The following is a 141,453-nucleotide window of genomic DNA, read 5'->3' as shown; positions in this document are numbered from 1 at the left end:
TAACAATGAGCAAACAGCGCTGTATAATATTTACTAATAGCTACCTAAGTTTAAATAAAGAGCTATACAATTATTAAAAATACTCGAACAGATGGAGCTGTGTTGTGTATTATAATTATTATGTATATCTAATGGTTGAATAGGATTAATAATGTATTGTTTCTATAAACAAAATTAAAATATGTTTTAATAAGTTATCATTGTTGTACTTTGATACTTACCGTTCGATGTTAAGACTTAAAATTATTATATACATAATATATAATATATTGCAGAGCTGAATACGATTTGTTGTTGCTGTTTAAAAAAAGGAAAAGCTTAACTTTTTCTTTCACATCCACAAAAGCGTTATGTTTTTTATGATTTTTTTTTACATATACTAGCAATATATATATATATATATATTGTATACATTATAAACATAGCGTGAACAATGAAATACTTTTACTATGGTTTTTAAGTATACTTTTATGTTTGCATAAAAATGGCAATTACCATGTTGAAAAATGGAATAATAATACAGGTAAGTGTAAGTAGTCTACAAAAACTCATTGTATTATCTCTACTTTAAATTGGTAAACTTCTGAGGCGCACGGGAAAGAAGAAAGAGCCTGTTAAGGGGTACAGAAAACATAATTAACCCTCTTATTGTTCTTAAAAGTAAATTAATGTTTGCGGATCAACATGGTTACATTTCAAAACAATAAGGTCGTATTTATTTTTTGTTGCTAAAACTAATTTAGTATATTTTTCTTTCCCATTAGAAAGTAACGAAATTGAAAAATTATAGAAGACACCCCGGAGAAAACTTTCGAACTTGCCGGCGCGCGCTTACGACGTACGAAATAAATAATACACATATAATAATAATGTATTGTATTGCACGGCTAGTGCGAGAAATGAAACAGAAAAAGCGTGTTGAATAAAAATATGTTTAACGTTTTCGGACAGTCGTGCAAGAAAAGCGTAGCGCAATAATTGACGGGCGGCCAAGTAAAAGAAAAATATTATAAAACAAACATGAGTTAATTTTTAGTATAAATAATTCATTCTGCGTAATATGCGCGGCCTAAATTTACAACAATTATAATCTTTCACGTCGCTTTATTCCGGTACAATACGGTTGTCGAAACATTGAAATCATTTTCTACCACACAGTAGGTCAACAATATTTTATTATTATAGACACAATTATTAATACCTATTTAAAAATAACCAAGGCCCCCCGACTCTTAGGAGTGGAAACATTGATCTGGGCCATTGACTCCTTAAACACCTCGATATCGTTTAACCTACCGCAATCTAGAAGTTGATGCGAACTAAAAATATAGTATACGATAGAAAAATCAGCCAGAAAATCTGTGTACGGTGTTTGCAGCGTGCGTGTTTGTTTGACGTGTGTCGGCAGTGACTTTCGCGTGCGACCACCTTAATAACTATTTATTTCGTAATAATATATTAGGTATATATATATATATATTAATTTCATAACATAATATTTTTTTGGAGTTTTTTCTTTTTATATTTTTTGTTATTATACAGCAATAAGTCAACAGTAAACAAACGTGCAAAATTAACGTAAGTGGTGTGTATAACAAAACGACGTGTATATTTTGGCATAAATTGATGGAATTTTAAACTGTTATTATATACCTATATAGGTACGGGTTGTTATTAAGACGTTTATCATCAGCCGCGCTGCTAAATGGCTCCTTAGTCCTCACTTTATAATTCATGATATTATTATATACTCGATGCAGCATATCATTATATATAGGTACGCGTGATGCGTGTAAAAGTTGATATATTATACACCGCATTACGATATTTGTCAAACACATATCATATGCACTTAGGTCGCGTGGGTGGACTACCGTAGTACGCGCATGTGTGACGGGCCTAAGTTTCGTATTTATTTATTTATTTATTTATTTATATATGCATATTGCATGTATAATAATTATAATATACCTATAGTGCGTATAATCTCTATTATGATAAAATATATATGTATAACGTCATTACGATGTATTTAGGTAATGTATATCTCTATAACGTAGTTCCGTGTAAACGGTCGTACGCGTATAATATTTCTATTATTAAAGAATATTATAAGAACGTTGTATAATATTAATATATAACATGGGTTTAATATTTTATAGTACATTATGACGTGTGTGGGCGAGATGACGTCCTATTTCTGCCACCGCCGCGGGCATCGCATCCGTTTTACGGTTCTCTATATACTGCTGCAAACGCGAAAATATTATATTTAGCACTAAATTGAAGCTATAGATAGCCACAACTCAAAAACACAGTTTTGAGAAAATTGAACATGCTTAGATTTAAATTTATAGTTGTTCTATAATAATTTGCTATTGAATTATGAGTTATGAGTTATGACAGACGGAAGTTTTTCACCTGCCAATAAGGTGCGATTTTCTTTAGACTACGGTTGTAAGACTTTGTAAGTAGGTACTATAATAATTATTATCGATTGCGGTGCACTTGCTATTATTTTTTATCATATTTTAAAAATGTCGAGAGTTCAAGATAGTGGGTGGATTACTTTAAGGTTAAATGTATACGTATCGCACAATATATTATTATGGTTATAGGTTCGGTTGTTCAATTGGTTATACGTGCCAGCGTTTTCTCGGAAACTGCTAACCGCCTGTTGGGTGCTGGCCACAGTATATTAACATATATAGTAACTCTGAAGTCGCATTTTAAAGTTATAAAAAGTAGTTGGTGGATTGTATGTTTCTGGATTTTTTGTTTACTATATAGAATATAGATACACCAAAAAGCCGTACCGAGAAGTATGTGTTTGACGACTTTTTACGCCTTTGAAAAGATTTTATATAACGGGTAATATAATATAAGTGTACATTTTATAAGTGGCGTGAACAACACTAAACACAATCGAAAAAAACGGATTTAACTTTGGATTTTTACATAGTACACTATTATGGTGTATTCTAACAAGTGAGTACCTATAAGAAATGATAATTTGACTGATCTCTCGCTACCTTTTGTTTTCTATCTCATTTGGGTAATTGGGAAAAAAAGCCTAGTGTTATTCATTGTATGTAGGTACAAATGACAAATTACAATTATTAACAATGTTAATTGCAGATTGCAGCTATACTTATAAATATGTTAAAAAAGTGTTACATAGATAAATGCAATGATTATATTTATTATTTAATCATGTAAATCATAATAAAATAGCGAATAAATGTATTTAGTTTACACGGGGCTTTTTTCCCCTAGATTCCTCATTTGTGTTAATATTGCATTATTAAATTATGTATTATATTGCGCTGATGTCCTTCGCGAGTTACAACGCACTGCATCATTAGGACGAAAATATAACATAGCAAATAATAATAAAATACATCGTATAATAATTGGCAACACGCGGCCGCACATCCAGTGGTCGATATGAGCAAAGTACCTATATATCATATAGATACGTTTTCGGCTTTTTCACTGATCTCGGTAAATTCTCCGAGCGTACCATTCGAGCAGTAGCGTATTTACGGAAAAGAAGGGGCTATGGGCTATGGATAAACTGAAAAATAATAAATATCTAATATTGCGCTCTCTCTGAAAACGTATATCGCATCAGTAATACCCAACGAAGCCGTATGAAGCGAATGTCGTTGTGGTCATGAATTAAATTGGATTTTTTATTTTTGCGTATAATAATACGAACACATGACGCGCATATACTTCGGCGTGTAAATATTTTCATAACACGCCGTCATATTATTATTATAATACTGATTTCGACACTTATTCCACAGACGTATTGGTAAACACTACTTTACTATATATATATATATATATATATATATATATATATATACACTATATTATACGGTATATAGATTCATAAATAACAACAGCAATACAGCATTGCGATGGCGGTAAGATCGGTGGGGGGGGGGGGGTGATTGGGTGCGAACCTCGACGGCGCGGTTCGGGTAACAGAGGTTTGGGCGAGGGCGAGGGGGGACCGGGTTGTTACTCGAATCCCAGTGATCTACGCGGCGGCGAAACACGGGTGCGACAGAGACGCGGCGTGACAGGAGTTGTACAGGACTGTTGTACAGGAGGCGACTTTGACGGATAGTGATGGAGCGCGAGAGAGACGGTGCAGACTGACGGCGAGCGGGAGGTGTGCGCGAAGACAGAGTACATAATAATATAAACGCCGCGGAGAGGCGCGCGAGGGGGTTTATTGAACCGACGCGAAACTATATGGCGTGTGACGCCATTTGTCAACGCCCCGCGTAAACGGTATCGTCTTCCACGGCGAGTGTAGTCGTCTTGGTCGGCGGCCGCAAAGACTGCAGCTATCGCCGTTACGTATATAGCCGGATCACACGGTTATTGTATTTTCCCATGGCTTTGGGACGGCGGCCGCCGCGAGTCTATGCGACGTATTTTCAACACACGATATAATACAACATACCTACGATTATAATATATATTATTATTATTTATACTTACGATACGACGTAACGTCCGGACTATCGGCATAATATATCGTATTAAAATGTAGTCCGGGGACGGCTCCAGAGACTTGTTGGGGGGGGGGGGGGCTAAGTTATGATTTTCACAAAACTTTACAACACAAATTCAAGTCGTCTATTTTAAGAATTTTCAAACATAATAAAATAATATATCATAGTATATCATAATATATTATTATAGTTTGTACGTGTCCATAATAGTCGATAGTATGATATATTTTTTTGTTTGTAATTTTTTTTTTTCACAATATATAGAATAGTTTAGAAATACGGAATTGGGGAGAGGAGTGGCCTCTAGGCCCTCTCGGTGCCGCCCTTGATGTATTTCATCGTATATAGGTTACGCGCGTGTATAATATTATTATTATATAATTGATATTATAAATGTTGTAAGCGTGGTTATGTGCATTGGATATTATTTTTAAAGGGGATGGGACGGAAAAAACGAATAGCCATTGAAAACAAAGTGCTGTAAAATAAAATATTTTATTATTAAAATAATATCGTGGTTTACGTATACGACGTCATATTAAAATGGGTATATTGCACATAGTATAGTCAGTAGGTAAATGCATAATACAATTTAATTATAAATAGGGCGGAGCTTTGCTCGGTTTACTCGCCAACCCCCTAGATGTAAAAATAGAATATTTATAGAGAAAAAACAAATAATAATTTTACAAACAGATAACTGCATTTGCTACCTTGCATGTATTATATTTTTAGATACTGAGCGAGGCGATGAGTATTTTTTGTGTCGTACGTCAGGAGTAGTGAAAATATCACTTATATCAATAACTAAAGAAACGTTTTTATAGTAGAAAATACATCATTAACTTATATTCAGAAAATTTCTGGTAGAAAATCAAATCTATTTTTAGGAATCGAAAGTAAAAAATTCCAAGTATTTTTCAAAATATTCGGTGAAAACAAAAGAAAAATTAGGAAAAAATGAGAATTTTTAAGTAAAACTATTTACTCGATAAAATTAATTTTGATTATTTATATTTAAAAATTATTCAAATTTTCGCCAAATATTTAAATATTTTAATTTTCTTTCATGATAGGATTTTTAAAATATTTTGGCTCTTAAAGACATAAAGATATTTGATTATTTGCAAGAGTTTATTTTGCTTAAACTTTAAAAAAATATTATATTTCATCACATAGAGATTATCTTCTTTTAATAATATTATTTATTTGATTGTGCAAAATTTTAATATTTTATGCATTCTGTATACTGGTACTTACCGTACTTTTAAGCCTTACACGTAATTATAAATTTATTTACTTTTTATTTCATTTTATTTTAAGTCTATTTACCATAATTTTGCAAACGAATATTTTTCAATTTTTATTGCATAGAAGTTCATACGTATTTTACTGGTTTTTTAGAGCATCAAATTTACGGCCCTGGAAATAGCGAGCAGTTTAAGCACCCTTTCCTAATTATTTCAATGGTCACACATTTGCGGGGTTTTCTGAATTAAGCATGACAAGACCGTTGGGGATTGCACGAGATCTTGATATTGTGTAACGTTATCATCACATAATATATTTTAGGTACATACCTATACAATAATTATACATATAACGTAAAATTTCGATGACCTCGTGTATAATACAATATTATTATGTGTAGGTACAGAGTTGTCGTGTATGATGTATCCGTATAATATCTTACGAAAGTGTTTATGCGTAAATGATGAACAATGATAAATAATAATTATTATAATCATACGTGGAACGTATTCAATGCATCAGTCTATTTAGTACCACCAGTAGATGCTTCACTGCTTCAGGTCCATAAAGGTATAAAAAAGGAGTTATTCGAGTTAATATTTATTTAATCATCATAATAATATATCAGAAATCGGACAATGTTTACTTACTATCGTGGTTGTCGTCGGGGTTAAAATGTCATTTGCTGTTCACCTCAGCAAAGACGTAATATGTATAAAATTATGGTATAAATGTGTGTATAAAAGATAAAACCGCATAGCTTTTAAACATAATATTGCTGCGCCGCTGCGGTGTTAAACGAGTTATCTCTTTTCATAATTATTGTTTTCTTGGGATCTATATATTTCAAAATTGGCAAGTTCGGTAAACTCTTTTTTTTTTAATTGTTAAATTTATGAGTCTTGCTAATAAAATATAAAAATATAGGTAACATTTTTCATTGTGTACATTTTAAAATGTATTTATTTAACTGGGTTAGATGGTCAACTCTAAGGTAAAGGAAGGGATAGTTCGCATACAAAACTTTATAAATATAAACAAAAATAATTATGATTATAAATTTGTATGATTCTTAAAATATGGTTTATTTTTATTTTTTACATTTTACACTGGCTATCAAAATTATTTACGTGGCTCAAAACATTTATTGCAGAATGGCTGAAATATTAATCTGACCGAAGAAGGAAAGGTTCATCATAGTTGAAATTGGTTCCACCACGACGGGTGTTCAGGTCACATGATGTTTTAATATTATCTTTATAATGCATAACCTTCGCAGTGACTGCACCCGACGGATATTATTGTCCTTAACTTGCATAAATATACGTACAAATCTTGAACTACGAATCAACGTTTATAATATTAACAAGTAACTTTCAGTGATGTACGAGTATGTACCTAAATCATGCCAATAAGTTAGTATAAAGTATTAGTGATTTCTATTTATCTGTGTTATTTATACGTCGTATTATCTAAACTATTGGTGATCTGGTAACAAATTATACAAAAAGCGTTGTAGACTGTGGAATCGTTTTTCACATTTTTTAAATATATTTCAACAATGGAAAACTTCAATTACTTTTCGAGTACGAGTATAAGACTTAAAAAGAGCATTATATATTTAGAAACGACTATTGTTGAATCGATAATAACTTATTCCTCTATTCAATCGTGTAACAATCTATGTAAGTAATACTTGTAAGTTATAAATTGGTTTGATTGAAAAAAAGAAGCTCAGTGTGCATCACGATTCCAAAATCAATTGGACGAATTCCACAAAGCCATCCCTAACTACTCTAAACCTATTCACCCTTAAAAATGTGGTAGCACGCAAACGGGAAGAATGCGTTATGTGGTTTTTAAGTCTAAATTGAAATTTATAGTCACGGTGGACTATCAATCTAAACGGTTGTTAATTAAAGTTTTATATTTTTAAATTAAAAAAAAAACAACATCATTTTACATAGATATTTAATATAATATAACAGTGAAAACAATAGACTCACAAAAGTCAAGTTCGATTTTTTTTTCTGTATTATAAATATTTCGTATGAATTTCAACTCGCAGATTTACGACGATTTATTTAAGAAAATATTTTATCGCTTTAGGTTTTAAAACTTTTAACATATTTTATGGTGAAATTACTGTAGTATTGCGGTGTCCTATTATTTCTTCTCTCGCTTGCTGCCTGTAAATATTAACGTTTGTCATATATCATTTACTTGGTAATGAAACAAATAAATCCTTTAAAATATTTCACTCCAAACCGTTTCCTCTGGCTTCGTTAATTGTCTTAGTAAGTCAGCTATAATAGGTACGCTACAAAATAATTGTTATTATTATCTGAAATCGTATTATTCTCAATTATATAGGTAGTTACGGTGCAGTAAGGTCGGATATTTTGTACAATTTTCAATTTGATTACTCTTTTCCCATTACGGATTACAAATGATCAACGTCAAGTAGGTGGGTCCGGAAATCAGTAAATGGGTTCATTGGTCGTATTAAATTATATGCCATTTGCGGGATTTCTTTTAAATTTGTCTGGGTGGGTAACCTTATAGAACTCTTTAAATTGCACCCATGGGCGGCCTTTTCACATTGACAATATATCTTAACCCAATGTTCAATCCCATAGATATATGTATATGTTTCCATCGAGTATTACCCTAAGGCGATTTGTTTTATTGCAAAATATTTTATTATACGAAAACCTGATTTAAATGCTAAGTTACCTATGCACTTATAGATAACATATAACATGCTTTTAAAAATTTTATAAAATATAAAAATATTAAGTATTATTGGTACAGTAGTCGCATAGATACCACTTATTATACATTATTTTAATTTATATTGGTATAAATAAAGTGTAAACTAATGAAAATCAAAAATGTTGTGATAAAAATAAAATGTTTAGGCACATAGGTACATCTTAAAATATAATTAATTTTATTATAAAATTAAAAATATCTGATATTTAAATAATTCATAATATGTATAAAAAGAATAAATATATTATTGATTAATTACAAGATATTTATATAGAAATGTAGAATCTATGTTAGATAATATATTTAATCAAACGATAGGTAATATTATTTTGTCACACACAGAAAAAGTAAATCTATTTCGTAATTATACAAATTAAAATTTTTTGTTGACGATTTAAAAACCTAATTCGCTTACTCGAACGCAAAAATAGAAAAACAATAAGTTTTTTTTATGTTCCTAATGGAAAGCTGAAAATTAGAAGGAAAAAACGGTAGTTACATTATTGCAATGAAAATCAAATCTATTCTCTTAGGTTCGCTGGAAATTTGTCAATGAAGCAAAACGAAATCGGTTATTCCTTAAGAAATAGTTACAGTTCAGCAAGTTTGGTGCTTCGACCTCATAGCAAGATTAAAACGTCGTTTAGCTTGTATATATAAAAAAAATAAAACTATATATATAAATTTAATATTATTTTATAGATATTTGCGTCATTTGTAATGTTTTAGTGATCTATAAGTTTTATAAAAGATAACTTCAAAATGATTAAATATTTTTTTTTTTTAATTAACGCCATTCGTAGGTTTTTTAGTAAATTTGTTTTAAACTTTAATATTGAGGATGTAATAATTACTAGTATTTTATATTATATAGTTACATAGAGACCAAATAATGTATTGTGTTTCCCTTAGGTACAAGTAAGTTATAATAACGAGTACCATGTTAACGGATATTGTACATTTTTTTATGAAGTATGTTATTGAAAACAAACTATGATAGGTGTTCGGAAAAAATAACGCATTCCAATCGTTGAAATAGTGGCGTGAGTGACAGTGTGACACCTCCGTTAATATGAGTCGAAACATAAATAATATTAATTACTGCAGTTATAACAGCACGAAGTATCCTCTGTTTATTTGAACATATCGTGGTAGTAGGCAGTAATAAGCATAATATGAATATATAAAAAATCAGTAAGATAATACTGATAATTAATCAGCTAAATTTGAGTGACGATTATAAAAATCAGAAACTTGCATTTGTTGTTTGTAAACTTTCCCGATTTTAATGACTTATTGTGTATGTTCTCCCGGTGATTAACTCCCGAATCTCTAAAAGGTAAATTTTACAGTCTCACTTACCTACAATTAAAATATAATATAAAATACAATTAATATTTATTCTTCCATTTAGCTATGTAATTTATTATGTAAATAACATAATAATATAACTTACTATACAATAAATAATAACATTATAATATAATATTTTTAACTATCAACACATTCTCAATATAGTAATACTACAATTTAAAAGAACTTAGTAGGATTTATACATTTCTTTTAAATAAATATACTTGTAATGCTGACTTAGGAGAGTTTAGTAATTTTAAAAATCTGGAAAGTTTAACACCGCCCCTTACGTACTACGACAATGACAAAATGTCAATACCAACATATTATATTTCGTTATTATTCTTTTATGATTCAATAAACGCATTATACTTACACGTATTTGGACTTTTTGGTGTATAGAATGAGTTTTCAAAAGTCTGATATAGATGGCTCCTCTAATAATAGTATAATACTGAAAATTGTGAACGGATACAGACGGAACTTTTTAATAAAGAGTCAACTTTTGAAATTTGTCAGCATAGTTTTTCAAAAAAAAAAGTCGACGAGCTACTATTATATAATTACGATTTTATAGATTTTAAAAGAAACTCCGGGTTCCAAGAAATTGAGTTTATTGTATGACGATAGATTTATTTTTTTATTCGTTCTAACTCTTATCATATACCATAGGTCTATATTATATTATTTGAACTGCAGTAACGTAAGACATACAAGTATTATACCTGTTTTTTTATTATATTCCTATTATAACAGTGAGTGTATACCTACCCACTACCGATTTAAGCAAAATATCATTAATGCGACCTATTTCGCATTCGTGTGACGACTGAGTGTGCACCAATTATTACTTCATTGTATACCTACTCTACATAGTCCGACAATAATATACAGGTTGACCGAAAAAACGCATTTGTCAATCGACAACCGCCGACTTTCTCCACATTATTTCATTTGTGACGGGCCATAAAAAATGTGTTGTACTTATACGTCTTATACACGCAGATAACTAAAACTATATGCTTTATATTGTGTAACGATAAAACGTAGTTTATTATGTATTGTATATATATATATTATTGTATTAATTAAAGTATGGCGAAATAACGAATAATTTGTTTAATCGTTTTTGGGCAGTATTAAATTATAATAATAGTAATAATGTTATGAAAACAAAAGGTAATATCTCTCTCTCTCTATATATATATATACCGGCTGGTTCTTTTAACAAGATTATAAAGAAACACTGATTATTTCTAAATTAATTAAATTTTTTTAAAAATGAATACCTGTGCAATATTTTTAACATACAGGTTTTAATTGGCATAAACCATATTACATAGTGTATAAAATAAAATGCATAAACCTAATGTATATAATAATATACCATATTAATTAAGAAAATAGTAATAATACATAGAGCGTGTGGATAATTAAGTCCTCCCCCCTATGGATTTAAGTTAAATACACCGCTGACGTGACAATCATAACAATGCGTATAATGATATATTATAACCGGAGTTAATATGTATATGTAAAAACCTTTGTGTGTGAATGTACCGGGAAAATTAATTTAGTTTTCCAACAGATGTATTTGAAAACAGGGTTTCGAAAGTTTTTACAAGTTCGCAATACTTGGTGCTCGGAGCAAAGTTCAACCGGACACTCGGATTGTTATGTCCGCGTGGCCGTCGCACCATCTACCACCGCCACACGCGTTCCGGGCAACGTTCTCGTTCCGAAACTTCGATACGGACAATTTTCTCGGAGCGCTGATGTATATAGGACTCGTTCGAAATTGCTCGGCCGAAACGGTCGAGCAACAGTCCGCGGAAATCCATCCGTTTTAATTCCCCTGCTAGTTTTAACCCTTTTCACTATTCGGCCTCATGACGCGTGTTTGCGTTCCCTAATGTTTATCAGCCGACTGACCCATCCGAATGCGACATTACAGCGCGTTTATGATTAATTATTATTATTATTACTATTGGGATACGTCACGTTCGTCAGTACATAATGGTATTACCAGTAACGCGGTTTTTGTTTTATCCAAAACGGTAAAAATACACAGTACTTCAAACATAGGTACCTACTGATTTGATTATGCGCTACTCGTTTACTTCTCCACTAATGTATTATAATGATATAACGCATTATGTCAGTTTGGTTACGTCGAATTGACAGTCAATAAAATAGATTGTATTCAAAACATCAGATCCGTCCGCGAAATATATTGTAATGAGCAGTTCGTTTTCGCCGTGATCGAGGCCACGCGTATAATGATTAATGACCAACCAAATGTTTCGACCTCACTTTATTCTGTTTTTAATATATAATAGATTAAAGCTCTTGATTGTCGAGGTGTGTACGATTTGTAAATCGAGATGATATTATATTTGTATAATTTTGTACTCGATTTTCCATTTTAATATTCACGTAACTTATACTTTGATAGTTTGATGAATATTTGAACTGAAATAATACACATAATATACTAAGAATTAAGATATAAGATATTTATAAACAACACACAAGTATTATGTACTCTGTAGAATGTAACAGTCTATACATGAAAATATAGAACATTAATTAATTTGTGGCAATATATAACGCGGTAATTTGAAGAGAAGATAGGAAGCGATTAATACAATGTTGAATAATATTCAGTATTAACCTTATTGTGTATAATGATTTGCAGTCAAATCACTCTAAAGAAAAATTAACGTTGAATAGTTATAAATTGTCAATGGAATTATTGTTTACGCGATCATTAATTCAAAGTAAGTACACAAATTGTATAGTTGCATTTAATGAGCGGAAAAAAAGAGATTGACTTAATATAGCCGTTCGATTAGTATTTATAATCATTTTATAACGTGCAAAATCAAGTGAACGTTTTATAAAATAAGCTACATCGACATCAAGGAATGTAAAAATTTGATATTGCGGAAAAAACGTGGGCTATAAAAAAACGATTAAATTTAAACACGCGTCTTACTAGTTAAAATGCAGACGAATTCGTAAAGGTGGGTGTACTTTAACTTATTCCCAAGTATGTAGATATATTATAGTAATTTTTTATTCCCGTGTACCTATGCATATTAACTAGTTGCATTTTATATTTACATACATTGCAATTTAATTTATCCAAAATTGTATGTAAGTTTGTCTAAAGTTTTTGCCGTTTTTGGTACTAGATTGAAAGTATAGATCTGCAGAATTTAATAAAAAAAGTCAGGTGAATTAACATTTTTTTTTATAATACGATTAATGAACTTTTCAGTTGTATTAAATTTTCAAAAATATTTCTCGGGGCATAATATATATACATACATTATATAACATTATATATTGTATTTATCTCCTATAGATGTATTTCTTTTGTGTTCAATGAGACGTCATTCTTTTACATAGTACTTGCCGTAGATTTTCGACGCCGAGAAAGCGTACAAAATAGGATATCATTATATTATATTGTGTTTACGAGTTTTACGTAACACAATATTATGCCAATCTATTATCGATTAACTATTAGATAGGTGCTCTTGTAGTAATAATTATATGAGTACATACATATAATAGATACCTACGCCGAGCACAGCTGATGAACGCTTATGGCGTACCTATATTTATTGTATTGACCAATTATTTTCGTTTGGCTATTTAGTATTTCGGTACACAAAAGTATAATACACTGCGGTGGAAAATTGTTTTTTTGCCATAAATCGAGAAGGTATTTCTCCGTGATGTTGAATGCTATGTGTGCCAAAAAATTCGATTTTGAAAAAAAGAGCGAAATCTAATCACGAACGATAACCGCACACATACGTTTATAAACTCGTCTGGTTTCCGCTCATTGAATAAATGATATCGTATAAAAATAGCGATGAAAATAATTATCTCTCCGAGCGAAAGTTCTGTTGTATTCGTGCGTCTAGTCTGAATTATTAATTTAGCATTTTAGCCTAAAAATCGTACCCACACGAGAATGGAATGAGTACCCCGCGAATATCGTTTCGTACGCGTACACCGTACAACTATAAATATTAATAAAATATTATGTAGGACGCAGTGTCTACGATAATTTTAAAATAATAAAAAAAAAATCATATTTTTTATTGTAATCAATTTTTATGTTTTTTTTAATATTGTCATGATTTTAAGATTTCAAAATTTCAACTTCTGAAACTGAAAAATGTTCTGAATATCATAATGTATTCGCATAGGTGTATTAGGTCAGGTTATACCGTATCAAATTATAATGAAAATCTGAAAGTTGTATTGTATCATCGATGACTTCGGAAAAATATTTTGTATCACAATTTAAAACCAAAAACATAGGTTGTCTGAAAAACCCACTAATAATAGTATATATATATTTGTAGTAATATAGTATAAATATCAGTCAATTGCTGTGCTTTTATATAATCTCAAGCAAGCGTTTAGAGCATAACATTATATAACTTATTGGAAATTATATAAAAATATGTATATGAAATTGACCGAGATAATATTATTATATTTAATAGGGGTCGTGTGTCAAAAAAACACCCTGTATGTATTATGTATCGTGTTAAACCGTTAAACGTTGTATATATATATACATTCACATAATAATGTAATATACTATAACATAATATTGTGTGCCTACTATGCCTTACACGATACACAAATGATGATAACGACGACACGCTGTTATAAACATATTATTATAATCACAATATTATATCATTATATTATGTGTATTATGTATCGTTATTCGTTACTATTCGTACTTATTTTAAATTAATGGCCATAATATATAATATATAATATACATAAATACATAAGTCGTTGTCTGTTGATACTTGAGTTATATCTGCATAACTGTATGTTGTACGTAATACATTTGAGCCTAATGCGTAACGAAACAAATATGGATTTACATTAACGAAAATAGAAAATTCCTGCTCAACTCTCCTCCCGCATTCGGTTTCGGACCATTGCTGTGCACACGTAGTATTATTATGATATTATATTTATGCGCCGTCCTATTATTGCACGCACAATACCCTCGGTGCAATACACGCGCCTGTTTCGAGGTGACCGTTTTGCAACAAAACTGACTGACTGCGCGCTTACAAAATATATAATAATGACAATATAATAACACGCTGAACGCTCGTCTCGAACAATAGGCGGCCAAACGACGAACCATAGCGTGCATTAAAATGCAATATGTGTTTACACACATATCACAATATGTATTATATTATTATTAAACATAAGACACGAGTGTATTGGCCAACAACGATTTGTATTGTGTAGGTGTATGATAATATAATATAGTGACGGTGATGACTTAATAACATAAGAATACGGTTTTGGTGGAAAAGTGTCCAGAACCACGATGTGTGTTCACGGGTTTGTTATAAAGGCACGCGTTTACACTACATACGGCATTATATTATTTATGAGTATTATTGCAATAGGTATTACTTAACTGTGGAGTGCAGATTTGAGTCAAACACGTGAATTGGAAGACGTTTCATCACAATTTTTAGGCGTGTCTATACAACTATCCGTAGACAGAGATTTATGGAGCTTGAGCTTAGCTACTTCATGTTCATCAAGCCTCTCCCCTCAAAATAGTATATCTAAGTTAGTTTTCTCGATAATTATGTATATATATACGTACATAAAAATACATATATTTTTTATTATTAGACAACACATATATTAATACGAAATCAATTTTGATTATTGTCTATTAAATATTTGAATAATATTCTATTTCCAAATTTAATCACAGAACTACAGATATACTAGATATTATACTACATGTAAAAACTATATGTATATATATTAATATAGTATACACTAATATAACTAGACATATATTATACACTAATAAAACTAGACATAAATCACTATCAGAATGTCAGAGAAATTGTAGAGGTTAGTCTACTGTTATTATTTATCATGTAAGTGTATTGATATTGAATATCTAAGCCCCGTTTGGTATTTGAGCGGATCTCCACTTATGCTTTACTGTCACCTCCACTAATCATCGATTACATTTATTTATTTAAAATCGCGCGTAATATAAAGTGACACATTGGCTAGGCGAACACTGTGGTCTGTAGAGCGTGTTTGTAATACGGATGTGTACTCAGCACTGTGCGGTAGTACTAATATGATTTGGCACGACCGCGTTAGAATTGTAAGCTGCACGACTAGTATGTATGCCACTGTGCCACTGATCAATGACAACGCAGACCAACGATCTCGCTTATACCACACGCGCATTATAATAATATGCGGAACTGCGGATGGATTCGATCTCGATGGTCCGACGAATGAAAACTGTCGGCTGAAAAATAAAGTTCAACCGAAGTCCGCCACTCCTATGAATTCGGCGTCGCAACTGCAGAGGTTGATCTCTCACTTTCGGTCCAGCCGACATGTCATAATATTATACGCATCATTAGCACGCGCGTAAACCGACGACGTGTTATAACCTAAATCATATTGTACGTACATGATATACTCGTCCGCCGCCTTATAAGATTAAAACCACAAACAGCGTTTTACTATACATATCGAGACCGTACGTACACTACCTGATGTGTGAGCCGCGTAGTCGTGTCCCGTCGAACACGTTTAGCAACATATTATATTACTCTATAAAACAAATAACGCACACGCGGCATTATTATTATTACGGTTACGAGGCAAACGGCTAGTGCTGTGTGTAACGATGATATATCCGCGGGGTTAAACACAATAACTGTGTACAATATCTACAGCAGCTATTATATTATGAACGCTCAATCATCCGTGTTCTAACGAATGTACGTGTATTATATATACGTCTATAATACGTACGTTATATAGAGGAAGGTGGCCGCAGACGTAGTAATCGCGCGCTATATAGTGAAAGTACCTATCGTTATAATATACGTATAATATATTATAGCTGCGAAGTGTAATTATTATTGTATTCGGATGTGTAATCGTTACGCACGCATCGGAAGTTCGTTGAAAAATTCTCGAGATTAGCTCGTTTACAGCGATACGACGGAGAAAAATGGTGCGGACATACTATATATAATAATAGTGATATTATTGTATAGGTAATAGTGAAAGTCCCGCGCGGTGAGAGATTATGTTCAAATGAAACATTTTTCGGATACCGTGTGATCTTCGCCGTTTTTATTTTGCAATACGCGTAACAAATATGTTAATTCCTAAACACTATGACGCACTCTGATTATCGCGGTGCGAAGATACACGGTAAGACTGTATAATTTGCTCGTTTTGGTTCGAATACCATTACAAAACACAAATATAACGTATTTTGATATATATATTATATCCCCTACCGAGTACACCCGAAAGTCCCACGTTGTTTTAAATCCACTCTTTGTTTTTATTTTTCTGATGCCTATTTTCTCGTGAACTAAAACCGATATAACCGATACACCTATAATGCATTGGTTCATTTTTTCCCGGCTGAAGTTCGGTTATGTAGCTATTATAATATTATGACTATTTTTTGAAATTTCTTCGAATAAACAAATTTGTTTTTAATTTTATGTAGCACTAATTGGTTGGTATACTTTTGAATGTGCTTCAAACTACTCTTTAAGCTTTTTTAATATCTCTAAGAAAAATATCTGTAATTTTCGTTAAAGTTGGTCGAATTTTTTTAGAGTCTATATAATCTACAAACATATGGACAATTTATTATAAACCCCATATAAATGTACATTAATTTTAAATTTATAAAATAAAAAATAAATTGGCTTATTCAATTAAATTGTAAATTATAGTAATAATTATAATACATTTACCTATTACAATACAAATCTATGGGTTAGGTTAGGTCAGGATACGGTAAACAAGTAATGCACAGCTGTCTTTCAAAAAAAAATCGAAATAATGACAATAATGATATATTGATGTGCAAAACGATGTACGATTCTGTAATCTGTATATATCTTCTCCATTTGTCGTGTGTCTGTATGTGACTTGTATCAATCCTATTCTCTTCACTATTAGACTAAATTTAAGGTATCTTTTTTCTTCACTCGGTCTCAATTTTTTCATACAATAAATAATAATGTTTACTCCTTCAAAAGTATTATCATAATAACAGCTGTCCTCTATTAAATTGTCCATATTGCAGGTTTTAAAACTAAAAATATTTGAGCTTTATGTTTCATTTGTTCATTCTATTTTCTTTGTTCCGTTATTTATCATATTACAATGGTTGGGATATAATAATTGTTGATAATATTTCATGAATAAATATAAGGATAGTAATAATTATATCCCGCAGCATGAAAACACAGAATTCTGTGATAAAAACTCCCATCAAAATATTAAATATAATATTCAAGTTGATTGATAACTTTTATTTTTTATCAATGGCGATGTACAATTATTTGTTTTTATATTAATTAATGATACACAATGGTAATAATTTTAATAATAACCTAGTTTATAAAATAATCCCAGCTTGGGTTGATTTTTCATTTTAATACTCCAGTCATTATGAGCGCTCTGGTCGTATTCGTATTCAAAAATCATAATAAAAAACAACCCGTCAGGATACGAAATAAGAAATGCATATTTTGTAATTTATTACTGCAGTAATCCGTCTTGTTATAAAACCGAACAGAATAGTACAATATTGTAAAGACGTATTTATATTAACATGGAGGTCGTGCTTATGAATATAGAAGGTCGAATGGAAGGTTTATTATTATTATTATTATTAGGACAAAACGCGTGGTCTGGTTTGGCGTTTGAAGGTAAAGGATCTCTGTCGACTTAAATAAAAGTTGTAAAACTGGTGTTCGAGGAAATCATATGGCACGAAATTAAACAGCATATATTTTTTTATTACCGTGATTTTGCATGAATTAAATGTCATGTTATAAAAAAAACATTAAACTTTTAATACTGTTCATTGTTTTCATATATTGTAACACGTTTATTATGATCACATTATAATACACTTGTTTATAAATAATATCCGTTGCGGTTTATACATGGTTTAGTTTTTAGCAAAATAAATCATTTTAACACTAACACGTGTATGACACCAGTATAATATGTGTAACATAACAATAGATAAACCTATAGAATTTAATTATTACATAACATTATGAACTATAATTTATATTATACAAATTTCATAAAAACAAAAATGAGTATACGGTAGTATAACTGTACAAGTGTCTTGTACAATATCATACGTTTGTTAGCTTCCTTTCTTCCCATTTAAATTACTACATATAAACGGTTTAAACTATTAATTAACTAATAATTTAAATTATGTAGGTTGTAGGTATGTTAAACGTAATTAGAAAAAAAATGATTGAATATACCCAGCACTTGGTATAATCTAATACGTTAGTATTCGATCATTCAGTATGGGTGGAACATATTTCTTAGATATATATTATAACCGCTTTTGGTATTGGATGCCTAGGTGATATGTTATAAATTATTCAAGTAGAAAAACGTAAACTTCGTATTAAAATTCCTTGTTCTAGTGTTTAACGTTCCTTCATTAAATGGTTCCACATAATATATACGAGTAAATAACGCAGTAACATTATGTAGTTTACCTTAAATCTTAACTGTATTATATACTAACGAACCTTGACGAATTGTTAATAATATTAATATGGTATACTATTTTATGTTAAACTTAAAATGACTTTAAACACATAATTACTGTGCAAGTAAGTATATTATATTTTGCAATGCAATTTACCGTCGATTGACAAGAATCATAATATTATACGGACGTACGTTTAGGGACGTTTTCAATTTGAATGATACAAAGGCTCATTTATTATTTGTTTTATGTATTCATAATATAAATTTATAACCAAGATTATACCTTATTTTACCTTAGTATACATAATATATATTCATATAGTCATATTGCTATAGAATGGTTATAGGGACTGAACACTGAAGACCTCTGCCTCTTGGATACTATTTCAAAGATATTATTTTATATCATTATATGTTGAATCCTATTAGTATTGAAATCCTTAAAAAAGTATTCTGTACCAAAATACGAAACAAAAATATAATATGCTAACGATCAAAAAAGTTAAAATTTAATTTTTTTAATCATGTTGTTTTGTAATAAATTAAAATAAAGTTAAAAATGTTTTCCATAGACTTTAATACTATTCGGTAAAATGAGCTTTCTTTTGAAAAAATCAATCTCTCCGTATTATATTATTCAATTTGTATGATAATAAAATAGGTGTAATAATACTACTTTAGTCGCTAACAACTAACAAGTAACAGTTTATAGTACCATAATAAATACATATATACCTATATACCTATATTTATCTACATTACATACTTTAAATGTTTGGTTTATTAATTTTGTAAACTAACTATTACAGCACTAAACATAGAGAATTTTTAGATCTTTCTCTGATCATAGATGCAGTGTATACTGTAAATTTATGATATATATATATATCTAATAAGAATCTTAGAAAAAATGTCCATAGAAAAATAATGTCTGTTTTAGATATTTAGTGATACGCCTAGGAAATAAACAAAGTTAGGTACATATTATGGTTAATCATTAATGGTGTGTATAATATATATATACGATTTCCGGTCACATTTGTGATATATTGTGCATAGTACGAATCGATCAGATGGTCGTACTTTACTACGCGTGCCAATATGGGTATAATAGTATTTCGTGCGTCACACGCGTCCTGCGTTACGACTTGCGTGCCCTTTAATAGTCTATATACGTACATGGTACATATATATAAACAAAATAGTCAATACATTTATCTATTAATATTATTAGACGGTCGAATGACGCATGACTCAGCAGTCAACACACTCATATACACACACGGTATCGTATGGTATTTTTATTATTTTTTTTTGTTAATATCATCAGTTAGCCAATTCAACACTGAACTAGGTGATTGCATTTATATTATTTTTTTTTATGAAAAATGTTAAAACTTGCGTGGTTATTATATTACGTAGGTACTAATTTTTTAATTTTAGATTCTAAACTTGAATTTACTCTGAAGTGTGGTTTTTATCTTTTTTTATATTGATCTCTACTTTTATAGCGGAAAATATATTTCAATCATTAACTTTAAGAGGGTTTCTGGTCATAAATTAGAACTAGCTTGTAAATTTCTAGGTCAAAAGAAAAAAATTCTCAGTACTTTTTAAAATAACCAGAGAAAAAAACGAACATTTGTTAAAATGTTAATATCATTATTAAAATAATTGTTTGGTAACCTTGGTTTCCCAAAAGTTAGACCGTCTCTGCTCAGAAACGTTTTTCGTCTTATACAATGATTAATCATTGAATTAAAATTTAACACATCCATTAAAGTGACCTTCTTTACAATGACTTGGTACACTCGACACCTACTGTACAGTAGAACAGTTACTTACTTGATGGCTTTTTCTTATTGATATATATGTATATTACGCATTATATTACATATTATATATTTATACTGTTCATCAGCTTGCAATTTAATGTCAAAGTTCAACTAATGGTATGATTATATTTTAACCTATCTATTTCTAAACAATTATAGCAATACTTCAAAATATTCAATTAGTAAATGTTAAAAAAATATTTAAAACGAAATTGGTAATAAAAAAAAAAATTCAATCGATACACTGTTGAATAACGTTAATTCGTGTATTGTGTAAATATTTGTTAACAAACAGATCGTACTTATTTTTAAAATTTGGCAATATTCTATTGAAGCTCAGAGGTTTAATACACTTTATCATAGCTGATGCCTATTAAAAAAGAACAGCCATCAGAATACATTTTATTCACGTAATTTTACTCGAATATGAAAGTACGAAAAGTAAAAACTGATTTTATTCTTATGTAATATAATATTATTTTTAATTAAATGTAAATAACGTTTTTACTAAAACATACATATTTGAGATAATAATATTAATGTTTCATTACAGGTTTTTTTACTACTTGAGCACTAATTAGTAAATTAAATTTTTATTACGAGTATAATATTTCCGTATTAAGTAGATGAAATTGTAGATACACTGAACGAATATACGGTATTTGGGCACACTTGGAAACTATCTAATAAAATTAATAATATAATTAATTTAAAAAAATAAAAATAAATATAACATTATAATATAATTAATTAAAAAAACTAACAATAAATATAACATTATAGTATAATTTTTATCCACTATACGTTATGTCACAGAGATTCCCAACCAGGGTGCCGCGAAATTATTTGAAATATATTTTTAATCTATAGGCCATAGGGCATAGGGTGCCTCCGGATTTTTAGAAAATGACTAAGGGTGCCGTGAATCAAAAAATGTTGGGTACCTCTGCGTTATGATATTGATCATTATAAAGATATGCCATTATGTTATACCTAATGCATATTATATAAAATATTAGTTTTGATATTTCTTTCATTTTTTTTAAGGTCTAACATGATAGAATATTGAAATAATTAAAATTTAATCAACTAATTTCTTAATATTGAAGATTGTACCTAGGTATAAAAATATAGTTAAATTTTGAATTTCAACAACTAGTATAATATTTTAATTAAACTACAAAAAATAATAAATATATTTTCTGATATGTATTTATATATTTATATAAACAATAGAAACTGGAATTAAATAAATTTTATTTTTAATAATATAGTAGTTTCTAGTTACTGCTGTTACCAGTTAGACTTGATATGTCCGGAATATACATATAGGGTCTCGGTTGGAGAAACGATTAATTAATTATATGCGTGTGATTTATAAAGATAAATAAATAAATAAAATACATGATAAATTGATTACGATATTAATTTATCTCATTTAAACTATATATTTATATATTATGTTTATTATTGTGTATATTTTTTATCTAATGTTTTATACTTTTTATTTATTTTGATATGTATTATTATTACACAGGAATATTTAAGAAAGAAAAAGTTCAATTGCCATAACACGATAGCTTAGGAGTCATTATATAATCTAAATAGTATTAATAAAGTCAAAACTCACATACACAACTAATTAATAAAATCAGTTTTATCGGAAATTTTCTGATATATGTGTTAGGAAGTTCCACGTAAAACGTAATACACAACTAGATTTTTCAAAAGTTCTTGGCTGTAAATTGTGCTGCAATTTCGATCGCTTTAAAAAAAACGCATAGGACAAATAAATATCGACAACTGACAAGTAATACAATTCAAAAATATCTTAAATTATAACTTACATTAATGTGCACTATGACTGTGTATATTATATTATACAACTATCGTATTTCTTCATTATGTTTTAGACCGTCGGATGACTGTTAATTGCAAAAAGTTCGTTTAATTATACTCGTTCGGAATTTGGCGTGGGTTAGTGATTTCAGTTATTGTAAGCGAATTCTGTAGGTAGTTAGAAAATAGCAATAATAATTATATTTCGTGTGCTCAATGTGAGCGTAATTAGCTCGGAATAGGTACTGCACTTGCGCCATAAATAATAATAATAATATGATAATAATTATCATACAATTTAATTAGTGTATACCTAGTTATGATATATATTATATAGTGTTTTTGCCACAAACTTGACCAAGAACAACTCATTAGCTCGTCGAATGAATGTTCGTCATTTACGCGTAGTATGGCCTTAAACCAAAGTTCAACAATAAATGGATGCAAAAAAAAACTACGTACTTTTTCGTATTCGTATAAGTGTGTGACGGTTCAACCGTGTTTGTTTGTCTAAAAAGAGAAAATTGATATATTTATTGTTTAAATTTTTCAGTTTTCACATCAATTAATGTGAAACCTTATTGACGAGAAAACACCCTCGTAACAGTACGTTACCGTACATTGTTATATAGGGGAATTTTCCAATTTTCATGTCCTGCGTGTTGCCGTTGGGTTGTCACTTATTGTAAGGCCATAATAAATAATAATAGAGGCACTGCTCGAGTTGGGAATAATGGTTACATATATAATCTATTTTAAATTAAAATGCAAAATTGATTTTAAATTGTAATTTAAAACAGTGTATTTACATTAAATTAAAAAATTTCTTGGAATTATTAAATAAAAAATATTTATATATAAGTATTAGGTAAGTATATAGATATATTATAATTAGTTGATTTTTTTATTTAAAAAATTAGAATGTTATACTTCTTAAAAACCATATACTTGAAATTTAAAACAAAATTTGGATTTAATAAATATTTCATAGTCAGCAAATTAACTTTTTCTTTGTTACTTGTACAGAAAACTATTATATTATTGATATTTGGTATACATAAATATATTTTGTTTATTATTTTAAATACTTTTAGTAAATATTATAGTATAAGTTAGTTATCTAAAATCTTAATTCAAGATTTTATTTTTATAAAATATTTTTATAATTACCTGACAAGGTCTCTGAAAATTGTTCTTTTCAGTCAAAGAGTTGTAACAGTAGGTATACAGAGGATAAATTTGATATGAGAGAAGAATTTGAATGAATAATGATTATTTAGTTTATTATGAAATCATTTATAGAATTTAGATGATTCTTCGGTAATGGTCATTATAGAGTGTTCGATTACTTACATATAACGGGACATCGGTTATTGTTCTGAGTGATTGAGTGTTATTGATTGATAGAAGAATTGTATAATTTTTATATTTTAGTTTTTGGATGTTCCTCAAAATAGGTATAATTATTGATATAAAAAATTATTTTATTAATAATATAATGATATTTATAATAGTTAACACTTGCAGTATAACAGCTTTTTATAGTAAAGAAATTGTTTTTTGTGGATACGTGATTAATATCTCATTTGATGGCAATGAAAAGTATAATTTTATAAAATACTGTTGTATGAATACAATTAGATGTCTAGAAACTAATATACGTATATTAGTAAAAATTAATATTTTTCACTTATTGCATTTTATATTTCGTATATTTTATAAAAACTACAACGTATTTAAAATCAAAATTTAGAATGCAAAATAAAAATTCAAAATGTATTTTTTTTAATGTAAAATATATATTTACAATCCACTCCTCATTTTGTAATATTAGTAGATTCTCGTACAATATTAAAAAATAATATTGACGGTAGTAAATAGTAATAATAACGATCGGACCATGTCGTATTTCATGTTAATTGATCATTTACTTTATAAAAGTATAAAAATATAAAAATGTGTGTCTGGTGCAAATATGTATTTAACTATAATGACCATATAAATCGAATGGCTAATTGCAAGCTAACAATAAGTTATATTCAAATCGTGATTTTATCTACTGCAGGCAACAGTAATTATTATAAGTAATTACATATTTTGGAATTCCATAACAGAACAGCAGTAAAACGATTTACATATTAACGGTTGATTAATAAAACAATTAAAATAACATTCGTAACATGAAGTTAACTATGGGTGGAAAAGGGAAGAAGTGGGATTTTCACTCAAATTGGTTGTCTATCTAACAACCTAGCTGCTATAAACACATAAAAGTCAAATGCCAATTGTCAATACAGATGAACCTTAGAACAGTATGAATAGGTGTATGGGCTTTTATTTATAATTTAAAATTAGTCTAAATATTTTGAAAATTCAATGTGTGTATAGGAAATAATAATATATATACATATGGAGGGAAAAAAATGTAAGTCCTTACGAATAATATTAATTGAATTACAAAAAAATAGGTAACTAAAATTTATTTTACAATTAAATATACAATTTTCAATTTTTTTTAAATTTGGATTTGAAATTTACAATATGCATATTCAAAGTTCTGTGTGAAAAATGAAAAACATATTATGAGAACATACAGGTCTTTAATATTCAAGCTTAACCATTATAACTGAACATTTTATACACTTTTAATTTAACTAAAAATAACTTGCTAACATTTGTGGTTTTAACGAATTTCGTTAGCGCTTTAAAAGAAAATTACCTTTTACAAAAATAATTTATGTGAAATCTAATATTATATATTTTTAAGCTTTTAGACCACACTTGAAAATTTTAATCGATACATTAAAAAAAATTGAACATTTCAAATGTTTATAAATAACTTAAGACTTAAAACTAGTTTTATTATTTTTTAACAAACAAAAAAAAATTGTTCTCGTTGTTTTATGTTTAAATATCCAATTTCATCGAGTTTAAACTTTAGCTGCTTATAAAAAATAATTGGAAAATTATGATAATTTTTTTTTTAGTTTCAGCAATAATAACTTTTGAGAAATATTATGTTGAATTTTCAAGCTTTTTGACGTAGCCAGGTAACAGAAAAGTTTGTGTCAACATTAATAAAGGTGACGATGATAGACTAAAAAATTGAAAAACCCAATGAATTGTTAAATCAAAACAATCAACGCTCCACTAAGAATCTAAAAATAATAATAAATATTTTTAGTAAAATGTCGGTAAATATTATTTTGTTTTCTTATTATAACTTGTTTTAAAAGTGTTGGTACATACTGCTACTGCCGTGCATATTTTATTGTTATTGTAAACGCATGCGATATTCCATCGATTATTAAATATACATTATAAATATATATGTATATAGAAGGCCACCGCATTAACCGACAAGAACTTATTATATAAAAGAATATTTCAAAATTAACGAGTTTAAAATGCATTGTTTATTTTCGTTTAATCGTAAAATATATTTTCTTCTATAAGTAATGAGATGTGCAGTATAATAAAATACATACTATTATACATAATATATTTGAATTAGATTCACTAAATTTGGTTTAAAGTTTTAAGTTTTTACACTTTAAATTGTGTTATAATGAATTACTGTTGAACATTAGCGTTGAATGTTTGACTGCGCTAACATCTAGAAACCCTAAGATCACTTAATTGATAATATAAACCTTAGACCAGTTAGACCTACCTAATTCTTATATTTTTATGATCGCGTGATGTTTTTTTTTTCGGGGAAGGGGTAGTGAGGGCTTTTTATTATTTTTTGTTTTCACCATATTATTATGGTACCCATATTTATATTGTATTTTAACCTTATTGTACAATGTAAGTATATAAATATATGTTTAAGTGAACACGTTCGGGTATTTTCAAAAAGCAATTAAATCTGTAATCGAATCCAATTTAAGGACGAGTTTGAAACAGAGTATCTACATCATAAATAATAAATTTACTATAGGTATTTGCATTTTGCTATTGTATTTTTACACACACGTATACATTCATTGGATTATTATTTTTGGTGTATACTCGAACTCGTGATTAAGTGTATGTTGTTTTAGCGTTTCTTAAAAATATATAATACATGTGTTGGCTGCAGCCTGCAATTTATGGGCTTAATTTATAAATTAATATTTTAATAACAGTTGATCATCTCCTTTAAATATTTAAATATCTAGTACAATAGTTTATCACGTGATTAAGACGGGAAGTGAGTAGTATTAGTATATAAAGTATAAGTTGGTGGATATATTGTATACATATACTGTATGTGTATACGTATAAAGAAAAAACAAGACTGTAACACGTTCTGTATATAGTTATAATATATGTATAAATGTATAATAATTACGTCTATGCGAATTTGAGATGTAAATACAACGTGTGTATATATAATTATTATACGCGGCTGAGTAACGAGTATAACCAGCGCAGAAAACGACATTTACAATTTTACTAATACTTATTATTAACTATTTAATAATTGTTATCATGGAATTTGATGAATATGCGTTTGTAGAATCTACACGGGAGTAAAAAATGAGCGGAACGTGCTTTGAAGAGAAAAATGTATATACCTATACAATATAATATTATACACATATATGTTTATAAGTTATACATAAATTCATGTACATTATTGTTTTGAAAATGTTCAATGCGTACGTTAATATAATAATAATATCCCGAATAACAACGAATAGTCTGAAAACAAATATACGGTTTTCGCGTTTTGTATGCGCACAAGCGAGTTAAAAACAAATTTCAAACTTTTATTAAAAACTGACGGAATGGTGTAATATAAGCTGCCGATATAATATCATTATGACGTGTATCGCGAAATGAAAATTTCAAACTTAAATGGATATACGTTTTTGATAATTTATTACAGTATGCAAGATTAACGCTGTAGTAAAACTCCATGGGTTCTTGTGAACTGGGATTTTACTAATACTTATAAATAAAAAAAATATATAAAACTTTGAGAATACCGACTGGCTAATAGTTGGACAAATTATTTTTAATTACATAAAAATTTATACATTGATTAAAATTATTAAATATACAACGATTTATATTTTAATCAACGATATAAAAGTGTACCTATAAACTATAATACATTTTGAAATGTTAATCTTACAACTGTAACAGTTATTTACACATGAATAAAGTTGATATTGATTTCAGAATTATTATCCTTTTTATGTTACATATTTATATAATATAAGTGAATAATATCATAATTCCGCTATTACTGATTATTGATTAATAATAAATTAAAATTCTAATTATGTGTACAGTACCAGTATAATAACTGTTAACTAAATATTGTATTGTTAAGTGTTTGTAGGATGTTTGTTTTTCTTAAATATTTATTTTAATAAGAAACTGTTGATAAGTAGATAGATATAGTTGGTAGGTGCTTAAAATATTCAATTACTGTTTAGAAATCCCCCCATTTTCTATCGTATAATCGCGTAGCATTTTAGAATTCGATAAGAGAATAATATATTGTCATTATAGAGGAATTGTACTGCCCAAATTTAAGTAATTTACGCGCTATAACGCGCGTAGACGTACGATATTTTAAAATATCAAACATTATATCATGCGATCTACCATATACCTACATTTTTCATTTCATTTTTCGTCGTCGTTATCTTCGTCGAACCATATATATAGTTACGTGTTCAGAGAAAATTAGTCGACTGAATGACCCATATGATGTATACGTATAATATTATGTGCCTATAATACATGTATACAAACATAGAGACGATATTCAATCGACCAGACTGATAATAATTCCGACAGCGAACCGCAAAGTTTACATCACGTATACGACAACCGTTCGGGTGGATGACGTTCGGTTTTGTGTGTGATTGACGATTGTGTATAATATTACGTGTATTGTGTATGTCTTATGTGCGTACTGCTGATTACTGAAAAGCCTCGAAGGTTGTATGCAGCACGAGTACACTAATGCAATAGTATGCCATATTATTTTAAAGTGAACTGCAGAGGAGCGGAAATCTCTCGGTCTTTATTTTTATATTTTATATCAAATATACTTACCAATTTTAAAATAGAAAATAGGAAATAGTCTCAGGTAGACTAAACCTTATGCCGTCACTTATAAAATGTGCGCGTAAAAAAAATTCTGAAAATGATGACTGCCTCTGCAGGGGGAAGATCTTTTATGGCTTTTCGTGTGCTATTCAATTTCGTCTGACGATCTATACTTTTATATATATACTTATATAGATAGAAAAAATTACACGTATGCAGAACACATAGTACAGAGTGTATCAAAAGTCTTCATCCGATTACAAATGTATATAGCTCGGCAAACGTTAGCCATCAGTAAACGACCCATATACTAATGAAAAGTTAGATAACCAAGTTTATTTTAAGTTATCTTTCGATTAGTATATAGGTAATTTACCTGCGGCTAACGATTGCCGAACTATATAAATTTGTAATCGGATGAAGACTTTTGAAACACCCTGTATATCTATGTAACATACCTAAACCTATTTTATACATATATTATTGCGCATTGGTACCTACTTATATTAATTTATTATTATCTATGTGGTACGAGTATATATTTTAATACTTTTTTGTATATCTATTAGAAGCGTTCATATAAGCTTCACATGTGTATCCAACACGGTCGTTGATTGTTTACTTGGAATGTGTCACATGAAATTGGCATACAATTTTTTTGTTTTTAAGAGGATACTGTAACTTTTCTAATTACTTTCCTCTGCAGATACTCCGTTTCTCTGACAGCGTTTTCGCAAACGGTTTTATAAAACATTTTTTTTCCTTACTTTTGTATACATTATCATCCCGTTTGCATAGTGCACAATGGAAAATTGACATCGTCATTATTAAGTTGTTATATAGGTACTATACGGCATTATAACGCTTATACTTTTCTATTATTATGCTACAAGTTATAATGTCAATGCAATTATTCGAAAGTCGAAACCGTCAAAACAATTTTTGCAGTGTCGTATCTGTGGTAGCTAGGTATATGTTTTTATTTACAAAAAATTGTTTTCATTGACTCAGTTAAAAAAGAAACAGCGTAAACAGTGTCGTTTATAATTTAGATTGAAATAATAAGTTTTTCAATAAAACTTTTAGTTTAAGAGTTTCAAATAATAAATAATATAAAAAAACAAAAATAATAAGAACCTTTTTACTTATATTTTAATGTATAACAATATTCATTCATATTTATTACACGAAAAAAATGATATGTCATCACGTAAAAAAATAATCATTGCTAATTATTATGAAATGTAAAAATGTCTTGAGTTGATAATATTATAATATGCGTTTAAAAATATATCAATAAATGTTAAAATAAATAATATACGCCATAAAAAATGTCTATTATCATAATTTATAAATAATAAAAACATACTAGAACTATTTTAAGGGATTAAATATGTCTTTATATGACTATATAGTTTCTCAAATCCTTTTATTTATATATTATAAAAAGTATTCATTTTTAAGTGGAAATTTCTAACTTAACCTTTCCATTCTTTGAAGTTTAAACTGTTATAATGATTTTTTAAAATTGGTTTCTTTAAGTTAATTTTATTAATATGGAGACAAATTTAAAGTATATTTAAACCGTTTCATCTAACTTATAATGGCTAATAATAATATAATTATGTTGATAGAATTAATTCCTGCTCGTGGCTTGATTAGTCGACGACATGACCTGTTTCCCCGTTTCGTATTATCTATTCACTATTATTTAAATGTCACTTCTCAGCACTTTAGACTGTATATTTTAGTTTTTTTTTTATTATTTAATGAGATTTTAGCAATAAATTATTATATCTCAACAATTATTCATAGTATGATCAACATGAAAAAAAGAAAGGAATATAAATTAATAAAGAAAAAAAATTAATACAATTTAATTCAATTAACAATAATGATAAAAATCGATAACAGCTGGTGTTTAAAGAAATAATAATTAAAATAAAACAGAGATTAACGGCACACGTATAAAGTTCATACGGTTACATTTTTAACCCAATTTTGAGAATACTATTGAGGATGGCTTTTATTATGATGGTATACCTATTATTAGAGGAAAGAGCATTGACGTAGGAAAATTTGAGATTAAATAAAGAGAAGAAAAGATAAGTGAATACATGTTGAAATTCACAAAGCCCCCTTTACATTTATGGAATATTCTATGTATGGCTGTTATTAAGTCTCAATTTATAGGTGTGATATGGTAGCAGGTTATGGCCAGACCGTATTATATTTTGTAGTTGTCTTACATTATTTCATAATGTTTTGTTCACAATAGTCATCAGTGTTATCACTCATCGTTATCAATGAAATAATTAAAAATGCATTATTTTTTAAATAATTTAAAAAAAAAAAACTATTTCACGTGACATCCAGTGACAATGTTGACTCGTTACGTTACTTCCCAACACTGAATACGTTGATATATATATATGGCTATATTCATTGTATAGTCGTAACGCATTTATACGGAATTTCAAAATTATCTTTCAATAAGGACCATAACCGTTTTCATTGATTATAATCCTTGTAACAATACATATATTTTTACATTTTGATTGATTGCCTTCAGAAATCTTTGACATTGAAGAAACCTGAGTGCGTAGTATTCCTCGGGCCATCATTATACTGGATTCATGAATACAAAGGTGTACTACTTTATCGAATCTGTGATATTTGACGAAATGTGAATAATTCATTGTGAAGATTGCTACAAGCAAATAAAATAAATAAAATAATATATTTATATATAAGTATATAATTATGTATTAAAACATATACGAATTTTAAACTGTATAACGTAAAAAGCAATAATAAGTTTCAATGTAATCATATAATATTACATTTATAGTATACCTATGCATTGATCGTATACACGTACGTGTGAGTCACGGGATTGCTAATATAATATATATACGACTACTTAACGTTATTGAAAAAATAAAAAAAAAACCTTTTTATATATAAAAAGTTCGTATACAAATTCAACGTAACATTTTTAATCATTTCAGTTTCATGGGAAACTACGTTATACTTAATGAACCATCCGACAGGAAACATTAAATTATACGGTCGAAATATCCCAAAAACACGGTTTTCCTTTACACCTTTTATGTGCGTGGGGTAAAACGAAGTGGGCCCGCGCACACCAACCCCCATAACTAACACTCATTTTGTGATGCACCTGTACCTATATACCTACCCGGGTGACGCACCTATAGATAGAAATCCATTGATAAGATTTTAGATTTATGCGTCTCATTATGTGCCTTTTTTAAAACTCTTACCATGTCAATGCGATAATAATATATTACTACATTTTATTTGTACTCGATAAATATCAATATGTATATATATATATAGATTATATTCATATAGGCTGAACGGAAAGTATTCAAATCGTGGCGACAACGATGGCACCGTCGAACGAAAAGAGGGCGTTTCGATGTGATTGACCCCGTCAGACCCATTAAAGATTTTTTTTCGATTCAATATATGTAAAACATGATTTTAGAGAATTCAGTTTACTTTTTGATTTACCTGAACTCAAAAAAAAAGAAGTAAAATTAAACTTTTGTTTCCGCGTTTTGTAAGACTAGTCAAATAAGATAACCTGCAATCTATAAAGTTAAATTATGTGAATATTTTTGTAATGAATCAAAAATAAGCTCGTACGTTGCTATTAATGAAACTTTACTTTATAATAAATTATTATTATTAATAATATATTAAACTATAGATGTCTTAGTTAGGTATTTTTAAGAATAAATGACAAGGCTATATAGGAGTGTCAACTTTCCTTTGCCTAGTCGTTTATTGTTTAATAATGCCTATACATTTTTACGATAAAGTTTACAAAAAGTGGTTGCGGAAGTACCAATCCAGTAGCAAGCGTTGCATGTGAACGAGCTCAAATACTGCTGTAAGTCACGCCCTGTATTAAACACTTGATACGGACCAAAAATCGTATTTTAAAATTACTAAAACAATTTTAAAAGTTTCAGCTGTCCCGGATGCACTTATTTACCTATATTATATGTAGTGGAACGAAGTAAAAATATTTTGTGTTTATTCACATAAACAATGGTGATGGTGTCGACGCTGTAGGTCTTTCGAGTTTTTGGGAGCATATATTATTATAATACACGAAGATAAATTTGGTCGATTTACTCGCGAACAAGACGTACTCTCTCTTTCCGTATTTTTATTATAATTTATCAACCCCGGTACAAAATATTTGTGTAAAATGTGTTAAAACTTTTTGAATAAATATATTTTACCGTTAATTTATATGAGTATGTACATTTATATGTATATATATATTTATATATGAGCAAATGCGCCGCTCGTGTTTTAAAATAATGTCTCGCCCCATAGCTCGTGATTATCTTGGGCCGAAACGCATTATGAACGTGAGCATATAACTTAATAATTGGTGCATCATAAGAAAATACGCAGTAAATGGTGCGAAAACGTCAGGGTTTTGTAAAATATACATAATTTTAGTTCTAAATGTTCAGTTTATCGTAAAATACAATAATGCATTAATATATTACTATTTACTATATGTTATGCTTATATATATATATATATATAAACAACATATACAGCGAAACTTCTGAATAGCAAACACTCTTGGTCACCAAAATGTTGTCCGTTATTCGGAAAGGGTACATTTTTGAAATTCATAAAGGATAAATGCATTAAAAGAAAATATGCACTATATTAAATTTAATTATAGTGTTTTAACAATTGACATATTAGTCAAATAAAATATAAACGAATATTACTATTAATATTTAAATATAATAAAATATCAATACAATATCCAGTTTCCTTTTAAAGAAATTAAAAGACAAAAAAGATAGGCAAGTATCGAGTGAACCATTGTAATGGATTTGTTCAGTTTAAATTCATTGTTATATTATAATTGTATATAAAATTTTGGTTAATGAAAAACTTTTAAGGAATCTTACAATTCAATATTCAAGCATCTTGAATCAAAAAAATGTTATCAATATTTAAAGGAAAAATATTGAATTTCTATGAATAGCTCAAAAAGAAAATATTTAGAAAATAATTTTATGTATGTTGGAAATGCTAACATAAATATTTCGTGAAAATTTCAAGTAGGTATCTACGATTATTCGTTTTTGATTTATATTAAAAAAAGAAAAATCTATTTCATCAAATAATGGTTTTGAGTGAAAATTCTTGTTATTCCTCATTTATTTTTAAATAGGTGTCCGCTATTGGGAGGTATCCTTTAGGGGAGGTTTCACTGCTGTATACAGTATAATAGTGTATACATTAAACATTAATTATTTTATAGTATAGTACCTATTTTTAACGATGATTTTGATTGTCACAATACAATAAGAAACCAAAATTAAATCTTAAAATGTCAAACTTAAAAAAATGTTGAAGTTTAACACTATAATAAAATTATTATAGGCGGTGCACTCTTACATAATGATATGCATTTTCGGCAACGGTCTTTGGAATCCGGTTTCGACTACCGTCTACCGCATACCTTTTATATTATTATATTTTCATCGTGTTAATAGAATGGTATTTATTAATAACGGACATTTCGATTTAATTATTATGACGTGTATTATCACAATAGTGTGCTATACGGAAATTAGTCATAAATTGCAATTTAAAACACATTAACGACGACGTACGTAATTTCGGAAGGAAACTACATTGACCACGCGACGATAATATTGTCGTTAAATATGTATTAGTCATACATATCTAAAGCTAAGTGGTTACGAAATACAAACTATATGTTATAATATATCGGCAATCGAACTGTCGTAATATTATGCAGAGATGACACATTGACACGTCATAATACTACTATATGTATATTAAATTATTACTAATATGATAATTAATTATTATTATCTACTACGTACTAATTAACACAGATAACTACTATCTAATTAGATATTTTTTAAAATTTGTATAATATCGTCTAAAAAAAAGGATTTTTCTTATTTCTTAGTTATTGACCACTCAATAATGTATTCGAGAATAACATTATACAATAATGACACATTCAAACGTTGCTAAATAAAATATATATTTATCCGTAGACATATTATTTAACGTAATAACGTCCGTATATACCTATACACCCACGCGTCCTGGCGTCCATGATATAGAATACAGAATGGTTAATTTATTGTGTACGATATTTTATTGGATATTTGTTTTAAAAACAAATACCGATTTTCACCGAAAGATATATAACAATTGGCATGTAAAGAACCAACGAAAGTACATTGTAGTACGTACGTAATAAATGGTTAAAAAAATGATACATATTATTATACTTTCTGTCTATAGTTTTTAAGAAAAAAAACAATAGATACTATCTGTTTTGATGTTCGGAACAATTAAAACGTCAGCCGGTCTTGCACCGGAAGCACACCGCCACGCGAGAAAGACTTTAGAAAGGCTTAGCCTTTAGACGTTCGAAATTTCTCATATTATAGTGTAAATTTTGTCCATTGTCTGCACATCGACCGGTAGAAGGGTGGAAGTCGTCAGTATATCGGCGGCGGTGGTGGCGCAGTGGCGACGGTTAAAAAGAACAAAAAAAAAAAAAACCGTTAAAAACGTACGTCGTATTCTCTGGCGTGTGCGTATTATCATACACGACCATCTATCGGCGATCGTACACACGCACACGCACAGACACACACACGTATACGAGCGAATGTCGTCGGTGGAATAAAACATAATTTATAATATATTTACGCAGAACGTATGCGAAAATGATGATTTGCGGGCGTTTAGCGTCGGTGTGCGTTATAATATATTGTTGTCGCACGACGGTGGCGAATGTCCAAAAAACCGCGTACAAAACGTCCCCAAAATGAGGTGCTCTCCCCCATCGCCCGGATAATACACCTGGAAAAATATTATGTTAAAAACGAATACGATATTTTAAACGGTTTGCGATAATATTATAATAAATAGCGATAAAAACGGTAGGCAGAATACACTGCAGCCCCGCCGAACGCTGCATTATTGTATCGCACGGTGAACGGCAGATGAACAATAATATTATACCGATTTGATAGGTACGTTTTCTTTTTCGTGTACGTACGCGCTACACACGCACACACACCGGCCGAGTAGGCGGCAGCGTACCATCGCCATCATCATCATCATCATCATCGTCATCATCATCATCGTCATCGTCATTATTATCGTCGTCGTCGTCGTCGTCATCGTCCATTGTTGTCAGTCGCGCGTACCTATACATATATATATATATAAACGTTTACCTGTTCCCCGCCACCGACACGACGATGTGTGCGTGTGTGTGTGCGTGCGACTCGGTAGACTACACACACACACACACACACACACACACACACGCACACGCACACACACATAAACACGCAAGAACGGCGCAGAGGAGATGGCGTGTCGTGTTGTTGTGCGTGTGTGTGCGTGTATAATATACGACGACGTCACGGACCGACGGGAATGCGGTCGTCAGGTAGGGCACACAACCGGTGAGTTCCTGTTGCGGTCGGCCGTTCGAGAGTGGGGGAAACGTTCGACGGCGACTCGAGCGCCGGCCAGTGTCGCGCCGCCCGTTCAGTCAGTTTTTGGTACCGGTTCGTTTTGTCGTCGTCACCGTGTGTTGCGCGCTCATAAACGGTTACGAGTGTGTCGATACGTATACGTACAGTGTTCCGTGTACGCGAAAGTGCCGATCGCCGTGATGTCTTGTTCGCGTCGTAAAAGTGCTTGATCCATACGGTTTTTTTTTAACAAATTTCGACCTGCCGGCAACGGTGCGCGAGTGCGATTTTAATAAAATTTCACTCGGGATTTGACATCCAGGATTTTCCGAGCAGCACAAAATCGACATGTCGTCGTCGTCTTCGCAGTGATAATACACAGGTACTCGGAGTCCGTGTAGTTCAGTGTTGACGTGTGCGTGTGCGTCGTCGGCGAAATAAATATATTTTGTAAATCGTGTTTAAATTACATTTTTCTATTGGTCGCGATCGCGAAAATGTGGTGGTTTAACAGCAATCGCGGTTCGCGGTTCTTGGCCGCGGCGGCGTTGCTGGCGCTCGTGGTGCCGTCCTCGGTCCTATCGTTCGAGGGCTGTCCGGCCGTGTGCTCTTGCAAGTGGAAAGGCGGCCGACGGACGGTCGAGTGCGCGGATCGGGCGCTGATAACCGTGCCGATGGGTGTGGACCCGGAAACCCAAGTGCTGGACCTGTCCGGCAACAACCTGCAGATATTGCCCAACGAGACGTTCTACAAGGCGGGTTTGGCCAACCTGCAAAAGGCGTATCTGCGCAACTGCCGCATCGGGCAGATCGACGAGTCGGCGTTCCGCGGTCTGACCAACTTGATCGAGCTGGACCTGTCCAACAACATGCTCACGTCCGTGCCGTCGCACGTGTTCAGGGACGTGCCGTACCTCCGCGACCTGTCCGTGGCCGGCAACCCCATACAGAAGATCGAAGCGCGCGCCTTCTCCGACTGTCCGGCCGTCGTCAAGGTGGACGCGTCCCACTGCGGGCTACAGTCCGTGGCGGGCCACGCGTTCGACGGCGTAGTCAGGCTGGAGACGCTCCGCATCAACGACAACCGGTTGACTGAACTTTCGGCGACCGTGCTCGAGTCGCTCACGAAACTCCGGTCCGTCGAGCTGCATGACAACCCGTGGGTGTGCGACTGTCACCTGCGACCCATGAAACTGTGGCTGTCCAGTAACAACGTGCCGTACAGCCAACCGCCGCTGTGCTCGGGCGGCCCCGACCGGCTGTCCGGCAAACCGCTCACCGAACTGGACGTGGAGGACTTCGACTGCCGACCGGACGTGCGCGCCGAGTCCCGATACGTGGAGGTGACCGAGGGCAACAACGCGACGGTCCGGTGCCGGGTCGAACCGGGTTCGATGGCGCACATCGCGTGGTACCTGAACGGCCGCCGGTTGCAGGGCGCCGGTACGCCGGCCATCGGATATCCGGGCGCCGCGTCCGCCAACCCGCGAATGTTCTTCATTGACGGTGTGGACGAGGAGGACGGCAGCCGCCGGAGCGAGATGACGCTGACGGACGTGCGGCGCGAAGACGCGGGTCAGTATTCGTGTCTGGCCGAGAACCGGGCCGGCAACTCGGAAGCCAACTTCACGGTCTACGTGACCGACCGGCCGTCCGTCATCATGTCCACGTTCGGTTCGGCGCACGTCAACGGCGTGGCCGCCGCCATGGCCGCGCTAATCGTGTTCATACTGGTGTTGATCGCGCTGACCGTGATGCGCATCCGGCGGTCCGGATATCCGGCCGACACCAAGCCCACAGAAGCAGCAGGAAATCGCGGTAGCGGCAAACCCAACACCGGTTCGATGGCCATGAACGGAGGTGGAGCAACGATGGGACGCGGCGGCGGAGGATACGGCAATAACGGCATGTTGGCCGGAGGCGGCAAGACCAATCCGGCGCTGGACATATCGTCCGTGATCGAGCGCAACTACGATCCGGACCTGGAACCCGGGCTGGGATCTGTGTGCACGCCAACGGGATCGTATCACGTGGCCGGATTGGACCTGATACACGACCACGACGCTTCCCGGCTGGAGATGTGCGATTCGCCGATGTCTTCGACCGCCAAACCTCCTCCGTCGTATTACAGCGGAGCCAGGACTGTGTCCGGTAGCGGGAACGTGCGCCCGTACGACGATCGGACGCCGATCATCGGCACCGGAAGTGCGGGCGACGCGTACAGCGTGGGCACCGGATCCGACGAAGTTTTCTCGTACAACAGCCAACAGCAGTTGCACTACGGCGGCGGCGGCGGCGGCGGTCATTACGCCCAACAACAACAAGCCGTCGGCGGAGGCAGCGTCAACAGCGATTATCCGGCCGACTACGGTCTGCCGATCATACCGACCGGACATCATCACCTCAATCAGTCTTCGACCAACGTGTCTCAGTACAGCCAACATCCACAGCAACACCCTCAACAGCAGCAACATCAACAGTATTACAACAACAACCACCATCATCAGCAACAGCAACAGCTTCACCATCAACAGGAATACGTTCAGCAACAGCAAGACGTGTCCCAACAGCCGTCGGTCAAGACGCTGCGAGTGTGGCAGAGGGGCGTACCGGTGTTGCCCACCACGCCGTCCCTGCAGAGGTTCGCCAACAGGACTTCGCCCACCACGCCGGGCACGGACGTCTGAGCGTAGAAATCGGTTCGAGTGGTAGTCAAAGGTCGTCGTCATTTTATCCTCTCGACACCTGTACCTAACCCGTAATCTTATTGTACCGTTTTGCTTCGTTTCGTTTTATTTATTATCGTGTATACCTACGGCGCGTTTCGTTCCTTTTCGCGTTACTTTTCTACGATTTTTTGTTGTTGTTGTTGATGTTGTTGTAGTCATAGTTCAGTAGTTGTATACTGTTATTTTTAATTGCGTGCTCGGCGTGTGACGCAACCGCGATGACCCGAAACGGACGATTTTTTCCATCTCGAAAACACTCCAGCGGAGTTGCAACCAAAATCTACAGCTTAATCATCGGCGTAGTACATCTGCGCAGTAATAATGATTTTCGGTAAAACCTCTGACCGGTTAGGCTCGGTTTTTTTTTTTTTGAGAAAAATATTACATTTTTCCTACTTTTCGAAAACAGAAACGAAACGGAAAAAACCGGCCGTGAGATCTCATTCGTTACGGAGACTCGCGTCATGCCCAATGTTGTTCCTCTTGTACATTATTGTAATAGCTTATGTATATATATTATATTATTGATACATACGGCGTGATGTATATTATGACTATATTGCGCCGTAAAAAATGTATATGTAAGTGTAAGATAGGCATAGTATTATATTTCCCCCCAAAATATGGCTGTGATGATGCGGTTTGTTTTTTGCTCGATGGTGACAAAGAAAAACCTATTTTTTTTTTTATTATTTTTTTTTTTTTAATTACCTCTGTAAGATAAATATGTTGAAAACAATAATAAAAAAAGAATTTAAGATTATTCTATGTTTAACGCAAACGACTATTACAATACAATACGATTACGACAATGACGATACCTATACCTAATATTATGTATTGGCGTACTCACGGCGCATCGCTGAAATACCAAATCAAACATTATTATTATAGTAAGTTGCAGTTATATAAATATTTTATTGTAATGTATAAAATGATAAATTAATATATCTCTCGTGTTCGTGGTGCGCCAAACCTCGGGTAGTCCGTCATCGTCGTACACTATTACGCATTGTCACTATACATATATATTTTAATATATTGTTGTGAAAACTACCTATATGTTTAAAATTTATAATTTGTATTTTATAATATTATCATTGTTATACATGTATATAATATAAGGACTTTTATTTATTTGTCATATGTAGATAAAAATATTTAATATATTAAGCATATCGCATATGTACCTATGTTTTTTTTCTAATTTCGATGAACTATATTTTCATATTATTTTTTTGTGTTTTGTCGTCAACCCTATATATAATTTATTATATATTATCATACATAAAATACGAATTACGTTAAGACATAATAATTTATTATACCCACACGTACGGCGTTATTTTTTTTTTTTAATATACGAATATTATTTTTTAACATACATCATTTGCTGCTTATATCAATCATACACACGACTGCTCACGCATGTGTTGTACTGTTTTCCTTAGATGCGTGTATTCGCCTATATATTATTACTATGATCCATCAATCTGTGGTATCCTATCGACCGCTATCGCATATTTAGTTTTGCCGCGGCGGTTCTCCTTGACACGTGGCGATGGCAGTGACGTTATGGACCGCGTCGCCACCGCGTGAAAGTTCGAAGGATGAGCAGCTAAGGAGACGCTCGTCGTATAATATTATTATTATATTATCATTTGGCCGTTACGCCGATATGTAGTACAGCGGGAGAACGGTTTTTCCTCCGTTCTCTTCTCTCGTCTCGCCAGATTCAATATTATATACTATTACATCATAATACGTAGTAAACGCATACCTGCCGCAGCGGGTTAGGTGAGGGTACGTTTGGGAGTCGCGTATTCGCGTTAGGTTTTCTATATGCCTCCATAGTTATACAATATAATAATATATATATACCTACGTTTTATACGTTACGTACGAGGGAAAACTCGCAGACAAACGACTGCGGCGACTAAGAGGTACGGCGACGGAGGTACTATTATAGAAGGAGATGGAGCGAGAGTAATATTAATGGTAAGAAAAAAAAAGAATCTTATGCGCCGCCGACGAAATCTTCCGAATGGTTACGGACAGGTACACAGACAATCGTACAGAAAACGGCATTAGGTTGTATAGCTCTGCCTGGTATATATGATGTCGAAGCCACCACAATGACAAAAAAAAAAATTTATATATTATTACACGCAGATGGGAGGGCTCACGGTTTTTTTTTTTCTTTCTTCGGCCGTTCACGATTCTTTATTCCTCGACCCCTCTCCCCCACGATACCTTCGTCGTCGTCTTCGTATACCTGTAGCTGCACACCTGGTACCGATTATCCGAAATCTCGACGCGGTGGTTTATATATATATATATACGCTTCTCTTTTTTCAGTTCGTCTCTCTCATTCACTCTATCTCTCTCCCGATTGCGATCCATCTCTCTCGAACCCGATCCGTCTATCTCTCTTTTACCGTCTTCTATATGGTGGTTATTTTTAGTATACCTATATATATATTTAATACGCAGTTTCTCCTTCGCCGGTCGGATTTCTTTTGTACGCGCTCAAATACACGCATGTATATTAGGAATATATATATACACACGCATGACGTAGACACATATATATAATATATATTTTGTATGTTATTCATATAATGCGTTAGTGCGTGTGTGCGTATAAGTACCTGCAGCTCCGTCGAAGACACCTGGCGGTTCCTCACTCGTTTTACAGCCAATTTCGACAGGGCTGCTTCGTATATTGAATAGCAAGAGAAACCCTTTGAGACGACGGCGGTCGTTTTTCCTAGTCAAACGAAAGCATTCTTCGACCTCGACAATATAATATAATATCGTATTGTTTGTCTTTTGTGTAACGTTTTCGGATCGAAGACAAAATGTAAATACTCCGAACAGGGTAAACATAATCGCGAGAGCACTGCGTATAATAGTCGTTCGCTCTCGGCGGTATGTCATATTATAATGATCTTACGTCGTATATTGTGCATTGAGCACACACCGATTTTTTTTTTAAACTATAAAACAATATAATATATTAGGTACACGCGTGTGTGACTGTGCACTTTTTAATACTTTTATATGGTTAAATATAATATTTTTAGTAAGACCGTACGGCAGCCCGGAAAACCGTCGAACTCGCTCGAAATGTGTACGGATTGATGAAAAATAATATCGCGTCTTAGCAATCCGAAGTTTTTACATGACTACGACGACGACGTAGAAATGCAAATGCACATGACGCAAGTAGGTATTATTATATTATAATAATATATTGCATATAATATACACGTGCAATAGGGAATTTGAAATATCGTTTTCCTCTTGTAGTGCACGCCATGTGTTTGAATAGGTGTTTTCGGCACGAAATCCGAGCAACGTATATAATATATAATATGGTCATACGTCACACACACACACACACACACACACACACACACACACACACACACACATTTAATATTATTAACGCGTATTTTTTTAGTTTGCTACGTATATTATGTTAGATATTGTGACTTGTATTGCGTTTTAGGAGAATTGCTTTTTTTATTTCCCGTCTACGTGATATTGGTCCCGGCCGGAACGCCGTCGCAAGTGGCCAATTAATAAAACACTACGTGTGCGCGCGTTTTAAGAATATATTGAAAAAATAAATCTCCAGCCGGTCGCTATATGTAGATACAGAGTATTATATAATATAATATTATACGTTTACTCGTATTCAGACGCGTTATAATAATAATAATAATGTTTTATACGTCCTGTAATAATAATTATTTAAAACCGCCAAATCGAAAAAAATAAATATATTATTATACGCCGGGCAGATTTATGCCGCGGACGGCAATTTACACACGATTTATAATATAATAATATCATCGTATCATTATACATTTTTACTTGCGATTTGCATAGTGCACTATCGCTATTCGCTACACACGCGTTTTATATTATTATTATATTATTATATAGCGACGGCGTTTGCGTTTTGTTCCCACATCTACGATATGAGAAACCACATAGCACTGTCCCGTAATATGATAATATTATATTAACGCGGCAAAACGTAAAAAACTCATGATATAACGAATATTATAACGAACCGCCGTGGATGTGTCCGACCAGCGCCCGCTTGTGTGTGTGTTAAATTATATTTTGTTAGTGCACACACCGCATTACAGTGTATATACTTTTTGAGTATTATTGTTGCAGTCGGTACCTATAGCTGTACATATAATAATATGTGAATCCAACAGATGTACGCCGAGCGCGACCGACTCGAAATCTCCGGGTTGATCTTTGTAACGAGCGACGTCTTTCGTCGAAATTAAATTGCTCCCCGGTAAAAAAAGGATCAAAAAAAAATGAAATATTGTAACTATATATAACGGTAACATTGCTCGACATTGGGTTCTTTTTTTTCGTCGTCAGTTTTCTAAAAGATGACGCATATAATGTATTATACATATGCGTGATTATAAAAAAATTCTGTCACACGACGAAAATCGTCGCAATTTTTCAACTGGCGTTGATACATTTTTGAAGCGCTTAATATCGATCACGGACCATGATGTATTGTGCTATACGTATAGCTCTCGGTGTATACATACCATATTAGGACATTCAGGCGCGCTTGGACTGATTTTTCAGAAAATAATATGTATTATGATGAGAAGACATTTTATTTCGGCAATATTGAATATTATTTATAAGTTTTTTGATGAGTTTGATTAAGTAGACAAGTAAGAATATTTACAAATAATTAGGGGCGATTGTGTCATATTATATCAGGTGAAATAATATACTCTTAAAATAAACAAAGTACGCATTATATTTAATTGAAAATTTTAAAACAATTATAATAAGATTTTTGGTACATGATTTTAATAACAAATAATAACAGTTTATTTTTAATCATTCCGGCGGAATTCACAGACAGACCCGAGTCTGTTACAACAACAAAATGCATTATTTATAAAAGATATTTTAAACACAACAGTATTTCAAAATCATTCGTTCAAATGCATTGTAACGATTGCCGTTACAGCATTATGCTAAATTGCCCAAATTAAATATTTACAAACTCGAACAATCAAAAAACCGTCAATTTGTAGGATCCCAAGATTTTTTGCATACAAAGTGTTACCTTAACATATCTACCGGTATAGTAAATTTATTCTATAAATAAATAATATTTTATAGAAAATAATAGTAATTATCACTGATTAAATTTATGTATTTGTTAACAGTATCACCGTATATCATCATATATTTTATGAAATACACGGTTAAAATATTTTCATCTCGAGCATAAATATAAATAAATATCATATACTGGGCCATATTTTTATTGAACAAAACTTTTTATTTAAAAATCTATTAATATTTTTGGAAATATTTGTTTTACATAATTTCCTGCCGAAATAAATCTACATTTTTTTAAAAAAAATAAAAATGTTTAATAATTTTTATCGTTATAATTGTTTAAGTTTTTAACTTACATTTTGAATTACATATCATAAATTGAATTATTATTTGGAGTATTTCGATGTATAATAAATTTAAATTCATTTATGAGTAGTGATAACTTATAAGTATTTAAAGCTTAGGTGAACGAATTGGAGCGGTACGGTGATGCTCTACAAAATGTTGGTCTACTACCTCCGCTTACTTAAATTTTAAATACTTATTACTTATTAACTAATCGTTAAATTTTCGATTTATAATATATCAAAATACTGCAAAAGGTAATCTGATTAATGATATTAAATTAGCAATATATTATGTTGTCATTTAAACTAGTTGAAAACGTAAAATTAAAAATAATAATCATTAGAATTAATTTTCAAAAATGTCAGTAGAGTGAAATAATGAGTTTTGTTCGATAAATGAATCACTCAGTATACCTCATTTCTACCAAAGCCGTAAGAAATACCTAATAATAATTATGTTTTTAAAAAATTTGTTGCAGTCGTGTTATGGTGGGTTCAAACGAAATAATATATTTCACTGTGTAATAATAAATAATAATGAGATGTCTTTGTGGATTAAGTCGTTGAGCACGTTTTGTCGCAACTAGCTTAATACCGGCGGGAACGCGTGAATTTTCAAATTTAATTTTTGTAATCAAAATCCAAACGTCCGCTGCATACAATATAATAATGACCTGCATACTCGTACACATATACTCGTATTATATTATTATTGTCGCGTGTTTACATACGTACATAATATTATTATTATGTACATTATGATTAGCATTATAAAGATCAGAACTCTGTAGAAGAGATTTGTTGTTCCCTGTATTATAGAGATAAAGATTAATAAAAAATATATTTATATTACGTGTCCGTAATATTACATAGTCATATTAAAGTTGGAATATCATATATTTTTGTACCTATTATTATTATTATTATTATTATCGTCGTCGTCGTCGTCGCCGCAGTCAGATTTGGATTAAAGCTTATATGAATTATATCGTATGTTTGTTGCGAGGGGTAGGGGGGTGAGGTGGTAATGCGGGACGTGAGGATTTAAATTTTAAACGAAACGAATTACGCACGTCGAGTCTGTTATCGACTGAGACGATCTAACCACGCGAGACAGCGAGTTTTATACATTTAAGTGTTTAATATAATATACCTATATATGCATATATTTATTATTGTTATTAATATTTTTATCATATATTTGACGAACGGATAAGCTACACAATAGTCGGCATAAGACTATTGTATACTTTTACCAAATATTTTTTTTTATTATTACGCGCGTACAGCGTATACGTCTTGCCAGCTGCTATAGCCGCGGGAGCTTGTTCACGATTCCGACTTATTTGGTCGAGACGTATACGCGCGCATGATTAGGTATTATTATTACTATGTATATTCGGGACTTTCCTCGTCAGATCGAATTCCGATCGCTGTTAGCACAACATTGTTTCGCTCACGCACAAACAACTCGTGAAATTTGAACGAACCGTATTAGGTTTTATGTATACATATTGATAATAGTAGTGTGATAAAAGAAAAATAATATTTCGATAACAAATTTGTGTATATGATGTATAATGTATAAATTAACAACAAGGCAATAAGCTTACGTCAACGTTTATTTAATATTATATAATACATAAATAACATTTATATGTCAACGGATATTGATAAATTAATTGTTATTTGATCATAGTTATACATAATATTTAGTGTTTCTTACATTATTAATTACGCATATCATTATAAAATAACTGTTATCAACAATAAAACATAATTTACAAATTACAATAACACGTTGAGGAGTGTTTTAAAATGTAAAAGATGGAAATAAAATATAACAAGATAATGTCTTACATTCTTAAAATAATTGGATTCATATACCATATAGGTACGTTAAGTAAACGAAAGAGTTATATTTTGTAAAAAATATTAGGAAATTATTCTGAAATTTTATTTTTAGTATGACGTATACATTGGGATGAGCTTTTAAAGATGTTGTGAGAATTAAAGTTTTTACATATTTGACGTGAAGCGTAGTTAGCTCTCAGAATGATTTAATAATATGTGTAATATATAAGTGGAAAAATGCGGAAAATATCACATGAAAGTGGGTTATGGTTTTGTTCGCTGACGTAAATTCGAACATATCAATATAATACAATATAATATATTGGATTATACGTGAAGATTGTGGATCAAAAGATTTTTTAAACTATCTGGTCAATTCTAAACATGTTAGAAATGTACATTATAACCTAACGTTTTCACATAGAGAGAATTCGCAGATATACGAGACATCGAGTCGAATAGTTTGTTGTCCATTTCTTCTTATCCTCAAAAATCCAGGAACCAATAAGAAGGTAACATATTATTCGTGACGATTTAAATTGTATAATAAATAATAATATAATAATATGTGATGCTTATAATTGAATTTATATACAGAATAATGTTTTGAAAAGTATTTGTTAAAATATTTCTCGTATGGATATCGCAGAAAGCTAGAAAAAAACTCTAAATTATCAAATTCATAATCATTTTTGATCTATAATTATTATGATCATCAAAAAAAAAAAAAAATGTATAGTTTCGTTCAGTATAGACATCTGTCGATTTTTATGTTGCAGAACACTTATCGCGAACACTTTATCACGACTTCGACATCATATATACTCGGGCGAAGGTCAAGACGATTTACAATTATTTGCACAACTTAAACCATCATGTTGTATAAATAAATTACGTGTACGGTGATTTGGTCTCCACGACGAATGTTGTACTTAAAATAATATTTTTCTCAAACATTTTTCGACTACAAGTTGGTGCTCTCGGGCGATTCAGTTAATGATGTACATTATGTAAATAGTATAGTACTCTATGTCTGTATGGTGAACTATAAACTATTATCATATAGTTTATACTTTATACCACAGTTATAATAATGACGATAGCATATTTTTCTACACGATGTGGTTTTTCCCAACGTGGTTACATCATGACCTCATCCTCATGTACCCCATTAAACTACTAAAATTACTTTATTAAGTAAAAATTGATTTCCGCAAAAAAAAAAAGCTGAAATCTGCAAGAAACCGAATAAGATTAATCTTTTGAATTATTCTTCTCAACATATAAATTATAAAAAATACTTTTACTACATTAATGCAGCGGTTTCCAAACTTTTACGACTACGACACCCTTGAGAAATAATTTGTGTTTCGCGGAACCCCCTTTTTTTAAATAATTTTTAATAATATAAATAATCCAAATATAATATAAAATAATTTTCTCAACAATCACATACATCTGGCGGAACCCTTGAGATTTTCCTATGAAACCCTAAGGTACACACTTTGGGAAACGCTGGATTACTGGATTAGTGCACTTAAATAAAACGCCCACGACCTATACGCTATATATATATAATATATACACACACCATATGTATTTATAGCACTTCGTATTACCTGGCATGAAAATGCAGTCCTGTGCGCTTTATAGAATATACACATAATGCATTTTATTCGCGATAGTCGACCGGTATATTATATATTATTATTATTATGCGTATACGTACCTATATTAGTCGTGTACAGATGGTGAGTAGTATACCGCGAACCTGGTTTATAACAGTGCGTATACCTACACTGCGTGGAATGCGAAACGTACGGAACTGGTTACACGTGTGCAAATAATAATATTATAATATATTTACCTGCAGCCTGTATATTATTATATTAGTATAATGCTAACATCATTTATATATCACGAAATCGTACACGCGAGTTGACGAGTCTCCGCGCAAAAAGGGTGAACGCCAACAACAGGTAGAAGGTGCACATATAATATACACGTACTTTATTATTATAATATAATTCAGTCGTATTATTATTATTTATTTTATTGTGTCGGAGCAGGTGCAACGTGCGTGTCCTACAGTCGTTTTGCGCGCCATGCACATTATTATTTCGACACGTTTTTATACGCATGGCAAAGAAAACAGTCCATCGTTATGATCCCCCGCACGGACTTAACATAATATATTATAATATTGCAACTAGTATGCAGTGATTTTATCGTACACTTTATGTTGATTAAATTATTCTACAGGTGTAAATACGATTGTGTAATAGCTATGCGTATTGTAGTCTCCGCTCTCCCTCCTCATTTCACGCATTGGATTTTTGGATCCATATACAGAGGTCAACAGTGCTCGTCGGTGCAAAACAAATTTTTGTTACCACTTTTTTCCTCCACATATTCACTTCAGAATGTACATACCGATCATACCATCAGTAATACTAATCTTGGCCCTATATCGAGTTTATAAGTCGGGGTGTATGGTACGAGAGCAAATGATTAATGACTCAGATCGAACTAAAAATATGAGATAAAGGTGATGACACTAACTCAGTATACCCTTATGTTATATTTCTGGATAAATCTGTAAGGATTGAAAAATCATCATCGAAATGTATTTGTCTTGCAATAACTAGCACAGACGATGACGCAGCGGTAACGATTGGTCTTGCGTTTTCAAAATGGGAAAATGGAGGGTTCCGGTGATGGACTTACACGAAGTGAGACGGCCTAATAATGTTACGTTGTTTATTGTGACTGAATATTTTTGTCATATGTACTCGTATCAGTAAAATATGTATTTCGTTAAAATGAATCACCGACCCGTAGTTATCGTTTTCCTCCGAGACACTGCAGACCGCGTCCTATAATCTCAACGTCGCTCGCTTTTAACACGCATATAATAAGAAAGTACTCAAGTACGAAGCGGGCACTTGCGTAAACTCTTGAGAGATTCATTTGTTTTCTTTAAAAGATCATTATTCCGAAAGTATTTTTCTAAAAAGAAACGACTAATGTAATACGTTCTTGAGTGGTGTGTTGGATGCCGCGGTATTTATATTACTTACATTAATAAAATACATAATAATTTAAACGAAGTATGCGGTAATTGTGATGTCTACAACCCGACATTAACCCTCGGTCTATTGTCGAGTATTTATAAAAAATAAAAACTATATTTTAAAACACACACACATATTATATGTGTTACTATACTATTATTTATATTCACAGGCATTATATTACATCGAAATTATCTAAGTCGATCGATTGAATTTTTTTCTGACAAAAAAATAAAAATGTATAATATATTCTATGTTATTCACGCTTCTCGTTTTCAAGTGTTTCGTATATATAAAACTATAAACAGCAGTATAAGCTATATAGTAATGCACAGCATAAACTCCGGTCATATCATATTTAATTTACTAGTCTCGCCAGTCTCGGATATAACTGCGTTTTACTTTTGAACGTGCATCATTCATTCTAATGATTTAAATATAATACTAAACGCATTATACACTGCACGTGCATTAACCACGATCACGGGTAAATTATATTTGTATAGCGTACTATTTGGTATATATATGGACCACTGAATGTTGATTCGTTTTAAATTATATCACATACGCGCAACGGACGTACACGATGGAGCCGACCGAGGACGCGTTCATTGCGTCCGTCTTGCATTCACTAAATAAAATAATATAAGATAATATGAGTGACTTGACATTGTATAATACGAACGGAACCAACAACAATAAATTGTATGATTTGTGGTAGGTACGAGACGACCGAATCGTTAGGGAAGAATTTGAAAATGAATAAAGAAAAAACACTTACGGAACTATAGGTACCTATTTATATATTATATAGCTATATATAATGCTTATTTTATACGATTAGCAAATTTAATATTATAATACAATGCAAGTGTAGTTGCCGATGTTAAAAGTTGTATTTCATTAGTCGGATATAAATAATATATTTTGAAGTCGTTTGTGTATACACGATATCATGATATATCGACTTTACGAAATAAAAATAATCAATAGGTAGTCGTTTTCCGCCATTACCGCTTTCCAACAGTATTTGTGAAGTCTGCTCACTATGTTGTATAATTGCATTAAACTTGCAGCACAATTCTACCAATATCTTTCACCATTTTAACTTTGTAGCCCCCCGCTAATTTTGTCGAAAATATTAGATTGCAAATGATTTTATTATAAAAAGTTACAAAATATTAATGCAAGTTTAATGCAGTTATTACAATATTATGGTACGTATATGGCCAACCTCACGCACGTATTAAGTACTGTCACTTTTACCAAAATGCACGGGTCCAAACACTTGTTACTATATTATAGATAGTTTAAACTCTATACAAAGTGCACATTCGAAAAATACAATGACGCTGTAATTATATAATTATGGAGATTTCAATTAATGTTGTATGATTAACTATAATAGGGGCTGATTACAATATCAAGTTTTGACTAGATTTCAACTGATTTTGTTATTGCACCTAGTTAAATGATGTTTATTATTCTACGAATAGATTTTCTGTAGTAGGTAAAATAATATGCACGGCGAAAATTGTATATAATTTCTTGTAATATAGGTACAAGAAAAATTTGAAAAAAAATATTTATGGAATCGATTTGGAAATTGTTGAGGCTGGCGCTTGTTTGCAGAATTTTCAACTGATTGGATGATTACTATTAATATAATATTTCTGTAGACGTAATAATGGAAATATGCCGAAGATGACTTTATTGAGGTTTTCTTCGTACTTTCCCACCACTCCCACAATAAACTACCGTATAACTCCGTACATGCGAGTCGTTGTTGTATAAGTATAATAATCGCGCGAAGTACGGGCGATGTGCGTATTATCATATTATATACGCGTGGTAAATATATATTTATACAGGAATAATACATACACGGTATGTAAGGGCTGTGAATTTTCTGGAAAACTTAATTGCAAATCATAAGATATGTACCTATTCCTGGTGGTAAAAACAGCACTTAAAATGCTCTTGAAATATGCATCGAAATGCATTAGTCAACGCATAAAATCTTCCGTGGGAGGCTGCAACTATATAACAAGAGTGTAATACATGTATAATATTGTATATAATAGGTATTATATTTTGATATTGTTACATTATGTTATATACAGTATAGTATATAATCCTGTGTATTGTAGGACGAAGGATTATAAAGGCCGAGGACGTAATAACCGAACGAAAGCGTAGGACGTGGAGACTCAATGACTGCTTCACGTAGCACGTCATATTATTTAATATAAATTGCGATTTGTCTACTTAGCGCGGTGCAGTGCTTATAGCTTGTGTGCCGGAGAACACACAATTGTGTGTACCTATATTAGTTTTGTCATTCGGTATGGTATTCGCATCCATTCACAATAAATTATATTATAACGTAATTTTATTTGATTTTACTGACGCGAGTTTTAATCTGAAACAATGTAATATATACGGCACAGTTCGTTTGTATGATACATAATATACATTGCTAGTAAATTATTATAATGGTTGTTTAGCACACCGAGACGCATTCAATATAAACAAGACTGCATTAATGAGATGAATATAACGAGAATACGAGATTACTGCATGCACAACTCGCCCGGATAGTGGATGTAATTACATTTAACGAATAATAAGAGTATAAGGAACCGTCCCCTCGTCATTAATGCGATGAACGTTATTAGGCGAAATAAGGGGGCGTGGGCGTTTTAGATAAAAATATATTACACGTCGTAATAAGATGAGAACAGAATACGAAAACGAGCTGTAGTTCTTTTATATAGTAGGTAGGTACTCTCAGGGTACAATATATCAAGGCCATAACTGAAAAAAAACGTGGGGGGGATCCAGACCCCCAGACCCTCCTCCTAGTTACGGTTTTACAATATATACATATACGTATACATATATATAATATTATAATATGTAGTGACTATAGTGAGTGCATTAGGAAATTAATATGTCACCAACGACGATGAATCTATCGTTCGAGGAGATGAACATATATAATTCTGGTGACGTGGGCTGTAGCGCGTTTTAAAATTCCAGATACCAGTGCAATGATCGGACAACAAATTCCCAGATGAAAATGGCGGCAAAATGTGAGAATGTTTGGTTCTACGTACATCTGGATACATCTCAACGGTTACGTGTTCGTATAAACACTTGTCAGTAACTATTGGTATACTTCTCTCAAAACTCAAAAACGTATATATTATCACTATAATGTACCTAATAAAAATTTGAAATCAATCAACTTTAATTTTTACAGTATCAACGTAAATAAATAAATCTATAAATCGACAAACGAGTAAAAAAACGAGAGAACTACAGTTTTGATTTCGGACAAACGGAATAATTTTTTGGTAAATCAAAATTAACAAAAAAATATTATAATTTTTAACGCATGGTTATTATGGTTTCTTATTATGAAAATAGAGTAAAAATGTCGAAAATCGTGTTTTAAAAAATATGTAATAAGTAAAAAAAAAATTGATTAACAGTAGCAAACACGGTGAAACGCCCCGTATCGGCTGCCTAGCATATACTGCAGTATTATGATATTGAATCAGTATTATATTACAATAAATAGTATAACACACAGTATAGTTTTTGGAATTCTCGGAACATTCGGACAAACGGCATATTTGGGGTAAACGAATTCTCGACAAATCACATGACATTCGCCGGTCGTTACAGAGTCGCCGCCATCGCCGCCGTTTTTAAATTATAATCACTTGGAAACGCCACGTCCGAGCAGGTTAACGGTCGGCGTGTACGGCGCGTGTAAATATACATAATATAATAATCGTATATACGACGTTCGAACAGAGTGTCGTGTGTGCTTATATAGTCACGAAATATCGGCGGCGCAAATAAGACGCGACGGAACCGGGTAAAATACGTCTCGGATTTCACGAGAGAGTCTACAAACCGCGTATTGGTCGTCCCCCGGCAAACCAGTGTGCCGCGCAGTCATGTCATTATCATTATAATAGCCGGCCCGCCCGCACGCCGTGTGTGGCGAGTTCGTAGTTAATCATATTACACACAAATAGGTATAGGTAGTGTGCGGACCACGAATGCCGCCGTATCGCGTATCCAAGCCGCCGAGTGGTTAGCTTATTATTTCTCGCAGTCCGAAAGCAGAAAAACACATTAAAAATCAAAACGTATAGTCGTCACTCGTCAGCCGCATTGCAAATCATAGTATCATATGTCACTGAGCAGCAGAGACCGGGCGGGAATCATTCCGCGTTTGCACGCGATATTCGAACCGATATATTATTGTAGAAGTATATTATTATTATGTTAATTCAAAACCAAGGCTAACCGTCTGTGAAAAAAAATGGTTTGCTACTTTAGTGCTTTTATTATTACTGATTTTTATGGATTTCATCCCAAAAAATAACAGAGGGAGTCCGTAAAGTGGATGATACACGCAACTAATCTTTCCTATAGGTTTCAGACAAAAAAAAAAAAAAACTCAAAATGTGTTTCTTACACATCAACGTTCAAACATATAGTGTTATACTGTTATGAGAATATAATATGAGAGTATGAGAAATTATATGCACCACCATTCTCCCTTCACAAACAAAATTTTTTTTATTTACAATAACCATCTACACAATGTTTTTTACCCTTATAATATGGTCTACATATAGTGTACTTAGTGTAGAGTCTATACGAATTGCACGAAATAGGAATAATACATTTTAATCTGAACACAATAACGTTTGACCTTTATTTATTGGACCAGAAATGTGAAATGAGGGTGGGATGGATTCATGTATACTCATATTATGACTTCAGCACGTCATCAGACACAGTTAAGTTATAGGTAGGGAGCGGATTTAAATGCGATATGCATTTTTTTCTAAATGTCCGAAAAGATGGCTTTCCAAGCAAAAGTTCATTTCATACATCAAGGAATTTTTATTTTGCATTCTTTTGCATTTATTGACATTTTTAGTGCATTTTTTATGTTTTATTAAGGAATTGATAAAGTTCGATAAAAATTAAGCAGCACCTGATTATACAGTGCTATTATGAAACACCAGATAAAAGTATTACGAATGTATCTAACTAAATTGTGTATTATTCATTTTTTGGAAATAATTTTCAGAGTAAAAAGAAGATAGGAGAACTAGAAGATAATGAAAATGATACAAATAATTAATGCCTAAGAATAAAAATGTATATAATTAAACAAATTTTTTCAACGTCAAAAATAATTTTAGGATAATTTTTTTAAGAGTATTTAAAAAAAAAAATTCTGTTATGATTGCATTAAATCGTATTTTTTAAGGAGTTTTTCGTGTTTTTTAGAACATTTAAATCCGTTGCCTGGTTATTGAAAACACGACCATCGAATAAGTATACAATATAAAAACAATAAATAGGTACCCTTCACGTTCACGGCGTGTAAACGTCCGTAGCGATGAATGACGTTTAACTATATAATATAATAAATTATATAAGTAATTATGTGTTGGACGCGAAGTGTCTCGTTGTCGATTAAAATATTTATAATATACATGGTGACCTACATTTGAACTGCGCTGTCGTCGTGCGACATAATGAATTGGCCGGCCGTCCATTGGTCATCTGGGGCGAATTATTAGAATACGAATGTTGCTCGTGTCCGGGTGTAAGACGGTAGCGGCGTGTAATCAATTAATTTGGACGTGGACGATACGGTGGCTGGCGGCGGTTATATACTCGTATATTACTATTATTATTATTATTATTATTACTACTACTTTGGTGTCGTAATTGACCTACGCCGGCCGCAGCTGAGCAATCGTCCCGCTTTTCTACTTGTCTTGGTGCTGCCGAGTTTCGATTATAATATTATTAGCACACGGTTTCACGAAATCGAACGCATACTCCCGAACCGATTAATTTCGGGATTCCGGCTTCTGCAGCATCCGCAGTACAACAAACGCCATGTTATTATCTTATATTATAAATTATGATCATTAAACATAATATGGGTACCTAATTACTTACAGGTATTGCCTCGTCGTTATGATATTATATTGTATAAAATCATAAAATGTCTTGAATACCAACATTAAATATCCCATTATAACTGTTATTATAATATTGCAGATAAATTAAATAGCGTAAAAAATGAAGATGACATTAATTTTTTTTTATTGAATATTTATATGATTTTATTTCCCGACGTATCTCTATACCGTGTTACGAATAACATGAATCGATAACTTCGTTTCCTTTTATCTCCCTAGCTGTGTAGGTTTATATTGAACGTTTTGTGTAAGTATTTTTCTTCTATGTAAATTTCTACGCCTAAAAACTTTTCTTTGTGACATTAAATTTGATTGAAATTCCAAGGTTGCTTCGTCCTCTACGGCTCTAAAGATCTTGTATTGTTATGAAAACCAAAAGTTTTAATGGGTAAACGTAAAAAAATTCCCTGTCTATTAAAACGAATTTATTTATTAAGACGGATTCAGTGTCGGAAAACATATTTATTTTTTTATTCAATTATTGTTGCATTTGTTTAATTTTATTTATAATTGCAAATATATAGAATCGTTTTCCATTTTCCACAGTCAACATTGCAACGATATTTTGAAATTATTATTCACTGATTGTTCGTATATTTAATTTTTTTTCATGGATATTTTATTTTTATTTTGCTTTTACCAAAGTTTGAACAATTCTAGATACAATACATTTAAAAACTGAGACCCCTTTGAATCTCATTTGGTTTGTTAAACATAGAAAACAATTTTATGCATCAAGAATGTAACTTTTTTTTTAACGAATTTCCATTTATCAAGTAACACCAACATAATTGGAACTTAAATTTGTTGTTATCATAATAATTGGTCAATGAGATGATTTATTTTTATCTGCTGATCATAATTAAAAATCCATTTGCTTTGTCTTTATGAGAGAGCGATTTTCATTGATAAAAGAATGAACAACGAATATTCTTATCTTAATATCTTGTAATTCAATATTACTAATTTGACAACAATTTAAGGTTTTCATTAATTTGTTATTGGAACAGAATATAAATTTACACTAGTTTCAACATTTATATTGTACATAGATGGAATATAGTTTAAACTATAAAGAATATTTTAAATTATTAAAATATGAATATTATCTGATCGTATGTTAGAAATAAATTTTATTTATTTTGTAATACTATACTTTTTCATATAGTATAATAGTTATGTGATTGGACACAATTATATACAATATTAATATATTAATGTATACTTATTATTACTGTTATTTTGATGATAACTACAAAATATCAAACATTGATTTATCTTATTCGATACTATAGCTGTTTCAGGGATTTTTCATTAAATTTGAAATACCTCAATACATAAGTAATCGGTATTCAAATTTTAGAATTTTACCACTGCAAGAAACGAACATGTTTTGAATGAGTAATTAGAATAAATTAATTTATGGAAATGTATAATTCATTTACATATTGAAGAATTAATTAGAAATATTAATTACGATATATAATCAACTAATAAATATACACATTGACATTGGCCATTAACCGAATATTATTATTAAATACATATTATATTAATTATTATATAGCCAAAATATTTCAATCGATATTATAAAAATGAGGATGTAAATAAAATATTTTAAAACCGTATAAAATGAATTTAAAATTTCAACCAATGCACTAAAAAAATTTATTTTATGTTCCATTATTTTTATTGCTTTCAAATTTCATAAAAGATCTAATTAAAGTAACTAAAATAATTTAAAAAAAATTTGTACATACATCTTACAGTTTTATTAAAAAAACTGCACTTTAGTTACGAAAGAAGGATATATATTATACATTTATACATATTATTAAACATTTAAATTATTATTATTTATCAAAAACAAATATCAATAAATTCAAAATTAAGTACATTATTACTTGTTTTAACGTTATTATCATTTTTAATTTTAACCTAATCGTAAAAATTTCTTCGGTACAATTTGTATTTAGTGAATGTAGATAATATAACAAAAATTCAATAAAAAAATTAAAGAAATTAATTTGCTGTATAATTATAGGTGTCGAGTCTGTTTCGTCATTGAGTAGGTAAAGTAGGTTATTGTTATAGATATACATTAATTTTTAATTCAATGCAAATAATTATACGTTTTTGTGTGTGTAAAGCATTTATATGAGGTCTGTTGTTCATTTTTTAATTAAAATAAAACAAGCAGATGGACTCTGTTAAAACTTTTCCCGTTTTTCCAGACTTGTTTTTTTGTTTTTCCAATTTTTTTTTTTTTTTTGGTATTGAACACTTTGTATTTTTGATTAGTACCAATAATTTTGATACCAAGTTAATCCACTTTGCTACCAAAAACCAGTAAACACCCTTAAATTCAAATACACCTACATAATATAGATGCGTATATACTACGTAATAATAAGAGTTCAGTTGTGTACTTATGTTTATTCAAACAACAACAAAAGCCCTCATATACTCATATACTATTATGTAAATCCAAATGAAACGGAGCAGTAATAGTGAGCCCGAATTATCGAAAAACTCAGTCGGTAAAGCACCCGTGATTGCTCAGAATCGTATAACGTTTTGAATAATATGCATAGAAAATATAGGACAGCGTTCACTCGTTGTTTTCGGTGCATATTATATAGGTCGATATGTGCAGTGCTTCGGTGTTGTAGATGCACATAACGTGTGCACTAGTAATATTTGAAAGGGACAACGTCGTTAAATCGTTAAAATTATATAATATTATATTTTATAGACACGCGCAGATATACTTTGGAGGAAATTCGAAAAGTTGTTTAGACTTCACCACTTTGTATATTATGTTCTGTAATTATTACTTATTACACAATACCTAATAAAAAAATAATGTATTCTAATCACCTATGATAGACAGAAGAAGATTTTTTATCCAATTTATTATTATTTATTATTATGATTAGGGTTTGATATATCGAAATGCCGTTCTATGTCTTTCTTTGTATATCATACAACAATTTGTTTTTCATACACCATATTATATGAAGTTAAAATTGAGTCAGTAAGTGATATTCTATTCGCGACCTAGGCCTTAAGTTGCATGAAGATTTAAACCCTTGTAGGATGCACATAAATACTATCTGCTTTAATTCTCTAAAAGTCTTGTAATTTATGAAACGTGTTACGCTTGAATTCAAATTTTGTTTTCTAGCAAAACTTTTATCCGGTGTAGTTGACTCACTTATACTTCTTGCCCGCTTAAATTGTTGTGCCCTTCACGCACTACTCGAACAAATTTCCTTTTTGTCATTCCTCACTCACCTCTTTGTATCACCAATTGTGAGCTTAATACTTCTCGCTCAATAAATTTAAACAATTCGCTAATGAATACACGTCTTTTTCTTCTTTTTACTAGGTATATTGTAGTTATTTTTATTCATATTTTATATTTAAAATATCATGTTTTTAAAATGTAATTTGTATGTTTTTAAATTGAGTTACGCTCATATTGTATATGAATAAATAGAAAACTTTTTCAAAGTATCGTCTTGGTTTCAAATCCATATTTTTGGTCAAACGAAACCAAAGAAATTCTGTGTAAGTGCAAAAAAGTTCAAAATAATTGGATTCAAAGTGTTTGAAATATGCCAATATTGAAGAGAAAGAAACGTACGTGATAGATATGGCCAAGCGTAACTACCTAAAAATGTGTTCAAAGAACGAGGAAAATAATACTATACTAAAAGATTATTATTTGAGCATCGAGTTCCACTTAGTCAAACAAAACACTTCAATCGCATAATATTGTATAAATATTGTATAAGGAAGTACGAGGATTTAAAAGGGTTTTCGCTACTGCAGTCGTGCCAAACAACAAATACAGCTTTTCGAATGTTTAAGTCACCCGTGGATTAATTAAACTGATGTATTTAGTGAAATGTCCGACTTAATTACATTAAACGGATTATTATATTATGTATTACATTGTGACAAAATCAATACGATTATAAATTTATAAACGAAAATACTACACCCACACAGGCACGAAGTCTCACGTTGATTTAAAAGTTTTCCATTGCAGGCTTAAAGCTTAGTCTAAACCCCTTGTTTTTGTCACCTACACATTTTGGAAAAAAACAAACGATACACAATCGCGAAATTCAATTCGATTTAACGACGAGATTAAAGGAATGCTTTTCTGTTTTACAATATATAATAATATATATATATATATATTTATTTATAGTAAAACATCGTGCCTTCGGAAAAACGTTGGCATTTTTTTTCATCTTAGACGCAGTAGGTAACATTCATCGTAGTTTTTTTGTCCCTCTATAATGTCAGAGTTTGATTTTACCATTTCCATTATGAGAATTCCGACGAAACTAAAGCTTTCTAGCAACAGTAAAATGATTTTATTAAATTTATCTTTGTATAATGTAATAATATACCTCCTAATATTATACATTTATAACGTATAATAAATAATATATAATGGACTGTTCTTCGTTTAACGTTACTGCAGGTGTATTTCTGCAGTGGTGTTAATTACGTGACAATATTTCTATGTATTTAAGTACTTTATACGTTCACACACACACACACACACACACACACACACATATATAATACATAATATTGTACCATTTTCAAATATAATACAAAACTTGGCCCTTTATTTAATCGTCCGACTGTTAATTATAAAAACATGGCACGCTCATTTCTGTATACATATATATTATATAATATTTAATGTATTTATTATTATTTATCACGATTTTACTTTATATATTATGTGATTTAAAAAGTACAACATGGTTATTAACTGGAAAATTAATTATGCTTATTAGTTATTACAATACACGTATGCACAAAAAACATTAAAATCGCTATTTATAGGTATATAGTATATACACACGTACATTTATTAATGCGCAATACAAAGTGTAATAAAACGAGTATAATGTATTATATATATAGGTTTTATGCATAATATCGTGTAGGTACACAAAAAGGATATACATAATATTCCTATTATATATGCCTACACTCTCGATTTTAAAATCATCAATATTGGGTTTAAACTCTGGTGGTTGGTTGTTTGGTAACAAAGATATTTCATTTATCTAGAGCCAAAACTGTGTTTAGCAAATAATTTATACGATCATTAATGTGGATATAACGTATAAATAACATGTGGCTGATACCCATTTGATATAATAACCGTGGAAATTGGTAAACTCGTCTAAACGGGCGTAAATATTGAATACTTCTATGAAAAATAGTGCTAAACCGTTAACTTCTACGTTAGAAAATATTAAACTAACGATTCATGATACATATTTGCAATAATTATTATGGTTGAAATTTAATTTTTCCACGAATAATTCTATGTATAGAAATTACGAGTATATATTTTGTCGTCAGTGTTGTTTCAACGTGTACCTACATAGTATTCGAACCGAAAATATCAATATATCTATATAATATAATATCTTTGGAGTGCAAATGCTGAAATTGTATGATGGGACAATTGGAGTGCGTAAATTACTTTGGTTTATTTTTGAATTGAATAAATTGCGTCTCGGCATAATATAATGCAATTATAATTACTAAAGAATGATGTAAATCACAATTGTAGGTACGTCGAAAACAAAGGCGTTATCAAAACACTTAAAAATACCATCGGACCGTATAACATATTATATTATCGACGGATGAGAAACACCAGATTTCTAGAGAATAATATCACACAAATCTAATACGCTACTGCCAGGTTGACCGCTACCATAACAGACACAATTGCGCATTTGGAGTGTTCGTGTGGGGTAGTGGGATTTTATTTGACAGAAATGAAGACAAAAATAGTATTTGTTTAGGACCGTCTACCTTAGCTTGGCGTAAAGTGGCACATACACCTAAGTATTATTATAATTTATTGAAAACATACTTATATTGAATTGAATCATTGAATTATTTAAAAGCCGATTGGGTTCGTCATCTTGTGCGTAATACCGCACTCCACCGTGGTATGGAGTTTTTTAGATTACCGTGCAGTATATCATTTTGCTCGCCGTTAGAAATCAGCAGTTTGATTAATTTTTCTAACATGAAGCGCTAGACACGCGGTAACTACTGTTCTAACGTATTCGTAATTTTAAATAATTATAATTAATATTGAAATAATCGTGGACTATCGTGGTAAAAAGGGTAAAAAGAATTAAGGTCCTTCTGAAGGAATTTTGTTTAATTTCGAGCATGGTGATCGTTTTTATAGATACTCTGTTACTCATGAAATACTTGCAGTTAAAAATGTTTAGTTTTCTGTTGCTAAAATTGATTTCCAAAAACCACCAAATAGACTTGATTTATAATCTGTAAATAGAACTTTGAAATTGTAGGTATTATCAGTGGCGGCGTGGCGCCCACGTAGAATACAAAGTAGTGCAATAATTGTACTGGCTTCACACGAGTCGCGGTCTCGCGGAGGCTGTGGCTCATATAGAATTGCAATATTTTTTTAATTTATTTAAAGGAAACATGAGAAATTTAAAATCGTTATGCATTAGAGCTTTATAACTTATAGATTATAGAATTTGGAAAATAATTATTTGAATCAAGTGAATATGAATATATAGACCAAAATAAATTTGGAGTCCTTATAATATATAATATCATAACTGCACTGGTTCGTGGAAAACTGGGTGCCACTGGGCATTATTGCACGTGATCGAGAGTGTTCGTAGAAAAAAGGAAACAAAAACGTCAATGTAAAACCAAAACACAATTCCTCCGACAGTTTGCCTTAAACCTAAAATTAAAATGTTACGATTAATGTTTCGTATTATAATAGTCATTGTAAAATAATAATATCGTTACATGACTTGTAGGTATACTGCGTATTGTTGTATTAACCGAATGTGAACTCGGATCGAGGGGGGTCTGAGGCTGCAACATTTGTAACACATTGACATATTATGTTATTATAATGTAAGTATTGTATAATCCAGCATTCTGTAAACACTATATAATTTTTATTTTTTACCGTTTAATTGTCGTTGGATATCGATGCGAAAAATCGGAAATAAATTATAAACTACTTCCCGTGGATACCTTCATATTTTATAATAATGCGTACTATTATTTTTTTCAATCGTATTTAATCATATACATTTTGTATAGAAATGTTTTTTGAAAATATTGCCAAAGGCATAAAGCATAACACGATAGGTATAATATTATTTGTAGTTGTCGGCCATCGAAGAACAATTTACTTGAGTACAGCATATATTATTTGGGCGAGAAATTAACTTCGATAATTTGAACGACTTTAAATTTATATTTTTTCTAATATGAAGCAGTACCGTATCCAGAAATGTTTTATTAAAATATTATGAGAAGTATACTAAACCAAAAAATTAATAATAATCGATTATACAAATTAAGAAAAAACTTAAGTTAAGAAAAAATAAACTGAAAACGATATTTTAAATAATTATAATATAATATGTATTATGTATATAATTGTATATAAAGTATATTTATTGTTAAACTATAGTTTAAATAGGGATGGAGACTGGACCAGATACATTTTAATAATAATACAATAATATACATATTATCGTTTGATCACATGTATAAATAATATTGTGTGCCTAACACCCGCGGTATATAGTTATTGGACATAAAAAAGTTAACATTTTTATAAATTATTAAATGTACCTATTACATTTTTAAGTATTTTGTACTTTTATAGTTTTATATTATTCAAAAAAAAAAATTTTCTATAATATTGTATATACCAAATTCATTGATGGTTTTGGAATCAAAATGAGAGCTGTATTAAAATTAATCGCGGGTTAGGTTTAAAGAATCGAGAGAACTTTATAGTTTATTACTTATTAGATGACGATAAAATAAATGTTTAACCATACCAGCTAGAATAAGAATCCCAAATCTCTAAAAAAGGGAAAGAATAAAATGTATTAGACATGATAATATTGTATAATATTGTCCATGTAAATTTCTCTTGAGTTATGTATGTATAATTTCGGTTAAACGATGTATTAGACACAGGTATTAGGCGACAAATTAGGTATCCATGTAAATTTCATTCAAACAATATGTGATTTTGGGTCATTGTCCAAACGACAGCAGTCCCAACAGTTTACTATTTACATTACAATAGTGTACACGTCTATATTACCTATTACCTAAGTATGTCTGTAGGTTGGAATCGAAATGAAAATACAATAGACTTATCGTTTGTATAATATTGTAAAATAATACATAGGTTCAATATTATTATTGCAGAGAGTAATTGTGGGCGTTTGGCGGACTATATCTACCTATATTATCTGCCTATTTACCGTATAAGAGGTACCTCTAACCTAAAATATACATTTTACACATGTATACAGTGACGGATATGCGGATTTGTATGCACAAACGGTTCAGATGTCGGATGATAATAACGACATTATTGTTTTCGAGGTGAAACGTAAACACAAACGGCAATAATATCATACCGAGTATAATGGCTATAATAATAGCTATAGGTTACCTGAATAATATGCGTATTATATGTTCGCAGACACATAACATTATCATCAGACCTCCGGTACATTATTATATTATTGTTATAGTTGTTAGTTATATTTAGTTATTAGTTATAAATATAACTAATATCGTCGCCGTACACGCAGTGTATAGAGTGTACCGGTATATTGCGACGGATGAGAGTTGTACATACATTTAGGTGCACATACATTACACAAGTATGTATAATATTAATAATAATGATGATTAATGATATTTTTTAATACGATCTCTAATGATATACGTATAGAGGCGATGAAGTCTATTGCAGAGGAGAAATAATCGCCGCAATCCCCGAACAGTTGTTTTTTTTATTGAAATACCCATTATTATTATTATTATTATTATTATTAATTTAATATTGTTATTGTTGTTATTAGAAAATATCAGCGCAGTGTTACAGGTACCTACGCTCGGTGAGCACCATTTGGGCGTCCGCAGTGATTTCACACCTCACATGTCAGCCATTATTACCAATACGTTATTATATTTTTAGACGCCTTCACTAGTCACTCGGATATCGAAGACGTATAGGTACGCCGACGACGCGTAATTATAAACGCGGTAAAATCGTTTGTATAATATAATAATAATGTAATAATACAATCACAGTAGCACGTTGTACGGCAGTGGAGCGTGCGGCGAAATGGTATTGTTTCGATAAAACAACACAACAAAACAGCTATTTGTATGTATCTGTGTGCTACGGCCGAACACCGCATCAATCATATTATACATACCTATACAATAATTCGTATTATGATTATTTCAAAACAAACAGCACCTAGTCGTACATTTCCACTCGTCTTAATTGCTATTACTCTAAAGTCTAAACACCGCAGTTGCAGCGTCGTAAATCATTTTAACCCTCTCGTCGATTACCCGAATATTTAATTATAAATAACATACCACAAGGTCGTTGTTGTATACATGTATATTATATGTATGTATAATATTGTAAAGAAATGATAAAAGATGCACTACGCGACTTCCTCACCGAAAACCGTGTGTTTTATGTTATATTAAACCACTGACTGATATTAATATAACATACCTACCTACTATAATATATTATAAGATACCTAGTCAATGGTTAAACCAATACGAATACCGAAGAACACGCGCGTCGGATTCAACAACAATTTTCCTCCTCGTATTAAATGCGATTAAGGTGATCGGTGGCGGACATTTATTTTAGCCAAAACATCCAATTTTTATTCCATCATACTGATCGATGTTGTAATGCTATAATACTTTTTAAAACTTGATTTTTAGTGAATCATAACAATATTAGTCGACTAAAGCTGCACTAGTAGCACGCCCAAGTATAAAATATATTACGATATTATTATAACGACGATACAAACGAATTCGAAGTTACGAGCCATGTGAACTTTTTACGATTGTTTTTATTTTTTTTTTTTTAGAAACTGCCGTTCGTGGAAATAAACATAAAACTCCAGTGGTTATATTTTCTACCAATTAAAATTTAAACGCACATCAACTACGTTTTACGATAGTCCAATATTTACTGTCTAAAAAACAAATATAGAATGCCCGCAAGAGGTCTAAAACTTATTTGCACATGTACCAATAAATAACTTATATTAATGATTGTAAAGTAGTTTAATTTTGAGTAATTTTAGTTTCAAATTTCTGGTCAAACACAATAGAGTTTGTGAAAAGCGTCTGCGAAATCGATATAAGTTTTCCTTTGAAATGTTTAATAATAGTTCCCAGCGCTGTATGAAATTACAGCTAAATATACGGTAACATTAGCTAGATAGGTACACATGATATTGTATAATGTACATAGCGAAGAAGTATTTTGTACCAATAATCACTAACAAACGTACACCCGCATATATACATTATATACATATATTATATTTATATAGAAATAAAGTTTTGAATTTTCTCAATACCGGATGATTCATATTGTATTATTTTTTTTCTTTTTAGAAATCGCATTGTTGTACGCCGACCTAATATAAGAGTATTGTTTGATTTTCTATCTATCTCTCTAACTCTCTTCCTCTCTTTAGGTTTCAACGTATAAATTATTATTTATTTGGTATAGTGTGTGGTGAATTTATTTATGTTTACGCCTAACTCGTTCGCGTATTCCATACTAAAAGTTCATTGAATGTCTGTACCAATAAAATAGGGTATAAGACGACGGCGTTTTTTATTTTAGTTTTTGATTCATCTTTGCGATTCGTTTGTGTACATTCAATAGACATTTCACCAAGACCCACGCACACAATCCACCAGAACAAAATTCGATTATAACGAATCGAATGTGTACGATTATAAATCATACGATATATTTATAGAATTACATATATGTTTCATAGAATTATGCTATAATATGAGGAATACACCTATATTTGTTAATTTTTATATTTTTTTTTCACTTATCAATTACCCTTAAATTTTACTTTAGATTATGAAATCTGACGTTTTCCAGAGAATAGACTAGAAATCCGAGAGAAGTCTGTTTACATTTTACGAATTGAGAGAATCTCTAAATGATAATTATATTAAATACGAACGGTACTGTAGGTTACGTATACCCATAGGCACTGTTGGCTCTGTAGTGTACATAACCATATAAACCATTTCTGGTTATTAATATACGTGCGTACTGATTTCACTTCATAAAGATATACCGAAAGTATGTGTGTACACAATAATAATAATTTACAAAATATGACAATGCGTATTTTTAAGGTCAGTAAAAATGTTGACCTCTATTGTCCAATCAGAAAAGCACGGTGATTTATTTCATTTGCGTTTAAATCCAAATATTTTAACTTGTACTGCGGACTTGTGGTTCTTCATTCGAGCACGTCACACATACCGACAATATACAATAATTAGTTATGATAACGTAGACACGTATTAAACGCAAAATCACTACTACGGTGGTCGCTCACCCACCCTGTATATTATATTATCATGTAGCTTCTAGCTAGCATAACCATACACACACACATATAATATTCAACATAACATTATATATAGCTAAGTCGATCCTCGTGGAATTGTTTTATAATAATTAATAATAGTATAATAATAATATTGCGCGAAGAGTGAGGATGTCCACGTCAAATATGATAAATATTATAGACATTTAACAAGTAATGGTGGGTACAGGTAATTTACAATCAACAAAGTCTAAGTAATGTATACGAATGTATGTAAATCAATAAATGTATCAGTACGAAACCATTTTGAACAAAATTTGCTTTATCGCCGAAAAAAATTTAAAAAAAATTGTAATGTTGCTCTGTTCCTGTACAGTATGTCAGTAGTTATAAATCTTTTTCTCCTAATTTGTTAACTTAACCTGTTCGATTTTTATACTTAACGGAAAAATATCAACGATTTGTTGAAATATGTATTTTTACTCTTTTAATATATTGTAACGTGGTCGGGGAAGTTGCCAGGAGTAGATATCGGAATCTTAAATGTAATGTAAGTAACTAGGATTCAGTTATTAATCTTTTTTATTATATATTAAATACTTATAAATAACGATACTCACAATAATTATGTTCTATACTATATGACCTTATCGTAGTCGTACGGAGTCATATAGTCGTAGTATATTTTATAGCTAAGGTGAATTAACTACCTATACATACAGAGTTTTGGCCATAGGTGTTACAATTATGTGACCATGTGAGTGTATGTGTGTTAATAATGTATTGGTCAGCACTAAAGTTCGTATGTATACATATAAGTGTCATGTAACATACTTAAATTTATAATTGTTACAATATCATAGAATTTTCACGCAACCGCTGATTAATTAATTATTATTATAATTTTAGAATCAGTATTTTTGCAATAGATAATACATAATAAATATTACATATATTTTTTATTGCTGACATTTTTATCGATTCTAAAATATTAGAATTTGTAAAAAATCTCGTGACTTGAGTTTACGATTTTTCCACATATTTTTCGTTCACCGTCACGCATATTATACGATATGCGTATATCCATTGCAAAGTGTTTTATTTGACGTGTACTACTGCGGAAGCCGGTAGTCGTCTCTGGAATATTTTACTCGGCCACAATTTTTCACATCAGAAAATCGTTAAACAATTTTCCTCGCGTCACTGCAGAGAATTTCGGTTAAAGGCTCGATTTGTTATTTTCTTTAACGCTTTTTTTTTCTTTTTTTTTTATCGCACACGGACTACATCGTTTTACACGTCCTATTCACGCGTCACCGTCTTACCATCGCTTTGCCGTACATCCGTTTTACGAGGTCTTTTTACAACCCCCACGAAACAAAAAAAAATATATCCTCACGAGCTGTTATTGTTTGTAACGAGGAAAATACCTTTTTTCCCGTCTGTTGGATAAAATTCTATTAAGAACCTTTTTTTCTTTCGTTTACCATTCCGCATACGGCTATCCCTCCGCTGAAAGATATATAAAACTAAAAAAAAAAAAAAACCCGTTGCGGAGATCGTGAAAATTCGATTCGATTCTATTTCACCGGCAAAACGAAACGTTCTTTCGGAAATAGTAATTGAAACACATACACGTACGTCACTATTACATTATAGCTGCATCGTACCCGTGACCTTCGTAATGCGAGTGACGGTGTAGGTTGAAGCGAGCAGGTAGGAGACATATTATTGTATAATGTACATAAGATAAATTGCGTAGTCCTAATAAAATAGCTTATGAAGGGGTAACACCGTTCTTATTAGAATTATTAAAAAAAACCATTTCGACCGCATACCTATATGTATTTTATCGAACGCGACAGAAATAATTTCCGGTTAGATTTTCGGTATTTTTTTTTTTTTTGCAACGCTAGCTGTCGATATATGATGCGATGTTGATATTTTATTATATGAATGTGCTTTAGGTAAACAAAAATAAAATAATAATAATAATAAATCAGTGGCGACTCGACGACCTACTGTATTGAAGCAGACATTTCAAATCCAGCAGAAAAAAAATGTTCTCAAAACCATTGATCACAAACATAATTATAAAGAACTTATATTTCTTTATGATCATGACTACAAAACACATCATAATGATCGATGTGATAAGTATTGTTCGAATTGACCTCTTTTGGTGAATTGTTGTCATATATTCTATTACTAGTGTATTACTAATTGATTAATACATTAATTCAGATGGTAATATTTTTTTTTATTATTTTATCATAATAATATAATATTTTAACCCTCTCCACACCACTATATATTTTTATTATTAAACTGGAAAATCGGAGAAAATATTTTTCACTCGTAGTGGAATTTTCAGCTTATAATTAGAGACCGAGTGTGGCAAAATTGCAACGTCTATAACAGCAATACAATTGTGTCAATTTATATTTATACCATCAAAAATATTAATTATAGATAAATTAAAATATATTATATATACTAAGAACGAAACTTAGAGAGTACTAAAAGAACACTAATTGATTATCCCTTTTATGTAAAAATGAACCCCTATCATAAAATTGTACTTTATGAAATTGCAGCAAATATTATGTCATATTTTTCAAAGAAATGTACCTACGCCAAAAAATGTTACGTTATTAATATTTTACGTAAACATATGCTCGCAATTTATTTAAAATATTTAGTGTAGAGGAGCCGTCACTTCAGCTCTTGGTCGAGTACACGGTAAAAAAAATTTGGTTGTCACTGACATGAAATGTGTTAACCACACACTAAGTTGACATTATAATATATTGCGTAAAATGTCATCATAGTATTTCGTGAAAACGATCAAACACGTTATTGGCTGTCTTTGAAAGGTTGACCTCTTAAGTTTTCTTGTATTTATAAAGCTCTTGAATATATTATTTAAATTATTTTTACACGGTAATCTGCTCATGTATAATATTCTTTACAATTGTATACAGCATTACAGAAATGATACAGAATTACAGAAATATAATATACATAAATTCGTTCAAAGACAATATTCATCTATGCAAATATGTAATATTTATGATAAAAGTTATTAAATTACATAACTGCTGTACGTATTAATTTACACAATATTAGTGGTAAGAATTCAAAAAAGTGTTTGTAGTACAAGGCATAGCTGTTAATTGTAGATACATAGCGAACAGGTCACTGTCACTGCAGGTTGTCGATTATTTAGGAGGCCTCACAATTATCGAGATTAAAAAAATTATTTAAAATATTTTAATACATAACAATTTCAACCTAGTCGTAAAAATAAAACCATTTTTATTTTTATTTTTAAGAAAGTAATATGTGAAAATGTAATTTTTTTTTTTAGGTTTTATTTAACATAAAGACAGTATAGTGAGTATACCTATATGATGCAAAATAGATTAGATCAAGGAGCCTGCAATCTATTTGCTCTGGGCTCTCAAAATACTAAATATAACTCTGAATAGGTATACTCATAGCGTATAATATTTTACTATATAAAATAATTTAAGTTCTATTACCATTTACCTTTGTTAAGTTGTAATCTTAAAGCACGATACACGACGATAATTGATGTATATGTCTCCGCAGAAACAAATTATCTACACTCAATTTCTGTTCATTAGATGACTATAGGGTTTATCGTTAATATGACGTGTCTAACGCTACCCACAACTTATGCAACTGACGCATACAGACTCCGAGACGGTATACATGTATATCACGACCGGATGTAAATACTAATTGAATTACACCGTATAGGTTTAAGAGGAAACAAATTCGGTTATTGTGAACTATTCGCCAACAATTTTCTAAACATTTTTATAAGTTATGTATTTAACCTTACCTATAACTTTATGGTATACTAGTTAACGTGTAAAATTTTATAAGTATGTATATGCCAAAATTTGGGCCTCAATACTACACTCATCACACTAAAATATTAATATTTACCGATTTGACTGTACAAAATATGTAATATAGCCATAAAGGTATAAAATAAATACCAGATATAGTTGTTTGTTATTTAAAACATGACCCTAAGTTTAACATTAGTTTTGTTAGGTAATTAATGATTAGTAATACCCAACATTTTACGTTTTAGAACAGTCTTATCATAAATGGTACCTAATGATATAGTGTCAATAGGACATAAGCCTGCATAAGCATTCTAAATAATATTATACATTTTACACGAGCTCCCGATGCCTACGTATTATTTGTGAGTTATACACATATAACTAATAAATTGAAAAAAATAAATATAAATAAATATTATATAATAATCATAATAAAAATAATTAATACCGCTTTAGTACGTAAATTACTAAAACTAGGAATAACGTCCGGAAGACTTCAGTGACACTAATAATGAATTTCAGGACGATCGAAGAATGGAGTTGAGAATTTTATCTGTCTCATAAGTCCTTGCCCTTCTCAAAAAAGTAAACAAAACCCATCGATCTTCGAAATCCGTATTAAAAATAGAATCAAATTGTATTCCTCAGTATTCAGTACACGCAACTAAATATTATGCACATTTTTTCGAGCAAAATATACGTGATTAGATACTCGAAAATAACACTTGGACGCCCATGTATGTGTGTGTAAATTAGTTTTAACCAGTTGTAAACCAGAGCGGATTCGTGTATAAAAATCGTTTAGTTAGCATGCTATGGATAATGAGAACAAATTTAAATGGTATAATAAGAGGTACACGTACGCGTAATAGGTATAATATTAAGTTGGTTTAAAATTTTTAACGGATTGCAAAACGCGTATGAAACACAATAAATACACGTAACACATACGCATATATAACATACATATATATATTTATATATATATATATTATATTATGTCAACGTTAATCTTAGCTCGAAGCTGTGTGTTACTACACAATGTGTTTTTTGTTTAAAGTTCATCTGTTTATGTGTATATATATATATATATTTGTCACTAAACAGTATTATTTTATGAATAATATTCGTGCGAGCGAAACGAAAGTACTTCTACACACCATGCTACTGCAGTTATTGTTATAGACGTATAGACGCAAGACGTGTACCTTGAATAAAATATAAACTCTATGACGACTCAGCATATTTTAATAACATTGTATAAAATATATGTTCTATACGAGTACAGTATTGTAAAGGTTTGTTTGCGAAAACGGTGTAGAGAGCGACGGCCTCCGTCGTCCTTTGTGTTCGATAAGGTATATTCGTGCGATCAAAATTTGGTACACGAATGGCTCGAGGTATGACCGGGTATGGATTGGGTGCGCCGATGAGGGAGTTTGAATTTTGAAAGACCAAACGCCGCGACAAACGAACGTAGCGATCATCGCGTAAATGCCGCGTGCGCATATGTACAACAAATTTAAAGTAAAGTAGGTACACTGCAAAAGCCAAACCGTGGCACTTTAGTTCACACGGAAAAACTTTATATCGCCGACGTACTATAATAGGTATACCACGGTCCACGAGTAACCTATAAATAAATAGCTAGTGGCTGTTCACATAAGCGCGGAAGGCCTATATACACAGTGTATATATGATATAATATGTATAAATACAGTATACGACGAGTTGTAATAATAATTTTCGACGAATAACACAGGTATACCGTATACGTGGTATGTATATGTTGTGTACGTGTGTGTAAGTGCGTGGTAACGTGTGAGAGCGGATCGACGGCCCGGAAAAATGGGTAGAAAACAGAAACAACTTTTGTGCAGCGTACCGACAAACTCGAAAAGCTGCAAAACGATTATATTTATATATATACATATCCACGTACATTATACATGCATACAAACACCGCGCGTATATATATATTATATAATATGTCGAGTTCAGTGACGCTTTGACGGGTTTTATTTAAATTATTTATGACGAAAGTTTGATAGGTCGTGTACACGCGCGCAGTTTAATATACACACATCGTATACGTATAATATAACGAGGTACGATTTGTATACAACTATATATACGCGTCATATAATATATGCATATATATATATAGGTTTAGGTATTATTTCGGTAGAATAACACTCACTCGTAGTGATATATTATAATATATGGTCGGAACTCGGAGGACGGGCGCGACGAAACTGTTTAATTCTTATGCCCAACCACTGGTTTTCGTTTTTAGGACTTTACCCGCGACCGCCAAATCCATCGATTCACCACTACATCCCCGGCCGCCATCTCGGGGCGGTGCGTTAAAAGTCCGTCGCGACTCGTCCAAAACATGTGCCACTCTACAAAAACACGTTTCGCCTCGTTATCGGGGCCGTTTTATCTATCCGTGTCTCGGAATAACTACTATATATTGTCGTATGTGCACAAAAGGCGTGATCATTTTACTCCGCGGAAAGGTGACGTAATAATATCGTAAACGTAAAGTTTTTGAATACGTACCTATACGACTACCGTACAACGTACGAGCCTGCAAATGCAATCGTACGATTTTTGCGTTTTATTTTTCGTTTTTACAGCCGTCCTTCAGACGTCACAATTACTATATATACGTGTATTTTATTTTCGTGAGATGATTTATACGCGCATATTCCGTATAAATATTTATTATAATAATATGTATTCGTTCAGCGTGCATTTCAAACTTATTTTATAAATCAATGCACGTTAAACGTTTTAAATATAATTCCACGTACCCAGAAATCGTTTAATAAAATAACACTTGGCGGTTTAAAAACCTGTAAAGCAAAACGTTGTAAGTTATAGGTGCTTGTTATTTTTATACAACCCGATGATTTGAAACGATTTTCATACTTATAGAGCGATAGCTTAAAGTTTATATTTATTTGAATTTTTGATGTGGTTGTTCGGAGAAAAGTGTTTATACTAATTATTTTCCTGTGCAAACAGGACATTTTCCGAGTTTAGTTTTTAATTAGATTTAATGGTCGTCTCTTATACGTCTTTTTACGAGTATAATGGTAATATTAATTAAAACTATGATAGTACTCGTATAGTAACAGCCTGAACTATTTAATGTTAAACTATTTACATAAAATATTTAATGTTATATTTTATTATTACTATTACTGTTTTAAATTATTTATTTATATTCGATATTAATAACTATAACCATTTGACACAAATATAAAAATATTAAAAATATTCAATAGTATAATATTATTTTCAAACTTGTAATGTGATGTCTGAGCATGGCATCGTTATAAACCGCTATTTGTATTCAAAATGTTTAAGAATGTTGGACATAGTTGCGTTAATTTTTGTCAAATAGTCACGTCACAGGATGTCTCGACACAATTCCTAGTTGTATTATGTATACATAACACATGTAATATAGGTGTTATAAGTTATAACTACCGAATGTAATTCCATTTAAACACGTCACACACGTTCGAGAAAATATTTATTTTGTTTTGAAGAAATAAAAAGGCACATTTATATTATAATATAATATACAGTAGGTGTGTTCTACACTACAAAAATATTACACTTAGTTACGCTTACGCCTTATAATGTACAGTGTATGTTGTTTTAAATTTCAACCCTATCATTTTGTAATGTTTTTTTATAGTATCAGCGTGTATAGTTATTAAAAACTATCGTAACGATCTAGTTAAAAAAAAAATGTTATTATTTTAAACCGATTCAACCACACGAATCATTTTTTTTCTCTAAGCTATCCCCATTCAACCAATACAAATTATTATCATATCATCATTTGATTTTTATTTCCCACGGTAATAGTACTCGTTCGTACAATTATATTATGTCATTATAGTTATTACGCTGCAAAAATTAAAACGTGATAATTCTTTTCACGCGTTGAGTCTTCCATTTGAATACGGGGAGGAATATTATTAATGCATTGCCACACTAATTTTTGAAAAACTCGACCACTGCAAAAACTGCATTTTTCCGTGATTTATAAATGCGCGTCGACTCTCAATTTTTATTATATTCACCAATCAATGTCTTTTTAAGCGTTTTCTCCGCTTTCGCGAGTACCTATTGATAATCAACAGTCCTACTCGAGTAGAGTTTTTACAGTGACGTTTCCTTTGGTTTTTAATCGAGAAAAATTGGCGATACGCGATGTTATAACGTAAGTTGGTTAAGTATAATTATATGTACCTACGAATTACGATAGCTTCGGGGGTAGTGGAAACAGCCGCGGTAGAACATAATATCGCATGTATGCAGTGGTAGCGACGACGGTGATTCATTAATACAAATGGAGTTTAAAAACAAAATCTCATCAATATACATGTACGAGCATAATATGTATTTACGTTGCGGTCACGTACCACACATGCGAAAACTGTAAGCGCAGAAACAGAACACATCATATAGTCGAGTGCTATTGTATGCGTATTACTATATTCAATATATGTACATTACATATTTACATTACAGATGTGTATGGTGCATAACTTACATGTACGCACATAGAAAATAACATATACAACGTGAGTGCATATATATATATATATGTGTATCATGTGAATTCATAATGTACGCCTTGCAGAATTCGATTACAGTCTTATTAATGCGACCGTCTGCAGTTGCCGTTGACGTAAACTCGAAATTTACACAAAAAGTTCATTTAGCAACAATAACTCGCCGGCCGTATATCCTATATATACGAGTAAATGGCGCGATAATTTATCATCTTGGCCTTTGGAGAGTTCGGACGACGATAAGCCTCAAAAATGTATAATGGCGCACTGCAGCAGGTATATACTAAATTAATATACGATGATAATATAGCTTTGTTGTATAATATATTATTATTGCTTAGACGAAATAATATAATTTCGACCGACGTCTGTGCGAAACCATCGCCGACTGTCATGAATTCGTTTGAACGTGAATTAAACGGCCTCAAGTATATATATACGTATTTGGCGTTCTCGGGGGTCCCGGTCACCGCGATCGTGAAATCACCGTCCGATGCAATAATCGCCGGCGGCCACTAGAGAACGAAGAGGAGGAGGAGCGACCGTTTACATACGTATTATATTATTAATATGATTATTACTCGTATATATAATATAGTCGGATACGATCTACGAAGGACGAAATCTTCCGCGAGATTATAACGTCATCATACAACAAAAATAATAATAATAATGATATTCCATCCGGACTCTCGTATTAGCGATTTTGCACGCAACCTTCGGCAAAAGTACGCTTTTACTATTATTATTATTATTAAACGCATATTTATACTCGCTCCGACCTCGACCTCCGATGTAGGCACTGCTTGAGAATGGAGATCAGTACTTACCTATATTATAACATGTAATAGGTTCAACGACGAAGGTGGGCTAGATCGTACCTAATGTCCTAATACCATTGATTATACATTTTTTTTTTACTATATTTATCCGACTGCTGTGATTGCATTTCCGGACTATACTATTAATATAATAAAGTAATATCTAAGGTAGTATGGGTGGTATGCATTAAACAGTGACATTAAAATTATGCCGTATCATAAATTGGGCTGTTCCAGTGGCTTAACCGTGGCCGTAAACAGTGTTTCCAACACCCTATCTATTTAAAGTAATGTTAAAAATATAATTTAATAACTGTTGTCAAATAAAGATAAAGAGAGAGAGATTTATGAGTATCGCGTAAACAGGAGTAAAATCGGACGTTACACCGGAACTGGCGGACGTAGTCACATCACGCGTAGACTGTACTATGGCTAGGTTATTAGGTACCGTAATAATATTATGTAATATTATGATATCTATTTTAATACTGAACGCGTATTATCAAACCCTCTTTAGTCCCAGTGATGTACGTAATAATATGTAAATTTCATATAGGCATATTTGAATTTCAGCCATCACATCAATTATTATTATTAATCTTGTGTACCTAACATGATAAGCATATTTTACTATAATTTTTCACTTCAATATTTATCTGTTTTTTGTACTATCGTTAGCTCATTATGTATAAATGTTGTTACTGATGCTAACATATGTTTTCATTCATATGTAGGTAACCAGTCAATTTAGCTAAACTTATTTCAGGTTTATATGGTGTTATGGTTCAAAATACATACAAATGAAAACAATTAAGACTATATCCTATAGAAGTTACATTATTATATATTAATTTAAAAGTCAATGTTATATGTTAAACTTTTTAAGTTCTTAAGTTTCTAGTATTTTCTACCTTCTGTTTTTTACTCGTATATTTGTTTATTATTTTATACTTTATAGATTATATTTATCAAAATAGAAAATAGTATAATATATTCTAACTTACCTTTTCGTTGTTTGGTTTATTTATTACGTATTTATACAGCAATATTCTTCATTCACCAATTTTGGTTTTAACCTAATCGTTATTCATTTGTTTATAATTTATTTATTGTTAAAAACCTTGTAAAAACAAAATATTTGTTGAAACAAAAAGAAATAATTTATTTAAACAACAGTTATAATATATTATATAAAAAAAATAACACAGCAATTAAGTATTAAAATAAGTTTTATTTTAACTAGATCACTAAAATATTTAAATTTTGAAAACACATTTGTATCGGTAATGAATATCGGTTATTGTAATGAACGAAAATCAGATAATATTACGTTTTATACAGTGCCCAAAAATACTGTTAAAGTGATTATAACTATAATTTTTTTTTTTTTTATTATCATTCAAACAAATTGACAAACCATAATAATAATCTAATTTAGTTATTTTTAAAACTATAAACAATATTCAAAACAGTATTATTATTTATTTATACTTTGACTAAGGCAAAACCCTCAAAAATCAATAAATTGTTTCACCAATATATCTGTTCGCCGAGATGCCCTAAAACCTTGTATGCTTGCTACGCTCTCATCGTGATGGATGCATGGTATATAACATATTATATTAAATGTACATAGATAATATAATTTGTTCAAAAGTAAATTTGAATATCAATAAATGCTCTGTCTGAGCATGATTCCGTGTATAATTTGTGTGTATATATTATAATACTGTTATTATTAGTAAATAGTATACAGGGTGGGCCGATATGGTTTTTTTTATATAATAATTAGGATTTGGATAGCACTAGTTCACTTCACCTAATTTAATATACGTGCATCATATGTATTTATTATTAGGTACCATAGTCTACCATATGTATAGATACGTGATGTAAATCAACCGCAGACGACGGCGACCACCCAAATATAATATATTACTTATTTGTTTCCATATTACCATGGTAGTGGGGCGGTTCTCGTTGAAATGTAAATAATGACCGATACCTATAAATTAAAATAGTAAGTGTTTATGGTTTATTTGATTAATTTGCAAAGGAAATCTGTATAGCATAATAACGTACGGTAGTATTGATATGAATTGGTAATATATTTTTTATATATAAATTTGTTTTTGTATGTGAGATGTGTTGTGTTAGTTTTATGGTGACGAGTAGGTCGATTTTTATTTTTTTTTTTATTTATATTTGTTTTGCGGCCACTATCATCGGTTCACGATTCTCGGTTTTCGCACCACTGCACAGGTGTATGATAATAATATACGCGCCACTGACCAACATAAAAAATACGACCGTGCATATATATACATAAAATAAACACAACATCGTTTGCAGTTTTTGTACTTTTCCGTGTCGTCCGGGTGTAAAAAAAACAGTCGTTAGGAACATATTAAAACCTGCAGGTCGTAAACGCATTGATGTAATATATAATATAATATATTGTCATTAATTTATAAATACACGATATATACATCAGTATAATATTCATATACTTTCTGTGATACTCGTATAATATATAGTCAACGGTATATCGACTAAAAACGACAGAGTTTATAGTAAGCATAGTAGTGCTATGTGCTTGTGGCGTAGGACTTGTGTAGTATCGCGAATTACCCGAATCAATTCAGCAAAGTTAAGGCTGATGAAATATAGCCTGCGCAGCGGGAGGACAAGTTTGAACTGTCGTGGTCCAAAAATATACATATTTGTATATTAGTGATTACAGCCATTTCGAATACTTCGAGGAGTGCTCAGCCAGCTGCAGTAGTAAATCCACTGCATGTGCCACCTATATCATTGTGCAAATAAAAATGATATTTCGATCTTTTTAAAATATGTGTAAGTACATGCGCCGAGCTGGAAAATAATATATATAATCTATGCGAGGGGAGAGTAGAACTAAACATATTTGCTCAGCGTACCATTGACTGGCTTATAATGTATAATGTTGCCTTGTAACCGTTGTACATACATTTTTATATCCTGATTTGTGCAATGACTTGGGACCAAATGAATATCGTATTCGCTCCGCGTGTGCTTGAATCGATTTTTAGGCAAGACCATTATATTATTATACCGCAGGCGCCATTTCGCATTTTGTGCAACTCTCCGTCGCCACAGTTAATGTACACAACACCATATAATGTATTATAAAGTGTGTGTACAACTTTCAAACAAGAATATTTTAATCGAAACGTTCTTATTTATAAAATGAAAAAAAAAGTTCTTATAATATGTGTGTTGTTAGAATTTATTTATTTTAAATTTCCGTATAATATATTCAGGTGTGATCGAATGTTTGAACGTGATATTTAAAAAATGTTCGTACTGTTGTATATAAATATAAATAAGTCAAAACGATTTCTGCAATTTTTTTTTTTATGATTTAAAAAGTCTTTAAATTAATTATTATAATAAAGGACTTCTTTTGTACTGCGCACATTTTTAGTTTGATCGATGATTACACTCAAAAATATTAATAAACATTAGTAATATTCGCACCATTAAAATCAACGTTAAAGACACAATTGAAAATATTTTAATTATGTTTAGAAGTAATTTTTATCAAATTCACGTGAACTACTAAATAATAAAGTAATATCTAATATTTAATTACAGAATATCTATTTTTTATTAAAAGAAATTTCAAAAACCATTGTTCTTCCTTAGAAAAATCGGTGAAATGCATCACGTATAGAAATAAGTAGATCGGAAAAATAATATTAACTAATTATAAAATAGATGAAAAATAAAAATATCCATATATTATACACTTCGCGGAATAAGAAGATGATCACCATAACCTAGATCCTGCATAATTTCCGCAACGTGTTTGTCATAACTCATAATATTAAAATCTTTAAATGTTGATTATTATAATATTTATCGGGATTGGTAAATTGGGTCCCGAATTACCATAACTCGATAAATTGGGCCTGGAAAAAAAATGTTGATACGTATAAATATCATGTTTTAAGTAAAATTTTAAATGATAAACATTTAACAAATTTTAATTGGTGGTGTCCGGGCGGCGGCGTACCACTAATATTGTAAAAAATTATTCAAAAGTAAATTGAACAAATATTAAATATTAAAATTTTAATTTTTTAATATTTTATACCTAGTTGCGACAATGTTTTATAGCCGGGACCCAACTTACCTACTGCCATTGAATTGGCTCCAATTTTGGGTAAATATTATAAAGTCGACCCTTGAATTGGCTCCGAAAAATGAATATTTGAATTGGCTCCCTTAACTGTAAAATATTATTATTTAACAAAGGGTTCTCATATTATACGCATAAAAATACGTGCAAAATAAAGAAATAGGCCAATATTTAACGTATATATTATATTTGGATTGCCATTTCTAGATCCACAACCAGTTGGGGATTGCATTTCCAATGAATTAGCTTTATACATACACAGAAATTTAAATCGTTTTTATTTTACACATTTTTTTGATAATTATAGTGCTTTGCTAATCAAGGGTTTATATTCCGATACGATATCATGTAAAGCGTTGTGGTATTGTCTTATTATTATTATTATTATTTTTTAGATCACAATATTATGTAACATGGCGGAGTCTTATAATTTGAAATAAATTCAGTGAAATGAATTATTTCAATATCCTCAACATCTGTCGGTTAAATTCGACTTTGATGAAACATTGTATTCCATTATACATTCTTCATGGTAACATATTTCGTTAAGAGCGCCGCGCAACATTAATGAGTTCAATGTTTATGACTTATATACATTGTGCAAGTTAATAACGGTATAATGTAATATTAAGAAAATTAAACATTTAAAAAGTGTTTTAAGTAATCAATACATTTTATACGAATGGTAATTCAGTGTATACGTCAGTAACAATTTTACTGTTGTATAGTTGTATGTAACTATATATATATAATATTATATTTTTACGATCGCGAAATTTGTTTGAAAACATGTTTTTGTATTTTCATCAATTGTGATTCGGGAAGAAGTGAATAATGGTCGGAGATTAAATTATGGTTTTATTTTAAAGAAGAGAAATGATCCGTGTTCTACATCTCGTATAATTTATGTATTTTTAAAAAAAACACAAATGTTCAAATTTACAGCTGTGAAAAAAAATGTGAATGGAGTGAGATAAAAAAAAATCTTTGACTAAACGAAGATGACAAAGTTTGACCGTCTCTAATAAAAATGAACAAACAAATGTTGATCAACAACCGTCGTGTACTCTACAATACGAGTTACAACCCGACAATGCAATACGGCAATAATGAACTGTGTGATGATATTATTATTACTTTATAGTTTTTAGAACAGCGGTGACTGCAGTATCTTAATGCAAATGTAATTTAATTTTAGAAAAAAATATATATTTGTTATTATATTGAATCCTGTCAAGTGCGGATTAAACACAATATAAGTTATAACCAACAACTGTTATTATGTATACCTACTCGAATAAATCTCGTCGATATCGATTTAACGCTGTCGGTGTTTATACTTGTAAGCTCGCGAGATGGCTGATATATTTAATAATAATGCACGAAAACGAACCTAGAGGATAATAATATGATGTTTAGTATATTATGTGCAAGCATAATAGTACGTCAATCGTTCCACATCACTCTATTATGTTTGATGTTTTACATTATTCTCGTGAACTTTGACGTGTATATATATACGTATGACAAATGCATGAGTAATAATATGTGCATAGTACTATATTATTATATTATGTCGAATTTCATATACACTTAAACTACACATGCTCACAAGATATTTTAACGTAATTATTATTTGCATAAAGTAATGCAATTTAGTAGACGTTCCTCGATCGTTATATTGCACTGCAATCGCAATTTATATTAATATATTACATGTATGAGCATTTAAAGTTTAAACAAGCGGAGTGATGTACCCCGCAAAATGATGACACGCTACGGCAATACTCCACTCATGAATCATCCTAGCATTAAATATACGTATAGTTATAACTATGATCGTACTATGCCTACGAAATTCGATTTTTATACATTGACATTCTTGGAAAAATTCTGTTTCGAAATATATGAAATTAAAAAAATTAAAAATGTACGTATGCTGTCAATAAAAAAATAAAAAAAACACGATAAAGATAAAAATAAAGTGAAAAAAATATATATTTTAATGTAGTTTAGTGTAACGAATTTAAATAAAAAAATTTCAAAAACTTTAATGTTTTTCAATAAAATTATTAGTATTTACTTTTAAAATATTCATTTTGTATAGTTCAATATGACAATTATTCATGAAACCCAATCATATTGAGTGTACCTCGTCAATCGTCAATAAGTAGGTAACTGTAATGTATGTTTTTAATTAAAATTGCATATTACAAAAATTCTGAGCGAAGATAAACCATTTGCTATTCAACTCTTATACAGGATTTCGTAATAATTTTTTACCATATCTAAAAGTTTTTATTAAAATCAATAAAAAAAATAAAAAATTTACAAATTTCAAATATCTATAAATAGTTTAAAAAGAGCCAAAATATTTTAAAAATATAACACGTGTAGAAAATGTTAGTATCAAGTATTTACGGTTATTGTTTTTTAAAGTTAATACAATCAAATAAGTAAATCTATTTTAAAAGTTGGAAATTGTAGTAGGTATATATAAAAAATACACACACACTTCATTGTAAAATCAATACTTCGATCAAAAAATTAAATGTCAACTATTCAACCACTATACTGGTTTATTAGTTAATGTTATATTTATGTTAACGTTGGTAGGTATGTTTAAAATGTGTAATATAAACCAAATGTAATGTATTCGTTTTATAAATAATCAAAAATAATTACTATGAAATTGCAGCATATAATAAAGTGCTTTTTATGGGTTATATATATACACGAGCATAGAATATTACAGATAGATGTTTAACGATTTAACGCAGCTACTTTAATTTAAACTGTACTAACACAAAACACTTTAAAAGTATTCGACAATTTTGTTCGGAACTTTGTGAATAACAAAATGGGTTTAAATAACTTATCGCAGAGTCGATGTTAATAAAATGCTTATTATATTCTACTTCTAATTAGTTTTCTTTTATTTAATACTTTGAGAAACAAACAATTATTTATCGAGTTTCTAAAGTTACGATTATAAAATTTGCATTGTTCTTCAAACAAAAAAAGCGATTTCCCACCTATATGTACATGTACTGTTTTTGATACTATAATTTATTATAATGATTTTGATTTTTCTGTATTTATCGTTTATTCTCGTGATTATAATATGTTGTACCACTGTTTAGTGTATGATAAATTTTAAATACTGACCTTTGTTATATTTTCAGTAACAAATTATAAATACAAATCGTATTGAAACATTTTATCGTCTGTAGATGACAAATAAATAATAATAACGAGAATTTTACAATTTAAAATTATATGATAGGTTCTAGTTGAAGTAAAATTGATTGCGATTCAGTATTATAATAATATTTATAAAACATGTAAACTTTATAGCTATAATTCTAGGTATTTTGTGTCATTATATAAAATATAATATATATTCAAATGTTTTAAGTACTTTTAACTAAAGTAGAATAATTTGACTCATCAGTAGCTACAGCTGCCTCGTATCTACAAGTCCAATGTGTAGTTGATTGAAAATTTTTAAGTGACTAGCTTTGTATTTATGTCTTTTGCGACTTTTTAAGTATCTAAGCAGTATGCACATTGTGTGCAGCTTACTTCTACAAATACATAATCTAATTGAATAGTACCAAAAAACAATAAAAATCATTCTGTTTTTGTGTTCGGTTAATTACATTTAAATTAAATTAAGTATCAAAATATTAACAATACAAAGTTTTCAATATACGAGTTCAATCAATAAAAATGTAGACTGATAATTTGTAGACATAATTATCAAAAATATTACAAAATACTTAACTGGTTTGTTATTTTAATTTTAAATATATTATCTTATGACATTTTTTTCGTGGTAATTTCACTCTGCATTAGTTGTTAGTTTCATCTGCCATGATTGTTCCAAATTTATTATTGAAAGTGGAAAATAATTTTCTTTTTAATACATTCTAAATTGAAATAGATTAATAAATAATGCCATTTTGTATGTGATTGATGGTATACAATAAATATTTGGGACCACCTTCTAAATCCATTATTTAAGCTATCTTATTTTTTTTTACAGATTAGTAAGTTCAAGAAATTGGTATTTGTTATTACGTGTATCATTTTCATTCTGACTTTTAGGTGGTTTACACGTTTTTTCTGAGAAAATTATGATGTTATGAATCTTTTCTTGTAACTACGATTAACCAATCAGTTTCATGTTTACATCACAGTAGTGTGAAACCTTTTTATTGATTCGACAGTTGCTAGTTAGTGTGTAACAAATAATAATTTACACGTATGCCGATTTTTCAATTTGATATAGTGCGATAAAAATTGTCAATAACTGATAGTACTGTCTACTTTACTACAAAAATTCACAGTAAATAGTAATATACTATATGCAGTCCATAAATAAGTAATAAATTATAACATAATATGACTTATTGGGTAATGGGCAACTGTAGCATTGTTTTGATTGTAGTATTGTAAAATTGTCATTTTATTTATGCTACCTGTAACTAAAAACTTTGTTTTAACAAAAAAATCAATTATTCAGCGTACTGAACTAGTAGCCTTTCAAGTTAAAAATAGTTATCAGAAAAAAATATGCAGGTGATGCTAAATCATAACCAACAACATCCGTAAAACATGTCTATATGTATCATGATGTTGGGATTTGTTTAGGTAGGCGCGTACAAAATTCTCAACACGTAAATAGCAAACTTTTACCGAATTATCCAAACCTTTTATTATTCCATTAAATAATATTACTATACCATAAACACAGATGTGGTAACATATTGATATTATTTATCTTAAGATGAGAATATATTTTATTCTCACGTGTAGGCTTACACTAATTACATTTTTTTTAAAGTAATAACTAATAAGTAATATACGATATTGGTATATATAATATATCCTATGCTTATGTTAATTGTACAATAGTACAGTTAATTTTGTTTGCATAATTTTTTTCATTAATCTCCCTCTCCTAGAAACACAAGTATTCCACTCTTGTAGATAAGATGACTCGTATTTACAAGATATTGGCAACTGATGAATTTTGACATCGAAACGTGGGTGTAAATGCGTGATCAATTATGAGTTATCATACGATTATTCTCTTATTATCGGCACAGTTGAATATTAGTAATACGAATGAAAATTTAAGAATTAATGAGCTGATTATATGGACGAAGAGTAACATGAAATAAATAATAAATCGTGGGTGATTAGTTTAAATAGTTAGCAGAACAGTAATCGTCAAAGCGGTGGTATTTCTGGTGCATTTTCCCGCAATAAAAAGCGCGTAATATAGCTGGAGTACATCGCGTTATCCTTATAGCATGCTCTGCCAGTCAATGATAAGATAAATTCATACTTAATGAATACGACATATAAATAGATATAACTGAAACTGGCGTAATTTCTGTCAAATTACCTATACGACATACTTATTACGGCTTCAAAATGCACTCATTCGTAATTTCTTAAGAGGAGGACGACAACGCTCTATTTGTTTTCATTTTCCGACCCCCATATTATGCTATACCTATATCAAATTCGGTTTAGTCCGTAGGGTCTGTTGTTGTTATAAACTTTATTATTATTTTTTTCGTATTTTTTATTAGTCAAATATCGATTTACGTCAATAATATTACAGTTAAAATCAGTATCTGTGTCTATGCTCTGAAGTTTTTATGATGTTAAAATGTGTGTGCAAGTTATGACCTCTTATATATTATGTTTTGTTATTAATTAAAAATTGTCTCGTATATCACAGAAAAATTGAAATATCGTGAAAAATCCATTGTACAAGCACAGATTATGTTCTAAATTTTAAGTTTGATTATAATAATTAGTGTTTGAAAACTGTGTATGTTTCGAATGGGATAAGAGAGAAAAAACAAATATTTCGTTGAATCTTCATAAATTTTCCACTGGTGATCATGATTAAAACACAGTGATATATGTTTATGCGTGCGGTCACTTATGTAAAAACACCACTTTAGCCGGATAGTCTTCTTTCCGGTCCGCCCAGACTTCCAGGGCTCGTATGCCAACGGCGGCTGCGGGTAACATGCGATGTCTAACCGTAAACCACAGTCTTCTCAGTTCGGGACTTTTCATTTTCTTCCACACCGTGAACTCTACTAAACATTTTCCATCCGGTCCACAGACGCCATCGACAACGATGGACATCTTGAACGTACCGGCACATCCAGGCGTTGCTACCAGACCATACCGTTCACAGCCTTTCTGATCATTCGCACCACAGGCTGCTACGCGTCCCGTATCCGCGATCGACTTTTGGTTTTTATCGTGTGGCTTATTACCAACTCTTCCACATATCGCTTCTGTTAACAATACAAAAACATTGACGGTATTATTAACGCTGATATATTTAGATTATGTAGTATGTGTCGTATACCGCGGTAAAACAGCTTTTACGGACCTGTGATATAGTATAATAATAGTTTACTTTTTCGAGACCATACAATATAATTAATTAATTTCAAATGATGTATGTGCAGTGTGTCCGGAAAGTACAAATTGGAAACATCAACAGAGCTTACAAACTCTCGACGCGCGATGCCGTTGTTTATTTCATGTTTTACTTGTTTTAGAATGATTCGGAACGAAATAAATGTTATACTATTATAGTGTTCCCGTGGGAAATGTGATATAGTATCTGTAAGCGTGATGTCCCGTGTATAATACAATGATTTATAAAACACATAATTTACAATATTATTTCATGGAATCGTTTTAAACTTCGCAATCGTTTTATAATTGAACAGTCGACAGCCGGCTGCGCAATACTTATTAGTTATTACTAACGCACTATAATATTTCAACGAGACTTATGTTTACACTATTGAATATATAATATTATTATTTACGACGTCCAGCGAAAACTTTTGTCCCGAAAATATCATTTTAATTGCTCGTGGATTTTCATCCGGATGATATTATAATAATCAGTTTACGAGACGAACTTTTTACTAAGTTTTATTTCCGCGGACGTTGAAATAGTTTCGTGTTATTAGAAACTTTAAATCGCTCGCTTGATAATTATACATGGAATTTGAAAGTCCTACGAGGAGGAAGTGGTTGAGTACTGTTTTCAATAGATATACAGCAGTGATGAAATACAATTAATATTTGAAATATGGTATTTTGTACACTGAACGAATATAAAATTATACGCGCCGACTGCCGAAACGTATTTGTCAAGTCAGCGGTCGGACGTTCGGCTGTAAAAATAGAACGGAAAAGTGTCGAAAAAGGTTCATCATATATTTTAATATGCAATCGGGTTTTCAAAAACTGCGGACCGGAATGACCTTTTTTGCCATTGGTAATAATAAATAGTGTCAGAAGGACTGAAAGATTATATTGCACCGCACAGCAAAGGAAGCCGTATACAGCTACGGGTTGCACCTAAATCATGCCATACCAATTCCGTTTTCCAAAAAAAAAAAAATTGCGATAATAGATTTCAAAAGCTACTTTAGTATACTATATTACACCTTTATTTTTGGCAAAACCAATTTAATACAGAGATATATCGAAGAAAGCTGCAGGCTGCAGGTTACATATTATATATGTTATATATATAATATGATGATAGTGGCCATTTGTACGTTTTGAAATATTTTCACTATTCCACAATATGAGTTATTTTCGTTGTGATACCAGAAATATTAAGGGAATTAGACGCACAAAGTTGATTTCGTGAACACTGAAAAAAATAAAAAAATTTACACGGGGTTTATGGCTCCATATAATAACGTCAGTAGTTCACAGCACCTATATGTTGTAAAAATTCGTACAATTTAGTTTGGAATATTGTGCAATTCCAATAAATTTTAACAAAAAAAAATATATTCATTAATGTATTTATTTTATTGTACATAATATAGGTGTAACCTCAAGTGCATTTCCACGAAACTATTATAATATTACTGCTTGCAGCTGTGAATAACAAATTATTTAGTAATAGTATAGTTTGTATCAAAATAAATAATTGATATGAAATCATAAAATACCGAACAGACACGATCGAAAATTTGTACCAAAACGATAATAATACGTTGATACTACGAAATATCATTATATTATAGCCACAAAATAATGTAACAACGCATTTAATTTACGTTAAATAATCGACAATTTACTTATACATAAAATGTTGTCAGACCGACAACGAATGGGACGTCAAATCATAATAGTATATTATTATCTAAAACATTTCGCAGAGTGTAATAATTTCAAGTATTCCGTTTGTAAGTGCGATGCTCCGTGTAAGTTCCACCCACTCGTTCGCTTGCATCGTATACTATATTACTTATTATGTTAAATATATAGCGTTATGTTTGTGAAAATTATTAGTTCCTTAATCGATACATAATAGCATGCAAAACGGACGTTGTGCGCATCCGATTGGATATGCGATTCGATTCGAGGGGCTTTTGGATTGATAATAATATAATTTGTATATCGAGTTCGTCGAGATGATCGTCCCACAGACGAGATAAAAAACAGGACAACTACTTCCGTCACGCGTCATTTTGAAGTGGTGTCGCTCACAATGTCCGTTCCGAAAAGTAAAAAAAAACGTCGTTCGAATCGATAGTACGATCTGTGTACGGGCTATCTCTAGTCCAATATACGAATCGACCGGAGATCGTCATCGATGCGACGTCCGCTCACGTTAGCCCATAGTGGATATCATTAAATATAATAATTGTTCTGCTATTATATAATTATTGCTATTTATTAACCGAGTAAAATGCGAGAATAAGCTCTTATAATGTAAATACGATAATTTACCTTGGTTATAATTTAACCGTAATTTTCCATAAACTTTATACCAAGCAAAACATAACAAAAAACTTCTATCTCCTGCTGTTTACAAACTAAATAAGGTTTACTCGAGTCTGTGTTTTTTTTTTCATCCTACACCGAAAACCATTTTATAAAGAAAAATATTTACAACAAAATAAGAAGTTGTTTTTAAAGTTGTACTGCAGAAAATATAAAACAATATCACGAGCGTTGTTTTAAATGTATATTTTACGTAGTATATTATAATATTGTGTGCAACAACATAAATACCCCAGAGGTCTTTGAGGATGTATGTATGTAATTAACTTATCAAAAATACGAGAAAAAATAGTACGATGGCATAATATAATACATTAATACACACAAAGTGGTACGACCACAATATTAATAGTATATAATATTATATAAATTATATCATAATATATTCATAACTTGTCGTATATCGCATTATATTCACATAAAACGTGTACTATAAACTATATAATGTAATAAATAATAATAGTACAATGTTATTATTACACAACTATTAATCAACCCGATTATTGTGTTCACTCGGTTTAGACAAAGTTAGATAACGTAAAATAGTAAAATCTCAAAACATAATCACGATAACGAATTTTTTAATACACTTTAACTATTGGTAATAGCAATCAAAAAACTATTTACCTAACTCAAATTTTTATTTGTCAAGGTACCTTATCGAGTTGCAAAATTTATCGGCTAAAATTATTTTTTTTTACCAAATGAGTCACGATAGTAACCGAAACTATAGAAAATCAAATATGTTTCTCGATAACTACTAGACAATTTTGATTATTTTATCTTATCGAACCACCTGTACTCAGATAAGGATTTTCAAGAGAATGTGTTGGATTGTAAGGACCTAATATAAAAGTATGTACGATTAAAAAAAATCTGTCATCATCGTCAAAAGTCTCAAAAAATCAGTTGACCGGTAAAAACGTTGACATTCTTATAGTTTTCCGGTATAAATTAATAGAACTTTCGTGTCACACAGAAGTACTAATTATAATATAATACTGGTTAAGTCAGTTGACGTCATGGAGTGGTGTATAGTCCGTCTCTTCGAGGTCCGCTCCAGCGACATATTATTATCATTGTTGACATCCCACTGTATCCGTCGCTCGCATCTTTTTCTACGATTCGCCTCTTTAGTGGACGATCGTGAGGAAACCATGGAGGTGGTAGGGGTCACTTGGTCGTCGATGCAGTGACCTTGGAACTTGTTTCCGCTCATTTTTACCCGTATGTTATGGCGATATAATAACCGACATAACCAATAAAAATAAAAATTAAAAACGGTTACAACAACATAAAAAAAGTGATACATGGTGGCTACGACGGGTTGCTCGTGTTGTCGTGGAGACACCGTCGTTGCCATCGTCTGCAAAGATATAGGTAATAATATCATAACTAAGTGTAAACAGTATATTATTTACTAGAAGTGATCTGAAATGCAAGCTAATTGGTGCAGCAGAGATTAATTATCGGAAAAATTCGACAGATCAAAAATTCTACTATACTCGTATATATATTATGTCCTATACAGCAAATACCATAATATTACAGAAACGCGTGTACAGAAAATCTAACCATCACCATAGTTGTTTTGAAATATAAATTCAAAAGTATAGTATATATATATATACTTATTATTAATAAGACATATAGAAACTTTTTAGCCGTCGTTTTCGTTGAAGAACTTCTATATACGCATCACGATTTAACAGACCCGATTTCGTTATAATATAGCAGACATTTGCATAGCACACATCAGTGTTCACTGTAAAATTGCGTTATACGTATTGTTGATTTTGTAGTCAAACGGTTCATAATGAATGACAATCGATATTACTTTTATGCGTAAAGACTAGTTAAAATATCGAGTATAGAGCAATAACAAAGTTTCTAATATATAAACTACAAAGTTAATGTATTTTATACTTTTTTCCGCAGTTCATTAAATATGCAGCGATGAGACATTATATATGCGTGAAAGGTTGCAAAGATTTTAGTCAATGTGACGTAATTATATGTTTTTAGAGTTTATATAGATTGTACATTGTTATGGCGTTAAAAATAAAATGTACCAAAAAAAAAAAACGTAATTAACTGTAGAAAATTATAGTTAAAAGTATAAAATTCTGTTAAGGAGAAAGTCGAGTGGTCGGGTTAAGTTCAACGTTATAGTAAATACCATAATCGCACGACCGAATGAAAAGAAAAAAACAAATTAAAATAAAAGGTCAATAGTTATTATCGTGTTTAATGACCATCGGGCATCATCATCATCTACTTTGTAGTCGTCATGAGTCTATGAGTACCGCGTTCCATCAAGGTCTCGTGTTCTAAGAGCTAAAAAGACAATAAACAATAAAGGTCATATATATATATATATATACGACAGACGACGCGCCGTCGAGCTAATATAATGATTACGTGGCCGGCGTATAGAACTGAAACGCACAGCCTCTTCTTTTGAAATATGATCTTCTGCATTATATATATTATATAATATTTATACTGCGCTGGTCGCGTGTACACATAAAACGTCAAATACAACTGGTGGCGGGGTAAGGGGGCTAAAGTCTCCGGACCGTGCACGGCTAGTATATGAGTAAATATCGTTGTACAATGGTACGTATTATATTGAGTAGGTACACACGAGAGAAGTTTTTGGGGTAACATTCGTGGCCGAGTGCATAGTACCAGTTATTATGGTAGGCCGAGATGCGCCCGAGTCTTTCATCCCACACGGTACGATATGTATGATATTATGTGTATAATATAAATCGACGAGACGTGGTCCTTATAATAGTAATAACGGTGTAACGGCGTGGGGCGAAGTCACGACTGTTTTTTTTTTTTTTTTTTTTACAATGCGATGCATTAAGTGCCTATATAGATATTATATTACTTATTAGTTTACTATACACTCGATACGGGCATTGACTTTATGGGTTTTTAGCCGTGCGGTATGCAATTATTTAATTTAATTGGCCAATGGCATAGGTTAAAACAATCGTGATCATCGTTTTTAGTGCACGTTTATAAGTATATATATATATATATATATATATATATATATATTATGTGCGTGTGTGCGTGTGTATATTTTAATACAGCGCATTATAAATGTATATAATGTATACATTCTATTACGTTAATATATATTTTAACAATATTTTCCGGATGTGTCACCGGAAAAAGATCGTATTTTTAGTTTTCTTCATGAATTCCGCCAATTTTTCAAATATTTTCGGTCAAAAAGTTTTAAGTCAACTCATCCGATGATTTTCAGATGCCAAAAATAGAGAAGGAGAAAAGTTGAAGAGACTTTATAAAAAACCATAATTCTGAAACCAGAAAAAATAACACCTTTACCAAATACACCAGTACTAGGTCAATACTGAAAGTCTAATACTAAAAAAGCATTATCATTCCAGGCACACGCCAATATAAATACCGTCAATTTTAGTTGCCTGCAGTATTGGTCAGTACTGACACGGTACTGCGCCTGTTGAGAATTTCTGATTTGAACTGATTGCGCTGTATGAAGTTTCATCTTCAAAATATCGTGTTTGATTATACCTACAATTATACTTATGTATAATGTATATAATATGTATGAGTATGTTCAAAGACTGATGAAAAAATAATATTAATTTATAATTTAATAAATATTATTATAATATATAGCTACTTGATATTATAACTTCATGACTTAGATATTATCATAAAAAAAATCTTTCAACTATATTAGAATGAAATGAATGAAACGGAAAAATGTGCAGTACTTATACACCGATATCGAATAATACATTTGTTTATATTTTATTTTATATTTTTTCCTATAGGTACTTATTAAAATTTATAATATACCAATACAAATATTAATATTATGTAAATAATAGCATTTAATTATACCAAATTTATATTTATTTATTGAAATAACATTAAATTGGTATTTAGCTTAAATTTTATTTTGCTCCCCTCTCCCTTAAACTGTCACCTATAAGCACCCATGGACTTAACGTAAATCAATAATACAATATGCATGATGGAATTGAGCTGAAACTATAAATGGGTGTAAAAATATGTTAGATTATAGGTAGGTACGTAGTGGTACGTTTAAATTAAGTATTACAATGTATCTGTTAGGTATTAGTTTTATGAATATTTAATGGAAAATTTCAGTGGATTTTATAGTTATTGTAAGTGGATAATACAAGTTAGTCTTACCGTCATAAACTTTAGGTCTTAACACATTTTTTGACCACAGTAGACGTTTTGAATTAAATAATAATATTTAAATAATAACCGTGTAATAAAATTGCACTAATTAAAAATATTACACAATTTTTCAAGAGTCATAAGCAACGCTACGCTACTGAAAATTGGATAGCGTTTTTTAAATAATTTATCTATACTTAATCGCGTATTATATTATGGTAGTCAAATATAGATTATTTCATTGATAAACGAATCCATTGAAAAATAATTTATAGTGTATTATGTAGGCTGGACACAATAACGTACTTGGATTAGAAGTTCATATATCATTATGTAGGTATAAAATATTATATACCTAGTTACAATTATTATACTATTGAATTATATAGGTATAATTATTAATTATTATTATTATATTACTGTACATATCGGGAACAATGTAACTCAGACAATGATATTTCGTCTAATAATTGCTGTTATTGTTATTTATTTCCGATTTCCGACATGCTATATAGTTACAATAAAATCATAAGTTCCCGACAAAAGAAGACTTTTTCGTTATGATAAAAAGAAATAATAATAATAATAATAATACGGTCTAGTGGATCAATAATTATTCGCGTACAACATCGCACAATGACCTACACAGCGTCAGAAAACATGTATTTATATTCGATGCGTATATGGTCTACTGCGGTCTACTTAGAGTATAGTGTTGCTCCAGAAACCCGATAGAATAATAATAAAGACACCATGTGCCGTGATATTTAGTCGTAATCGTAAAAAAATAATTAAACAAAATCTGCTGTCGGAATTTTACTGACATATTACATAATATTATGCGTATATATTATAATGTATGACTGATTAAATAAAATCCGAAAGAGAAATATTATATTCTGACACAGAAACTAATTCGTAAGATTACCTTTGGATGAGAATTAATCTATCAATACCTTTAAGAAAGATTTACGGGCGTCGAATTATATGAGTATGGGATATTAACTGAAGAAAAAAATATTTGAGAAGTACGGCGATTTTTACTTGATCATATTTCATATAATTTTAATAATTATTTAAAATATTGACTGTATGACCGACTTTGCTTGTGAAAAAATGAACAAAAATAAAAAGCGTCGCTAATAAATGTATCCTGGCTTTAATACACCTCAATCCATGGGCGAATCGACATCTGCGTGTATCTCGCTTTGTGCACTAATTTTACCAAGGCGAGGCAATCAGCCCATATCAGATTGGATGTATTATAGCATTTGGTAAATTTTTGAACGTAATCTAAACTACAGCAACTACACTCTGTAAACTTTTCTGATATCTCTAAAAAAACAATCTTTGAAACTTTTGTTAAAATCAGTTATGTATTTTTTAAGTCTATAAGCTATACAGAGATATAAGGTTAGCATTTCTTTCTGTGGTATAATATATAAATAATATTATTTTTTATTTAAAAAATATGCTATAGTAATGCTTGGTAGTTTAGTTAGTCTATAAAAATTTGTATTTTTAAATTTAATTTCTATACTACTGGCGGTCTTATATTTAAACAAAAAATTATTCGATTTTCCTAAGCTAAAACGAAATTCTTGTATGAGCCACTCCATAGCATCCTAAAAGGTTTGATAAAACGAAGCAAAGAATATATTTATATACCTTTTATCGACTTTGGTCTAGTGCAGTTCTGAAGTTAGGGGTTTAAAAAATAAAATTAGTACTTTCATAGACATCAAAACATACTTTTTGTTAGATATTTTAATAAATTCCAAAATTTGATTACCTATCGGAATTGGCAGAAATATTTATTTTCAATTTGCTTATTATTATTACTACTTTTTTTTTGATGGAAACTAATTTTGAATTCTTAAAGAATAGCTTTTTGTTGTTAGGACGCATTGTATACTATATTTTAAAGATCCTATCGCTATTTCATTAGAATATTGTATAATATATGATAATATAGTGGAATGATCCAACGTACACGCATCACGCTGCAGTAGCAAAAGCGAAGTCGTGTGTGAGTTATCGTATTATCGGATCACATTTTTCTGTGGTGGACAATGTTATTAATCTAATAAAGTAATAATCATAGTGAAATCATAACGCCATACGGTGTATCTATATGATAATAACAATAATATTCTCATGTTATAATATTATAGCGTCGTTTGAAAAAAATAAAAATGTACCAAAAACACAACGTGTGAAACTTACAAAAAATTTACTGATCTGAAAAAACCCGAACGCGGCATCACTCATGACGTGTGCTCGCTCGTATACATATCGTGTACATGGAAAATTCAATTGTACAATAATGCACCGCAGTATAGGTACACACATGTACGCTTTACAATACGTATCATAGCTTTATCGACCGTGCGCTGGATTACGACGCGAAAAAATCTCAACACACATTCCAATAATATAATATACAATATAATATTATTGCGGACACGTTGTTGTTTGATTTCCCCAAAACATGACACGACGAGTCGTATAATGCAATGTATCATGCGAAAAACGAGCCGTCGTTGTATGGCTGCCAGTCTATATAATTTTCTAAACATACGTGTCGGTCGTTTTATGGCTGAATGCTATATAATATGGGTCGATTCATCGATTGGTTTTGAGAAAAAAAAATCGTGTATTTCGACGTACGAGGAAACGGTAATGCACTGCCGGAAAAGAAAATTTTTTACGAAAATTCTTTGTCTTTGCCTTGCCTGTGGCAAATTTTGACTTTATATATAATATTATATCATTATAGCATAAGCTTATTGTTTTTTTGAATGTATCTTTTCGGAAACAGGTAATAATAAATAAACGACATGACGTGTACTCCGACAAACTATGAATCGTATTTTTTCTGAGTAAAATGTTATGTATATATATATATATCATTATTTTATATTTTTAGACAAAAATAAAACACCGAAGCGTTATATTATACTATAATAGTATGTGTAGTGACTACGCGCGTTACATATCGACATTTCCGGTCTAGATCCTGATTCAACACGTCGTCGTATAGTAGAAAAACAATCGACGAATATTCACGCGCGGCGGTGACGTGTTTTTTTTTCCAATCGCTTAGCACGATATTGTTGCAAACCTACGCAGAGTTGCGGGAAATGTCGTGGCCACGGGTCAGCGGACCAAACCCGCCGGAGAAAATAGTCACCGACGACGTGCCATAGAATAAACATATTCGATGTACCTACCGCTCGTAAGTGTGTGTGCGATTTCTTCGGATTGTCGCATAGTATATGCATATCATCGTGGCATAGTCATTATGCGCGCCAAAAGGACACTGTACAGCGAATCTTATCGGCGAAGCGATTTGAACACCATAATAAAATGCGTCGGAGACAAAAATAATTCCTATGCCAAGTACAGCAACTTGTGTGTGTGTAAATACGAGTCGATTCGCTTTGATACAGGCCACTTCCATAGCTATTTGTGATTTCGAAAAATGAATTACAATAACAGTTCGAGCAGTATATGGTTTACGACACCACGTGTTTATGAGGAAATTCAATTTTTATCACTGTGATGTTCAATGATAAACTATATTTGTCACTATGTTATAAAATATACAAACTCAAAGTGATATGTGTTATGACTTCACAAGGATTATATAATTCTTTAAATTTGAACGTATTGAAGTTATAACGTTTTGTAAAAAAAAAAAAAAACAAAGACAGAATTAGACACCTAATTTTTAGTTAATTATTTACTTTAAATTCACTCGGCAATCAAAAAAAGGTCTCAGGTATCACAATATTTGATATTAGTGATTGAAAACGCATCGTGCATCTCAGTTGTTTGAAAACCCATATTTTAAATTATTACGGTCTGTTGGAATAATGAACCGACCGGGTTCTTATTGTATTTAAATTACTACCAACCATTATCAATCGCTACCACCGAATTATTTATACAATTTTAAATATGTAGTAGTATTTTATTTCTCTCTCCTTCAAAAATAAATGAATTTTCGCCATTTATTTAAATTCTGCACGAAAACATTTGGTAAAAAAATAAAATATATAATATAATATATTATTGATATAACGTATATTGCTTACGTCCGTGTCTTAATACATATTTCACGTGGTTATATTAATAAACTTAAAGTTTTTGACCTTGTAGAAACAATGTTTTTTTAATGAGTATTTATTATTTTGAAAATTTTATAGTTAGGCCGTTGCTTATATATATATAAAATATTGTTTCAGAATAATGTAATAAGTTATTGGAAAAATCGTGTTAGGGATTTAAAATGATCATTTAAAATTTTTAATACTGTCCAAACTATTGACTTATACAGTTGAATTTAACAATAATGGATTTAGAGAGTAACATTAATAGTACCATATTTTATTTAAAACTGTTAATATCAAAATAATAAATTATCTTATGGATTAAAATTATGTTTGTTTATTTCTACAGGTTTATCTTTATGTGGACACTAAATTGGCGTGTATGTTAACTTGCAAATCATACCATAAGACAGATGCCAGTTACCTGAAGTATTTACAATATTAGCAGTTTAAATTTCAGTTTACCGCTAAGATATAGTTACCAGGGAGCACGGTTGCTGTGAGAAAATCATCGCGTTCAGCTAAACAGTGCGGGCCGGAATTGTTGGCGTCGCGTAAAAGGAGGGTAGGTAACGTATAAGGTTATCAATGTCAGAATGGTGGTTTTACATGACATGGGTTTAAAATAATATGTTCATCGACAACAGCTACATGTTCGATAGTACTGTGTTCCAGGTAGATAGCCGAGAATCTACCGATCCAATTTCACTTGTACAGAAAATCAGGAGCCATGTGTTTATCGAATAGCTTACCGCGCCCGGAAGTCGTGCACAACGTGTTTTTCAACAATTGTCAAGTGCAACAAGTGTTAAGTCGAATAGCCACTGGCCCGATGTTTAACACATTTTTAACACGTACCCTGAAAATTTTTCGCTGGTCTTCAATACACAAGAATTTTATAGTTATCCCGAGTTATAGTAGTAGCATTATTTCTTTGTACATTTTTTCGAGAACTTTTCATGATAAATTAAATTTTTGATAACTTTGTCCGACTGTGTGTTGTAGTACTTAATAGTAAGGTTTCAACACGTTTATTGGACTAAATTTACTTGTATTAATTCCACCGACCAACACGTCCAAGACTCACAATTATTCTGTTTTTTAATGTTATTAGCTATAAACTATAGTTTTTAGAAATACGTATTTCTAAATATTACAAGTAAAATATATAAGTATTATTAAATACGGAATTTTTTATTTATTTCAGTTGTTTTTAACGAAAAATGTGGTGGTAAAGTTAGAACTGACCAATATAATAATGTATTCATTGAACCAATAACAACAACAAAATAAACTAAATAGAATTTAAATTCTTTATAATGTATTCACTCACGCATAGTTATAATAATGTTATAGATTATATACTGTTATACTGATTCGTATATTATAATAGTTGTTGAGAAGTTTATGATTCGTCGTAAAATTTTGACCCGCTCGTGAATATAATATTGCTATAATGTAATATATTATCATAACTACAACATTTTCCAGCCGACAAATTCAAAACGCTCAGGTCGTCTTAGCGGGGACTTACAAAATATACTGAAGAAGCCGCAAACAATGTAAGGTCAGCTTCAGGCACGCTTATCCGCCAAAGGTTGTCCAAGATTAATCCATTCCTCCCGAGACCTACCGCTTTCCGCGCAGCCCTGTGTTCGCTATATTCAAATACAATTATTGTTTCCTCATACTTTGAGAGTGCATTGGTGATGGCTGGCGATGAGGTTAGAATGGCTAGACACTCAATGTTATTAGCGAGCTGCGGTTGTGTGCACTGTTGAAAATCAAGTTGTTTTCTGCGAATCTGTTGGGAGATGATGGTAAATATTAACCGTCAAAATCCGTTGAAACAACAGCTGTAATAGTAATTAATGAGTTGCGCGTGAATTTTGATCTTTCGACGAAGCGAAATGACAGCGAAATGATGATATTAATGCAAATGAGAAAAATACCGTAAAATAATAATAATAATAATAATAATATGCATATAGCATATTTTGGAAACGTCAAAAGTCTGATTTCTACGGAAGCTTTATTTTTCACGAGGTTATTAGTAAACGGATAATAAACTTTATATAGCCATAATATAACGTCGTCGACATATTATTGATGATAAAAAAAAAATAATAATAATAAAATAAACTACCGACACTAAAAAACTCGTTTCGTGTATAAATCGCGAATTTTTCGCATTCGATCGAAATCATTGTAATAACTATACGTATGCGCATCGTATACCTATATAGTATATTGTAAACCGTTCGTGTAAATAAAAATATATTACAACGTTCGTTACGACAATCGAATTGTTTACATTGGCGAGCTCGAATGATATTATGTGAACCCTGTGAAATGTCGAAATCAATGGTTCATACATATATGTATACACACACACATAATATATACGTCTGTACTCGTTACACACATATATAGAGCGTTACGCTGTGGATAATATAACTGTATAGTGTTTGTGCTATCGAATCACATAAGTCACGTTTAATTGGATTTCGCGGCCAACCCTTGCGCGCGTCCTCCAAATTCATTACACATCACCTGCGGTCCGATTGTGAATTCCACCCGACTATCGCGCATACCTATGTATATGTATATAACGATATATATAACAATATATATCCATACTCCGATTGACCGTTCTACAATCAAGCAAAGGCTTTGTGTATGTACAGAGTGTATCGGGAACATCTAACCACTTTAAATAGCAATTTCATTAATTATATCCGTTTCAGATCCAAACGATATACGCTCTCTGTATAAGCGATATTATCGCCATCGATCGTTACATTCGATGTCTTGCAGAGCATTTATTATTAAGTATATCGTAAATTTACGCTCGCTGCATCTCTAGATACACGTGATTGTAAAAATTTTCTTAGATTTTCGTCTCCGTTCTTGGCATATTTCTTAAATTTTCAGGTATCTAATTTTGTAACTCATCTATGATAATACTATCAACACAATCATGTATGTTGTAATTAAAATAACCGTTGAAAGAAAATTATTTAGGAAAACAAGTCGTTACTATATATATATATATAATATATAATATAAACTATCATAACGAAAACGTTTTTACTAAACGTCCTTCTACGTTCTTTTAAAGTTTATAATTTATTAGTATAAGATATAATTTAGATTATTAAGTCCATAAACAAATCGATTGGTGCGAGTTTTGTGTTCGGAAAGACAAAAGGGAGTTGAGGGTTTTTATAGTATTTTGACACAGAGACAGAGTACATGACGTGTAATAATAATAATAATAATAATATGCTCTCGTCGGTGGTTATTATTGTTACCATAACCGTAGTAAAATTAGTCCTGTACATAAGACGCGTAGTGCGTACATCCTCTGTGGAGGACGAGGACACAAGTCGAACACCAAATTCTGAAACCTCATTCTGGTCGGTGTCTAATCTGCGCGCGAGTAGGCGTCCGCTGTAGCTGTCTGCTGCAGATGTTGAACTTAATTCTTATACCGCAATTGTTTTTCAGATACAATAATATATTGGTAAACAGCGACAGAACTACCGTTTTATCGTCTAGCGCCCTATTATCGTCGTGTTGGAAACCATTTCAAAACTTACAGCAGTAAAAGATAAAAATAAACAACAATATTTTCGTAAATTTTGCTTCAGATTTTTCGTGGTTTGGACGGAGTGCAACAGATGGTTTTCGTTTTAATTTATAATTTTTTCCACTCACTTTGAGGTGTGTGTTTTTAGTTTACATAATGAAGTCGTTGGATAACAATAATATTATATTATATGTATATATAAATTATAAATATATTTTTCAATAATTTAAAGGTGGATAATAACGGTGCACCCAAACATACTGTTGGTTACCGCGAAAATTATTCGATATATGCTATTAATTTTATAACGGTGCAGTGATTATAATGAAATTTCGAATGATAGTAATGTGAGTTGTTTATTGATTTTTACGCGTTTCCGGTGTACATAAAAATTTACTTCCTCCAACTGTTTGGAAGTACATACATCGTAATATTATTATATTATATACGTCGTCCAAATGGTATTTTTTTTATATACTTTTTTTCATTGGGGTAACAGAAACTTTGATCGCTTATGGATTTTTTTATTATTTATTTATTTTTTTTAAAAAAAGAAAAATTTTAACCTTTATGAGGGTAAAACAACTATTAAATTTATCAATTGGTGAAAGAGCTAGCATATGACGTGCTCAATACGCATATTATATTATACTCGGTTTTAGCATCTACATCATATTATTATGTTATTTTGAACAATGCATACATTTCATGTAAATATAAATTTTAAATATTTATATTAAAAGTTCGAATATTTATTAGGTACTGTTTCACCGGTAGCCATGAGTAAACAATATAGTAACAAAGAATAAAAAAATATTACCTTTTTTTTTCTCTGGACTCGTACTTTGATAATGATGACGTACCTATACGTTGAGCAAACATTTTCTACTCCGTAAGACTACCCACTATATATTACTAATGGTGTTTTTATTTACTTTTTCACTCCAATGTCAGTCCAGTCAAAACGCTGAAATTGTTGAGTACATAATAATAAGCATACCAATATATTATTAAGTACCTTTAATACATAGGTATTCGGACTAATTGTTATTGCTACATTGTATTGTTTCGCAATATTACACCAACGTGTTTATATTATATTATTATTTTATTATTTTACCTTTATACAATTTATAATATAAACTGCGGTGAAACTATATACGAGGGTATAATACAGAGTGGGTTGTTGTTCTATTTTCTTATCATCAAGTTGGATTCACGCAGTGTTGGAAAAAAATGGCGATTAAATGTTGGTTAAAATTTCAAAATCATAAATTTCAATAAATAAATTTATACACTCATTGCATGTAACGTATATTTTGTACGTAACGGGTAATTTTAATATATGATAAATATATAGATAATACATAAATATAATAATATATCGTGATAATAATATTTTAAATACATTTTACGCAACATATTTTCATTGATTAATTTATTATATTAATATTAGTTTATTTCATACAGTCAATTTTTATTTATTTTAATATCATATTGCTGTATCGTTTATAATATTGAGAAATTTAATAGAAATATATTATTCACTGTAGTTTATAAAATTTAAATTATTTAATATGTTATCTTTATAATATTTTCCGTAGAATTTTTTTTTTTTTTGCTTAAAATTGCTGTGTCTGCATTACATAATATGGATTGTCGGAAAAACGCCATCTTAACTACTTTGTACTATATATAAAACCAGCTTAACATTTTGGAGTATGTACGTATAGCATATATAAGCACTCTACTTGGAATTTAGAAAAAATAATATTTTAAAAATTACTAGAATTTTTAAGCCACGTCTAAATCAAGTATAATATAGAAAAACAGACGATATAAACACCGAATACATAATATACCATAATAATAATAATATTTTGAACACAAAATTATTAATTTAGCGCAAAACACTATACATATTAAATATAGTTTTCGCAATAAATTTTATGATTTCAGTGACAAAAAAAAAATAGATTTAGATGGAGTTCATATTATGATTTGAATTAATATTGTATATACTGTTTCAAACACAATCGTCTTGTGCGCGCTATGTGATTGTATTATTATTATATGGCTATAGGTACCTATACCTATATTTATATATATTATATTATTACTTATTGTTTTGTGCGCGTAAGGCGTTTACTCAATATACGTAGGTTCACCTACTATATTATTATATTATTAGCATCTATATAACTTTCACTTTCTTTGTTATTGTGTATTTTTTATCACCTACTAATTTTGAGATAAAAAAAATTGTATATGTTATATTGGAGGAACATAAAATAAAATATATATACTTAACCTATATTGATTCAAATATGTGAAATTTTGAGATAGATAAATATACTATATAGAACCAGTAACTTGAGCAACTCAATGCTATAAAAATGATATATTTTCAAATTTTTTCCCCGGCTTTCAGTTCGAAAAAATATCCTAACTTCGTAAAAACGAGTTTCAGCGAGGCGGGATTCAGGTTAAAACTAAAAGTGAGGTTACATAAACATACCTATTGTACCTAATTACCCTTATTACACAAAGTCAAGTAAATTTTGAATTTGATACAACAATAGATTCAGAAAAATTATGTACTAAATAATTCACACTAGAAGAGGGGATTCACATTTATTTTGCAAAATTTGTATCTCCACATGACAAACAGATGTAACAAAAAAAGAAAAATCAAAATAATTTGAAAATTTAGTTTCTTGTGTATTATTTAAAAATTTCAAAAATCATATTTTGAATAACTGCGTTATTAAAAAAAAAAAAGGGTTGAGCATGTTTAGCGAATCGTTTTGTGTATAAAACCAGTGCGTAATAATAAAGAGTACGGTCAGTTTTGTAAGGTTTTTTTCGTCGACAAAGGAAATGTGAGTGCGCACGTGGTTTTTCGATGAATTGTTTTAACGACTACATATACTATGATCCAAAACGAGTTTTTTAAAAAAAAAATTTTCGAACCGTTTATGTGCTTATTTTTTTTTATCGTTTGTTTCGGCCAGCTCACCAGTTTTAGCGACTACTAATAAGCGCGCACACACATAGTAAGAATATAAACAAGTAAAAACCATCGCGCTAAAACGAATCTTCTCGTACCGTGGTAGCCGTCGTAAATCATATTAATAATACGTGTCCCTTGTTGCGAGTGAAATAATAAAAATAAAATCTCTATGAGCGATGTAACTATACAGAAAAAAATCGACGATAATCACGAAATTTTTAATACGTTTTAGTTTGGTGACTTTGGTCAGATAATTCACCACATATATTATATTATATTCATGTGGATCTAATATAATTTTGCAAACGAAAAGGTAGAAATAAACGCAACGAACTAGGTTGTAAATAATACGCATTCATGTATTATATTTTCTGTGCGATTCTAGACAACAACTATTTTATATCGTCATTGTCATGCATAATATATAGGTAAGTACTTTTCTAGCGAATCAAAGCACGAGGTTTTTTCTTTAAATATAATAAAACAAGCGGACAAATGGTGGTTTTTTCATCCGCGTATAGAAGCGATAAAAGAAATTAATGAAATTATTCTTTAAACAACTATAAGAATAAATTGCTGAGGCAACAATAAGTTGCTGCAGCTGCGGGTACGTCGTCTTGTCGTGTTCTTAGATCCTAAAGGAAATATTTGCCCAAGACAGAATGTAATTATTAAACGGGTGTGTTTTGGCTATGGTTTTGAATAAATATAATATTATGATGTAAAGGGTATGTGATTTTTTTCTCAAAAATTTAATTAAAAGTAGATTGTTTTTTTACATAAACTACAATATCGCGTTTGTAAGTTTATTTGAATCGATTAAAAAAATAATAAAAACTTAAGGAAAGAAAATGCTTGATTAAAGATTTTTGATCTCGTTTCTCGATGACTGAACTTATATTACTGTACATTTTTACTTTTATCTTAATAGGGTACTTTCAATAATGCCCAATTTATTTATTACATAATATAATAACATATCCACTGTTGGTGAAAGACGACAGGCACTGGTTAATGTTTACTTAAATCAAAATTATTATCGGTGAGCCTTAAAATATTGTTCAGAATTGTGGTAATTTTGGAATTACCGGAAAGTTACAAAAAATCATAATATTGTACTGTAGAATATTAATTTATCCTACTAGTGGATAATTTTTATAAGTTCGATTATTGTAATTATGATAAATACTATAATATGTCTCAACGAGACAATTTTATAAATTGGTTACTGAAGACGGCGTTATAAATAAATTATACAACAGAAATCAGTTTTTTGTGTGCAAAAAGAATGTAATATATCAATCGATGAAGTTTTAACTTTTAAACGATATATTTCATTGATACAAGCTTCTACTTTTAATTAAAAAAAGTAGTGGGTAAGGGTATACCGTGTATACGATGCAGTAGAATTTCGTGCAATTTAAATGTTATGAAAGTTGGTTTGTTGCAATAAATAAAATTACTAAAACAAACTTATTTATAAAATATCCTAAATTTCACACTGTTTTTTTTTTGTTTATTTCAATTTAGGTTACAGTTATCTAATTGAAACTTTGAGCGTTGTCAGAAGACAGCATGTTACACATCGTTACCAATAATGGTTATTTATTATCATTGCGTTTTACTCGCCCAAATACGACTATAATATATATACCTATTTAAACTGCGCATAATTCTCCTTTGCGATTGTTAACCTGACTTTTGTCTATGATAACAATACTATACTATAACGCGCATAGATATAATAATTATAATAATATTAATAGCTATATAATATGTTAGGACTCACGGCGACACGATAAAATATCTGCAGTGTAGTGTTTTAGTGACACCTGAAGATGGTCGCGCCCACCACCGACCCACTCAGTCGCGATACCGGTGAAGGTATACCCAAACCTAAGATACTCGCCCAGTAATCATCGCTGTGATTTACTTTGAAAGTCGTTCCGGCGGAGGCGAGACGGTTCGAATACTATCGGAAGAAAATTAGTTTTGGTAAACTTTTATAATTATTATTAGTTTGGCTTTAAAACTTTTCGCGGCGGAAAATAGCGCATATATATTGAATCTGACGATGACGACGACGACGGCGACGGCGACAACCGCGACGACGACTTTGAGTAGCTGTGCCCGTCTCGTGTATAAATCGTACACATCATATATATATATATATATATATATTACGTACGACTGCTATTGTCCCGGCATTTTGATTGCGACGACGACGGAATGCAATTAGGTGGCTGACGATTTCCTAAGACGATTCCGCCGCACGAACCATTGTTTGGTCACTGACAACAACGACTGGCGATGGCGGCGGCGGTTTTTTATCGATCGGATCCGTTTCAATAATAACTTATATATTATTTATATTTATTCAAACAGATACGTTCGTCCTCCGCTCATCTACGACTTCCACGGCATTACGTATTATACATAATAATATTACCGCGTACGCCGCCGCCGCCGCCACCACCACATCTCTTCCGAAAGTCACTAACGCCATTGTTTTACTTTTATAGGTATAAACGTGTACCTAAGGTATATGTGAGCGAACTGCGTGAGGACAGGACGACCTTTCCTTTGATATACAAACAGTGGACAGGTATACGCGCAGAGTCCACGTGCGGTTATTTCGTCTCAGCCCCGGACAACCTTGAAACCGTCAAACGGTTTAACAATTACATTTCGACGTCCTTTTTGTTTTGGTTTGGTTTTTATTTTTTTTTTTTTTTTTTAGAATCTCCGTCGCGGTCGGTCGACTACCGCGCAGTGGCGGCAACGTAGCCCTCTTACATTTCCTTGGGTTAGAGTTTTTCTGGTGGTGTGGCAAAAGGAGGGGGGACGAAAGGCGGCAGGAAGAAACGACAGGATTTTTTCGTTTATATATATTTTTTTTTCTTTCGAGAAATCGTATTTTCTCCATTGAATTCGATCGCCGTGCAATAAAAAACAAAAATTCATCCGATCCAAACAATACACTCCGCCGAATAATACTTCAACGCACGTATGTCGAGTCCATGTTATACAATACGATGTAATATAATATAATATACGTATTTAGTATTAAATGTTTTAACTCTTGCGATTAAAAAAAATAATAAAAACCGTCTATTCTGAATGTATATGTTATATAATCTATTGTAAGTACGAATTACATTATTACCGCATGAGACCACTATGCACGGCAGCATGGCAAATTAGTAGTGCATCTGTATATATATTTTACGAATAATTTACTCGTATAATTATTATTGTTTTTCAAATGAAGTTTGTCATCTGTATAAAAAAAAAAGGATTTTAATTTACCTATTCTAACTACAATACCGAGAACGATTAGATTTTAATCAAGTTGTTTGTGTCATACGAATATATACAGACCCTGGAACATAAACATGTTATAAAATAACAACCTCGTTTGTATTTGTTACTACTGAAAATGTTTTTTAAAAACATATTTGAACAATTTATATTAATTCCGCTTAACAACCCACATTCAATATTTGATTTGTGATGATTAAAATTACTACATATGTACTTTTATATTATTTTTAAATACAAAACATACAACGTGTATTTTTGCGAACCGACGAAATCATTTTAATAATCCGTACGTGTACTACGCATGCAGTAGAACATAATAAACATAATATTGTCGAGTGCCAGAGATAAATCTGGTTTATTTCTAAACATTGTAGGTCATCGAATAGAACCCGTATAAAAGCGGGTATTTGATTTATTTTAATGAATAAATATTTACAGTAATTGTTATTAAATCTGTATCAAAATTCAAAACCACTTGCAATATGGTACATAATGTTTTTTTTATTAATACATATCGATGTATATTCTCATTTAAAAAATGTTCTTTATTTAAAATTAATTTTGAAAGATAGTTTACAGTTTATTCGTGTTGATATTAGTTCATCAGTTTCGTGGTTGTTACTGTATGGTCGTATGAATAACTACAATAACTCTCAATTTAGAAATATCAATCTTTGAGACGTCCGTTCAAAGACTTCTATAACACAGCGAACATTTATGCATATATAATAAGTATATTAAAAAAAAAAGATAATTTAATTATTATAATAATATTATATTGGCAAGACCAACAAGATTTTATTAACTTTATTTATCAAGAAAAATACAAAATATTTATAATATTTTGTGGGCATTTTACTAAAAATCACAATATCACTTTTTTTATACAACTGTTTTGCAGGAGAACAAATAATTGAATTTAAACACTTTCTAACGAGCTAAGGCCATATAAAAATATAAAACTAGGTTTCTCGAGTTGACATTTTGTATTCGGTCAATCACTTGAATGTAATAGAAACAACATATTTTTAAAGTTTATATTTTTATTATTTCATGATACTATACAGACAAAACAACTCAATTAAAAAAAAGAAAAAAAAGAAAACCATACAATGTAATTTACATTCAACAGCCTTTAAATTGAACGGCCAGCTACTTTTACCTCTTAGGTAATAAATTTCTATTTGGGCATATACCGTTATAGAAACAATATGTATTATTATATCACATATTGTCAGCTATATAGAAATACACGGTAATGAGTGTATAATACATTACTGAATTAATTGTAAACCATATATAGTTCTATTACTACTCTACTATAAACCTATATGGTGTTTGAAGTATAAACACAGCGTTACGAGTTATGACAGTATAATAATATTAATGTGACTAATACTATGATCTAATAATTGCTAATTGAAAATTATGTATTTTGGCATGTGATTATAACATGTATGTAAAGCTTTAGCTAAAGTATTATTTTAGAGGATATCAAAATGTGCATAATTATAATTATTTGTAGTCTACATAGATACTATAGTTATGTAAATAATAAAGATATATATTATATATTTATATTAATAATTAATTTAATAATTATTATGAAAATTGTCAAGTGTTATATTGAATAATACTCGTATACATAATTATTATTTATAATAAACGTTTAAACATTTTTCTGATACTGCGTATAAAAAAAATAAAATATTCTTTTTTATAATTGAAAACAATATAGGCGAAGGATCTGAAACGTTGTATATAGGTACACTGTAGTATATGCGTATTAAATAGGCTACTAATAATACAGCCATGCGTAAAAAAAATGTCTTTTAACTTCACGACAAATTATTACAAAATTAACAAAATCTAATTTTAGTATAGACAATTTATATCAAGTTACGTTATATACGTATACATAAACCACAGTTATAATATCGTCATTATAATTGATTACTGAAATTTTGAATTAAAGACTTTTAAAGCAAAGGAGAAAAGATTATTACAACAAAAACGATTGTCTCGGTTTGTTTAATAGCTGGTAATTACTAATTTTGCAGTAGTGATTCGTATTATTGTTATTTTATGCAGTCTCAGGCATGCTATTAAAGTAAAAAAAAAAATCGAAATGATTTAGCATTTTGTAATAAATGTATTTTTTTACGAAGTTTAATAGTAAAAAAAAACGAATGCAGTACGGAAACTTTCATCTACTAACTTGACGATTTAAGGCATTTTTCATCTTAAATTGCAATCATAATCATGCCGTAATAATACTCACTTATACACGTTAAATATTTACTTTCATTTTTTTAAAGCTTCGATGTGATAATTGGGCAAGAGAGAGCTTTGGATACGTTTTCTTAGTTTGTCTATATTATTTCCACGAGTTCTATCCAATTTGTCTAACAAGTTGTCTAAGTTCGAATATTTTAATGATAAGTTATAACGTGGATTTCATATTTCATCTATATAATACAATATATTATATTATTGTTTTTTTTTTTGTAATTATTAAAACAATATTTATATTCTATGCTAAGGCATAATAAGCAAATTAGAAAATAGAAAATAAATATACAGCAATGATATGCATGAAGAAGGAGTCTTTCCAACGACAGAGCCCAATAAAATTAATTTTTAACTTATATATTTCACATAATATATACAATATGCTATTTATTTATACATAGGTATAGGTGGTAATAAGTATATAATACATTATTGGTAGTGTGCGATGATTCAGGCATGTTAAACATACTATATTCCAACTAGAGATAAAAGAATAATATGTATATCTGGATGCAGATAAAATATATTTCAATAACTGGTGTTTATTCTATACATATTACATATTGTTGGCTTACACACTTTATCGATTTTAATAAATATTATAAAATATCATAGGGAATATGCAATTTAATTAATTATCCGAGTGACATAAACATAAAAATAAATTATTAAAAAAAACGACCTAAAACAGCTATAGAAGTTACTGAAAAAACAAACAACGAAATCAACTACGTGCGTATCTGGTTGCTATAAAGATTATTGTTGTGTCGAATCGGAATACAAAACCATTGTTGTTGTTCGCGAACTCTTCGTCCGAATTATAACTTTTTGTCGTCTGAACAGAATTTTGGTCAATATTTTTATTCATATCCGTCCCGGTGATTATTTCACTGGTATGCACAACGTCTGAGTCGTTGAAGTGACGGACATCTCTAAACCAATAAATGGAAAACACGATGAAATTAAAACGGTAAACGGAAGTAAAGTAGAACTGCAACACGTTTAATTAAAGAAGGTGACAACCACCGCAACTAACTAGCCAGTAGCCACACGTCATGACTGATGACGGATTTAATGGCAAACGAAACTAAAACGCCACTGCAGCATGTTTATTCGACAAATATTATATGACATGACACCCACTGATTAATCGTTCGAACCGAATAAATGTGCCAAAAATGAGTGTATAGATTTAAGATTAATAGGCATTATACCGGAGAGAAGAATTTCTGGTTATTCAAATCTTAGTAAAAAGAAAAGCATAAAAAAAGCAACTGAGGCAACAGTAACCCTTAATGTGAAAAATTGTTATGCATTGAGTTTGTTTTCTTAAACGTGTGTATAAATGTTTAAAATATTAGCAAATTAATTTGGTATTGTAAGCTTAGACTGTAAGTTTAGAATTATCGTGTTTCAAGAACAGTGTTGCCCAAGCACTGCATAGTGGTACGACTCCAGGTATGTTTTAACAAAAGAAGAAGAGATGTTTTTACCGTTATTATACGAATAAAATACGTCGTTTTTCCCAACCAACGACGTAATAATTGATTAAAAGACAAAAATAATCATCAAACGGAACTTATATTGTTATTGTATTGTTTATCAAGAATGAATGACTTATATAGAAATGAGGAAACCGTAAGACCTAAAAGTACTATCTTGACTAATTAAGAACTATACAGACGTAGACGGGCATTCGAGACACGGACATGCATATTGCATAAAGGCGAATAGAAAAGTTCTGGAATCCTACAGGAAAGCCAAAAATGTTATTCGTAAACTGAAAAATAACGGCCGAAAGTTAACCAATTCATTCCATCTGGTGACATTGACACTTTTCTTCGAATCGTATTATAATTGTTAGCCTTTGTGTACGCTAAAAACAGCAGAGCTAAATTGACGGGTAGTTGTATTTGATGGCTGCTGTGTTGATCACTGCAATTCATATTTTTGTGTCTCCACGAATGCGTCGCTTATAATTGTCTTTTTTATTTATTTTACACACGGGTGAAAATCGGTCCAAGATGTAATGGGTAATTTTTATTTCTAAAATTGTAACCATAAAACTTCGCAAAACATAATATGTATAAATAATATTATACTTTCTTAGTAGAACGTGCCTAAAGTATGACCAATGATCATTTTATGATAATTACACCAAAGTTGTATCAATATTTTGCAACTGATAACTTTAGACGACCAGTATAAAAAAAAATGTGTAAAATTTCATATTTTTGTCTTAATCGTTAAACCAAAATTGGTGGGGAAAAATGCCCTATTACATATCGTTATTGTATCAATTTTGAAAATTTTTCATAACTATTTAACTACTATTTTTCAATTGGAGAAAATATTTACAATCCTATGATTACGTAGGATACAAATTTACAAGTTGATGGGACTAAATTAATTATATGCACGTCTTATTCGTAGATAGTACAGTAAATACTTCATAAATAATACGGCAACGCTGCACTGGGTATACGTTATATTATATATTATTATTTTTTTTTATAGTCCATCGATTTGCACATTATTTTAATACACGTTAGTCATTAAAATGTATTTACTAAACGATTTAGCGATCACAGCGTAGTATGTAGTATTGTATTTATACAATACTCGTAATAATTCTATAAATGTCTTATTACTTATTAGTTACTTAGTTTTTGTTATTATTTCAATCGAAATATTAAGCCTTTGCAGAGATAAATTTGATTTTGTGTTTATTATACTTTTTAGTTATAATGTATTTAGTTTATAATATTACTATAACACGTATACAAGAACGTCGTAGATGTGTTGAAAACTGACTATCCGGATAGACTATTTAAATATATATAGTAATATATTATAATATGTAGGTACCTTTTATTAGTTAATAATTACAAAAAAACGAGTTATGATTTTAGTTTGTTGAATACGATATTTTTATTCGATCCACACTAACAATTCGATTTCATAAATCGTATTATTGAAATAATTATTATTTTTATATATATATAATATAATGTATAGGAACATGTATTTTTAGTGTACATTTTAACCTTGTGTTATATACTATGTGTATAGCATAATATAGATATAAACCCGTGTCTTGCAGTAAATATAAATATAATTTACATTTTACATAATATAGTATATAGTATGTTGCAATAATGCAATTCAAGATTTAAACTGTGACAGACGTTAGTTAAAAAATGTACATTGCTAGAGAGCAAATGATATTCTAATGATAATGTAATGTCTTTGTGATACACATTTCACGCCGTATTTGGCTGTATGCCTGTACAAATACTGACGTCGATCTGTGGAAAAACGTAAACGCATGAGTTCATAATATATATAATATTATTTTCATATCATTAGTACTTTTTAATATTTTTAATGCACAAGTCTCAGTTATAGCTGTTTGCGCGTTAATTCACTATAATACTATAATAATATAATTTGTTTTTACAAAAAGTGTATTAGTTAAAAAGTCGTTTAGCATACTTCATAGTTCATATATATATATGCGTATAAATATTAAATAATAATATACCACTCGAAAAAATAGTCTATTATTATGATTGTTGTTTTTATTGTTATTACACCTACCCCTTTATCGACTGGCAAGCTGCAGAGTAAATCCTGTCGTACATCGTTCGAGACATCACTACCACGCCAACGCTACGCAGCACCGCTGTCGGGGCTCAAGTGATTTTCACACCGAAGATTAATATTTATTATCCTTGTGATTCGAACGAGTTTGTAGCCGAGGAAATAATATTTTTAAGATTGTAAAAGGTATAGGTGTTATCATTATATTATCGTTATTTTCAATGCGCGCCGCCGCGTCGTGTGAGTTATATATTTTGTTTACATTACACATTATAAATACGTAGGTGGGATGCCTTGCTATATATATATATATATATAATATATATAATTAATACGCGTGTGTGTGTGATGTATATTCTGATAATCTAATGACCCACAGAGGAACTATTACGTTGGCCCACCCACTCACGCGAGTTCAGTGTATTAATAGGTATATATACATACGTATTATATAATATAATATTTATTTTTATATCCACCACATAATAATATTATACCTACAGGTACGCGTACTCGGATGTTAGATACTATTGTATTTATAATATGATCATGTGTGTGTATCCAACATTTATTTGTCGACAAAAATGTTTTTTTTTTCTAATAACATTACATCGTATATAATATATTATATTATATAAGTCTGTATATGCCTACTGATAATGGGTAAATATTTTACAAAAACGCCTCGAACAGAAAAAGCGTTAGAAAATATACGTATACGCACATAACACGTAGTTAATATTTTAAGTATTATAGGTTCAAGAGAAAAATAATTAGGTACATCCGTCGGCGTTTCTATAATACATACATATATTATACATATATATATATATATTAACTCGTTTATGGGAATAATATCGTATATATTATGTACTGCAGGTAAGTAAAAATATATGTATACTATTATAGTATTAAATATTAATATTTTAGAAATAATATAATAATCGTATACGCAGTTGCTTGAGGACATTTTTGTAACACCCTTTTTGGTACATTGTACATAATATTATAACAACCCGACTAGCCACTACACTCTCGGCGACGACGAACGCTTATCGATGTGCACCTCATGAATATTAAATATTAAGGATTTATATTATGTAGTACATTGTTTCTTACTATATAGGTACCTACTGGTTACTACCATGTATATATTTGATCCGTTCGACATCGCCAGACTGTACGATAATATTATTAAATAAATGATATAATATGCATATAAGAATACCTAACGCGATATATATATATATATGTGCGTTACGCTTACCTACAACTTAAATGCCAATAATACCATTTACATTTCAATTGTATTAATAGTTAGTACACATTTTACTAATGTTGACCATTGAGTATAGTATAAGGTATCATGGTTACTTTTTCATGTAACGTTAAGTTAACTTAATTGCTTATTATTTTTTTTCTGAAATAACACAAGAATAATTGTGCTGGTTATTATTATAGTAAAGTTATAATTATGACTGTACAATAACGATTTTTTTTTATTAATTCTTACATTTTTTTAATTAAATGTAAAATTAATTTCTACAACACACACACACACACACACACACATATACATATGTACTTACATTCATTCATACATGCATGTATACATACATACATTATACAGTATACATTTCGACGACACAAATAAAACTCGTTATAGAAAATTATTTGGGTCCTTTCGGTAGCTGTGGTGTTATTGTTATTATTATTTAATACGTAATACGCACGTGAAGCATAAAATTCGAAGGTGTTGAATTTTAATAATATCTTTCTCGGTAATGACTTTTTAATGTTTTTTTTTCTTTACGCGCAGTAAAAAGGACCAGGGACCTGCACGTACAATGTTAATAATATATTATATATATTATATAAATATTCTAGTATAGCGCGTGTTGCGTGTATAAATTCATATACCTACCAATAATACCATGCTGGAATATAATACACAGAAAATATATAATACATCACTGGATTACTGGCTACTGTGCTTTTAGGACATCCACGGTAACCCTGTACCTGTTCTGTGCTCGTAAGAAATTACTTGGACCTATGTAGATAGTTGGATGACACGATGCAAAACAGCATATTTATCTTAACCGTTAATCAATATATTTATAAAATTTTGAACTAAAGTTTAAACCAATTAAATTCGCTGAAAAATTGTATTACATCCGTCTTACACAAATATTAAATACGCGCTGAATTTATATTATATGTAGGTATTGTAATATTGCAGTATCTAATAATTAAAATCGAGTCGTAGGTACGTTGTATTTACATTAAATCATCGATTATAAATACTTAATAATTATATTCAATGATTTAACAAACGTACGTTTATTGATACAACTAAAAAGTATTTAATTTTCCAGAAAATCAGAACATGCGAATGTCATCCACATAATACTATTTAAACTATTTTCGTTGGGCACTAAAACCTGACTGTTCCAGTGAAACGCGTGTACCTACCGGCTAGAGCACTGCTGCAATAATATGTACATTGCACTGCCGCAGGACGCGTACCTATTTACACGCGTTCGGCAATACCGTCGACAGGATATTTGTTTCTTTATCCTGTTTCTCACGGTTGCCGACGGGAAGCGGTTTCCAGGAAACGCGGCGTTATAATGAATTACAACTATAACATATTTGTGACATGTACCCATGTATGCGAACAGTGTTTTTTTTTTTATATATTATAATATGTTGTTATATTTTATATATTATTATATATTATTATGCACTAATATTATACTGATTGGCTTTGGCGGATAGCGTTCGTGGTGTTTCGATGTGGTATTCGATGTCGAAAATAAATTTACAAGTCACGCTAAAAAAGAACTAAAGTACTAAGCAGGAGCTTTCTAAATTTCTCTTGCCTTAGCCGTTAATTAGTTCGCATAATCGCATCCGAATGTGCACAAAATAACTTAAACGAACGCGAATTCCACGGCGAGAAATTTTAATATCATACATCTGCTGCGAAAAACCGCCGACGCTACTCGAATTATGGCCATAATATGAGTTTAAGAAATACTGAATTTACCGTCGAAAACATAATATAACAGTAGCTGTACTCAGATACATATGCTATGTAAAACGGACGATCGCGGGACTAGTGATATAACACGATATTTTAAAATGTTGTACACAATAATGAAGATGTTTGAATGTGTGATAATAATAAGACACATTTATACAGAGAGGTAGAAGATACTGCAACGCAACAGCCTATTTTTTCACTGGGGATTTCGATATTGATGACGATGAAGAGCAATTTTTTGAAACCGAAACAAATTGTGATAAAGAACCGTTGATATTTCAATTACGTTATCGAACTCGTTACGTAATATGAATTTAATATTAACAGTATACTATATAATATAATATTATATTGTTCTCGCGGTGTGTGTGTATATGTGTGCGTGTGTTTAAACGATTTTTTTTTATTTTTTTTTTTATTTATCGGACAAATTGCCGTTTAAGTATACGGTCATGATACTAATTGACGCTATTGATGAAAAAAAAAATAACAATAATTACCTACATTGTAAATAGTATATAATAATATAATATATAACATAAACCGCGTACTGGCGCGTAATATCTATATATTCATTATGTACGAGCGTTTTATTTTCAAAGATATTTATCTATGTAAGCAATGTGTGTATACACAAACAGGTTTATGTGTAGAGTTAACCGTGAAAACTGAACGACGGCGAGCAAATAAAATCATTTAATCCAGTCGATTATTTATGAACAACATTCTACGGCGGTATGTGCCACCGGTCTAAATACCACGATTTATCATTATTATTATTATTATTATTATTATTATTATTCGATTATCCCGCTCGATAGTCGTCGGCCGTCGCGTTAATATTTTCAACGCATTTACGTTTCAGCTACTGTTGTGAATACATCGGGCGACACAGTGATCCGTCGAACAACTATTTCAACTCAACTCAATCGCCAGGTTGTCATACTTAGGACAAAAAATAATAACTATACATTTACTCGTAGGAAAAATGATAATAACATTGTACTATACTGATGAATTAAGACTCTAGATACAAATTGTAGTATTGAAAACGGACATTAGCTAGACAAAATAAATTATATATTCAATATACAAATATACTTATTTGCATTTTGCTGGAGAGTACAAGTAATTTTGAACAAATTAGACTAATTACAACACTATTCCTAAAACTATTATAATAGTAAACTAAGTTCATGTTCATCATCTCAATACTGCAACTTATTAATTATAAATTTGTATACTTTAAAACGCATTGTAACTTACTCAACTTACTGTGTTAGTCACACTGCTTAAGCCATAAGCATAATCTCATGATCCATGTCAGAAATCTACTAGTCTAATGTCTTCAAAACGATGATTTATATTATATGTGAAATGCATTTCGAATTGTTATATGATTATTGTAACAATATATAATATTTTAATATTTATAACAATTATATACGATATTGGTGCGTCGCATACATTGACACTGCATTCATTTTCTATTAACTTGTGTACATTGCGTGAAGCTAAAATATTCTTCCAGAACAATCGCTTCAAAGATTAAACCTAATTTTCAGACGTTAATCTTTACGTTTTTATACGGGCTGTGCGTAATTTTATCCGATCTTCCACTACAGCTTAGACAATATTAATATAACACAACTGCAATAGTCATAGTTCTACGGACACTGAGGTACAAAACCATTTGTAAATTGCTTTATAAATGCATTTTAATACATTATTTTAACTGTTAAAAATATTGTTTTATTTAGAATTATTTAACATCACCCATTTAAATTGGTTGCGCGAGGCGAACACATGAGATTTGGATAACGAAAAACCAAATCAATAAAAATAATTAGACCGAAAAGGGATTTGAATAACGGAGGACGACCGGTCAAACGTACTATAGTAGTGTATACATGCACAAAATAATAAATGCAATCGTTTTCATGGTCATGCGGCGATTGTGCGCCTGAAAATCTGTTGTGGTACTTAAGGCTCGGGCCACATGACACGTTAAGTTAGAGTAGTCGGTCTGAAAAATGAATACTATTTACATCGGTGAATGGCATTATGGAACCGAGAAAAAGTTTTTATTTAAAAACAACACCGCACGCTGTATCGGGAAACGGAATGGGATAAATATAAAAAATAAAAAATAAAAATGTTCAAAAAATATGTAAAACGGCACAGAAAAAAATTTAACAACAATAATATTAAATAAACATCGCAGGCAATTCGAACGGTCCTTTTCTTCATCCGTCCAACTGCAGTCGGCAACAACAACAACAACAATAATAAAATAATACGTCAAACCTATGGGGCTATGGCTATTATAATTTTATATTATATTATACATTTATACTCTGTTCGCTTGTTCGCGCCGGCTCGCATTTTATTTTCGTTTGTCCGACTCTCTAGTCACTACAATAATACGCGCCGTACCTTCGAGACGTGTGCACAGTGCACATAATAAAATATTAAATATAAATAATATTTACGAACGTCATTACGGCGGCGTAGGCTTTTCATTTATCGCCTCGCACACACAACAACGACACACCCTGCACATTGTACAAAATAATAATAATAATATGATATTTGCTCTTACCATATTATAATATTGTAATAACAATAATAATAATAATAATATATTCCACGCGGGCCCCCGCTAACGTCAGTATAATGATGTCGTTATAAACGCGCTTGAGTGGCTAGCCATATATAATATATAAGGTGATACGCCGGGAAAGCGAATTTTCACCCCCAAAGTCATTGCGTTTGACGAAAGCGCGCGTTGGGCGGAAATCCTTTCGACGCGCGTAAAAAACACGACCTTATCGTCGTCGTACAGTACGCCCTACACACACAGCCTATAACGCGTACAATAATATGATGCGTTCGTACACGCACACGTACTGCACACGAATAATAATAAAAAATATATAATATGTATACACACACAGCACAGGTATATGCCGAAGACCGAAGAAACTGGTTATACACAGTAATAATAATAATATATGTACGCGTCGTTTTATGGCCGGCGAGTTTTCTCTCTTCTTCTTCTTCTCCGTCTTCTTCTCCTTAAACCTACAATATAATATTAATACGCGCGCGTAGATATTATTATTATTATTATTAATATTACTGTTCTCTCCCGCGGTATATGCACCGCGTGTGCGGTAAATACCGCGACGCACCACTATATCACATGGCGTGTATACATGTATGTACGTATACCTACTACGAGTCGTACTCGGGCACGATGTATATAATATTATAATAACACACGTGTGTGCGTGTGCGTACGCGATACCGGTCGGACGAGGCTGCGACGACGACGACGACGTACGTTCCGGTGCGTATAATATACGCGGCAGGCCTCGACTGTGCGGCTGTCGGCTGCGGGCGGGTAGAGGCGTAGAGACAGCAGTCGTCTCCGCAGCCGCCACCACCCACTCGTATTATTATTATTATTATTATTATTACTATAGGAAAGCCAGCTAACCGCGACCGGTCGGAGTAGACGGGCGGCGGAATGAGGTGCGTGCAACCATTCGGAACTCTCCGGTCCTTTTCTTCTCGTTATTATCACTATTATTACTATTATTATTATTATTATTTTTTATTATTATTATTATTATTATCATTACGTCTGCAGTACGCTGCACTACCGCCGCCACTGCTACGACTACGACTACTACTACGACCGTAAGACTATTATCATTAATTCGTGTGCAATGTACAGGTATAGACTACTACTACTACTCGTAATACTACGGCCGAGCGTGTACAGTTTGGGTATACCGCGAAGAGTGCTGCAGCTATAACGCGATGTGTATACGACTACGTATATAATACGCCTCACCGCGGGTCGGGTCGACCGGACGACGAGGAGGGGAAGCCCGATACCGCCGCCGTCGAAGAACGCGTATGAATACACGAGGTCGGTGATCCGCGCCCAAACCGAACCTAACCAACGTGGTCAGGCGGTACGGACGCCACGCCGGTCGGCTATAATTTTTTTCCTCGACTTTTTATCGTCTCGGGACGAACAATATTCAACGATATTACCCGTCGTCCGTACAGTGGGTACTGCGTATAAGGTCCCACGGCGACGACGACGACCGCGACGTGGTGACGAGACCGTTTTCGTCAATTATATACAAAAAAAAAAAATATATAATATATTATACAGCGGCGCGTCGAGTGCCCGCTGCGCTCCGTCTTCGTAAAAATAATATAATAATAATAAGTAGGTACACGGTTTACGGTCGTCCGCCGCGCGTAAAATGATGTGATACAGTAAAATGATATAATTACCCCGTCATCAGTGCCCTATAATGATATATTATATATTATTTTTATGCGGTGTCGTTGCGGGCGTTAAGCCACGGGCACTCGACTACAAAACTGTTCATTGGTCATCACTGGGACGTATTTATATTACTGTGTTTTTATAAATATTATAATGTGTTTTCAAACTATATTCACGTTGAAAAGTTATGATTATATTTTAATTTACCGTTATCTTTCGATTCACGATAGATTAGTAAAATATTTTAAACGAATAAACCGAATATAGTCCTATTTTTTTTTTGCACACAAAAAATTGAAGTGTCGTTGTCCGAAAATTAAGGACAGGCAAACCTCAGTTCGCTACTGTATATCGCGAGAGAAAAATCTTTAAGGAAAATCTCGTACTTGTATTACAGTTGTGTGTCGTCACAAATGTATAATAATCATGTGCACGACCGTCGCCGCACGATACAAATTTGCATACTGATACGCACACAAAACGTTCGTTTTGACGTTTCACGAAAAATGATTACTGTCAACGTCGAAACAATAGCGTATTTTTTAATTTTACTTTGCGCCCGTACCTAACCTAACGCATGAAACACAAATACAATATGTACGTACCAAATAATATGTGCCTACTTTACTTACACTGTATATGGTCGTTGTTTTCGGTAGTGCGCATTCTGGTTGTATACAATCACATAAGATTTTTTGATTTTTGTGTGCAGCGCATTTCGCAACGTTTGAGAAGTTAATAAGAATAAAATAAGATAAAATCAATGCGGTCACGACCGAATCATATATTCCATACAAGATAATATTAAGTTCCCGCATAATAACAATTACCTAAAATAATTTCTTTTCGATCTTTGAAAAATTGAAGTCTATATTTTTTTAATTCATTTTAATGCTACACTGCTGCAATATACCTGCTATATATACAACGGAAAACAATATTATACTTATCTTTCTATCCGCCGATCTCAATCATGTATTCCTAAAGATAAATATATAATATACGAGTACAATAATATAGTCTCGAAAATGCTCAGCTATATAGGATACAATAATTTGCTCGTAAAAAATACTTTTTGATTGTATTTGTATGTATAGGGTTTTACCGTTGGAAAGCACAATAATTATATAATAAACAATATTTTAATTTAAAGATCGTATCTTCAGCCGAGTGTATTTTTGTCTTGAGTATAACAATAATAATTGTCATTATTAATTCATCTGAAAACCATTGTTATAGATCCTTCGATTTTATGGTTCCGTCCTTCTTCCCAAAGTATGAATTATCGCAAACCAACCATTATCTATTCTACGTTCGGGTTTGCATTGTAACATATTAAACAATGGCCAGGAATAAAGGCAAACTACTTCGCGTAATCGAACTAAAAGAACCAACAAAAAATAAATATAACAGCTATACCAACAGTTGGTAGAATATTTGCCGTTAAGAAATTAATAAAAATCAAATCGATTTGGAAGTTCTTAAAACAGTTGTTTGAGTACGTATAGGTAAACTATTATACTACTCTCTCTGCGTATTTGTATTGTTTGAATAGAAATTGAATGATTAAAATAATGGAAAGATACAATAACATTTAAGAGTTTCAGACTTCAGTATAATAATAGTTTTATTATAAAAAAAAATGCGCTCATAATTGCATTATAATAAATAAAGAATGTCATGTTACTATTACACTAAAAAAAGTAATTTAATTATTTAAAAACTGGCGTGAAAGTGGACATAAAAAAGGAATGATTTTAACTGCACGCCATTTTGTATTAATTTAAAAAAAAAAACTATTAAAAAATCTTTTATATGGCAACTAGTACCTATATACTATTATACTAATATACTATATTATATAACAATAGTTAGGTTTTTAATACCTCTCGTGTGAGCTTATCGTACATGTAACTATAGATTTTTCGTACTAAAAAGTAAAAACACATAATTGAACGTTTGGTATTTTAGTTTTATGACTTTTTATATACGACAACTCAATACGAAGAATAAACGAAGAATTTAATATTATGCTTCTATATTTAATTAAACACTATCTGCTTTTTATATTTTAGTAGTTTTATTACTATATATAAATAACATATAAAATAACTTAAATTTTATTACACACTATTTAATGTTGATTCTCATTAGTCCAGTAAAATATTATAATCACCTTTTTTTTTTTTAACGATTTGTTTAAGTTAAGGGTTAGCAATATTAGGATAAAATGGAAAAAATATATTTTCATGTTTCTAATAATATAATTTATTAAGCGGTTTCAGAGTGAAAACATCTATTATTAAGATCATAAGCAGTTAATATTACCTATGTGCTAGTATAAGAGCCAATTTCAATATTATAATTTTTACCAATCTCAATAACCTCAATAATTAAAATGATAGACATAAAATATCACCATGATTAGAACAAAACATTGGACATAAAAAATAAAATTTTTGAATTTTGTATTAACTTCTTCTCTACAATTATATAGATAATGATTAAATTATTTATCGTATTGTATTAATTATTTTAAATATAAACTCATGGCCAGAAATTATTATAAGAGTGTACACTTCAATAATAAAATGGCGCTTTATCGATTGTGTTACATTAGTAAATAAAGTGTTATAAATTTATAATATTATGTAGATTTTAGTTAAATAACTAAGATATTCTTAAAAAATAAACGATTTTAAAAGTTTTTTTTTTCAAAATTAATGTATAATATAAATTATTATTTCTTATTATTGAGTGCAATCTAAATATTGCCCATCACAGTATATAGCATTATATAGCGGTATGAATATATTAATAATTATACTTTTTCGTTATTGCTCGCACAAGAATTCCTACGAGTTGGCTTTGGTTTGAAAATGGAAACGAAAAGTATATCCACCTACAACTGCGGTTAGACGCTGCAATCAACAAAACGAATAGAGTAATAATTGAGTTTGTAGATAAACACAAAGGGAAAGGCGAAAAGCAAATCTAAGAGGACAGCGGTATTTACACCTAAAACTTATATACGTATATAAGGAATATATATCTATACAAATTATATAATTATATATATTGTACAGGTGTTGAGTTAAAAAAAAAAATACCGTTATAACCAATACTTAGCACTTAGACCTAAGCACTATGACCATTGAACTTAAGATTCCAACTAGAAATTGAGTTAGACTAAAAGTCGAATATTTTATGCAAACTGTTATTAAAGAGTAAGAACTATTAATTTTTATAATACAAAACGTTCAATTACTAGGAAATTTTCAAAATAATTGTACGTTTAATAATTTTTAATAAAAATGGATTAATTTTATTAAAAGAAGTATTTTGTATCACCACATGCCCTATATTATAATTCATAATATATATTTGTTTTTACGCCGCGTGATGGTGAACCGTTATGATAAAATAAATATTATTTTTATGTGTTCATTCGAATTAAGGAAAACAAGTAAAACCTTTTGAATATTTGTAATAAAACATTAAAACCGATCGTATCATATGACGTATTAATTGAAACAGGAAAGGAAAATTAAAAAATAAATCGAAAACACATTTTCACGCATAAGTGTATATATATATATATATATGTATACACACGAAGCATAGTATAGCGTTTAACAACACGTTTCAGCCGATTATTTGCTCATGCCAATAAAAACAAAATTTCCATTAGGACCATCTGCGCTGATTTGCATATACGATTTTACTCTTGGCCCATTTCCATTTTGAACGTGTTTATGAATACATAATTCCCGTCTGTACGAATAAAATATAATATATAACCGCCGCTCTCGTGGTCTATCGGTTATACTCTTGCTGCAGCGCACACCACAGTAATAATAACGCTCGTCCATTAACAGTGAAAGTGACATGATAATCTATTTTGTAAATATTATAACGATCGTTGCCGAAGACGACAATAATGTGTAAAATACGTCGTTCCGCCGTCATCATTATTGTCGTAACGACGTACAATACAAATCTCGTTCGTATTTTTACCGGCCGTACATTAAAATAAAAACACAGTACCATACTATATATACGCGGTAGATACCGACTGTGTAATATATTTTGCGTTAAATTATATAGCTGCATTTTACAAGGAAATCGGATCGTTTGCGAGAAAATGTGTTATAAAATTTCGGACTACTATGTGTTCACGCGAAGGACGATGCTGTATAAGAGGTAAAACAGACCGCGTGAAACAAGAGATAAAAATAAGGATAATGGTAAACGCACGTGGAATAGTAATGTTGTGTAGATATACCAGGTAGGCTGGTCAGGTTACGTATCTTTCTATACGGTATAATAGCCCGTACCGCCGCATTTTCGTCTAAACGTTCAATATTGTCACTTTTCGTCATCGTTTGGACTCTGGAGATTAAGACTTAAAAGTATTCATGTATACGTGCCAAATAGGCGATATTACAGTGTGTTCGCGACGCTTTTGCTGAATATACGAATAGTGAAAAAAAAAATATGTTAAAGGAGATAATAATATGACGAATAAAGATAACACAATACGACAACGATTTTATATTTACTATATACACAGCAGTTTTATACAAATGAAAACAACGGAACGAACCATATCGCGCGTATGGTGTGGATTTTAATGATTTTTTTTTCCAGTTATACTCGGAAAACTCCTGCATTACTGCATTAGTACGAAATTGTCGTACCAAAATATATATTTTTTCCATCCAGAGTAGAGATACATACTACAAAGTATATATCATACCATGTTTGCTCGACAACAATTTTTTTCAAAGTTCTTTGTTTGCTCAAGAAACCCTAACAACTTTATACCGACGCTGGTCAAAGGAAAACTTTAAATTAGTTTTTGAAACAAGAGTTGAAGATCCTGATCAGTTTTTTAAAACTGATTTCATATCTGTTTTTAGATTAAATATTCCCGTTTAATGTAAAATATTTATTACGTTTATTTATAAACATTAAACTGCGAATACTGTTAAGTGTAAATAATAATATCGTGAAAATAACTGCATCGGTAGTTATAATAACTGCAACGCTTTATGAAATGTTCTCGATTAAAATTAATCTTTATCAATTTTTCGTATGTACATTATATTATACTTAAAATAATCACTAAGAAATAAAAATAATTCAATTACGCGCATCTTTCTTTTTCAAATAATTTGTTATTTTCTAGATTGTTCTCATTTAAAGTAATAGCCCGTAACAACTCATCTCGTTCTCTGCAATTTTATTGGTCATAGACAATACGCGTATATAATAAACAACTAAGTTTAATTTACTGTTTCACCACATAATAAAGTAATGTACGAATCGGAAGTACATTTTGGTCAAGGTTTTATAATTTTAAAATTACTAGTAAAATATTTTATTATTTTCTCTTTCAAAAATAAATTAATTTTAAGTATAAAATCAATACCCACAAAATGTAGGTCAGACATAATAGGTAATATCTATTTAATATAATTTTAAAATATATAATAATATATACGACTGGATAGGCACTGAAATGTAAACTTTTTACTTATTTATTTTTAGATACTGTTTTAAAATGGTCGAATCGAATCTAACAATCTAAGTAAGTTTATCATAAATTATTTTAACTTTTAAATCCTACTAAATACTTTTTCTGTTTGTTTTAATGCATTTATTTAATGGTAATTACAAACAAACGCTAATCATTTAAATATCATATAAGCTACGTTTAAATTAATTACATTTTAGTTTAATATACGATTAGAAATTGATGGTCTAAAAGCTAAAAAACAAAAGATTTTCAGGGTTGAATAAAAAAATATTAATAGACTATAGCTTAATGTTCTCGTACATTACATTATTAATCAAAAAAAAAACTTAAGATTCACGAATACATTTTTTTGATTGGTATTATTTTTTCTGATCTACAAAAATAGCTTTTATAACTATATATAAGATAACTCTGTTATTATTTTATTAATACAACGATAATGTACAATAATGTACACAAATAACAACGTTTTTTTACTATTTTATAATAGTGACATTGATTATAATATTCAAGTCAATTACGAATCTGTACTTTTTTGTGTTATTTAAAAACGTTCAAAATTTTGTTCATATTATAATATTATGTTAGATCGAAGTCTATAATATTATATACATTATCATTTTTATACTTCGATACTTTCTATGTTTTCATAATCAAGTGGGTATATAATGTATAATATCTTATATTATACTACAAATTTATGAATCTCATCAAGGTAGTCAATAAACGTACAAATATATAGTAGGTATCTGTACGGCGGCGTATTATTATTATATATCTATTTTGTCCGAGTCCTATAATTACAATAATATTATTAAAACTGTATTTCTTAGGCTGAGAAAACAATGAATCATTCTAAATCTCACGGTCCTGTATTATAATCGTTCCGTGTGTGCTTCCGTGCACATCACTACAAAACATTTTTGAAAAAAACTATTTCATTTTACTATTATTATTAGTTTTTTTCTAAAGATATTCAATATCCTAAGTCATTGGGAGTAGTTAATTTTATTTTAGAAACTAAAATAAACGTAGTATAAACTATAAATATAAAAAACATAACTCAAACAACAAATAATAATTTTGTCGTGGCTTATTGTATCCTTCAATAATGAACATCAATAACTATATAGTATATACAGTACAACGAGTTAAATATGTTCAAAATATGATTTTACGAATACATTGTAAATTTTAATAATATGAATGGAACAATTTGATTTAATTTATAGTCAGACGTAGAATATTTATTAAGTTATAAACAATTAAAATTACAAAAACTAAGACAAGTTTTAAGAAAAATGATTTCAAGATGATTAATTTAAAATAAAAAGTAGATAATGTACGTAAGTAAACAATTTGTATAAAACATTTTATTTGTATAATTTTCAATACTTCTAAAGAAAGTACGAATCAATCCATTATAATTTATTGTAACTAAATAAAAGGTATATTTCATATCATGTCCAATATGGACAATATGATCATTAATAATGTTCGTTTACTTTTTATTAATCATTTTATTTTATTGAGTTATCATAAATAATATCGTAATCATATTATTTATTAAAAATTAGTTTGTAATGATAATTATATTAATGTATATTTATATTTAAAAATATGAACGAATATTTTTGATATAATTTAATTAGAATGAAAAAAAAGGGGAAAGTAGTTAACTTCTCTGCTATACAGTTTACTATACATATCGAGTATACCTAGTCATTGAATAAGTCATATTAATGATTTAATATAAATGTTAAATTTTAATTTAATGATAAATAAATAATTTTAGCACACGAAATAAACGTTTTTGAGCAAATATCGTCTGTCAGCCTACACTACTAAATATTTCTTATGATATTTTTATATTGTTACTCGTATTATACTCATTTATTTTATTATTAGTAATACGGTAAGTTTAATAAATTTTTGCTTGTAACAATTTACCGTAGAACGGTGTTCATGGTAAAAATATACATAGCATATTATAATTAATCTAAATGTTTTGAAAATATCATTGTGTATATTATAAAATGTATTAATCATTAATATACCTGTTTAAAAGTTTCAAATCCTAACTAAAAAATATTTTTAAATTACAACAAAATAACTAAAATTGTAATTCCGATTAATTCCGATCTGGGTTTCTCCAAATTTAAACTTAAGTATATAATAAAAATTATAGCTTTATTTTTACTTTTTAGTTTTTTTGGTTCTAAAATAAGCTATTTAAGAAGAAAATTATACTAAGTATATAAGCTTTATTAGCTATGCATTTTGAACATATTTATTTAATATATTATTTTTAACTATAAAATAAGTTATAAATTTTCGGAATTTTGACTTATTTTATGAAACTTTGGACTTCAAATACTTAAAAATCATGTATTTATTATCTTTTATATTTTTAAATAACTATAATGAAAACTTAAAGGAATCTTGTATTCAATTTTAAATTTTTTGACCAGGTAATATTTTATTGAAAAAAACAAAATAAAAAAATTTTAATTGTCTTGTACAGAATCCAAAATATAATTTATTAATATTATAAATAGTAAAACTATTACACTAATATTTTTAAATCAAGATAAGATTGTTCTTTAAAAAAAATATATAATAGGTATTATGATTGTAAAAAACTGTGATTTTATACAGACATGTTAATAATATATTATGTATTTATATAAGAATGAATGTCTTATAAATATATAAGACATTACATTTCATGCAATAGCATGATTTATGCTTTGTTTATATATTTATTTATATGTAACACTTATATAATTTGAATTGTAATATGCTTAGATATGATGTTATTATAAAAAAGTAAAAATAATTAAATTTAAATAAATACAATTTCTATACCTACATACTATTTTAAAAATTTTACTTGTCATTTTTTTTTATTTATAATACTGTTTTATACACATGTGTCCTAGTTTTTTTTGTTCTTCGAAATAAGTACTCAAATGCGAGTGTTTTAATAATATCATGCAAATATCATAACTTTTATTTTAACAAAAGGCGCATTTAGTTTAACATGGCATTGTACATTGAACGCGAGAAGATCAACTGTATGTAATAGAGAAAAAAAATGATTATTGCTCAATGTGTTGTAGGGTGCAAATGATGAGTCCATCTATAGAGACTTACGACCTTCGCACCTTTCGTCTCTATTCTCACGGTACTTGTTAGCCTTTACAACCGTAGGGGTCGTCTGGGGTTTAAAATAATGAGCCAGTCCCCGAATATTATATGGACCTGACAATTTATTGATCGTTAACCACCGACGTTTGCTGGCACTGTACAATACCTGTACACAGCAATAGTCACCATCAAATAACTGATTACAACAGATCGATCGGCACAAGTTTGGAATTCAAGAAAAAAAACCTTCTGCAGGTTTGACGATTTTCGCTATCTCTGTCTTTTTCTTTTTCACCGTTTTATGCGCAGTGCGGATAATAAGACTTAACGACCTCTCAAAATAAAAATAAAAATAAATATACCAGCTGTAGTTATATAGCTTTATGTCTGTAGTTAGATGAAATACAATAATATACTCTTACTTCATATATAATATATGGAAGAAAAATTCAGTGTTTTTTTTTTTCTGGAGATTACAGAGAAACGTGACGAGACGCGAATTCTCTTGATGAAATATGACGCGTGTATAGGTCAAAAAACAGCTACCCTCTCACGTTTTCAAGCCTTATTATTGTTGTGTATGTGTAATAACGCAAATAATATGTTCGCAATTAAAATAAATACACTGATTTTTACTTGTACGTATACGTACCTATATGGGGTTTTTTGTTTTTATTAATTTTTTTTTCGATTCAAATACTTTATAACCACCGCGCTATCGTTTTTATTTTTCAATTTATACTAAACGTTATAAAGAGCAAGTCATTGTTTCCATTATTTATTATTATTATTATTTTTTAAATTAAGTACTCTTCGTAGCGTTTAATTTAAGACACGTCGTGCCCATCCAAACGAAATCCAAGCAATAATAAAATATTATAATATATGTTTAATTAATAGAAGATATTTTGTTTATCTATATATTAGATATTTATATTTACTACCTTTGATTATAAAAACTATAAAAAAAACGTAACATAGTAGTCGTAAAAAAAAACTACACCGTTGATGTTTGTTTAGTATCGCAAACGTGCTTTTAATAATAATATATACCTTACACCATATACCTACAAGTTTATAATATAATCTTTTATTGTAATTTGTAATATAATAATACAATTTACAATATACTTACTGTTACGTGCAGTGACCTGCGCGTACGAATTAAGTAGGTATACATCCGAAGTTGACGTATAAATTGTGTACGAAACGTGATATAACATAATTTCCATAATTTCGCTCGGCAATGTTCATCACGCACCTACTAGTGAATTCATTCCATTTTATGAACTGGATGTATAGGTACTGAAAATTCGTCCAAATTGTGAAATTTGAAGAAAACACATTATATGGTAATTGAATTCATGAAATAGATAATATCTATTATATTGTACACTTTGTGTAATTATTACAAGTTATTTGACAGCAAATTTTATTATATTATAAACTTTTACTTTTTTTATGTTGCCTTATGAACAAAAATATAACAATAAATTATATCATATTATATTTCATTTTTGATAAGTCATACGTATTATAGTATAAAAATTAAATAAACCATACTTTTCTATATCAATAAAGATAATAATGTTATACTCGTACCCAATATTATACGAGAGAGATATCAAATTAAATTTCGGTTATTCCACATCCGATATCAAACGAATTTTTCCTTATCGTATACCTATATATTACTCCTAAGTTATTCAACAAATAAATTTTATCAAGTGCTTGTCTGTTTTTTATGTGACGTAGGTACTTGTGAAGGAAATTTGTACGTGGATTTATTATTTTACAAAGCAATTTTAAATAAAAATGGTAGAAAAGAATGCATTTTATGAAAAACTAGATGAACATTACGAAAAAAAATATAAAAAAAAATCGTTCTCTAAAATATATGCTCAATTACAGATGATTAATGGCAAAAATGAGAATGTAAATAATTTTGGACTTAAATAACAATTAATAATTAAGTAAATTAAATCAAATTTAAATTTTAACACACTTATGTAATCACGAAAACTATGCGTTGCATATTGCAATGCTGCATATATATTTTTCAAATAGTGGTAAAAAATATCGTCGAAAATATTATCTACTACCTACGTATTATGATGAATTAAGTATTGCAGAGTAAAATTATATTTAATATACAAACAAAATAAGGCTGATGAAAAAAATGACGTAAATTAATATAATCTTTTAGCGTATCAATATTAGTTTAGACCGGTTAATATACAATATGAAATGCATATTAAAGCATATTTTGATTTTGATTGATTATTTTTGCATAAAAATATGTGTTTTTATACTCGTATTATTCAAGAGAATATAAGGAGAATATTTGTAGTTATTTTAAAATAATATTAGCATCATATTTCGAGTTTTTTTAAAACAAATATCTGGATCTTACTTTAAATTATATTTTTTTCTCCGTGCTACGAATGTCTCGTAAAGAACCATGCTTTGTCGAAAAAATAATTGGTTAGGTTTTTTCCGAAAAATAACTTCGACAAAATAAAGCCCTTCCGTATCGTTTCAAATTTATTTTCTCATGAGAATTTTACAAATCGTTTGGCTTTAATAGTTTAATATCATTTTAGATAATATAATATGTAGTTATTATTTTTAATTTTTTTTTTCAATTTAGATATTAGTTACAAGGAGCTTTTTGATAAAATAAAATAATTTCATACTATACTGCAGGCCATGGAGGTAATGTGAAATTAGGAAATGCGTTACATAATTCTTATTATGTTCCAAGAGCAGTAATCGACATATTTTTAACAGTATAGGAATCTTGTAATTGTGAAAATATTTAAAAACCAATAATTTGAAATTAGTAAAGTTCATATTATTGAATAATTGGATGTAACCCTTATAAAGCTTTATTTGGCCTAAATATGACCCAAAAATTGGTCTAAGTACAATAAGTACATACAATTTTCCATCTGATCTATTGAAGAAATAAAAGGGAATAATTAAAAAAATATATATTATGTCATAATCAACCGTCGTGTAAAAATTAATAATAAAATATAAAAACATATAGGTAGTTAATAACTTAAATTAATTTTTTTATTACAACGTAATCATTGTATTTCACGACCCAAACGACTTCAGTATCTGGACATTTAAATCACGAAACGAACGATTTCATGCGATACCAATATAATATACTATAATCGTAGGTATATGTAAATAAATAGGTTAATGCATAACTACACGCAGTGGAGTGCAAACTTCAATTGCAATTCACTCGATTATGTTAAATATTTAAATTGTTAACGGCCGATTGTATAGATAATATTATATATTAATAGTAAACATTACATCAAAGGTTTAATAACTGTAACTGTAATATAATACAAGTCTACCAATATAGAGGACACTTTGCGGAAATATATGTATTATAGTCATCAGATCACAAGTTCGTTTAGTTTTACATACAATCAAACACCCCTACTTCAAATCATACAGCACTAATATACACCAATATTCTGACTGTGGAACTTATCTGACAAATTTAGTATTTGGTCATGCATAATAAATGTTATCATCGTTGTTATGTCATAGTTAATATTATCATAAATAATTAGAAACAAATAAAATCTATTATTCAATGTAGACAAATTAAAGGACCGTTTTAAAATAGTAATTTTTCATTTTTATAACAACAACAAACGGTATTTATGTATTGATTAAAATCAAAATAAGTAGCAAATTATGTTTACAGTTTTGTCTATTTTCCGCTGAGCGGCAAAAATGATAATTTTACATCCCCAAATACTGCCTATGAGTGCATATAGTACCTAGTCTATACCAGTACTACGCTTAGACCGCGTGAAAATGTACTTTTTACGAAAATATGATATTATACAATATATTCTCTCGTAAGTCGTAAAAGACGAGAAATAAAAATAAAATTGGAATACGCGTTTCGGTACAACTAAACGTTATCCGGGTATAATACGAAATTCGAGTCGAATTCTCTGGCGCACTGCAGGCGATTATAATATATTATATGTATATTGTATATGTATACGCATATATAGAACATTAAGCATTTGGAGCGCAATTTTCGAGAGGATAGATTATAAAAAACAAAATAAAAATGGCTCGATCGAATGGTATTATTCGTTTAGGACGGCAGCGGAGGCAATATTATACATACATACGACTCTTAATATAAGTTTTAATTTGCATGCACAAGTTATTTCTCGTCTATACGTCGCATTCATAATCGTATTATGCGCGTATATATTCGTGATACATACTTAAGCTCGTTCGCTGTGCAGTGACGTTTAAATAGTCGCGGACTTAGTCGGGCGCTGGCGTTTGTCGCCGGTTCGCCGCTCGGCTAGATCTTTTCTAAATTAACTCGCGCGTGGGATTTCGCGAAAACGTCCGCCGTTTAATAAACGTAGGGTTATCAGCCATGGTCTGCGGTTATATTATAATGTACAACAATGATGTGTATACCATTCCTGCAACGGTCCCGTCATCCTCACATATACACTGTATATTATGTAGGCACAGTATGATTCACTCCACGCATATACGGCATTGTCACGCCCCCTCCCCCGTTTTCAATAATGTATTTATTCAAAATTCAAAAGATCGGAATTCGAATATATTCATTAATACTTTTGCGGTAGGCGGGAGGTTAAGTATGGTTGGTGAATCATTCTGTATGTGTATATATCACATAAAAATATCCATATATATCCTGTATTTGTACCACATTACTCACACTATTGTAGCCGTCATAAGTATTTAAAAAAGTTGCGAGATTACCGCGTGTGTGGACCACGAGATAATATTTTTGTATACCTTACACCTACACGTTTAATAGAGTCTGAATTCTTGTGATAACAAACGACAACAAACGAGATGCGATGTACTGCCATCACGGTGATAAAAGCGTAGTGGATCTAGGAATGAAAAAAGAGAAAAATTGGTACGAAATATGCATCTATACAACTCAATATAAGTAATATTAGCATAACTATATTTACGGATACCAATACACCAAACCATGTGCTTCCACAAAATTATTTTTTCATTCGCTATAAATAATTAATCAAATGTTTCAAAATTAATTGTTTTTTTTTTTATTTAATTTGTATGTGTTATTAAGCAATTTTATAATTTAAGTTTTTGAAAACGACTCTTCAAGTAAAAATATAAATTAAAGTTGACCAGTTATCCATAATAGGTACTTTATTTTAGCGTTCAAAATATTTTAAGTCATATATAGGCTATACCTAATCAAAACAGAACTGTTTTTTTTTTTTTTTTTTGATAGAAGTATGATAATTATAGTCCCTTATAAGGGCTAGACCTTGTAACTTCTTAAGAACTTAGTAGTTAGTTCGTGAAATAAACATCCGCTACTCTCGTGTTTTATTAAACTATATAAATTATATAAAATGTTATTCTATTGTTATTGTTTCTTTTAATTTCTTTAATGTATTATCTTTGCTAAGTATTTTGATTTCAGCCCTCGACGTACAGCAACACGACGTCGTCCTTGAGGCAATTTCCTGTCATTGTCGGTAGCGATAAGGCCAATTTCATCAAAACTCTGTCCTTGTCAAAAATCCACTTCAAATATAAAATACTTTCCAAAAAAAGACATACATGACTCAAATATGCCACGTAAGGTCTGTCGTTCATATCGAATATGGTTTAGGGGATAATTATAGTGCTTCATTATAGTTGTTTCTTCAGTTTATTTTTATAGTTGTTATAATATAATATAAACATATAGCGACGCCACTAAATAATAATTACAGAGATTTATTTTATTAAATAGAAAAATAAATTCAATACATAGGTACACGTACTTATACATCGAAACTCAGAAAATTAATGATAATAAAAAATAAAATATATATATATATAATACAAATTAAATATTATAAAAAAAAAAAATTAAAAATTAATTTTTTTTTTAATATAAAATAGTTCTCCTGATATATTCTCATTATGTATTGTTGCTAAACAACTATACTTTTAGCAAAAAAATAGTAAAGAATGTAATACTTAGTTCTATTGAAGAAAATGGGTTCAGTATTTTTTATGAATTAATAGTTTAAAAAATTAAAAATGAAAAAGAATGTTATGATGTTATGAATCATTAAAATACAATCATCTATGAACGCCTCACAGATTCAACTGTATTGTACACACAACTGATTATATAATCAATACCTGCATTGATGGCCGTTTGCAATATTTACAAATAGTTCAATATCATATTAAGCTGGACTCTAATATACTATATATATAATATTAAAATAACAATGCGTATTGTTTACGCAACAAAATGTTATTTAATAGTATCTGAAAATGGGTAAAAACGCAATAATTTAGTAAATTTAGTTTTTGATAAACTTTCGAAATGTTGCGTGAAATTGATTTTCCCCAGCATAGCATCATAATTTATAGTGTTTTTATCTTCACAAGTAAACATACATTCGTTGCAATATAATAATATACTCTTTTATATATCATCGTGCCTAAACAGGAATTCAATTTTGATGCTAACTTAAGCCTGTCGTTTTGTGAGTTCATGTCCAAAGTTTTGGCCGTAAAACCCTAATAAATTACTCTACAAATACATGCATATATACACGGTGGAAATCGTTCCGTTTTAAATAACTGCTCTTGTGAAGTGATGGTAGGATTTAGCTAAGCTTACATATAACATGTCTAGAACACACCCGACACATTACCGTATTTTAATATATATTCATTTTTTTAAATATTATATTAGTATAACAATATAGAATTAAGACGAAAAAATGATCAATGTTTGATGTACAATAACAAAATATGTACACTGCCGATTTCTTAAAATTAAATTACAAACATAATAAATAGTAGAATTTTTGAATTATAAAAATGGTTTTTTTTTACTAATACTAGATTAACATTGAGTAGGCATATTTTGTCAATTTTTAAAAGCCTGCATTACAAATTATTGTGATCAACTTGTAACTTGTATACTAAATTATTATTGTTACAGCAGGATACTAACCATCAACACTTTATGGTTTTAGAATCAAAATTGCCATCTCTAAAAAGAAAGAAAATAATGGGTCACTATACAACTATTCAATTTTATGATTAAAAATAATTCATATCAGTATAATAATTTACAATGGCTTTGAGAGAGATTGAGGAAAATTTAAATAATTTTTACTATCACTAATTATATAGGTTAACCTATATATACATATGTACTCTATTTAAAGTCTGATCATAGTCAATATGATCACATCACTCTCAGGACAATACGGACATGACGATCGTACATTAACGATAATATTATTAATATTTTTTTTTGTTTTAATTTTATTTCCAACTGTCAATATATAGTTTTCTGTAAAAGAGAGTATCAGGTTAAACATTTAACCTTAATTAATTCATCTGTCACACAAGATTACTATCGTCACAATATACATATATATTTATATTCATGAATAACTTGAAATTTTATTAACTAGGAAAAAATCTTTAATTTCATAACCTTTTTGATAATATAAATAAATACTATTATGTTATCTAGTTTGAAAAGAACACATAAGTACTATAATAATATAATATAATAACAGACACAAATTACTATGTATACATTATACCTATAGATAATATGAATTAACAAATATGTTTATCAATTTATTATATTTTAGTACGAATTATATATTAGTTCGAACAACATTGATAAAAAACGTAGTCAAAGATAATTACATTTGACGTATTAGAGCTAGGATTTCTATTAGACGCTCTAATAAGCGTTAAAGCAGTGTTTTTTTTTTTTTTTTGACAAGTGTTAAAACGCAGAAACGTATTAACAAAGATGATAATATATATAGGTATATTAAATAATAAAGAAATTAGGAAATCTAAAGTATAGAAACAGTTATTCGTAGAATGACAAGTACGAATCAAAAACTTTTTAATATTCGAATAGAGATCATGAAATTAATGTAACAAATGATTTTGATCACATTTATAGTTGCATATAGTATTGAAGATTATTTCCTAAAGAAATTGGCACGATCGGCTAATGATACGGGAGCATTGGTCAGGAGATGTCCAGAATTTTCAAAAAAAGTTAGTAAGTCGTTGACTGACAAGCAGTTTATGTAATAAAGGCCATTAAGACGGAAAACTCTGAGACATTAATTTCAGAAATAACAACAGTTAAAAATGATTATAAAACGTCGAGCGTGATACATAAAGGAAATTAGAAATCAAATTACGTCCTTAGAAAGTAATACATAGAATTATAATACATTGTTTATGCTTCTAGAAACACGTAGGTATGCTGAAACTTATTATTTTGTTCAGAAATTTTTGAAAACCCAATTAAAAAACACAACGCATTAAAAACTCAGATCAAAATCCTCAAAAGGTACCTAAAAATTATTCGTAGGTATACGTATTATTCATAATATAATGTACAAAACTATTAATTATATAATTATATTTCCGTTAAACACGTTTTAATTTAGAAAAAGTAATGAACAACTTGGCGAAAATCAACGGGATGGATCTTGCACATAGAAACACAAAAAATCGATGTTGATCAGACCGTTTATCGGAGTAGTTGCTACCGTAGCATTTGTGTGAGAACGTTACGACAAAAACCCATTTGAATGATCACAGACAACCCGCCGTCGAGGCAACATTTGTTTTTGGTCAAACGCCTCCCGCGGCATCGACAGTGCGGGGGCCACCGCCTTTACCGCCTCCTTTTCCGGTACCAAAAGTATCAATCGTTCAAGGGCCCCCTTTGCAGCTACTTCCGTCACCCACGATGACAGCCAGTAAGCCGTTAAGCTCTCCTCCTGCAGGTACCCGGCAGAATTCGACAACACCAAAAACGTATTGTTGGATTCCAATTACAATTGAACTCCTTAAGTCGGTGGTACTGACGTTTTCTGGGAATAGAAAGGTCGGGAAACACCCTTCGATAGAATATAATGTTGAACGACGTGAATAATAAGCTCTGGGAGTACATCTGTAGCTAAAGCTGCAAGAAATACTGACCTGTAGGTACTGACAACAAACTTTAAATGGTTATAATAAACATGTTATTCACAATTCAAAAGAAAAATTTATTTTTTATAAATTGTTAGTACGAATCAATATATAATCATATTATGTATTATTAAAAAAGAAATCACAAAACAATACAACTTATTGAACTATTTTTATTCGTTTATTGTGTATAAAATAGCACTGATATTATAAACATAAGGTATAATTATTATATCTATTATCATTAAATGCATTAGACATACAAACATTTACACACGTCTTATTGTTGGTAGTGTTGGTACATATTTGATTAAATATAGTATTTAAGTGTCATAATGTGAATATGCCTAAAATGGATGAATCATAACCAAAATGAGTCCCGCGGGTTCACCCCTACCTACACGGCTACACTTTTTTATCTACATAAAATAATGTATTAGCTAAATATATTAATTTAATCAAAAAAATAATATGGATATATTATCATTTATCAACTATTACAGATTTTTTGTCAAAAATTATTTAATTATTTTTTAACAATTTTTTTATCGAAATTTAAAGAAAACAAAAATAGAAAATAACAAATATCTATACACAGTTAAAAAAGCGTCAAGATATTTTAAAATTGCTATCATGTATAGAAAATTCTAATATAACCATTTGATGAAAATTTCAACTATATAGAATTGTTTTTAATTTTTTTTAATTTAACCGTAAAAACTAAGGTTTATTTAACAATTTTCATTTAACTTTTTTACTTTTTTTTGTTTTATCTAATTACATTTGATAATTACTGGGAACTCGCAATTTTGACTTAAAAATATTATCTAGATTCGATTTACTATCAGGAATCATACCCCCGAAAATGAAAACAGAAGCATTTTCTACCATAAATTGAGTAGACATATAAAAAAAAAATATATATAATATTATTATAAAATCAACACATTCATTGCTCTACTTAGAACCTATAAACAACGTTCATAGATAATGTAACAAATTGCAGATAAGAATCTTTTGGTTGTGAGTATATTTTTTTTACATAGTTAGAACTTTTTTGTTTTGAATTAAATGTATGTACCTACCTCATTAGTTATTATACATATTATCAAATTATTATTTGAATGGTTAACATAATTAATATGTGACTTTAATTTTTGTTTATCACTTACTACTTGTAGATATACTATAATATTATATAATCTCGAATTTGACACTATATTCAAAAATTGCAATATTTTTCTGATTACTTTTAAATAAAATATTTATAAAATGTATTGATTTAGAAATTTTAAATTAAAATAGTTTAGTTTTCGAAAACTCTTTAAATAATGCGATTAAATGCATTTTTTTGTGGGTTGGATTGTTGACCATCGATAACTAGAACTAGACATAATGCATATTAATAAAAATAATGTTCCTTTTGGTTCTGACTTCTGAGTCCACAAACATTGTACTTATATATAAATGAAAAACGTATGTATTACATAGATCATCATTGAAGACAATACAATATTTTGTATTATGTATCTGGACAGCTTGTAGTATTTGTACAGTGATCACTAATATATTATTCCGTCATTATGTGGAATAAATATTTTAACAACTATAGCTTTGAAAATATTATATTATTGTTTTGAAAATGTTATAAGTACTTACTGGAAGTATCTGTATGGTAAATTATTTATTAATATCAATATAATATTATATTATAATCGTATATTTTTATTTTTATTTATTTAATTATTTTTGAAACCATAATTACAATTAACCTTAGATTTTTAAATGGCAATCTATCTATTTTCAATTTTTTTCATAGTGGAATATAGTTCTATACATATTAATATATTAATTTTGAAAATTAAATAAATGGTTTTATTTTTTTCTAATGTACTCGTCTTTATAAGCATTAAACATTAAATTCAACTAAAAATGTCTAAACAATATAATACTTAAATAATTTTTAATAAAGATTCATTCATTATCCAATATTTAATATTTATAAATGAAAGTGCTTAAAAGTAATTATTTTTAAAAAGTATACCTACTTAAAAATTTTTTTATTCAAAAAAACCTTACTTAGGAATTCGTATTTAAGTGATTTTAAATTAGTTTTTATTGTGTAATGTTCATAACATTTTTCTTTTTTAAGACAATTTTTATCTTTGAAAATTATATTTCTTTAATATCGTAAACTTACCTATATGGAAAAAATATTTAATTTTTTTTAAACTAGTCCCCGTGAATTTTGTTACCAGTTAAAAATGACATATCTGATATGGTTCATATTTTATTCAATTCGTTATAATATTCAGTGTAATATATTAATATTCAAAAATATTTTTAAAAAAAGTAGTGCATTAT

General features: G+C 30.4%; 1 protein-coding gene and 1 long non-coding RNA gene across 2 annotated transcripts; both read left to right on the top strand.

Moving 5' to 3' along the window:
* Positions 1-36,870: 36,870 nt before the first annotated feature.
* On the top strand, positions 36,871-40,721 carry LOC132919830 (leucine-rich repeat-containing protein 24-like). Its single transcript, XM_060981709.1, has one exon. The coding sequence runs from the start codon at positions 37,305-37,307 to the stop codon at positions 39,492-39,494; it is 2,190 nt and encodes a 729-aa protein (XP_060837692.1). The 5' UTR covers positions 36,871-37,304; the 3' UTR covers positions 39,495-40,721.
* Positions 40,722-42,218: 1,497 nt separating this feature from the next.
* LOC132922140 (uncharacterized) lies at positions 42,219-99,233 on the top strand. Its single transcript, XR_009660988.1, has 3 exons — positions 42,219-42,764; positions 98,508-98,727; positions 98,838-99,233. It is a non-coding gene; the product is annotated as an uncharacterized LOC132922140 (long non-coding RNA).
* The last annotated feature ends 42,220 nt before the right edge of the window (positions 99,234-141,453 follow it).

Source organism: Rhopalosiphum padi, chromosome 2 (genome assembly GCF_020882245.1).
Source record: "Rhopalosiphum padi isolate XX-2018 chromosome 2, ASM2088224v1, whole genome shotgun sequence".
In the NCBI taxonomy this organism is placed as follows: Eukaryota; Metazoa; Arthropoda; class Insecta; order Hemiptera; family Aphididae; genus Rhopalosiphum; species Rhopalosiphum padi.
The sequence above is the reverse complement of the archived record's forward strand: the minus strand, read 5'-3'. Positions and strand labels throughout refer to the sequence as shown.

Excerpts from the sequence above, each read along its gene's own strand:
- LOC132919830 (XM_060981709.1), top strand. The coding sequence starts at position 37,305 with ATGTGGTGGTTTAACAGCAATCGCGGTTCGCGGTTCTTGGCCGCGGCG.